Source organism: Nothobranchius furzeri, chromosome 5 (assembly GCF_043380555.1).
Source record: "Nothobranchius furzeri strain GRZ-AD chromosome 5, NfurGRZ-RIMD1, whole genome shotgun sequence".
Taxonomy (NCBI): domain Eukaryota; kingdom Metazoa; phylum Chordata; class Actinopteri; order Cyprinodontiformes; family Nothobranchiidae; genus Nothobranchius; species Nothobranchius furzeri.
Window position 1 is genome coordinate 69,069,750 of NC_091745.1, and position 107,352 is coordinate 69,177,101.

A 107,352-nucleotide genomic window follows, 5' to 3' on the forward strand; every position below is an offset into this window, starting at 1 on the left:
GAAAATTAAAAACAAAACTTTCCCATCGATTCAAATTGTCGGCATTCCCCTTCACGTCCTCGAGCGAGCTTCTCAGCTGCAGACCAGGAACAATTATTGGAAAGAAAAACGAACGGAGCCGATCTCATGCCGCATTCTTCCACATCGGTCACATTATAAAGTCCAGACAATGTATGCCATGGTCTGAATGAGAAGCCCGGAGCGCAAAGCCTGTTTCATAAAAACGTCTTTTCCCCTTGCAAAGAACACACCATTGCATTTTTATCCGTGTTTACAAACAGTTCAACAAAAGATCCGTGAGCGTCCATGGGTCGAACACGTCGCATTGTCGAGGGAGCGGGGCCTTGAAACGCAGGTCAGAGAAAAGTGGAGGTGGCGTGGGAAGGGGGAGGGATTTGTACAATAGAAAGCTTATTTACTAAATAAACAAAGAAAGAACTGAAAGCACAGGAAGGCTGACGTGGGCCGTGTGGAGGAAGGAAACCAGCTGAAAACAAGGAACGCCTTCATAGGACACTCACACACAGCCTGAGCCTGAGGTGAAACGGGCCGCTCCAAAAAGTTTCAGTCGGGTTAGAAACAACTTCTCAGGATGTAACAGAAAGGGCTTCAGAGGTGTTAATTTATTTAAAGCCATAAATCTACTCGCAGACTGAACCGCGCTGCAATTTAAACCCGAGACGACGGCGTGGAAGACTCTTCTGCACTTCCCATCGGTAGGTGAATCTCACTTTAACTTCAAGGTAAACAACAGAAGTTCCAGGATGTGATAAATGCACAGAGATGGTGTTCCTGTGCTCTTATCAGCACTCTCTCTCTCTCTCTCTCTCTCTCTCTGCGTGGAGCAACAGTTTCAAATGTTTTTATTTTTACAAAAGCTGTTTTGGCAGCAGACTGTTTTGTTCTGATGCTCTCTGCTGAGCCAAAGTTCTGCTCTTAGGATGCTTCACAGATAAAATAAAAGAATTCGCTGAATGTTTGAACTTCATTTTTTATTATTGATGCATGTTTTTTGGGGGGGTAGTAATTTTCTCTGAAGGTGATGTTATTCTTTGCCGCAGCGGCGCGCCTGCAGCCCGAGTGCACAGGAAATGGCGAGCTGCTGCTGAGGTCGTGGACACATTCCCTTTCTCTGCTGTCTCTCTGCACCAGCGGGTGTTATGGATCTGCTGGGTTTCGTGTGCTGGACAGTTGCCCCACTGCTACTCTTGTGTAAGGCTTTTTCGTTGCAACCGCTGCAACTAATGATTTGGAAATGGGTGGAAAATAACTGCTAACACATTTTCTTACATGTGTTGCTTTTGTTCCATTTTTCAGTTTTTAAAACCAAACTAGGCCTTTTAAATCTCTCACAGCACTCAGAATCTCCAGCCTTAAGACATTGCACCCTTACGTAAACACAAAGGACTTCTGGTAAACTGCCTCTTGCATTAATAACCGCACTTGCATTATTTACACTTCCTCCATGGTTCGTTGATTAGCTTAAGACACATGATTAATAGCCCTATTGGTAGGTGCACACAAGCTTAGCAGGCTTTGACACAGGCTTTAGGATACTGATGTGGTTTGATGGATATCACATTAGGCACAGATGACATGCACCATAAATCACCGCTTGACATTATTTGACAGAAAGTAGCCACATGCCATGTGTTGAAACATATGTGTGTTATAGAGAAGGCGTGTTTCCTCTGTTGGCTTTTGATCATGTGATCAAATGAGTGAAACAGCCAACTTTAAGTTGTTTTAGTAACAAATGGTTCAAATCTTATGTTCTCAGTGCCGTGTGGGTCTCAGTGCATGACGGTGCACGTCATCAATGAGCAGCCTGTGTATATAATCCCTGGCTCCACTCTGGATCTCAAAGTCCGAATCAGGATGAGTCCCCTGGAGGAGATCTCCATGGTAACCTGGGAACGGGAGCCCGAAACCGGGTTTGACCCGGTGAGAGTGACACTGGCCACATGCAGCGGCGGCGTCCTGAAGTGCGCCGGTACAAGGCCAAACGTCCGTGTGAACACAGAGCAGCAGGAGACGACACTTCAGATTAATGGATTCAGCAGAGCAGACAGCGGCGAGTACTCGGTGACTGTGACGGATCGCACAGGAGCCAATACCTCTGCACACTGCATCGTCAGGGAATACGGTACAGTACGATGAGCAGCATGGGAGGACTGTTACTCTAATTAGGTGCAGAGTCACCTCATTACTGTCTACTAGGATAAGTTAGAGCATCTTTTAACCAGTTGTGTCCAGCTTTTTAGGGGATTCAGTTTAGTGCATGCATTAGACAAAGATTTGGTTTGCATTTTCAAGAAAATTAACATTATGAGATATGCCAGGTCAACTTTGTATGTATAAAATGTAAAAATAAAAAATAAAGTATGTAAAAAATGCATTAATGTAGATAAAGCACTAAAAGAGCATTTTATTCATATCTATTTATCCTTTGATGCTCTTTTTAAAACCTAGGGCTGTGCTTCTGAATTTGTGGGGCGTGCCCTCTGGGGACGTGGAGGGGTGTCTGGGAGTGAGAAGCAGGAGGATCCCAAGGCCTAGTCCACGTAGCCGGGTTTTTTTTTTAAACGAATATCCGCCCCTCCAAAAACTTGCATCCACACCATCTCGTTTAAAAAAAAACTCTGTCCACACGTACCCAGATAAATACGTTGTTAAGGACATGCCAGACCTGTAGGCGGCAGTACTTCCCCTGTTCTTAACCTCATCCTTCGTCTGTGGTTTTCCGCAAGGAGCAGTAATTCCGTTTGCAAAAACAAACAAGCAAAAAGCGCTTGGACAATTGATAAAGCAAGCGCAGCTCTGAGGGCATCCATGCTGTCGGCTAGTGTAAACACAAGTCGCTCACGTGATGTCAGCATTTTTCTGTCGCGGAAAGTGACGTTGCGGACCTTAAAACTCCGGTTTTGTCTGTCCACACACAGACACCCAAAACGGAGAAAACGCAGATCTTCACTTTGGCCGGAGTTTTTAAAAAGATCTGATTTCGTGTGAAAAAACTCCGTTTTCGTGTGGATGACAGGCCGAAACGTAGAAAAATATCTACGTTTTGGCAGATCCCCGGCTACGTATGGACAGGGCCCAAGTCTTTTTTTCATGTATGACTGATAAACCAGCCTCCGGTCACTGGGTGGCAGTATAGCTCAGACTAATCAACAGGCTGCCAGTTTAACCCAGAGAGAAAATATCACAAAGCCTTTTGATTTGCTGTAAATATGGTCAGAAATGAGGATAAATCCTCAGTATCTGAGCTAATGTGCTAAAAGTTTTCCTTTCCCAGCATAAGCATTCAGATGAACTGTTAGAAGATGACTAAAGTTCCACAATAATAATAAACAGAGGAGATGTTGAAGTTACAACATTTTTCTGAAGCACGTGGGTCTGTTCAGTGTAAAAAAAAAGAAAAAGAAAGAATAAACATTACAAGAACCGTGGCTAGCAAGTGGTTAGCTTAGCATGCTAACCACAATGGGTTGAGGGTGAAAAAGTGTCATGATCCCTTGGGGGAGGCATGACACAAAATGATTGAGACCCATTTGGTAGAGACCATCAAACCTTCCTCTCCCCACAGCTTGTTGCTCATCCAGGGGATTTCCGGGCATTCCTGGGCAAACTTATATAATCTTTTAACTGGTCCTGCGTCTGTCCCGAAGAATCCTTCCAGATGCAAAAACCACTTCAACTGTCTCCATAACGTCAGTCTGAGCTCCACGCCTAGTCCCAGACCTCACTCCCAGCAGCCACTCTCCAGAGGCCCCACGGGGGCCACAGGTGGGGTGGGAGTGTAGCTCAGTCGACAATTGCAGCTTCACCTTCAGACTCAGTTCTCTCTTCACCACGACAGAACTATTCAGCATCATAGCAGACCAATTTGCGACCACCTAGAGTCACTTATTTTCAAACCTGGAGTTGTCAATCCAACTCAATGTGTCTCAGAATTGGATTTGCAGCAAGACCACATCGTCTGCATAGACTCTTTAGGACTCTCCCCTCCTTGGTTGCACCAATCAGTGACAAGCGTGATCTTTGTGGTGTTCAAGACCCCCCGAAAATGAGCCTGGCTGATTAAGGGCAATGCAAAATGTACAAGGACTAAATGGCCCCAGAAGGAACCTGAAGTACCTCCCAATGGATTACCAAAACGGACAGGGTCTTAACTCTTCTCCAAGTCAACTAAAATCACTATGGGAAATAAATGCATGCACCATCAAATATGTTTGCAAGAATAAAGATTTGGTGTAGTGGGCAACAACTAAGACAAGAACAATTAAGCCTGAGGTCTGACAATTACTCGAACTCTCCTTGAAGATATGAGTTGCTGGAGATATGAGATATGGGATACTGCATCAGAACTGAAGCCTTGACTTTTTGATAATTAGATGTTTTAAACATGTATTGTGTTTTGGGCAAACCTGCAAAACCTCAAAATGTTTCTTTTTTTACTTTTATAGACTATTTAATTTATTATTCCATCCATCCATTTTCATCCGCTTATCCGGTGTCGGGTCGCGGGAGCAGTAGGCTAAGTCGAGAGGCCCAGACTTCCCTCTCCCCAGCCACTTGGGCCAGCTCCACTGAGGGAAACCCAAGGCGTTCCCTGGCCAGGTGAGAGACATAGTCCCTCCAACGTGTCCTGGGTCTACCTTTAGGCCTCCTCCTGGTTGGGCGTGCCCGTAAAATCTCACCAAGGAGGCATCCAGGAGGCATCCTGACCAGATGCCCGAGCCACCTCAATGGGCTCCTCTCAATGTGGAGAAGCAGCAAATCTACTCTGAGCCCCTCCCGGATGGCTGAGCTTCTCACCCTATCTCTAAGGGAGAGCCCAGCCACTCTTTGGAGAAAACTCATTTCGGCCGCTTGTATCCGCGATCTCATTCTTTCGGTCACTATCCAAAGCTCATGACCATAGGTGAGGGTAGGAACGTAGATTGACTGGTCAATCAAGAGCTTCGCCTTCTGACTCAGCTCTCTCTTCCACATGACAGACCGGTACAACGCCCGCATCACTGCAGATGCAGCACCAATCCGCCTATCGATCTCACGCTCCAGTTTCCCTCACTCGTGAACAAGACCCCGAGATACTTAAACTCCTCCACTTGGGGCAGGACGTCATCCCTGACCCGGAGAAGGCATTCTACCCTTTTCCCAATCAAGGCCAGATGGTCTCAGATTTAGAGGAGCTGATTCTCATCCCAGCTGCTTAACACTCGGCTGCAAACCGCTCCAGCGAAAGCTGAAGATCACGTTCTGATGACGCCAATAGGACCACATCATCTGCAAAAGCAGACACCTGATCCTCAGGCCACCAAAATGGATGCCCTCCACACCTTGGCTGCGCCTAGAAATCCTGTCCATAAAGGTTATGAACAGAATCTGTGACAAAGAGCAGCCTTGGCAGAGTCCATCTCTCACTGGGAACGAGCCCGACTTACTGCCGGCAATGCGGACCAAGCTCTGACACCGGTCATACAGGGACCTAACAGCCCGTATCAGAGGGCCTGATACCCCATACTCCCGGAGTACCCCCCACAGGGCCCCCTGAGAGACGCGGTCAAACGCCTTCTCCAAATCCACAAAACACATGTAGGCTGGTTGGGCAAATTCCGACACACCCTCCAGGATCCCCGTAAGGGTATAGAGCTGGTTCAGTGTCCCACGGCCAGGACGACAACCACATTGCTCCTCCTCTCCAGAACCCCTTAATAGACCTTACCAGGAAGGCTCAGGAGTGTGATCCCCGTGTAGTTGGAACACACCCTGCAGCCCCCCTTTTTAAGTAAGGGGACCACCACCCCGGTCTGCCAGTCCAGTGGGACTGCCCCCGATGTCCACGCAATATTGCAGAGCCGCTTCAGCCAACACAGCCCCACAACATCCAAAGCCTTAAGGAACTCCTGGCAGATCTCATCCACCCCCGGAGCCTTGCCACAGAGGAGCGTTTTAACCACCTCAGTGACCTCAGCACCAGAGATTGAGAGGCCAACTCAAAGTCCCCAGACTCTGCTTCTTTACTGGAAGACGTGTCGGTAGGATTGAGGTCTTCGAAGTATTCTGCCAAACGATCCACAACGTCCTGAGTAGAGGGCAGATAGTCGTGATGGGGAAACATGGATGGAAATGTTGTTTTCTTGCAACGCTTTGAAAGTGTTGCAACATCAGTTGATGAAAACTTAAAAAATGACTCTGCTCATAAATCACCCAGAATAATGGCTTAAAAAGCAGAATTGTTTCAAACATATCAGCTGATGCATTCTGGCGTGTTTTAAAACCAACATAATCATAACTACTATAAATATTCTTTAATTTCACACCAGTGCACATTGTTTTCCTCTGAAGGTGGAAGTCTCATTTAATATTGTAGCCCTTGAAATTAAATTTGCCTCAAGGCTTTGTTCTTGTGTTCTTTCTTTTTGTTTTTGCCTCTCTAGATCATTTGTCTCATTGTGGCTGTCTGATTTCTCGCTTTTTTTTCTCAGATCTTTCAGCTCCAACAGTATCAATTCATCAGCTCCACTCTTTACAACTTCTCTCTGGGCGTGCAGTGTTTTCCATCATCCCATTTTCCAACTTAATACCTCACTCTCTGATCTCATTATTGTCTCTGAACCTGAGCCAGCTTCTCCTGACAGCATTAAATGTCTCTCAAGGTTCTTTGTCTTGGACCCTTTCAGACAGGCAGGTACCATTATTCTCCTTTTATAGAAGACAGAAGCCTACAACGGAAGCCCTTTATGTCTCTCTTGTTTCCATCCAGCCCTCATTTATTTTACCTACACACCTCTTTCCATATTTGACCTCATGTCTGTTCATCTGTCTTTGCAGAGGCAGTTCATCATGTCTCCGTCAGCATCAACGTGTCTCACTCCTTGCTGGTTTGCAGCGAGGCGTGGGGGACAGACCCCATTTTCAGCTGGCTTTATGAAGGAGGCGCCATCACGCAGACGGTCGGACGAGTCTCCGCCGATGGGACAACATTGTCTGTGTCTCTTTCACCCATTTGCGGCCACTTCACCTGTGTGGTTAGGAACAAGCTGGGTGACAGCTCAGCCACCTACACGGCAGGTACTGATCTTCTGTGTGAAACTTTATGGAACCTCACATCCACCTTGTAGCAAATTTTTTATAAACATTTTATAATTAATAGTTTATGAACTTAAAGAGGAGGAGGAGATTTCGAAATTTGAATGGCTGCAGCTCCCATCCCTTCTGAAAGGTGCACCTCAAACCGAGCGCAAGCGCTAACAGGCATGTTTTTGATCTGTTCCTGCTCAGACACACCTGATTCTGACTGCTGGATTATCTGTAACACTCGTTTTATTACATCAAAAGTGTTCAAGCATCGAAAAGTCCAAAACCAGCAGAAATCTGGCACTCGTGATGCTAGCTCACCCCGGCTAACACTACAATGAGCTAAAACAACAGTCTGGTGTAGCGTAATGTTAACCGCTACGCTAATCATTCCAATATACAAAAGATAAATCCTTTTTGTGCGCCTCCTTTCTCATCCACAATTTGCATTATTTGCATTATTTAATTCAATGCAGATCAATAGCATTCAAGCTAGGTTGGTGTGCTAAGCTGTGTGTCAGTGCTTCACCCTGCAGTGCATGCTGGGAACTGGGACACATTCTCAATAGCTTCTTTGATTAGACCCATCTTGGCAGGAAATCAGCGTAAAGTTGTCGCCATGGTGTGTCTTACGAAAACATTGTGGTGGCAAACCGAATTTTGTAGTGTTTGTGCCTCATGAATGGGATGTGTCTTGGCAAAACAGAGGATGCCCTTACGAAAAAGAAGTATACTTTAAGTATTTAATTTCAAGTATACTTAAGTGTACAGAAGTTTATTTGCATACTTGTTCTTAAAGTTTACTTAGAAGTATACTCCTTGGGACTAAATTGGGCCGCTAAAAGTATACTTGAAGTATACTACAAGTATACTTCAAAGTAATAATTTAAGTTTATTTGTAGTGTACTTCTGATATAATTGAGTATACTTTTCTCTTTGAAAGTATACTTAAAGTAACCTCACAAGTGTACTTGGAGTGTACTTCAGATATAATTGAGTATACTTTTCTCCTTGAAAGTATACTTATAAGTTTACTTGTAGTGTACTTCTGATATAAATGAGTATACTTTTCTCCTTGGAAGTATACTTAAAAGTAACAATATAAATTTACTTGTAGTGTACTCCTGATATAGTTGAGTATACTTTTCTCCTTGAAAGTATACTTATAAGTTTACTTGTAGTGTACTTCTGATATAATTGAGTATACTTTTCTCCTTGGAAGTATACTTAAAAGTAACAATATAAGTTTACTTGTAGTGTACTCCTGATATAGTTGAGTATACTTTTCTCATTGAAAGTATACTGAAAAGTAACAGTATAAGTTTACTTCTAATAAAATTGAGTAAACCTTTGCCTTTGAAAGTATACTTAAAAATAAACTTTAAGTAACATTATAAGTTTACTTGTAGTGTACTTCTTAAATAATTGAGTATACTTTTCTCTTTGAAAGTATACTTAAAATTATACTTAAAGTAATAATATAAGTTTACTTGTAGTGTACTTCTGATATAATTGAGTATACTTTTCTCCTTGGAAGTATACTTAAAAGTAACAATATAAGTTTACTTGTAGTGTACTCCTGATATAGTTGAGTATACTTTTCTCCTTGAAAGTATACTTATAAGTTTACTTGTAGTGTACTTCTGATATAATTGAGTATACTTTTCTCCTTGGAAGTATACTTAAAAGTAACAATATAAGTTTACTTGTGGTGTACTTCTGATATAGTTGAGTATACTTTTCTCATTGAAAGTATACTTAAAAGTAACAGTATAAGTTTACTTCTAATAAAATTGAGTAAACTTTTGCCCTTGAAAGTATACTTAAAAATAAACTTTAATTAACATTATAAGTTTACTTGTAGTGCACTTCTGAAATAATTGAGTATACTTTTCTCTTTGAAAGTATACTTAAAATTATACTTAAAGTAATAATGTATGTTTACTTGTAGTGTACTTCTTATATAATTGAGTATACTTACAGTTTTGAAAGTACACTTTACAGTAAACTTGACGTAATATTATTTTAGTACATTTAAGTATCTCTATTTTTTCTATAAACACATACTGCAAGTAACATTTAACATCTGCTATTTGCTTACTACCAATACATTTAATTTCCACTATTTACTGATACTTCGTCTTTATGCAGAGAAAAAAATTTAATAAAATAGCTAAGTCATTTTGTTTATATTTATTAAACAGAGAGAATTAGAACAGAACAAAAACAGACCTGTTTACCAGGATTAATCAAAGATGAGAACGCAAACTGTTCTGAACATGACGCGTTAATTCTGTCCATTTTGAAAGACTTTTTAAAAATGCCTTTAAAAAAATCAGTCCATTTTATGGATCCACTTGCTTGGTTGTTGATGCCTTTTTGAAGTTTTCATTGTTGCATTTCTTTCGTATTATTTTTCTCACATCTTGAACGCGCAGAGATGGAAACTTCAACTGAGCATGCCCTGTGAACACACAAAGCAAAAAAATGAACACTTGAACTGTTAGGTGAACTCTGACACCACAAAATCTTTACAGTTCGTACACTGTAAACCCGAATAAGTACGCAGAACTCAAAAAATGTAAGGCATTCAGTTGCCTCATATTTTCTGAGTTTATAAACTCAGATATTTTAGTATATCAGACCATAAATAAACTTAAATATTTGGAGTTTATATTAAATATATTTTCAAATTATGATCAAATTAAAGTTACTGATTAAGCCAACTCAAACAGAAAATAAAACAAAATTTGAAAGAAACAATTACAAACGCACACTTTTGAAAACTGGACAACAGCAGTGTGTAGTCTTTCTTTGAGTAGGTGGTTTAAAGCAACATCAGGATGCACATCGATTCAACATTAACAAAATATGAATTACACTAACCACTATCAAGTAAGTCAGTGAGTACTTTATGCCATTTGGCATAAAACTAGTTGAGTATTGAATCGGATTAGCCTATGGGCTAATCCGATTAAATTATTCACGCTAAACTAAAGCCACAAATGGAGTTGCCAGACTCAGAACGGCTGGACGAACAGAGAAAAGGTAAAACTCAACTGTTCCTCCCACTGTCTTCATGGGTGACCCCGAGAGGAAAGTTGACCATTGAGCAGGGTTGATGGTTTATCCCTTGAGGTCCACGTGACAGGGTGAGGAGTGAGCACCACCTCACCCCTGCCACGTGGACCTCAAGGGATAAACCATCAACCCTGCTCAATGGTCAACTTTCCTCGCGGGGGTCACACCCATTAGGACAGTGGGAGGGTTAACTCAAGGAGAGGTGGAAAATGAACATATTTGCCCAAATGGTGGTGTGTTACTTTAACATCAACAATTAAAGAGCAGACAAATAGTAAATTACATTGTGGATGTGGACAATGCTCTAACAGAGTGAGTCATCTGAATCCACCACTCTTTCAGATTTTGAGTTACACATGTAACATCAGGTCATGTTTGACTCTGCAGCTTGGGTGACAGTTTAGACTCATCAAGACCAAGTAAGATTTTCTGCGTGAACTCAAATGTGTTGGTCAGTCCCTTCGGATAATCTAGATGTAAGGCATAGATGAGGCCGAACATTACCAGGAAGGCATCAGGAAGCCTGGAGAGGTTGACAATCACATCACCCTCGAGGATAACAGATTCTCACTGGGTCGTACGTAACCGGACTCTCGGCATCATCTGTGATGGTTGTCAGGAGGACAACTGCTGCATCCCTGAGGTCCGGCTCATTGGTATCATCCTTACAAAAATGAAAGGGAGATCATACACTAATCACATTTGAACTGAAACTCTGACTGTGGACATTTTTATTTCAGTAGATTTTCATGTAAATAACAATAAATGCAGTCTGATAGACTCCTGTTTAGGGCTGGGCAACATATCAAAGATTTATCGTTATCCAAGTTCTTGTCTCTCATCCAGATCATTTTTCCCATGTCAATAAATTTGATAATAAAAAAATGAAAAGATGTGTAAGTTGGCCACATTTATGTCCCTTTAAGAAGCTGTAGCACCTTGAGTCATGTAAAATTTTAGTCAATGTAATACATGAGACAGCCCCATCTAGTGGACAAATATTGTTGCTACGCATTCCTGTAGTTATCGTCTACTTATTGTTATCGAGGTGAGATCTTCAATAAATGGTGATATTGATTTTAGGCCATATCGCCCAGCCCTACTCCCGTTCATTCTGTTGCTTTGTGCTCTCATTTACGAATAAAGTGAGATGGCTTCTGTGTGTGCCAGTGTTATGCTAATGAAAGCTACTTGAATTCTTTGCAGTGATTGTTGATTTTTCTCAGTGCCTTAAAGCCTGCCACACATGAGAGCCATCTGCTGAGCAAACGGTCTCGAATGACCGCTTGCTCAGCAGATACCTCGCCATAGGCGCCTGATTTTCACAGAGTTTTCCACCTCACGAGACCCTGAGGTGAATATCTGACCAGTTAAGATATTTTCCGCCTCACAGGGGTAAAAACTCGCTGTGTGTGCACTACTGAGCTGCTGGCTAAGCTGAAATATTCTAGTGGACAACCAAAGCACGTTCTCCGCTCACATGACCCCAAGATGGCAGCCCCCTGTCTGCATGTCAGAAAAGAAACAACACAGAGACAGAGCTGGAAACGGAGGAAATGCATATCCTTTTTTGTTGATGAAACGTCGCCACCACCGGCATTTGAAGGTTAGGAAAATATGGGTACGGTAGCTGGAAAGATGGACCAGGCAAGGAGTTTATGCCAATTTACTCCAAGAGATGCACCTGGAAGACCCAGAATCCTTCCGAAAGGGTAATGGAAACAGTGGGCCCATCGATCCGCAAGGTACCGTTTTGTTTATTTTTCAGACACGCAGACAGGGTAAGGGGCTGTATCTGAATACATCTTGGGGTCATGTGAGCGGAGAAAGTGCTTTGATTGGCCACTAGAATATTTCAGCTTAGCCAGCAGCTCAGTAGTGCACACACAGCGAGTTTTTACCCCTGTGAGGCAGAAAATATCTAACTGGTCAGATATTCACCTCAGCGTCTCGTGAGGCAGAAAACTCAGTGAAAATCAGGCGCACATGGCGAGCAATCTGCTGAGCAAACAGTCATTCGAGGCCGTTTGCTCAGCTGATTGCTCTCGTGTGTGGCAGGCTTAAACATCTTGCCAAAGGTTTGTAGTTGAAACAATGGCACATTTTCCAAAATGTTCATGTGCGTTGTCCTTGTGTTGTCTTTATGCATAAATAAATAGAATGATTTGTTCAAATTTACAATACTGGGACTTACCACACATGTCCTCAAAAATCCAGAGGTTTCCTCACGTAGATAGACAGGAAGGGCATGGAGAACAGTGGTACGCCTTGTGTGGACATCATGTAATTCCTAAGAAGATTAAGAGTGTAAATACTGTCAAGTTTACTAATCAAACTCAATGCCAAATTGCTCTGACCAATTTTCCAAGACAGTGATATCTGCATCTAAATCCAATGATAAACTGCTGAATTCAAAAGTTAATTTGAATTGTTTAGCATTACATAATACGGAGGGGTATTAGGGCCACTGAAGAAGAAAAAATTCTGAAAATAAATAAAGTCAGAACTCTGACATTTATCTCAGTATTCAATTGTTTCCTTCAGTGGCCCTAATACTGCCTTATTGCCTAAGAGTATTAGAGTCACTGAAGAAAAAGAAAAGAAATGAGAAAAAAAAAGTCAGATAATTTCAAAATTCTGGGATTAAAGTCAGAATTCTGACTTTTTCCATGAACCTAAAACCAAACAAACAAAAAACTATTTAGGAATTGTTTTTGTTAAAAAAAATCAAAACAAACAAAAAAAGCCTGAATTTTAAGATTTAAGTCAGAATTCTGATCCCCCCTCATAATCTTCCCCAATTTCCCCCTTTTTTTTGTTTTAGGTACCAGTCAGAACTCTGAGATTAAACTCAGATTTATGACTTATTTTCTCAGAATTCTATATTTTTTTTTCCATCAGTGGCTCTAATACTCATAGCATAAAGGCATTACCTGTAAATTGTATATTCACCAGTTTTAAAAGACAAATCTGTATACATATATACATACATACATATATAGTCATGTTATTTAGGATGTGCCATCAAAAATGCTGATTGTGAGAATTACTCACCAGTGGTCTCACTTGTATGAACCTCTTGGGGGTCAACAGCAGCATGCCATCAATCTTGTGTGCAGAGAGTGGGGTTGGATCATTGAAGTCTGACTGCAGATTCATAGACAGGCTTCCCGGTGTGGCTGACAGCTCATAGGAACGCAGACGCTCTACATTTACACATCTACACCAGGAAGCATAATCAGTAGAGAAAACATTGTGAATCACAAGGTAGATCTGTGTTAGGCCGGGGACACACCGGCCGCGGAAGCGCCAAGAAGCGAATCGCTCACGAAATTCGGCCGCTGCTCGCCGCTCCTCAGTTCAGATCAGACGCGCCCCAGTCGAGGCGCGCCTCAGCTCAGCTGTAGTTTTTCTTTTAAAACACTTGGTGTCCTCAATTTCCTCTCTGCCTTTTCTCAGCTATTTTCCTCTACGTGTGTGTGCGCGCGCGCATGTGTGTGTGTGTGTGTGTGTGTGTGTGAACCTATGGTATGAGTTGTTTCTGCCAGTTGAATCTCTTGGAACCCGCTCCAATTCTGCAGCTGTATCCTAGCAGTTTCTTCCGAAATGGGTACGCAAATAAACATGTTTTTCGAGGGTCGTACAGCTCCTTGTGTTTCTCAACTTCCATAATTAATTTAAAGTCATCCATCTTAACTGCTTGCCTCATCTTTCTGCCTCTCTGTCCTGTTTGCTCCGGTGAAAAGACACCCAAAACCACACACCCCTTCACGTGGTCACACACGCACACAAGTTCGATGTGTGTGTGTGTGTTCGTGTGGTTTTTCTGCAGTGTCTGATTACGAACACATTTGACTATTGCGGAATTTTATTTTGAAATGCTTTATTTTGTTAACTTTACCGGCCTGCCTCTTATGTCTAGGTTTGACTTCCTGCCAGAATTGACGCGATTCACCCGCGGCTCGCGAAAAAAATAGAGCCGACGCCGAAATGATCGCTGCACGGCGCGGGCTGGGGCGCCGGCGCGAGGCGATTCGCAGCGCTTCGGCGGCCCATGTGGTCTATAGAATAGCTCAACAAGGGCGCCGAATGAAGGCGGCCCCATTTTCGCGGCGCTTCCGCGGCCGGTGTGTCCCCGGTGTTAGTCTGCAAAATTTAGGCAGTCCTCCACTATATATATGAAGCTAAATCATTAATCATCTAAATTGTGTGTGTGTGTGTGTGTGTGTGTGTGTGTGTGTGTGTGTGTGTGTGTGTGTGTGTGTGAGGAGATTCAAGTGTAAGGCCGGGGACACACCGGCCGCGGAAGCGCCGCAAAAATGGGGTCGCCTTCATTCGGCGCCCTTGTTGAGCTATTCTATAGACCACATGGGCCGCCGAAGCGCCGCGAATCGCCTCGCGCCGGCGCCCCAGCTCGCGCCGTGCAGCGATCATTTCGGCGTCGGCTCTATTTTTTTCGCGAGCCGCGGGTGAATCGCGTCAATTCTGGCAGGAAGTCAAACCTAGACATAAGAGGCAGGCCGGTAAAGTTAACAAAATAAAGCATTTCAAAATAAAATTCCGCAATAGTCAAATGTGTTCGTAATCAGACACTGCAGAAAAACCACACGAACACACACACACATCGAACTTGTGTGCGTGTGTGACCACGTGAAGGGGTGTGTGGTTTTGGGTGTCTTTTCACCGGAGCAAACAGGACAGAGAGGCAGAAAGATGAGGCAAGCAGTTAAGATGGATGACTTTAAATTAATTATGGAAGTTGAGAAACACAAGGAGCTGTACGACCCCCGAAAAACATGATTATTTACGTACCCATTTAGGAAGAAACTGCTAGGATACAGCTGCAGAATTGGAGCGGGTTCCAAGAGATTCAACTGGCAGAAACAACTCATACCATAGGTTCACACACACACACACACACACACACACACGCGCGCGCGCACACACGTAGAGGAAAATAGCTGAGAAAAGGCAGAGAGGAAATTGAGGACACCAAGTGTTTTAAAAGAAAAACTACAGCTGAGCCGAGGCGCGCCTCGACTGGGGCGCGTCTGATCTGAACTGAGGAGCGGCGAGCAGCGGCCGAATTTCGTGAGCGATTCGCTTCTCGGCGCTTCGCGGCGCTTCCGCGGCCGGTGTGTCCCCGGCGTAATTTGACTTATCCACACAAAGCTAAAAACATAACATTTAAGAATCTGGAGTAACAGTGTACAGTAAGAACAAAATTACAACACTAAAATACTGTGAAATTAATAGAAACAGCGTTCTACGGTTCAAGATATGTGCAACTGAGCACTATTTAAAAAAACTATGGAGGGGACAAAAATGGAGGGAAGGAGGGAACATAGCATCAAGATACAGCACCGCTTCATCTTTTGCGGTCACAATCCTCTTCTACGGTTAAAAAAAGCAGGCTGCTTGCAAAGCTATCGCACGGGTGCTACAGGGAAATAGTTTACAACACAGACTGATTTTTTCATCGCTGTACAAGAGACCACTGCTCATGTACTTTTAATAAGTGGACGTTTAAGTTTGACTTGGTGGCGCTGAGCTCCCGCTTTTATTTTTTTCTAAGAACGTCACGTTTAAAAAATTACGATGGAGGGGACAAAAATGGAGGGAATAAGTCTCTAGAAGTCTAATAAAAAAGTATCTAAAATAATGCTAACCTTTAATAATGAGATAGCGTTGCTCTTTTTTAATAAACGGACTTTAGTCGTACACAAAGTTAATAACACAGCTAACTCATGCAATGACTTAGCATATTAGCTTGCTACGTGGCCAACATTACTCACCATGTCCGTCTTAAAAACATTTAAAACATTTAAGCAACTTTTATGGCGGCTACTTACGTTTAGCTCAGTGGTGCAGAACCAGTGACTGTCAAGTGCAGATGCAGAACAAAAGCACGACCTCCAACAGTTAATGCTCCTCTGACCCTCGCTCTTCTTCTCGGTCTGCTGAGAAGCTTCGAGAGCCGACTGAGCAAATGATACAAAATAAAAGCACTTCCTGTGCGTGTAATTTCACAATAATTCGTAATTTCATGCTTAATATGATATTTAGGACAGACAGACAGAGTAGTTATTTCAAAATAAGGCAAAGTTTCAAGCAAGGATAAACTTAATATGGAGGAAGTGATTATGTTAAACAGAAAGGACATGTCAAAAAGGACTGATTTCAAAATATATAAAGCTTTACAACAGGATTTGATTGTTAAGAATATAGATATTAAAGAAAAACGGGAACTGGAAGTGAACATAATGATAACAGATGAGGAATGGGAGGAAACACTTGAAGCAGGCCATAAACTAACTAATAGTCCGTCTTGGAGGGAATTTGAATGGAAGGTGAAGATGCATGCTTTAAAACTCCACTTATCTTGTCTAAATAGTAATGTTTCAAATTTATGTTGTAGAAAATGAGGGCTAGTGGGAGACTTTTCACATATACTTTTGGACTGCCCTAAATTCATACCATTCTGGGAAGGTGTTAGGGAGAAATTGAAAGAACCTTGAAGGTGAAATTACAATTTAAGTTAAAATGGTTTGTACTGGGAATGCTGTACCAAAAATCACACACACATAATGGAGACATACGTAATCAGAATTCTGCTTATGACTGCCAAGAAGTGTATTACAGTTTTATGGCTGGACACAGAACCCCCAAGGGTGGCACAGTGGAGAGACAGAGTTAGACAGGTCTACAAAATGGAACAAATTAATGCAAGACTATGACAAAATTTGGGAACCAATAAAACAAATGTTAGAAAGATAGTACTCTCATGTGAAAATTATTATTATTAATTTTTATTTTTTTTTATTTATGTTTTTTTGTCTTTTGGGTGAGTTATTTAGCTAGATCAAAGTAAAATGTAGAATGTAGAAGAGAGCAGATACGATGAATACAGAGAAAGCTTGTCAGAACTATATGTACTGATTGGTGACTTGGTTAAGTTGGATAGATCTCATGGCCACAAGGAAATTCGAACTTTGTTAAGGGAAACACTGCCCTGGAGAAGGGAAGAAGAAACTCAAATGCATCTCCATGTAAATGTTGTTGTTCTAATTCAAAAATAAAAAGTTCCAAATATATCTATCTATATATATCTCTATATCTATCTATATATATCTCTATATCTATCTATCTATCTATATATATATATATATATATATATATATATATATATATATATATATATATATATATATATATATATATATATAATAAAGACATTAAAGAACCGAACTTCATGAATGTTTTTTGTGACAAAGAAGTATCTGTTCCAATCACTCTATCAGAGAAAAATCAGAGTTTTAGAAATAACGGGACACTCAGTAGAGCCATTATATTATATTTTTTACAAGTGTATGTAAACTTCTGACCACAACTGTATGTATATATATATATATATATATATATATATATATATATATATATATATATTTATTTATTTATATATATATATATATATATATATATATATATATATATACATATATACTTATATATATATATATATATATATATATATATATATATATACATATATATATATATAAGTATATATATATATATATATATATATATATATATATATAAGTATATATATATATATATACTTATATATTATATATAAGTATATATATATATATATATATATAAAGTATACTTATACATTACTTGGTGAAATATACTTCTGATAGAGTCAAGTACAAGTATAGTCTAAATGTAAGTAAACTTTAATGTAAGTATGTATTAAAGTATACTTAGTAGTATTTAAAAAATGTACTCGGATAACTATACTTCTAATAAGTACATTGAAAGTAAACTTGGAAGTATACTGTATTCATTTTTAGTATACTTCAAGTATACTTCAGTGTACTTCTTTTTGGTAAGGGTGATGTCTTGATCACGTGTGGAATGTCTGCCAAGCCCTGGCCTGCGACTGTATTGAAAATGAAAGTAAATGCAGGCAGTCTAAGCTAAGTCAGTGAAGATGGCAAACTAGAGAAATGCAGAGATCTGAGAGTTTCTCTCGGTTAGAGCCGAAGCACAGATCACCAGACAGTTCACGAGGACTGTGAGCGCCAGACACCTTATGGAGGGGATTGTGAAAAAAACTTACAGAACGTGGCTTACATCGCAACAAAAAACAAGTTACGTTCAAGCTAAAAGCTTTGGGTAGAGACTGAAAGAGTGAGATTGTGGATACAAGCAGGGTGGCCGGGCTTTCCCTTAGAGATAGGGTGAGAAGCTCGGTCATCCGGAAGGGGCTCGGAGTAGACCCGCTGCTCCGCCACGCTGAAAGGAGCCAGTTGAGATGGCTCGGCCACCTAATTAGGATACCTCCTGGATGCTCTCTGGTGAGGTTTTACGTGCACGTCCAACTGGGAGAAGACCTAAAGGAAGACCCAGGGCACGCTAGAGGGACTGTGTTTCTCAGCTGGCCAGGGAATGCCTGGATTCCCTTGGAGGAGCTGGCCAAAGTGGCTGAGGAGAGGGAAATCCAGACCTCCCTGCTTAGGCTGCTGCCCTTGCGACCCGACGCTGGATAAGCGGCCCAAAATGGCTGGACAATCGCATAATGCCGAACATATCGGCATGACCTACCATGACATTTTCGGTATCAGAGTTGTTTTAATTTTGACTTTACAGATTTTATCTAATCTGTAAAGTCAAAACTAATCTTTGTTTCTCCAAACTGAGGAACCCGAGTGCCCCCTGATTGGGGGGCAAACCCTTTAAGAAGAACTTTCATCCCCAAAGATCACCCAAAAATTCAGTAAATATTGTCATCCTGCACCTCTAAATAAGCCGCAGAGCCACGGCTACAAGACCATGCAAGCTTTTTTGACATGTTCCAAACACAACTAGAACTACAGTTAAAAGAGTAAATGGAAAAAATGTGTATCTATGAATTCATTGAGGTTTGGGGGCTACTGCTTTATTTTTCCTAAGAAAATCCGTCCTTAAATTAAATATTTTTCAGGCAGACAAGGAAAAATCTAGTTTTTTACAATGTTACATGTCCATTTACATTTAATCAGTAACACATGAATCATTATTTACATGTCTCAACAAATCCCGCAGGAGTTCCCTTCAAAATGAGAAAAGTAATCAAATAAGCCTTGTGGTGTCAGAAATATACTCATGTAATTACAGACATGTCATTTTCAAGGACATTTCTCAAAAATAGGCTTAGGGTCTAAAGAGCAAATAACCTTTGTGATGTTAAAAGTTCATAACCTTTCCGATCTACTGAGTGGCCCTTTTTGTGACAGTTTCACAAAATAATATTAAAAAATAAAATTAACTGACATGTTCAGTTTAACTAGTTAGGACCATTTTAACATTTATTACAGATTAACAGAAAATGACATAATTATTATATCAGCATAAGTTGAAAAGCTTGAGTTTTCTGGATATTATTTTAAGTGTAAAGCAGCAAAAATCCCACATCTTAACATTTTCTAAATAATATAAATAAATAATAAAAAAGGAGCTGCCTTGAGCTAATTGTGTTGTTTTTTGACTTTCAGCTTCACTCTTTCACCCTCAGAGACATTTTTTTTCCTAACGGCTGTCACTAAAACTCAGAAACAAGCAGCTGATGATACAGACGCTTTCAGCTAAAGACATTTAAAATATTTGATTCAAAAGTTCAAGAAACAAAGCAGAATTACAAAGGAAATTTTAACTTCCACCCCAAAGTAAAATTGAGTCTGTTGCCACGTTCCCAAGAGGCAGATGAGTGGGTAAATAAAATTGGATCCAGTCAAGTTGTTCTCCTAATCTGGCAGTAATCTGTTAGCTTTAGCTTAGCATTAACAACATAAATGAATGGTAACACCACTGTAAGCTCCCACTGCAACGCACAAGGACACGACGCAGCGGCGTGGCGTCTGGCAGACATTGCCACTTCCGTGTTTACTGTATAACGTTTACAGCATTTCCCGCTGACGACAGTAAACGTGAGTTTTGCGGCCGCTGCGTCGCGTCTTCATGTCTTGCAGCAACAGCTTAGTGTTGCTCTGTCATCACGCAGTCCCAAGTCAAAATTGGCACCCTTAATACCTCCAAGTCTCTAATGAATTAAGTTTGAACAAAAATTAGGATTATTATTGATTTTGTTTGTACTTACTTTGAAATGCTAGCTGTTACCATTCACTTACATTGTTTGTGCTAAGCTAACGCCAATGGAATTCATGCCAGATTAGGAGAATGTCTGAGCGGATCAAAATGCTTTGTCCCACTTTGGGGTGGAATTTTTGGATTATAAAAACAAAAACAAAAAAATGACAGGAAACTTTCTAAAGTCAAAATAATGAAGTTGTTTTTACGTGAATGAAGAAGTTTGAGATTATCCATTTAACCTGTTGTTCAGAGGGCAATGTTTGAACCATGATAAGACAAATTAAAGAAAGGAAAACATCTTTATTGTGTGCAGTATCAGAGTTATTATGTATTATTCATATTTTCCATTTTTCCGGTAAGATTACCTGTGAAATTACTTTGTTATTTTTGAGCCAGATGCACGTCTACAGATGACCTCCAGTTCAGCGCAAAACGCATAAAAACACACAAGTTGATCAAAATTTCTCAGCTCCTAGCACGTGCTTTTCAGTTTATGCGTTTCTATTCTGAATAATAACATCAGAGCACCAGCTAATGACATTGTGGGGGGAATAATCTATTGTAATGTTATTTAAACGGCCCTTTTAGAGTCACTGATATGCAGAAATCCTGCCTGTCTGAGCTTTGTCCTGACTGCACTCCGCTCTGCTCTGAGTGTTGTTGCTGCTGTGGTGATTCAGTGAAAAAGGATTTTCCAGACTGTGATCAATAAATCACTGCAGCCGCTACTGCCTGTGCTGCTACCAGAGCTGCTAAACAGGCGAGACAAATGCAATTCTTCGTATCTGCCAAAAAACGTGATGATCCAGAGGCGGGCAGGGTATTTCTGGATCCTTCCTGTTTTCTCCTCTTGTTTCTGACTTTACTCAGGGTGGAGAGGGGACTTTCCAGCCCTTGAGAGCCACCGGATCATTTCTGTTTTACCTTTTTGTTGTTATTGTTTGTTGACAGCACCCTGCAAATCCGAGGGCAGAGGGATGACAGTGGCTGTTGTCTGTCCTGTCCTCTTGCTGCTGCTGCTGCTGTGTGGAGGTGTGCTGGCATTTCTTCTGTGGAGGTACAGTAATGCAAGTAAACACCGTGTCAGGCACAAATCTCATTTCAGGCTACGCTCTGATGATAAAGCCAACGCTGTGAGTGTGAGGACGAAAAAGGAAGAAAAAAACAACACACTGTTAAGACAAGGGGAAAAAAGTGAGAGTACAGAGTGAAACAGAAAAAGATGCGACATGGCATCCTCCCACACGATATGCAGCATGACAGCCCAGGCTGTGCCTGCTGACAAAACAATTGTCATTTTTACTTGAGTCTGTTCACAGTTTGTCACTGCTGTTCGATCTAAATTGAACAATTCCTTTCAGGAGACGCAAGCACAATAACAGGGGAGAAAGGCTGCACGAACACGTGGATGACACCATCTGAGAGGGAAGGCCTAAGCTGCTGCTAAGAGGTCTCAGAGGAAAACTCGTAACGGACGCGACCTTCCTGTCCTCGGAGCAGTGTGACCCTACATTGTATTGGCACCATTTGAAGTGTGAATTGATTTCTGACAAATAAAAAAAAATATTTGTATTCAGAGTTAGATGTTCGACATGAGGAGACAGCGGCGACCTTATACTGCCTCCTGCTGGACGCCGAATGAAACTAAAAAGTCAGCTCAGAAATGTTGATGCATTATGTGATAAAACATAAATATCTGGAATTGTATTCTTAAATATTTAGTATTGTTTCTTGTGTTAAGGTGTCTGTCTATACGTATATGTGCTAAACCTTTCATCTATAAGTGTTATAAACTGGATTTGAAGTAATAAATGTACAAATACAACAGGTGTTGAGGCAATGTGCAAGACATTTTACATGATGGGTCTTTAAGGAAAATATTTTTATCTATTTTTCTAGATCTAGACCAAAAATGTCAGTTTTTTATGAAAAAAAAATACTGTCATGTTCTGTGTCCCCTTGGTCCCCAGCCCCCTCCTGATTGTCCTCTGTGTTCTCCTCATGTTCCTCCTGGTGTTTTCCAGCTTCTCAAGTCTCTCCAGTCACCCCTCTATAGTTTTATTATCTATAGGTTCAGCTTTTCATTTTGTTTGTTCCCTTTAGTGTTTGTGTCCTTCCCCACTTGTTAATTAGTCTTCCTTACGCCTCTTGTCATTAGTTGTTTATCTTGGCCCTTAGTTTCCAGGTTTAGTTATGTAGTGTTTTTATAGGTTATGTTATCTTCCCCTCTGCTTGGTTTTCCCTTCCCATGTACTTAATTGATTTCACCTGTCACCTGTTCCCCTGATTGCTTTCCACTGTGTTAAAAGCCTGGCTTGTCCTTCAGTGTTTGTTGGGTCATTGTCTTATGTGTTGCATTGTTCGTTCCCCTCTCGAGTATCTCCTAGTTCCTGCTCGTGTGTGAGCTTAGTTAATTTAGAGCTTTCAAGTTTCTTTTGTTTAGTTTTTTTTTTTTTTGAGTATCAGTCTTATTTTGTGCTTTGGACTTTTCAGCACATCCTCCTTAAATAAAGGACTTGTTTTTCTTAAAACCTCTCCTGCCTTTGAGTCGTTCTGGGTACTTCTGCATCCTGGGTCCAACCTCCTCTCCTAAACGTGACAAATACAGCACAAAAGTTTGTTTTTTCCTTCAAATAAAACAGTTTTCTATAAAATAATTAGTTATAAATGTAATTTATTATATTTTCATGCAACTGTAACGTGAGGAAATATGGGTTTTCTATCACAAAGGTGGTGTTGGACTCAGCTGTGTCAAAGCTGGGTCGCTGAGAACTTTCACCCACAGATTAAGACCTGCTTAAAGTTTACATCCTCAGCCTTTTTTGGTTTATTTTGGGCAGAAAATCTTGTAATGATATTCAATTTTAAATGGTAATATAAATTTTTAATATTTCCCATATAAGAATTCTTTAGTTGGTTAATTTTTTAATTGAATAAGTGGACAGAAATATTTTCCACCAAGCGGTTTACCTGCTAGTTAGATGGTTAACCCCACTTGCTGGTCCAAATTTCTAGATGTCAACTTTTCTTTTTTTTTTTTTTACCATGTCCTGTCTGGCTGTGAAACAAACAGAATTGATGGCTGAATGCTGGTGACAAGCCTTACAGATTTACTCTCAGATGGAGCATCACAGCATCTGCTTTTAATGTCACGCCTGATACTTAAAACTTTATTGTTATTGTTTTTGAATGCTTTTTAATTCCGACCAGACACGGAGACAGAGGTGAAAGAGAAAGGAAAAGACAAAAGGTGGGGAGAGAGGGGGGAAGGGGGGGGGGGTCCACAAAAATAAACAATAATGAACAAGAGTCTGCATCAAGACCTGCAGAAAGAGAAAGAATAGAAAAAAATGGGACACACAACAATACATCAGGAGCAAGCTATCACTGCATCAGCCTGATGATGAAATATAAAATCAACATTGTTTAACCGAACAATAACACGATAAGAAATCATAGTGCATTTAGTGGCAACGACAGCCTTAAGACATATGTTGAATGTGCCCAAGTCCATACTTATGAGAGCACCAGGTGAGCACCTGTGTGTGTACACGCGCTTGAATATGTACGGTTTCTCTACAGAGACGTCCAATAGAGAGTGTGAGGGACCACAGATCTGCCCCTAAAGATGTGCAGGAGACGGGGGGAGCTCCAAGTCTCAGAGATCCAGGCGCTGCCCCAGAACACAGAAACCCCAAGGAGACTGCAACCAGAAAGGCCGCCGCCCCCCTCGAGAGGCACAGAGGATCGCCCCGGGGGGCCACAACCAGCAGCCGGCAGAGTCCCGGGAGATATCAGCGGCAAGCCCACAGGCCCGCCCGCAGCCTCCCACCCCCTAGCCGGCCGAGCCCGGGACCCAGCGACCCGGGACCCAGCGACCCGGGACCCCGGGGCGACCACCCCCGCCAGGGACCCAGCAGAGCCAAGGGAACCCAGACCCCACCAGGCAGCCACCGGGATTGATCAGGCAGAGGCCAAAAATCTTAAACCCCCTGACCCGGGAGCCACGAACACTCAGGCAGACCAAGGCACAACCCCTCACACCAGGTGTGACAGGGGGAGGGGAGGCAAAGATCTATATCATCAAAAGAAGTCCCAGGAGAAGAGAGGAGTCAAAGGCCCCACCTGACATATACAGTCATACACAAACACAGTCACACACTCCCTCCCTCATGCTCACACATGCACATACAACCCAAGACTTACAAAACTGCACACCGGACACCCACTCATGCTCCCCATACACACCCTATTCACTCTGGTCCCGGTACTGCTGCACATGGGGTACAACCATTACCGGTTCCCAGAGTTTGACCCTTTCTGCTGGGGTGCTGATGAGCAGGCTCCCTCGCCCAACGCTGAGCACAGCAACCCACCACCCCAGACCCCAAACAGACGGCCAGATCTCCCTCCTAGCCTCCAGCCCCAGGAAGCCAAGCAACAACAGAGGTGTGCTAAGACCCCTAGTCTCCCCCCGCCTGCTCCAATATAGTGTTGTGTGTTGATGAGGTGTATTCCATGGCTGTGGTGAGCGGGCAGTGCGGGCATTGTCTGGCCTATGCCAGCTGATGCCACCGCACCACCCCACTTACACCTACAGCCCTCGGTGTCTAAGTGCAGTTTAAAATTGGAAGTGGGCACCGGCACTCGGGAAGAGGCTGAGAAATCCCCCTGCCAAGTGCCATTGAATGTGCTCACTCCCAAGGCCCTAAGTGTGTGTTTGCGTGGAATGTTGTCTGTGGAAGTGTTTAAGGTGCAAATAAAAATGGGGGCAGGTTGCCACAGGAATGCGGAAATGGGGTCCATACCCGCACTCCCTGACTTGTCCACTCCCCAAGGTCCTATGTACATGTTTGTGTGATGATGTGAGGGAGCAGGAGGAGAAAAATATGCAGGGATGGGGAGGAATGGCTGGTTGGGCTTAGCCTTCCAGGGAGCCAGCTCCCCCACTGGTCCCAATAGGCACCTCTGTTGTCAAAATGCCACCCAGGGCATGGAGACCCCAGCCCATCCTGCCAGGGCCCAAAGCAGCAGCACTGCAGAGCCTCACGGAGTCCGAGGGCACCAACCCAGCTCCACCCCAGCAGAATTTCTATGCCCATCCCTGCATTTGCACAACTTCAGGAATATATAAGACATAGGACATCCAGGTAAGGTTGGGTCCACCCCTCCTGGACCTCCCCCTCCCCTGTGATGGGACAGCAGAGTAGCCAAGGTCTACCCGAGGCCCCTGAACCCGGGCCAGGAACTGCTGCATGTTCCCGGCAGCATACATGTCAGGACCCGACCCCCAAGGCCCTGCCCAGATCCCCACACGGGGCCGTCTGGGTGGGGGTGTTTTTGATACACGTCAGTGTCCGTGGTTCTTATAAGACTAGACAGGAAATCACACACAGTTTCAGTGTAAATTATCCAGAATTTTTCAAAATAAAAGACCACTGCAGTGATGCTATTTCTGATCTATGTGCATTACATGTGACCTAAAGGCTTATTTGCTCTCATTATCTCTGGAGAAGTGCAACGGGGTGTTTTTCATGGCTTTAATTGTGATACTAAACAGTGATATCAAACATGATCTCCTTCTTATGGCGGATGGCATAAATCGTCGAAGCATGACCTTCGAAGTCTTGAAAGATTTTGTGATCTTGTGAGTCCAGCGAGGAGGACAGTGGAGATGCCGCTCCGCAGCGGAGACTACTACCGGTCTTGACTGACTCACCAGTGTGAACTCGCCATAAGTGATAAAAAGCTCTACAGGGTAAATTAATTTTTTCTCAACCCCCTCCACTCCATCACGTACCTCACAAGAAGCATTAATACCTTATAGCCATCCATGTTCACGTCTCAGAACAGGCGAGGTAGACAATGTTGGCATTTACTGTGTTGTGTTTGTCTTGGCGGATCCTCCAAAGGAACAACTTTACCTTTATCTGATGAAAGAGGCAAAATAGTGATGGGATTTATGAGTCTTTCATGGGAGCTGTTCATTAGTTGGTTGTTTACCTCAAAGAGCCGCTCAAAAGACTGGCTCCTTTGAACAAAGCAAAGCCAAGAGAGTGGGGACTCTACAGGGACTCGGCTCTCATCGTTCACTTTGAAAACCCGTTCAAAAGATTCAATTCGTTCATGAATGTCACATCACTAAGACAAAAACGATGTCCGACCGAAAGAGGGGCGAAACTAGAGACAACATTTGGAATGCGTTTTCTGAATGTTGAGGACTCAGAGACCAAGAAAGACTCAAACTAGATGCAGACCTCATGATTATCCAATTGTAATTTTAATAGTTGGAAACCACAAATTAAACATGTATATAATAAGGTTGCGAGAAGCATCTACATTATGAATAAAGCTCGACAGTACTTGGATTATAAATCACTCCATGTCCTTTATTATTCATTGATTTATCCCCATCCTATTTACTGTGTAGAGGTATGGGGTAACACTTATAAAACATCTATTGTACCCTTGTCTATCATACAGAAAAGAGCCCTGAGAGTCGTTCACAATGTTAGATTTAGAGAACACACTAATCCGTTATTTATATATTCAAAAATACTAAAATTTGAAAATTTACTTCAACTATAAACAGCGACGTTCATGTATGAAGTGCATAGGAAATTATTACCAAGCAAATTATTAATGCTATTTATAAAACCAGATGACGTATATAATTTCAGGTGCAAACTTAACTTTAGGCATACATATTTTAGAACAACATTAAAGTCATTTTGTATTTCTGTTATGGGTGTAAAAGTTCGGAATAAGCTAAGTGGGGATCTAAAGTAAAGTCCCACATTGCAGAAGTTTAAAGAGAAGTATAAAAATATTATACTAATTAATTACATGGAGGAGGAGGAAAAGTTGTAAAGGTGTTGCATTTTATTTCTGGTGAACTGGGAGCTGTGAATATTGGAAGGGGGGGGGACATAAAAAAATGTAAATTTTGTTTGTGTGATCGAGGAGAAAACATGTTATAAGAAAATGGCTATGACACTCAGTGTAGGGAAAATAATTTTTTTGTTTTATCTTCCTTGAAATTTGATTGGGGGGTGGTGGGGGGGGGGGGGGGGATTATATAAGCCTTGCCTCTGTCAGTGCACCCCAGGGCAGCTGTGGCTACATCGTAGCTCATCACCATCAGTGTGTGAATGGGTGAATGACTGTGTTGTAAAGCGCCTTGGGGGTTCCATGACTCTAGAAGGCGCTATGTCAAATACAGGCCATTTACTTTTTGAATACTTTAATCTGTCTATAGATTTACATGTTCAATAAAGAAAGAAATGAGAAAATATGAGGTCAGCTGGTTTGAGAATATGAACGCACATAGAGGGGTAAGGGAAAACTGTTTTCCTACAGTGGTCTAAAACAAACACTAGGGGTGTCAAAACAACCCAAAACTGTCTGATGTCCATAGCCAGTGCACGAAAAGCATTCAGTTACTTTGCGGTTATCACAAAATCCTCCGTGACTGAGATGGAACACTTCGGGATGGAGCAACAATGGTATTAAATTTTCTCCATTTGTACATGATAGATATTATTCTGGATTGGTGGAGTCCAACCTCTCTAGAGGTGGTGTCGTGACAGTTTCAGCCTGTTTCTGAGGCCCTTGGTAATCTACTTTGATACACTTGCACCAGCGTTATCTAACACTTTAAAGTATTCATTCCCGCTCACATTTGATCAAATTTTACCTTCAAGTCACTCGCTAACCCCGGGGTTTCACTTACTTTCACAGACTTTAATATTAGATCATTCTCCTCATTAAAAAGGACCAAATTAAATATATTTGTCTCATTCATTTAACAGGGTTCTCTGTCAGGCACCACTGCTAGTCTCACCTGTTCAAAGAATCTGTAATTTCAAACTGGATCCAGTTTCTGAGGCAGCAAATCATTTAAAGACTTTATTATATACTATTTATGTATTTTATCCTTGTTCATCATGACCAAACTAAATCAATACGATTGCTCTGCCCAGACAACTTTACATCACAACGTCCTGCTCTTTGCACAGATGGTCTCTGTGGTTTTTCAGTAAAACTCTATTTGAACAGTCAACTGTTTCCAGTCTTCTGTTTTCAGCCATGCAGAGCTTTTGTTGTCCAACAGTCTGTTGAATTAAGATTCATGACACCAATGTCCAAATATACATGCACATGGTGTTATGGTGTATTTCTCCAGTCCAATCCATCCTTCTTTAAAAGGCCCTTTAAATACTACAAATTCAAAGTTCCATAAAACAGTGTAAGCTACATGATAAAGCACAGCAGCATCACATAGATTTAACCCTCTCAGGCTCAAAATAAGTTTTGATAAAAGGACGAACAACAAGGTAGGTAGGTTTTAACCAAGCCCCCACAATGCGGCTCAAAAATTGAGGCCAACCCGGAAGTACCAAAAATTGCAGTTCCAATCTTCACTTCATTTTTTTCAGTAAGTAAAATTATATTTATGTATTTTAGGTCACTGCCGAGCTGAGCTTAGATTTTAACATGTACTGTTTAGCCATGATATTTAAATGTAATAGGGTAAAACCCAGTGCATTTAACATAATGCTGCACTTTAGAAAATGGGTTGAAATATAACATGTTGGTGGAGCCGGGTTCCGAGCAGAGACGTTGGTTTGCCCACCTGAGCCGGCAAAACACGGGTATGTCCCAGAGCTGATTGGTCAGACACCAGCCACCAAGTTTGAGCAGAGAGTTCCAAGCCCTGCCACATACACGACCAGCTCGACAACCCAAAAGTAAACGCCAAGTTTAGTGAGAGGCAATCACCCGCGGGAACAAACCCCTGCCCTTATAAGAGGGTGCCCTCAACAGGTGATTGGTTAAGCAGCATCCCCCAGCTGCAAACGATCACCCTGCTGCACTAGCATTGTTCTGCAGTTAGCATTAAAATGACCAACGTTTAAATATAGTAGAAATGGGTTAAGGGGAAGTGTCTAAGCTGATGATGCCTTAAGTCAACTTTGTCAGAATGAACCGTTTCTTTGTGGCCATTACAACATTACTAATTTACAGAGGAAAACAGGTCAGAGACGACACAGGCACTTTCGGTTTGCTACATTAGCCACCCCAAGCTGCCTGTATTCAACAACAACAAGGTAAATGTGATTTTAAATCCTAGGACCACTTTAATTTGAGCTGCTTCAGGTGGGAAAAGCTACACATTTCTATTTTTCTGATTATTATCCATTATCAGCCTCCAGATTTTTCACTATATGAATAAAAAACTGGGTTGAGGAGCCTGGTCCTACCTGTAAAGTATCAGCAGAGCTGCCAAAAGCCTTAATTTCTGTTTTTCTATCAACAGTATCATAACGTAACATCCAGATATGGTCAGAAACAACTAAATCATCTGGAAGACGATGAAAATACACATTCATTTCTTTTTGTCACCTTTCCAAAAGGTCGTTGATTCTGCTTGATTTGATTCAAAAGGTAGATTTAAGGGAGGGATGAATATGAAACACTAGAAGGTGCTTATTTAAATAAATTAATTTGAATAAGTAAACCATTATCATGTTTCTGATGTCAATTGTTACGAAAGTTACTTTTAGATCATTCTTACAGATTTTCAGCTTATTTGTCTTTTATTTTAAACACCAGCAATCAGCTCCCAGACTCAGATTTTCACCTCAAATCAGACTAATGTTCTATTTGTGGGATTTAGAAGGTAAATTTACTTTCTGGGATTTGTGTAAATATAGGTTTAATTTTGCTCCACAAACCGAACAAAGTGTTCTTGGTGCTCATCCAGAAGCCACAGAGTCGAATGAATAAAACAAGAAGGACTGAACTCATCATCATCATCCTTTTTTTAAACAAAACAATTTGACAGCAAACCCACTGCACTCAGACCTCCTCACCCCTGGTATTGTTACTGCCGTACTTCACCGAGCTGCACCGGACTACAAGAAGGAAACAGACCCAAAATGGAAGAGGGGTCAAAGAGGAGGACGTGTTCTTCTGCCAAAAGTTCATCTGGAAGTTCTAGCCAAAGATAGATCCTTCTTTTTATGTGCTGATATTTGAAAACATCAAGCTTGCTTCATTTTTTTGGGGGGGGGGCAAAACTTCAAATTACTGCTCTACGTCAAACTGATGGTAGATAAGACCTACAGCTCCCCGAGGCCATGCCCTGATGCTGAACAGAAAATGATGAAATATCATCAAAATTGAGGGGTGTGTGGAATACAAATCACTACTCGAGTCAGAAGAAGTGTGTGCAACTCCTCTCTGCATGAACTGGTTCTCTGTTAAAGCAATGCAACATATATAGGAGGCTGTAAAGGTGCAGATGTGAGATCTGCATGCAGATATTCCTACGAGGATTACTCTGACAGCATTTTTGCTGTGGAGGAGCACATAGGATTTCTCAGATGGTTACCTCACCCAGATTTGTGTTGAAAATCCCCTCCCATCACACGTGTGCATTAGCATGACTCCTACTGTGTTGTTAGCCTGCCCTCTGCATCCTTCTACCTCCCATCAGGCTCTGTGGAGAAGCAGGTGCTGGGAGGCACATGTATCATCTGGTAAAGAAGGTTAAATAAAAGGCTAAACCCAAGCTGGACATGAAGTAACAAATATTTCATTAGCCTTGACATCCAGAGGTGGATCTTAGATTAACATTGATCAACAGTGAGCTGCTTGTGTGGCAGAATTTCTGGAGAGGAAATGATTTAGGATTATATGTCCTTGAACGTGTTTTAAACACACAATAATGGCTTTCTGGGACTGGCCGGTTAGTTCAGTCACCATCTGGTGTGTGCATGGGGAGCTGACTCGTTTAGATGCCCAAAAGCTTTGGTTATATATTTTTTTGGATTAAATTCACATATTAAAATTGGGATTGTTCAATATTATTGGTCTACCATTAATATTGGTCGATATTGGAATAAAAATTTAAAGGTGCATTATGTAGAAATAAAGTAAAAGTGACATCCTGTGGTAAAATGTGGTTACTGCAACCACTTTAAACAACTCTGGAGATTTTTTGACGGCCGTTGTCTAATTACAATTGTTGGCGCTGCAGTATTAGCTCGCAGGAGACACGGCAACCCCACACTCACTGATGGTAAACAGCAGTTACGTTCCTCCATCCTTTGTTTTGAAAGTAGAAAAACTGACAATCCCCACAGCCAGCTGGATATGAAATATGTTTCAGTATAACCTTCCTTTCAGAATGACTGAACCATTAGACTCTTTTGGGATTTTCAGACTGTAAAATTCTCAGTATATTCTTACATACTGCACCTTTAATAATGGAAAATATTGGAATCCGTTTTCAGTCTTTTACATACCAAACACATATTGTACATTCAAGTTTTCAGCTACTTCTCCTCTCTCTCAAAATATCAAAGTATCACAGATCTGAGGTAAAGCTTTTGAGATACTTTAGTTTATTTGGCATAACTTGTGACCGGTAAGTGGCTTGTATTTGTGTAGCACCTTCTTAGGGTTCTACAACCCCCCAAGGCGCTTCACAACACAATCAGTCATTCACACACTCCCACATTGGTGGTGATAAGCTACGATGTTAACCACAGCTGCCTTGAGACACACTGACAGAGGCGAGGCCTGCCAAACACTAGCACCACTGGTTCCTCCAACCACCAACAGCATGGTTGGTTAAGTGTCTTGCCCAACGACACAACAGCAGCATTGTTTAGTCAGAGCCGGGAACGATCCTACAACCTTCTGATTACTAGACAGCCCGTTCTACCTCCTGAGCTACTTCTGTCTCTATTGTAAAGTTGGAATTTGCCCTATGTAGTGAACATATGCTGTCCTCACAGCACATAGCTGTGAGGACAAAAGCCTAATGTCATTCTAAAACCGTATGTATTTTTTTTTCTTATTTATAAAAGGGGAGATATGAAAAACTCACATTTTGTGCCGCCATGTAGGTCTCTACTGCCTAAATGCTCCAAACATAAAAAAAAACATCCATCCATTTTCTGTCAGTGTTAGGTTTTAGGAATTCTGTGGCTAAAAATAGCCTTTTCAAAAAAGTCCCTGTTTGTGATGTCACAAGGGGGAAATGAACATAGAACCACCTCTCACCTCTCCAGGCTGACGGAGCAGCAGCTCTTCTCCAAGCCTCTCCCATATATCGGAACTCGTCAGCTAATAGCAGTCTGAGCGGGGCAAGCTCTAGTTTGTTTTCTTAAAGTGACAGAGCCTTGAAACGGCTCATTCTGGAAGGTGTTGAAAATGTCAGGAATAAAACTGCTGAAATCACCTCATGTGAGAGGATTTTTTGTGTAATGAACATGAACCTGATTTTTCTTGACATTAGAACTATTATTACTCAAGAAAAAAGTCATGATATATACCTTTTAATGAGCAAACCTGATCAAATGACTGGAAAATGAACATCAAATATTCTTACTTAGCAAAATCTAAATTAATGTAGACAATTACTTGCACTCTCACACACAGAGAGACTCAAGCAGCTGAATTTCTGGCTTGCATTATAATGTAATTATACAGAAACATGCAATAAAGTTAACCACCTTTAAAGATTCTGTGCAAAATATCATGAATTTACTGAGTCCCCCTCAGGATCTGCAATTGCAAATTAGATTTCAGGGATTTTGCTTTGGCAAAACTTACCTTTTTTGCAGAGGAACTGTAGGTTAAGAGTCATTCATCTCACTCTAAAGGTCCTGGATATCAGGTAGGCTAGCTATTAGCTGCCAGCATGTACAATTGCTCAAAGATTTGAACTTATTTAAACATCTCCTTCAAATCAAAGAATGCAAATTCAAATAATTCAGGTGAGATTTAAAGAAAAGACTAGAATTACATTGATTTTTGCTGCAGTCCGTGAAACAGGCTGCAAATCTTTTCCGAGGGCATCAGGTGGATTTCCGTCTGATAATTTCCTGCACAGGCAGGTCGTTTGTCATTTGCGGGACAGGAGACAAAGATGTGCACTCTGGGAGTCAAGCTGTTTTCTCTCTTTATCATCCACAGTCCTGACAGAACCAACACAGAAGGTCAGGGGTAGAACGGATCCTTAAGATAGGTGGCTGAAATAAGATTACTGCAGTGGAACAAAAGCTACTTCAGGGCCTCACAAATCAGACCTCCTCCTGGGTTTCTACCTTCAAATGTTTCTAATCTCAGCTCTCAGGGAGACTTTTCTCTTGGTGAACTCTTCCCACTGCTGGTGAGATGTGGAACTGCAAGTTTAGGCTGAAGAGATTTTTAGCAATCTTTTTTTTGTCAAATCATTATTATTGTTTTATCCAATTCACAAGAAGTTTAATCCTTGCAGATCAGATGGCTTTGGATTTATTTCATTCTGAGAAAGTTTAAAACATTTTGAACAATTTAATCCTTCAGGTTTGAACTAGTTCTGCTATTATTATTTTAGAAAATAATCAGTGTTTAACATGCAGACTGGATATCTTCCTTGTGTCCTACACATATTTCCTGCTTTAGCTTCTGGTAGAAAATAGACGGTAGGATTTGAAAAGCTCTAAAGATCTAGGTTAAGCTGTTGCTTACACACCCATATTGAGTCCCGACGGGGAAGGCTGTTGTTGTTTTGGCACCCAGGAAACAGCAGAAAACGTCTCAGCTATTAGAAGCTAACCGTTCGCATTAACAGCTCCACCACATGGCAGAACTCCTCCAGATTTGTGTTATTTGTGGAGATAAAACCTCAACGTTGTAGAGCAAACAGAGTCAGTAGTAGTCACATTGTTGTTAGCCAATCAGAGGCGCGATGTCCAAATATCAGGAAATACGACCAAATTCTGTCGTCTGAAGCTTTCTTTTTTGACTGAATTCTCCGTGCTGAAACAGGCGCCAGAGATTTATTTCTCCATAGTACGAGTTACAAAGCATTAATTTCTACTAGAGACTACTGCAAATGTATCAAAAACATGAGTGAAGGACCTCTTTAATAAGGACATAACATGCAAAATTTATAATGTAACTTCCTTTTGTGCAGCCATCTGAGTCTCTTCTGTCTATAAACTCAAAATGTGGGGGGAAAAAGCTGTACATCCATTTTCTTTCAGTGTTTGGTTTTAGGATTTATGGACCTAAAACAGGCCAGTTTAAAATATCCCCGTTTGTGACATCACAAATTACATCTCACCTGGAGGAGAGCAGCTACTGCTAGAGAAGCTGTATTCCGAGCCCCTCCCAAATATCAAACCTTCTCAGCTTATCGCAACCAATGAGGAGATGAGTGGGCGTGGCCACCTCCAGCTTGTTTTCTTAAAGTGGCAGAGTGGCTCATTCTGGAGGGTACTAAAACTGTCAAGAATAAAACTACTTAAATTGTGCAAATTTGTGCAAGCTTCCTAAACACGTTTTGTATCGATCATAGAACTGCCATACTTTAAAAAAAAGTCTTGATTTGTCCCCTTTAATACAAATTTCCGGTCTTTTTGGAAGTTTTTTTTTTCCTGCAGCAGCAGTCTCCACACCAACATTAATGCTCTATAAATACATCCCAATCAGAGCACTTCCACTCTTCGGTTCCTTTTATAACTACAAGGTCAAAACATTACAAATGCATAATCGTCATAATTAGGTAATCATGACTAAAACCTGCTGAGAAGCAAATGAGAAAAACAAAGAAGGTCAGATGATGAAGTAAGCATCAGCAAAGGTCAAAGGAGGGAATATTTGTAAGTGGGATGAAATGTTCCATCCAGAAATCCTGTAATGAGGAGAGAGACTCTAACTACTTCATAGATTTAACCCTTGTAGCGGTGAGGATTAGTTGCATTTATTAAATGATCAATAAGATGTGATATTCCATATAAATATGAATTATCGATCTGATTGGTCTTTGAATATTTGATTTAATATTACTCTAGGTTCTTTGACTATTCAGGGAACACATACTTCATATTAACTCAGACAGAGTCAAGGGTAAATTAATTTAAACTAATGATTACACATGACAAAGTATGAATGAAATGATGGAATGTAAGCTAGATGTTTGTAGCAAAACCTGGTGAAGTATCTGAGAGATCTTGTGATGTCTGGGTTGTAAAATCAGTTTGTCTGTGTGGTTTAATAAGCTAGAGATTATGATAAAACCATCCGACACAATCGTGCAGAGTCTACCATACCCTTGTGTGACGGCCGCTCTCCACGGTGCGGAGGGAGGACAGCACGAGTTCACTGGATGTCGTCGCTACAGGAATATCAAAGAGCTGTAGTTCCCTTCGAATTCAGATTTCCAAGGCCATGAGATGCAACCAGTGTCTGCAGGTTGGACGTCTGAGGTGTTGTTGTGTCTGATATCAATCGCAAGCGTTGCAGAGCGACTGTGACCTTGGTCAAAAGAGAGAATGGTTCCAAATGCTTGCTCACCCGACCGGCCTAATCGGGAGGCGGCTGGAGAACTGACTAGATCAGGAAGTGATTTTATCAATTGCTGTTGACTAATTTAGACAAATCATAATTTGACAAGATTAAAGGGCATTACTAAATACCTCACTTCCTCATTCAGAGACTTAGAGGTTAACTCGTCATGTGAAGTGAAAACGTTATAACACATTACTGTGAAGTGAATGTAAAAATGTTAACAACATTAGGATGTGTGAAAATACTGATAGATTTAAAGTGACAGTGTGTATTTTTCCTGGCGATAGGGGGCAGTAGATACCTAAATTGTTGCAAGCAAGCAGTATTTTTGTCTTGGAGTAAGACCTTACCAACGGATGCCCATTAGGGTCAAAAAGCCTCGGGGAGTGCAAACTTCAGCAAAATTTCGAGCACATCAGACTCTCTTTCATCACTGGCGGCAAGTGAAGAGGTAAATGTTTAAAACAACAACATTTAACTCATTAACTGTCATTGACGACTAAAGTTGTCATTTGCATTTTTTTACAGTGTGGGCGACGGAACGAGCACCCGCACCGTGAGAACAAACATCCCAGCTCTAAAGCTGATCTTCATCCTCGTACGTCACATGTCACGTGACCAGGAAGCAGAAAATTCATGTGTTAGGAGATCGTTTTGGGCCGCTGCAGTAAAAAAAAAAGTCAAGCGCAAACCAGAAAAGCTTCTGCCAATCACAATTCGACAACGGATTATGAAAGAAAGGATTACGCTCGAAACGCTAAGAGGTGAGTCTACTCTTTGTTTTGTTGGTTTTGGCGTTGACATCATCCTAGCGCACGACGTTCTGTAACTCTTAAAAGTTAAAACGCTGAAAAACGCTGAAAAACGCTGGCAGCGAAGGGCTTTTCTGATCAGGAATCAGCTGGCAGTGAATGAGTTAAGAATGGCAAAAGTTTTGTAACCATTTGTTACAAGTCAGTTTGCATTTTATCATCATGGGCTCCCGTAGAAGGAAACATGGCATCTAATATGGCGTCGCCCATAGACTTAGACCCATATATTGTAGACCTGATTTTTATGGTTATATATTACAAAGCCACCAATATTTTTCAACAACTGGGCTTAATTTCATTCATTTTCAACAACAATTTGATGGATATTTCCATAAATTAATAGTAAAAACTACACATTGTCCCTTTAACATTAAAATCAACAACTACTGATCTGGTGTAGTTTAAGATCTGAATTGACTAATTGCAGGAAAAGTATTAATTTTAACCCATCAGTCACTAACGTAAAGTATAAGACAAATTTTTCAAACACTTCGGATTTAAAACAAATTGTTCATTCGACTGATTATATGAAGTTTTAAAGTAATTTATGTCAGGGAAGATAAACTTTATTCAGAGAGTAAAAGATAAGAAGTCCTGCATCTTGCAGCCTTGAGGCTCATGACGCACACAGGATGTGTGAAGAATATCGGCACCACGGTGTCAGATTGGCCTGTATGAAGCAGTTTGGCCCTGCAAGTGGTCATTTTGGATGAGATCCTTGGCCTTTTGGTGCGCTACACCCTGCAGCTCTAGACGCAGACATATTCACCCAAAGAACAAGATATTCAGTAAAACTGCTATGTCACGACATATGTGATTATGATCATGGTCTGAGACATCAGTAGTTTAACTTTACAGTTAAATCAATGACACAACAAATGCAAACTGGTGTTAAATCAGCATTTTATTTTAATAACACCTCTCCTGATCAGTTAGTTCTTGCTCTGGTCCTACAAAAGTAAGAACACAGGTGTTGCAAAATGTTTGGTGCAATAATTTTATAAATTAGCAGTTTACCAAAACCCAATTGGAGCTTGTTTCATTTCAATACATTTAATTCCATAATTCGAATGAAAATCAAACACTGACGTTTTTGGTGCTCTATAGTTTGTTTGTTTTTTCATTTCATTTAATATGAAATATGACCCTAAACTCATAGGAGAACACCACATAGGAATGCTCTGCTTCTACTTTTAATTACATTTTGCTTTGCCTCTGCAGCACGTCTTCTACATTTAAAATGTGTGTTCAGCCATTTTCTCTGATTGATTAACCCTTTGATGCATAATGGTCACTACAGTGGACAGGTACTCAAAATTGTTATTACTTTATTTTTGCTATTAAGCACAGCTTTTGAAGACTTTATTGCATGTGAGCCCCTCCATTTGGACTTAAGTAAGTCAAGCCACCATATTTCATGTTCAGAATGCACGTTGTCCACTGAGATGGACATGTAATAAATTATTTGTAAATTAACAAAATGTTACAAAAAATATTTGTTGAAATTTGTTTCATTCACACCTAAAGATGGATGAAAAAAATTGTTTAAAAAATCACGGCTGAAGATCTCATAATTCATGCATCAGAGGGTTAAGACCCACAAACTGTGCAACACTTAATCATGATTTAACAAGCAAGCACATTTATTTAAATAAACTAATTCAATGTCAAGCATTCCTTAAAGTGTTGCATATCCCCATCCACCTGTTATGTTGGGAATAAATTGAGCCATAGCTGACTGGGTGAAATCATAAAAAATAATAATAATAAAAAATAGATGCTTATGTTTATGTATTTAGCAGACACTTTTGTCCAAAGCGACTTACAAGTGATAATCGGCATGTTGCCCTTGAGGCTAACAACAACAATAACAACAACAACTTGACATCAATCATGGAGAGTAGGGAACAAGGAGTGGACAGTAGAGAGGGGGGACGGATGCAGGGAGGGTGCTAGTTAAGAAGATGCTCTCTGAAGAGCAGGGTCTTCAGGAGTTTCTTGAAAATTGAAAAGGAAGCCGCAGTCCTGGTAGTGCTCGGTAGGTCATCCCACATTTGTGGAACGATACATGAGAAGAGTCTGGATTGTCCTGAGCGTGGTGTAGGCACTGCTAGCCGACGACCCTGTGATGACCGGAGCGGCCGGGCAGAGACATAAGCCTTTGCAAGAGGATTCAGGAAGATGGGAGCCGTACCATCTCGGACTTTGTATGCTAGTGTTAGCAATTTGAATTTGATGCGTGCTGCTAGCGGTAGCCAGTGGAGCTCAATGAACAGAGGGGTGATGTGTCCTCTTTTAGGCTGATTGAAGACCAGACGCGCCTCTGCGTTCTGGACCATTTGAAGAAGTCTCACAGTATAGCCTGGAAGACCAGTTAGAAGGGCATTGCAGTAATCGAGACGGGAGATGACAGTAGATTGCACCAGGAGCTGGGTGACATGTTTTGTTAGGTATAAGAGTGCTCCCAGAACACCTACCCACTCCACAAAACTATCAAGTGCCAGGCCTGACCAATAAAGAGCTGCAGAGTGGTGTCAAATATGCAGTATCTTGCATAATTTGTTAGTGCTTATCATATGTGTCAGGACCGACTCTCAGCTAAGATATCCAATTACATTCAAAATATGCTAAATTTACTTAGTTAAAGCATTATTTTGTTTGTTTTACAAATACGAATTAGCTCTGTATTCAATCACAAATACGGACAAATGTATTATAGCTCATCTTTTATTAAAAAATATATAAGAATAATCAACTCATGGATGTAATTTTCACTTTAGAAGTGGGGGGACACGGGGGTGTGGGGTGTGTGCGTGTGTGTGTGTGTGGGGGGGGGGGGGTTCTTTACAGTATACTCTAATGGGAAACAGGCTTTTCCGCTTGGTCCTAGAGCTCAACCAGTGTCAATTTAATATAGTGTAATATTGTTTTTGGATGGTTAAAAAGTGCAGGGGTCAAAACTTGACTTTGGAAAAAGTGGGCTTACGTCCATGAATCGTCGTCGTCGTCGTCGTCTTCCTCCGCTTATCCGGGTCCGGGTCGCGGGGGCAGCATCCCAACTAGGGAGCTCCAGGCCGTCCTCTCCCCGGCCACCTCCACCAGCTCCTCCGGCAGGACCCCAAGGCGTTCCCGGACCAGATTGGAGATGTAACCTCTCCAACGTGTCCTGGGTCGACCCGGGGGCCTTCTGCCGGCAGGACATGCCCGAAACACCTCCCCGGGGAGGCGTCCAGGAGGCATCCTGGCCAGATGCCCAAACCACCTCAACTGACTCCTTTCGATCCGGAGGAGCAGCGGTTCTACTCCGAGTCCCTCCCGAATGTCCGAGCTCCTCACCCTATCTCTAAGGCTGAGCCCGGCCACCCTACGGAGGAAACTCATTTCGGCCGCTTGTATCCGCAATCTCGTTCTTTCGGTCATTACCCAAAGCTCATGACCATAGGTGAGGATTGGGACGTAGATCGACCGGTAAATCGAGAGCCTGGCTTTCTGGCTCAGCTCCCTCTTCCCCACGACAGATCGGCTCAGCGTCCGCATCACTGCAGACGCCGAACAAATCCACCTGTCGATCTCCCGATCCCTCCTACCCTCACTCGTGAACAAGACCCCGAGATACTTAAACTCCTCCACTTGAGGTAGGACCTCTCCCCCGACCCGGAGGTGGCAAGCCACCCTTCGAAGGATCTTTCATGGTGGTTAAAACGAAGAGTCGGAGTACCCGGCCCGGAGGGTTACCGGGGTCCCACCCTGGAGCCAGGCCTGGGGTTGGGGCCCGTGAGCGAGCGCCTGGTGGCCGGGCTTTCGCCCATGGGGCCCGGCCGGGCCCAGCCCGAACCGGATACATGGGCTCGTCCAACTGTGGACCCACCACCCGCAGGAGGAACATGAAGGGTCCGGTGCAATGCGAATCGGGTGGCAGACCAAGGCGGGAGCCTTGGCGGTCCAATCCCCGGACAAGAAACGTCCATGAATCAATTAACATAATGTATCTTCTCAGTGCAAAGATGATTGCAAATGTTTTAAATTATTCTTATTTTTGCAGCTTTCAGGTGACAATAAAAACTGATTTTAAAGATTGTTGTGCTTAGAGCCTACACTAAAAACTTGTAAGTGCTGTAGGGTTCTTTACGACTGTTGTAATTATTTTAATCATTGCTAAAGTAGGAGAGAGAAGTGGGGAAACGCGGTGTGTTGCTTTAAAGTAACTCTAAATAGCATTTAAAACTTGAAGCTAGAACTTTAACATTGATCTCAGTGATTGGTGGGTTAGAAACTTGACTAGTTTCATATTTGACACCACACTGCAGCTCTCTACTGGTCAGGCATGGCACTTGATAGTTTTGTGGAGCAGGTAGGTGTTCTGGGGACGCTCTTATACCTGCATCATGGCTGTGAGCTATTTTCTGTGCAGTTAGCTTTTTCAGTTTGCTGATCGTCACTAAAAAGGACAAATAGAAGAAAAAGAAGAAGGTTGCTTTTCTGTTTGTATCTTGGCAGAGCCTGAAGTAAAAGTAAGAGTAATGTCTTTGGAGGTGAGGCAAAGAGCTAAAACCAGAGTGAACATCAGCGTAGCCTGCACTAGTTTGAGGTAGCCAAAAAAAGCTATGAAATCATGAGCTGATGGTGACCTGGCTTTGTTGCTACTGGATTGGTAAGTAATAATTTTGCTTGTTTAACAGTTTTTTGATTTGTTGCTTATTTAGTAATACTTGGCTCATGTTAGTGTTAGCTCGTTGGTTGTGCTAGCTACAACAGGCTGCAGCAGGGTTGTTTACAGTTGTTGGGATTCCACTTTCAACCAGTAGGGCAGAGGAGCAGGAAACTGCTCAGTGTTGCTTAAGGTAAGGTCACATCAAAACAACAATAAATCTTGTGGAAATCTTCAGATTGGCTTGAGTGGGTCCCACTTTGCACTTGCATCATCCATCACCTCCAGCATACCAGGATGGAAGTCATGGAGACAGCAGCCACCTCTTTTTCAGGAAATTCCTAAGTGTACCCTGGAACAAGAAGAAGAAGAAGAAGAAGAAGAAGAAGAAGAAGAAAATATCATTTCTATAGCGCCTCTCAAGATAAAAATCATGAGGCGCTTCACAAAAAGAAATAAATACACACATACCTTCCCCTGAATTTGGTGTTTCTTTAAGTGCCTTCACGATCTAACACGCAGGGTGGTTTATTTGCTGGTTTCCTTCTCAGCTGAGAGATGAATCATGCTGCTGCTCCTTCATGAAAGCTTTTTTAAGCAGGGAGAAAGTATGACAGCTGCATTTAGACCCACAGTGGGAAATCTGCCTAAACACAAACTGGTCCTTATTTAACTGATGCACTGAAATTAACACCATTATTTTTGTCAAATGGATGCGGCTGGGCGCAAGGGGACTGACAGTTAGGATGTGAACATAATCAGTGTTTAGTCCCACCCTGCAGAGCATCTGCTAGCACAGAATCCATTTAGCCAGATTTTTAATGATGCTGAAGCTCAGCGCTGGTCCCTCGCTGTGGGTCATTGTTCTCTCATCATGCCGCCTGAAGCTTCATCTGTCACCAGTTCCCTGGAACATTTCGATTTTCTAAATGCATGAAAAAAAAGTATATATATTTTTTATTTGGTTTCAGTTGAGTAAACTGTTGACAAAATGTTTAAAAGAGACATCAGGGGAAGTTGCTCTGTGGTAGTCTCTTTAGAGCAGGTAGGCAGCAAAAATACACTTAAATTATCTTTTCAGCACGTAAATATTACAACCAAACCATCATATTATGCAACTTATACAACAGATTATTATATAACAAGGCTTCATAATAGATTATGTTGTCTCAGTAATGAGTTTTGTTTTAGGGATGTCTGATATCATCGGCTGATATTTGCATTAATATTTAATGCATAAAATGATCAGTAAGTATTTATGTATACCTTTACTGTTGGGTGGTATCGTGGTATATTGGATATAGGTTAAAAAAAGGCTGATGTCAAACATCCATAATTTTGTCTGCAAATAAATGTTAATTCAGACACTTAATTTAGGCTGAAAATTAAGATTTGAATAATAAAACAAGTCTGTAATTCTTTAAAGGGGTTATATTATGACTTTTGTTTTTAAGTTATAATAGTTGTATGGTTGATACAAATTATTTTTATTAAGTTCTTTCAACTAAATCCCTCTTGTATAAAGCAGTTTAATTTTCGTCAGTTTCAATACCTTCCAGAATGAGCCTTTTCAGGGCTCTGTCACTTTAAAAAAACAAGCTGGAGTTGGCCACACCCACCCAACACTGCTCAGACTGCTATTAGCTGAGAAGCACCGATATCAGGGAGGAGCACAGAGCCACTGCTCCTCCAGCATCAGCTCTTGCATCTGAGATGTGTTTTAATTCTAATTTCCCCATTTGTGACATCACAAACAGGGACTTTTTGAATCAACTTGTTTTAGGCACCTAATTCCTAAAACCAAACACTGACAGAAAAATGGACAGGTTTTTTTTCATGTTTGGAGTGTTATAAAGGTAGTAGGGTCACACATGGTGACACAAAAGGATGCAAAAGGTACATATGTGCCTTCTAAAATATTTAATTAGCAGGTTCCATTTTTGGTTCTTTTTAAAACACAGGAAAGGTTTCTCTTTGCCTTGCTGACAGTTTCATTTGCTGACTGCAAAACATCCTCAGAGCTGATGCTGATGGTAGCGTCACTTCCTACTCCGTTTATCCGCGGGCAGCAGAGGACGTTGTCGCCCTCTGCTGCCTGCTCTCCCCTCTCCGATGATGCAGTCCCATGCACGATCCAATGTGTAGACCCCATCGTCCCTGTTCATAGTCCTGCACCCACGTCTCCTCATCGCTATGGCTTCTTTTATCCATCTTTTGTATTTCTGTAGTTCGGTGTTTATGATCCTTGTGCTGTCCCAGTCCATTATATAGTTTTCTCTTATGCAGTGATCCATTATTGCTGATTTCTTTATTGTACTTTCAGCATCTTGTTTTGCTGCTTTTGTGTGTTTTCGACTTGCCTCTTTCTCGCACTCCTTTCTGTGTTTTATTGTTCATGTGTTGAGTTGGCGTCCGGTTTCTCCTATGTATGTTTTATTGCAGAGTTTGCATGGGATTTGGATCTCGTCTTTCTGGGTTTCTGGTTCTTTGCTTAGATTGTTCTTTTCTTTCTGTTGTTGTTTGTTGTTTTTCTTTGTTTATTGCCCATGTCGGGTATCCGCAGGTCTTTAAAGCGTGTTGTATGTGTTTGTCCTCTTGTTTACGGTCTCTATCTTCTGTTATCATGTTTGCTCGGTGATATAATGTTCTGATTACTGACATTTTGTGTATGGTGGGGTGTTCTGATGTCCATAATAAGTATTGGTCTGTGTGTGTTGGTTTCCTATATGTGTTTATGTTTAGGGTCCCGTCAGTCTGCCTGGTTATTTTCATGTCCAGAACCAAAACCAGTGATAACCCTACCATACATCAGAGGCATAACAGAAAAAATAAGAGCAACAATGAAAAAACACAACATAAACACACCAACAAAGCCATACACAACAGTTAAAAACAGACTAGTGCACCCAAAAGACAAAATACCAGCTGGACTTAAATGTGGAGTCATTTACGAAATCCCATGCAAACTCTACAATAAAACATACATAGGAGAAACCGGACGCCAACTCAACACACGAACAATAGAACACAGAAAGGAGTGTGAGAAAGAGGCAAGTCGAAAACACACGAGAGCAGCAAAAGAAGAAGCAGAAAGTACAATGAAGAAGTCAGCCGTAACAGATCACTGCACAAGAGAAAACCATGTAATGGACTGGGACAACACAAGGATCATAACCACCGAACAACAAAAATACAAAAGATGGATAAAGGAAGCTATAGAGATAAGGAGACGTGGATGTGGGACCATGAACAGAGAAGATGGAGTTTACACGTTGGACCGCGCATGGGACTGCATCGTCGGAGAGGGGAGAGCAGGCAGCAGAGGGCGACAACGTCCTCTGCTGCCCGCGGATAAACGAAGTAGGAAGTGACGCCACCATCAGCATCAGCTCTGAGGATGTTTTGCAGTCAGCAAACGAAACTGTCAGCAAGGTAGAGAGAAACCTTTCCTGTGTTTTAAAAAGAGCCAAAAATGGAATTCGAGACTAGACACAGAAAGAACATACCAAAGAAGTTTAATTAGCAGGTGCTCCTATAGAACAAATTTTCGTATCATTCCATCATTTCATCTCTACATATAAGTCAAGAAATTATTATTTTTCTACTAAATGAACCATAAATATACTTGAAACTTTGCTATCTCAAAGTTTTAGTTGGTTTTTAGTTTGTTTGACTGATTAAACACACACTCAGGTTTCTCATGTCGGATTAAATCTCGTGCTCCGACGAGAACTTTCGTTAAGGTGAGCAGCACCGTTCAGATCAATAAATGCACCGATGCACAGTAATGAGGAAGGGAAAAGTGAAACCACCTGCAGCCACGGATCTACCCCGAATAGACGTGACCGCTCCAGGATTTGAGCTACTCTGAGTTTTAGTCACTCATCTTGGAATGCTAAAGTTAATTACATTTAGCAGCTCTGCAAGACATTTATTCAGCTGTACAAGATGATGCTGAGGTAAGGATATCCTGCATCCTCTGTTCATCGATCGGTGGTGCCTTTGTACAACAGCCTCACCTCAGTGTGCTGTAGGGCAGCTGGGGCTACAATGTTGCTCATCACCATCAGTGTGTGAATGGAAAATATGTCAGAAAGGCACCAAACAAATAATTCATCATATCCAGTCCTATTCAGCAGTTTGTATGGAGCTGTTCGCAGCTGGGATGAGAATCGGCTCCTCTAAATCCGAGACCATGGTCTTGCGTTGGTGGAGGGTAGAATGCCTTCTCCGGGTCAGGGATGAGGTCCTGCCCCAAGTGGAGGAGTTTAAGTATCTCGGAGTCTTGTTCACAAGTGAGGGAAAGTTGGAACGCGAGATCGACATGCGGATTGGTGCTGCATCTGCAGTGATGCGGGCGTTGTACCGATCTGTCGTGGTGAAGAGAGAACTGAGCCAGAAGGCAAAGCTCTTGATTTACCGGTGGATCTACGTTCCAACCCTCACCTGTGGTCACCAGCTTTGGGTAGTGACTGAAAGAACGAGATCATGGATACAAGAGGTTAAAATGAGTTTTCTCCACAGGGAGTTGGGGATCTTCCTTAGAGATATGGTGAGAAGCTCAGTCATCCAGAAAGGGCTCGGAGTAGACCCGCTGCTCCTCCACATCAAGAGCAGCCAGTTGAGGTGGCTTGGGAATCTAGTTAGGATAACTCCTGGACACCTCCGTGGTGAGGTTTTCCAGGCACGTCCAACCGGGAGGACACCTAAAAGGAGACCCGGAGGAGCTGGCACAAGTGGCTGTCCCCGTGACCCGACCCCAGGGCTGAAAATAGATGGATGGCTGGTCCTATAGTGGTCTACTGCCCTCTGGTGGAGGATCTTGAGATGATTTCCAGAAATAGAAATTAAGGAAATTTCTTTCTCAAGCTATATTTATTAGCGCGATCGTTACAAAAACTCAACTAAATGGTCATTAAGATATACAAGTGAATATGAACTGAAGCAGTGTTGAATTGTTTAGCTCTCCAAGCATGTTTGTTGTGTCAAATCAGACATATCAGGGCTAACAGTTGTTATTTTGTGGGTCTGAAGCTGAACCGTTTGGGGACCACTGTGACAGCTTTATTTCACATGACCCCTTAATGTGGTAAACTTCCCTTTACCTAGCAGTAACTGAGTGGACAACATCATCCTGTGACTGACAGTACTCCGGTTACACGGCCTCTTGAAATCTCACTCCAAACACACAAATATCTCCTCAAGACAACCAAGGTAAAGCAAAGCATTTTATTGCAAGGATTAGTCAATATACACTTCAAACTGAAGCAAAGCAACACTAAAAAGGCCAACAAACTATAGGAGAGTTACAAAAGAAAGGCGTTTTAAACTGAGAGGAATAGAGCTGTTGGTACAACAGAGCCTTTGCTAAATACTGAGACATGGATCATCTTGTGTTGACTGACCAACATGTACATCTGTTTGCTGGTGCCTCACTCAGAAGTCTCAGAGCCCATGATTTTTTGTTTGCTACAACGAGGAGGAGAAAAAATGTGAACAATTAGAGAACACAAGTGTTTTAAATCCTTGGCCACTGTTTCATCATCTATTGCCAAACCATTGTGTGTGTGTGTGTGTGTGTGTGACTTGTAAACGGCATCAGGAGCCTAATCTCTTCTGCAATATTTGGTTTGAAATCTGCTGGAATGCTAATGTGAAAAACACAAGTTAAACATGGGCCATGGGAGTAAACATTTATTAGACCAAAAAATAAAAAATAAAACTAGGGGTCTTATAGTTTTGGAACATGTGTGACAACATGCAGAAGGTCCATGTCTCTGATCATCTGATTGGCTGAGGGACAACCAGCACAAAAACAACAAAAATAAAGAGGAAAAACAGTTTTCACAACACAATTCATTCTTGGTTCTTGTTACAGGCACAGGTCTCTGTAATCCAGCATGCTGGGGAACCTTGTAGCTCTTCTAAAGCTCGGGTCAAACTGGATCTGGATACTATTCTCTGGATTTGCAATCAACCACAAAGAAAACCAAAATTCGTGATTTTATCGCGTCGAGGTTCGAAACATCCAGAAGCAGCGAGAACTACTCTCATGGTGAAAACAAATGCCAAGAAAAGCTTCCAAATGTCGTTTGACCCAAACCTGGACTCTATTACAGCTGAGATGGAGCAGTTTTAATCTTCCATTTTTTCTTAAAGCTTCATCACCAAGAGCTCACCAGGTTCTCCAGCAATGTTAGTGGTTCACGTGAGAAGTGAAAAGAGATGAGGATGCCAGTTGGGAATCAGGACACATCAAGTTCATACGCTACTTTTCATGGTAGGCCCCCCAACAAAAGGCTTCGCTAGGTCACGAAAGGTTTCTGTCGTAAGAACGCACTTAAGGCTGAGGCATGTCTTCCGTTGTGGAATGAGACCTGTTCCTGCTGTAAAAATATTCTGGCACAAGAAAGGTAAAACATAACACAAAATAGAATAGGAGCGAAGCGTACTCACAAAACAAACAAACAAAAATAAAAGATTCAAACATTTGCCTTTCTGACATCTTTCCTTCCTCCAATCCACCTTTTCTGTACTGGCTCAGGGAAATTTACACGGCTAGCGTACCAATTAGCAGCTTGGGATGAAATGTCAGCTTTTCAACACTCGTGTCAGTGTGGTTCAGAAATGGTTCCGTTCGTCAGAGATGAGCTGCAGCATGTGGGGAGTTTGGCCCTCTGAGGTGGTTTAAAAAAAAAAAACGGGGAAAAGGAATTCTGGATACGAGATTCAAATCCACTCCCTCCTTTAATCAACCTCGTAGCCCCTCCCCACACTATCGTTGTGCTTGCGTGTCTAAGAGAATAAGGCATCAACATGAATGGGGAGGGGCCTTAAATAAGGCCTCTTCCACCTAGCTCCGCCCCCACCATGCTGCAGAATAACACGGACGCTCCAGCCCGCTTCTACGCACTCAATAAATACACCATAAAATATTCCGCTTATATTTCATATACACATATCTATACATATATCTATATATAAAAGCATAGATATATATCTATATTCATATATAAATATAGATATAGATGTTCAAACAACACTTAAATAGGACAACAAAAGTCGGCTCAATAACAATCTTAAAATCGAATAAGTGTTAAGACAAAAGAATTATTTTTACAGTTATATGTATTTTTGACTCTAAAATAGTTACTGTATAAGAATATCGCAATCAGGCATTACTCAAGCATTATGTCATAATTAAAGCAATTTGCAGTTTCTTTCATGTAGAATAACATATGCAGCATACCAAGGTAAGTGAGGTGCAGTGTTTTGAGATTTTTTTTCTTCTTCTTTTTTTCTGAAAAGGTACCCACAGAACTATGGATCGTCTTCAGTTTTCAGTCAAACGCAAACCTGCTTGAGATGAAGAAGCCGCTTTACCCCCTCCACTGGGGACTAGACACATGGCAGGGCATTGCACTAAAGTCGCTTTTACACTTCGGTCAGCTTGGTGTGGGATGGGTGGGGACAGCTCCCCCTCGCGCAATCTTCTCAGGGATGACCACGTGGGTGGGTCTGCTAAAGAGGCGCAAAGAAGACCGTGGTGTCCACAAGTTAGCAAGCAAAAGGAGGCATGAGCAGGGTTGCTTTCGGAGACTCTGAAATGAAAAACACAGCTTCCTACTCTTTTCACTGAGCAGCGGTGCTGCCACGGACTCCTCTCCCATACAATGGAGCTCACAGCTGTCCGTCAGTCATCACGCTGCAGCAGCCGGCCCGAGCTGCAGAGAAGATGTTTACCCCACTACATCAGGTTGCTAATGAATCGCGGGGAAGCCGCTGCTAGCTGACTCTACCCACGCCGATTACAGATGTGAACCTCAGCCGGCCAATCAGTCCATAGGTGGTGTGTATGGTCAACTGCACATAATGTGCAGAAAACACCAATGTAGACACAAATAACCCCACCCGGCCCAATTAAGGCTGACCCTAGTGTAAAAGGCCTACAAGATGGAAAAACGCCATGGACCACCAACTAGGGCTGGACGTTGAGAGGGAAGTCTAAATATGGACACTGAATTGGGTCATTTCATTTCAATACGAGCTGTTGACTGAAGGGATGTTTGTACAGGCTCATCTCATACTGTCCAGTTTGAGAAAAGCCATAGGAAAGGTGACGTTGCAGGTGTGCACTATAATTAAAAAGTTCTGGGTTGCCCGTTTTTACTCACTTCAAATTTCCAAACGGTACACACTGGGGTGGACTGGCCATCTGGCATACCGGGCATTGTCCCAGTGGGCCATTCACCCAAGGTGGGCCAGTTCGGTCCACCATCCCACACCCGCTCCCCTGTCGAAGTATTTATTAGGCTGCGGCATCGTGATTCCTATCCGTTTGGAGAATAAGATAATGAGAATTTTCTGCGAGCACCGTATAGACTGCCTCCCCCCCATGTGATAAATTACTTTGAGTGACGGTTGCAGAGAGGAATCCGAGGGCTGGACTGACAAGAAAGAGAGAATGAGGCACAACTTCATTGTTCCACTTTGGATCCTCATTTCTTCTTGGTGGAGAAAAAAATAAATAAAATGGTGGGACAGGGATTGAAACCTTGTGAGTTCGTGAGTGAAAGTGGCAATTTATAAAGTGCTGTGCTGTGTGTGTCGTACTGGGGTGTGTCACACGGACCCAGAATCAAATATACCCCCCCCCCTATGATCAATCTACTCTTGATCCCACTCAGTACCACATTCCACTGTACCAACAAACCCACTGCTCCAACACACTAAACGCACTACAAAGCAACAGCGCCACCAGGACCATTTACTTAGCATAACACTCTACTTCTATGTAGGCTCGCCATCTAATGACACAAAACACGCGTTTGCGTTGCCACCTCTAGCTAAACGAGTTTGTGTAAAACGCAGTGGTTCTGCGCTGCGGCTCGACTTAGTGGAAACTATTTCTTTGATTTTTTTTAAATATCTTTACTTTCAAATAAACAGCACCATCGAGGAAAGGCACTTTCTGTGGACTTTTTCCTCACTCCTTCGCTCCCCTTCCACAACAAACTGAGCAACCAAAGCTCATGACTGATTAATAAAATGCTTCAATTTAAAAAAAATGATGTAACCACTTGAAACGCTGACCTTGTGCAATCAGTTTGACAATTTTCCTCATAGTTTGTGTGCATTGTTCGCAAATGTGAGATTACTGTACCCTATTATTTTAATCAGATATTACAAGTCATTATAGCCAAAGAAAATCTTTTTTTTAATGATCGCACATTTCTGTTGTTCCCTGGCCCTAAATATTTGCTAAACTAACCTGACGACTTTTTAAAAGTGAGAAAGCCAAACACGTCTGCTATGTAAACGCATGTTCAGCTGGTTCCACGATCATTCAGTACCACCTTAAAAGGTTTTCAGTGATCAGATTCGATTCCCTCCAAAGTAACGACACACCCATGCATGAATATTGGCTATCGCCGTCTTCAGCCCTGACCTTTCTTATTCCTTGTGGGGGAGGGGAAACACGGCCTTGGGATGTAATCCTCTGGCACACGGGAGTACATTTTTAGGAGTAAAAAATAAGATTACAGCCTTTGTCACGCTGCAGATTTACCAGGAGTTTGTTCACCAGGAAGTGGCTGAAACACTAAGGCCGGTTTAGGGGAAACAGAAGAAAGCTGAGAGTTAAATCCACTAAGAATAAAAAAGGAGAACTGCTACTAACCGTCTAGTTACTCTTTGATCATGTGTCTTTTAAATGGATGACCAAAACCTTAAAAAAAATAAATAAATAAAAAGAAACACCTGCCTAATCCTTTCCACTCCACCCCGTCTCCATAAGGAGCGGGTGTCAGCACCAGTCAACAAGAAAACAGAACGTCCAAGAACACAAGGAAACGCAACGGCCTTTGTTGTTGTCACAAATAAACGTAAAGTTCTCTAATGTGTTGACACAAATTAGAAGAGAAATCAGTGTTGAGCATCTTTTTTTTTTAACCCGCAAACATCAAAGCTGGAGGCGGTTAAAGCCCACGTCCCCTACTGAGAACAGTACGACAGTCCAAACACGCCAGCAAGCCCGCCATTAAAACGTCACAAAGACAGGAACAAGTCAACAGTCAGCCGCAATCATAAAACTTTGTTAAATATACATCACTTATATATTTTAGCCATTAACTTTCTATGATACATTTATTACTAAGATTAATAATCAGACTACTTTTTTTTTCTTCCGTTAGCAAAAATAAGAGGTGTGCCTTACATCACTTAAAATGTACAAATATATTTTTTCTTCTGGCTTTTTTTTTAAAGGCCTCTGGATACTAGTGAAGTAATGAAGGCTCAAACCCACTGGACCCCACAGTGGAACGCTCGCCCAGAGAGGCAGTCAAATGCAACGGTGGAGGCAGGACCCTTTTAAAAAACATCACCGTTCAAAGGCCGGCTGTTGTTCCGTTAACGAAACCTCAACCGAACCCAAATAAAAATCATACATCTATTACCTAGAGTACGTTAGAAACCGTATACATCTAAACCTTTCTGCACCAGCCATCAGAAAGCACCTCTTGTCCTTCACTAAGTGAGGTTACAGTTTTATTTTGTCGTTAACTTTACCTGCTCGTGGAGTCTCATATACAGAGGCTCAGATTCAAACTCTTATGAGTAGCACCATGCCTGTGTTCAGTCCTGAAACACATGCTTCTTTTAGTGCAGATAACTTTGTAAACCCCCCCCGCCCTTCCCCAAAGAGCTTCAGGTCACCTGCAGAGAACAGCCAAACGAGGACCGGACAAACACGCCACTGGACGCAAAAGCAACAAAAAGATTGGCCAATTTTGGTCTTTTGGTTCCTTTTTGTTGGCCGACGGATAATAATAGGATTTTTTGTACTCGTGCTGGTCGTCCTCTTGACTTCTCTGCTGTGCTCTGAAGCCAGTCTTAATTCAGGGCCCAGTTACGTGGGCAGGAATTAAACCCGTGGCGGATTTGAGATCTGAAGTGTAACTGAAGGAGCTGGCTTCAAATAGAGGTCGACCGATATTGGATATTCTATTGCCGATACCGACGCCGATATGCAGCGGTCATGGTCAGCTGATGGCTGACTTGTGCAGCCGATATTTTGGGCTGATTTCAAGAGGTTTTGCACCTTTTTTTTTTTTTTTTTTTTTTTTGCAAAAATGTCTCTAACATCAACTGTAGGGCTGGGAGATATGGCCTAAAATCTATCACGGTATATTGAGGAGTTCATTTCAATACAGATAAATGGATAACATCTACATGCATGCGCAAAAACACAAGTTTTCCACTAGATGGGGCTGTCACATATAATAGCCGAGTCACTTGTGAGGTAGGACAGCTTCTTAAAGGGACAGAATGTCACCAACCCACACACACATAGTTCAGTTATTTTTATTCCTGAATTTACTGATAAATGATAGACTCCAAAATTTCGATGACGATACATTTTCGATTTATTGCCCAGCCCTAATCCACTGATCCATTTTTAAATTTAACCAACTGTTAAATCGTTATTTTGTGCGCTGCTCAGTGTTAAAATCAGACATTAGACTAAAGTTAATCAAACAAATCTATTTAGTGACCAAGTATTGAATGTTCAAAACTGATACAAAAAAATATATTTGAGTTGAAAATAAGTTTTGGAGCATTTCTTATGCAGATGAAATTCAGGAAAGTAAATATACCTTTAAATAAAATTCTGCAGCAGCACGGGGCTACCCGGGGAAGTGCTCGGTCCATGCCGATATATAAAAAATGTGAAATATCAGCCCGATATATCGGCAAACCGAAATATCGGTCTACCCCAGTTTAAAACCTGGCAAACTCCGTGCCCATGAGCCCCGTAAATCCTTTCAACAAACCGACTGTAGCAGCTCTGAAGCGAAACGCCAAACGCTCCTGGTTTAGGTAAATAGAATAAATACTTTTGCTTTGAGATGTAAAGTCAGCACACGAAGGACGAGACTCAGAATGATAGGCATCAGGTGAAACGTTCTTGCTGCCAAATGTTCTGCTCATATTTCGGAAATGTAATTTGTGATCAGAAAAAAATTAAACTTTTGACAATCAAACGTTTCTACCAGGCACTTGAATACTACCAACCATAATACTCTACTTAGCTGCTGTCAGGCTAAAAGCGTTGCTGTTCTTTCAATCACAAAAAGATAAAAAGAAAAAACAACAAGTCCTCATTTGCAAGCGACCGATCGAGAGTTGTGAAATCACCGATCCGACGCTGAAACCATGGGGGTGCATAAAAATCCTTCAAATAAAAACAGAGAAATTGATAAAACTTTAGTTGCACCGTTTAACAGTTAAGGAAAGCAAAAACATGAACGTTCCTCGGTAGCAGCAGAACGTTACTCTGAGGACACTCGCTTTAACCGTTATGAGTCAATCAAGTCCCCTAAGATCCTCTTCCCTTCGTTCGACTGGTTATTGCACTAAAAGGAAACCGTTGACACCATCTCTAACCGCCGTCTCAAAGACGAGAGGGAAACATACGATCAAGCACTCGAGGAAATGAATAGGTGGTGATTGCTGAACTTAAAAAACAAAAAGGTTACATAATAAATTCGTTAAAAAATGTAGAATCATAAAATGTTTCACATAATGCAGAAAAAAACGGGTAGATTAAAAACAGTGTTATACTTAAAACGAACCCCCATAGACGGTTGTGACTCAGCAAAACTGATATATCAGCCAATATAAACAGCCCCAGGTCAAACACAACTACTGAACTGTTGGTTACTGAAAAATAATTAAATAAAAAATAATCTAAACTGATCCTTGTGACTCCTATGGGGCATTTATACCTCGTCGCCAACAGATGGCAGTGTGCACAAAAAAAAACATTTGTCTTCTGGCAAGAAAACTAAATCTTGAGAACTGAGAGAAGAACGAGAGGAAACATTTAAAAAAGTGGCAACTTGTAGGACCTGTGGTCTGTAAAACTGAACTCCAAAATCTATCCAAACCCCTCGTACTTGTTTCAGAGCTGAGGGGCGAATCAACAAACTACAGTAAAACAGAAAGAATGTAAAAGTGCTGCTGCTCAAACCGACTCGAGGTACTAGAAATGGCAAAGGGAGCAGAGTGATACAAACCAGTAAAAATGTCCGTGCTAAAGGAAAGGAAAAGTTCTGGGTCAAAAATAAAATTGAAAAACAACCACAGGGTCACAAATAACAGAGACAAGCAGGAGGGGTGCTGAAGAGGGGCCTGATGAGGGTGGAAATCAACTAGTTGGCTGGTTCAATATTGCATAATAGTGCTGAGTTCTGTCTGGTTTGTTTTTAAAGCAGCGATTGCATCCTCAGTCCAGTGTGGGGGCGCCGTCTCCCCTCGCTCCTCACTTCCTCTGCACAGTGTCAGGTCCGTGTTGACTAGGCATGTGGGGGGTGGGGGGTGGGCATGCACCTATGAGGACTCCTTTACTGGCAAGCCAGGCGTGCATGGCTGTGTGTGTGTGTGTGTGTGTGTGTGTGTGTGTGTTAAAGGGGGGTAATGGTTGGAGAGAGAGTTGTTCGCTCAGGCGAAGTACATGGTCCTCAGGGTGTCGTGGTGAATCTGAACAGCTTTGGCCAGCGCCTGCGGATCTCGACCGTTACTCTGACCAGAAACATGGCTGCCTTCAGCGCTGCAGAGAGAAGAAAAGTCCGGTTGTAGTGCACAAAGATGGACGACAACAAAAAAAACATTCTAGGAGCTTAGACAGCTGTTTACTCCCTTCACCTGTCGTGTTCTTTATCCACAAGATGGTAGCGGGCGCGGAAGGCCACCAGGTGAGCATAGTAGGCAGGCGCAGGGATGGAGACCGAGCGGGTACAGCGCACATAGGTGTGGCACAACTGGTAGGTGAGCAGCTGGAACTCGTCAGCAGTGAAACAGTTGTCGTCCCAAAGTACATGGTAGTGGGAGGGCCGACTGGTGCCCTGGGAGGGAAGAATTCATTCAGTCATAACCACTTTCACCCAAAAGATGGGAGATTTACTTTAACAGAATATTATTATAGTATTTTTCTATGAGCAAAAACCTATAATAGATCTAAATTAGATGTAAGCTATAAATATTACTTGGTATTAATGAGTGTGTGTGTGTGTGTGTGTGTGTGTGTGTGTGTGTGTGTGTGTGTGTGTGTGTGTGTGTGTGGTGACAGACCGCTGATCTTGAGCCACGTTCTGTTGGAGGGCTCTTCCTGTTAAAGGGGAGTTTTCCTCTCCACTGTCGCTACATGCTTGCTTAGGATGAGGATTGCATCGAGTCACTGGCACAAGTCAGTGACTCGATGCAACCTGCTGGGTTTCTTATATAGGAAACCTCTAACTAATTGGCATAATGAACTGAACTTAATGCACTAAGTAGGTTCGAGTAAAATGTTTCAGTTTGTGACGCACGCGCCTTGAGACGACTCTTTGAACTGAAACACGACTATAACAGAGCTGCAGAGAGAGTGTAATGGGAGAAGGGAGACATGCATTTACTAGCCACTCAGGCGAAAACTAAATGATTAAGTGCTGAATGCTAATTCAAAATGTCATGAAAAAAGTAAAAAATTTTCCACAATAAACGCAAAAATAAGCCATTTCAATGTGGACCCCTCTGAGCTCCTGAACCTGGATGAACATCCTCAATTTTCACTGTTCTCATTATAACTGGATGTAGGGCTGGGCAATAAATGGAAAATTTATCGTTATCAACATTTCTGACTCTTGTGATAATTTTTCCCATGTTAATAAATTTGATAATAAAAAATGAAAAGATGTGTGTAGGTTGGCAGCGTTAGTGTCCCTTTAAGAAGCTGTACCACCTTGAGTCACGTGACTGAATTAATACACGTGACAGCCCCATCTAGTGGACAACTTTTATTTCTGCACATAGCTGTAGTTATCGTCCATTTATCGTTATCAAGGTGAAATCCTCAATATATCGTGATATTGACTTTAGGCCATATCGCCCAGCCCCAACTGGATGTTTTGGGTGTTTTTATTAAGAATGAAAATAAGCTATTCTCTTGAATATGATGTGCATTTAGGAGCTACTCCTGCAGCAACATCAGCTCCAGATGCAATGTAAAAAAGTCGTTTTATTAAAACATAACATATTCAATGTGTGTTTGCACCACCGCTCGCTTAGTTTCTGACTGAAGAATTAAAAAATATATAATGTCTAGAATTGTATGTCTTCAGCACATAATCTTAAAATGCATTTGATTTAAATCTGAAAAAGCACAAAAGCTCTGCAGAGGCATACAGCTGATGGGCGTAGGGAGGGATTACAAATGAAAAAGCAGCAGGTTTAAAAGGCAGACAAAGGGAACACGGTGTTCTAACCTGTATTCCTGCGTGACTGCAGAGGTAAAAGTCAAACTCGTAGGGATGCGTGATGTCTGTGTCGACAGTAGTACCAGCAGGAATGTTTCCACTGCGTCCGACCTTTCAGAGCAACAATAATGGATGTCATTCCCAATTAAAGCATAACATTCATCGGGATAAACAAACAAACAAAAACAACCCGCTAAGCATTCAAAGGTTTCTCCAGTAAAAGATAATTAAATGAAAATAAATAAAAAGAAATGATTCCAAGAACAACCCAGCTCTTCGCTAAACAACCAATTAAAATCATAAAGCCCTTGAGAGCGTAATGCTCTGCATGAGAGTGCCTGTGGAGAAAATAAGGTTATTACTGACTCGGTTTTGCTCCGGAGACCTTGAGTGCCAGTCCAGACCTTTTGGTTTGAGTTTGGTCTAACTGCTTTAATCAAAGGCAATTACAGAGGTTAGGAGGGTTAGCAGCCGAATCAACCACAGGTAAGTGAAGAAGACCATTAGCTGTACTTATTGTGCAAACAGAAAATGGCTTCGTCTTGGTTGCATAACTCGAGCAAACCCTCCATCTCTTCACAGCAATGACAGATGCACTGATCAAACGGAAAACTTAGGGAGCATTTTAACTGTTCACCTATCCATTGCTGTAAGCCCTGATATGTAAGTCTAGACCAGGCGTGTTCGAAGTGTTACCCAAGGGCCATTTGAGGCCCTCAGAGGGATTTTTTGAGGGATTTCAGTGTATTTATATGTGTATCTATGATCTAAGTAACTAAACTGGGAGCTTTCATCCTAGTTTACATGTACTCTGGTACAGTCGGTGGCGACATTCCTTTTTGGGTCTGTATTCTTCCGGTTAGCCTATAGCAACACAAATAGTAAACAAATGGACCGGCTGGAGGAATGAACAACAAAAACGCAACAGCACAGCTCATTCGTTGCGTACTCTGTTGGATGGTGCTACATTGTGGCGATATTATCAGAAGACCACTTCCACGATCTCGTCACTTCAGTAAGTTACTGGGATCAGCTCCTTTACGTGCAGATATTCAGGTCCCTACCGTGTTATCTGGATGCTTCAGCACCATTAGAACCAGTTTGCCTTTAGCGATTTACATGCATTAAAAAAATTACGTCCAATTTTTGGATGAAGTGCATTTGACTTCGCGAAGGTAGGTGGGAACGTGCACCCTTTTGTGTTGAAATTTTTCCAATTAGCCTATAGCGTCAAACAAATCATAAACAAATGCTGTCGGGAGTGAAACAGACGGAGTAAAAGCAGGATTAGAAAAATGGCTGAAAAAATGGACAACGCTGGAGCAAAGTACATTTGGTATGTATTGCACCTTTTATGTGCTGCATGTCACGACGATGAGATTATCAGAACACTTCCAATTATCCATCCGTGCAGTTCTTCTCTTGATGCTTGCAACGTGTCCCTCTCGCCAAAAATCCTGGTTGTCGTTTTCTGTCTTGCGTCAATTTTTCAATTTTTTTTGTGAAAAACTTAGTCCTACTGCGTTTCTTAGCTCAACAACATGTAAAGTAGTGTCACTGCATCCTTGACTAAAAACATTTGAGGTAAACCTACAGAATTCAGGTCCCCAACGCTGCGTCCCTCACTCAGACAGGATGGAGAAACAGCTCTGAAACATGAAGCTGCTTGAGTAACACCAATACATCTCGGCATATTCCAGGTGGGAGCTTACTCTCTCGTTGCGGTCGGCACAGAAGAGGCGTGTATGGTGGCGTTTTTGCACAACAATGTAGGTGATGCCTGGCTGGTACTCCTTCTCCAGGCTGATGCAGGCCTCCCGGATGGCCAGCAGCTCGTAGTACAGCACCTGATGAGAAGATAAGAGATTAAAAGCAAACATACGGGTGTTGGCACACCCTAAACATAACCTTTACAACGCATGGTTCAAGCTTCATCATGCAGATTTCTGAGTCTGCAAGAACATAAAGCCGAGAATATTACAGCTGATCCAAGAACAAATTAGCACCATGGTTTGGGCAGCTTTCCTGACACTGGCACGAGAACAAGCCCAGCTAGCAGCTGCTGCCACTATTTCAGCCACTGACACAATCAGGACCACACGGTTCAAAACAACGACATGTAGGCCTCTAGCAAACCAGCTACTGAGCTCTGATTACCAAAACACGTCAACTAGGAGAAATTCAATTAATAATACTTTCAAAAGCAGGAAATTACTTCCTCACCGTGTCAGATTAGCTCATGCAAAAACATCTGCTACATAGAATGTTACCTGGTGAAGAAAATTAAAGCAAAAGGTGGAAAAAAGTGGGAGCGGACCTGTCTGAACTGGCCTTCTGAGACTCCATCGCGGTAGAAAATGATCCTGGTGGGCTTGTAGCGGGTTGATTTGTAGAACTGGATGAGCAGTTCTCGCACCATAGAGGCCAGGTCCTGGATGACCTCTTGCCTGGGTCTCTGGACGCGCACGGTGGCACAGTACCTGCTGGGGTGGGCGTCCATGCTGCCGACCACCTGAATGACGTAAGTGAGGAGGAGGAAGATGAAACGTGATGTCTTTGAAGCATCAATGCTGTGCTTGAAAAAGGACAAAGATGAAACCAACTGCTGCAATTGAGGGCTTCTTCCCATCTCCAGCTGGTGGATGTGTAACGTCTGCTCCCAGGAAGATAACTGGCTGCTGAAACACTGACGGCCTGCGGATTGAAAGTCAAATTCAAAAGGAGGTACGTCAGCATGAAAGAAATATTCCCAGAACATTGCTTCTGAAACGTAAGATGAGGAGTGTTCACCGTTGGTGAGGCACCAAGATGTTGTTTATGCCTCCCAGCTTCACGTTGATCTTGAGGCAGAGGTTGGAGAGGGTCTGGGGTGACGTCTTCACCACGTTCTTCACCTGAACACACTGAGTCGCCATGCCGAGGAGAGTGTCCCCCACACGCTTCACCTCAGCTGTGAGGAATTAATCAAAACTATTTGTAAAGAGTGTACCGGAACGGAATGACTGTTTTTTTTTTCCCCTTCTTTGCTCAAGACTAGTCTGCATGGGATATGGTCTCAAGGTCTCATGCATTTGCTTCTAACCTGCTTATTTTCAGCTCAACAGAAGAATGAACTCTTTTCTTTTAATTAATCAAAGAACTCTATTTTAATAAAGCTAATCCATCAAAGTGTTAAGTCAATAAATAAGATGTGACCGATCTGTGAAATCAAAATATTAATTACCTTATTATAATCCTATAGAATATAATAAGTACTGTGACTTTAAATGTTCCAACAGGACTCATTTCATGTAGCGTTAAAGAGACATGACACATTACTTTCACTGATCCAATCAGAATCTTACAGATCTGACGGAGGCGTGGTTCTGATGGTGTTTGGTAATTTTTCCATTCGACAATAAACCATAACATCCGAAGTATAAAACTGCCACATCAGCTCGAACGCCAGTTCAAAGCATTGCAGAGAAAGTGACGGAGTGGCCAATCCTGATCTATAACTCTTCAACCGAAAGAACCAACGACAAGCTGAAAAGAAAAATTCGTCGCTATTCCAACTGCGGCAACAGTTCCTTTCAGAACAAAAGCGGAACCATCAAGACCCAGGCTTGGGTCTCACCAGACGCCAACAAATTGCCGTGACCCGGACGTATCCCAGGACGGGTGGTCGGTTGCCGTGGCTTCTTCTACAGGCTCCAGCTCCATAAGGTCAAGCTCGACCTTTACACCTCCTGATCTAGACGGGGACTTCCGCTCAGGGTAGGTAGACCGGCAAATGGTGTCTCGTGTGTTTATGGACCTTCGAAGCAAAGCTTAATGCGAAAACAACACCTTCAGTTCCCGTCAGAACTAATCGCTTCTTCGGATTTGCTGGTTCTGATTACATCACACGTCATCCATTCACCGTCTCATCCACTTTAGTTACACCATACATTTAGTTTTGAAGTCAGTCTAGTTTAATTTGTTGGTACTAAAATTCTTAACTTTTAAACTCGACTCTCTCTCTCTTCTGTTGTCTCTGAGTGAATACGAAGCGGTTATCTAATCTGCAAAAAAAATGTCCAATCTTCTGGTTTAAATAAACTCACAGATCCGAAAGGTGGATTTCAGATTTCCTATGGAATCCCACGCCTTATGGCTCATTAAATAACAAGCAATCTAATTCATTACAAGCTTTATACTCGTGTTTTAACAGCTCACTGACCATAGACTGGAGTCTTCCCCGGCAGGATGACGATGATGAGCTGCAGTCCAGCGTAGGTGTTCTTCAGGTGTCTGAACATGGGCTCCACGCTGTCTGCGCCCTGGGCGTATTTACAGAAGCACGGCTGGCCTTGGATGGGCATCCCAGCATCCTTCGAGATTTTACGCAGCTGGTCTGTGAAACCCCTACATGACGTTTAAAAGGATGGAAGCACATAAACCTGTGAAAATCATAAACTGCATTAAAGGAGTCATCCGCTGTGGTCCCTAGTATAAATGAATGCTGCGAGTTGTTTTCTGGCGCTCCTGTTTCAAGGGACAAGAAGTTTGTCAGACGGTCAAAAAACAATAAGATTACAACTTTTACTGATCAATTTTCACGATATAGAAATGTCTCGCCTCTGATTGGCTAACAGAACAGTGACTCTTCCGCTGTTTTATTTATTTATTTAGCACATTCATTGTGCAGTTACATTTGTTGTATTCTTTCAAATTTCACAACATTACAACAACAATGCTCAAATGGAGTAGGCTTAGGCAAAGAAGCTTATGTGTACCTATCCCACATTACAATATTATACTATTTACAATATTAGACTTTTTGACAGTAAATGTTTTGTTAATGAACCTTTCATGCATATTTTGTTATTCAATTTTATATTTTGTACTGTTCTTTTATATAACAACACACAGTCAGAATAAAACCAAGAAGCTTTTCCATCACATATTCTCAACATATTTCTCAATAACGGTCATCTTATACTGTCTGTAAGTTGTCATCTAAACCATTCCAAACACCTCTTCTGGATATGCAGTGAGGTTTGAGGGTTGTGCGGGTGCATACCACCTTGAAATGATTTGATCCCCGCAAATCGTATCCACCATCTCTATCAAAAAACAGCTGTTGAATATTGATTGGTAATTGATTCTGTCTTGCTTTGTACAAAATTAGCATGGACTTTAGGTTAACTAGATCTTCAAGTTTTAAGATTTTAGACTTCATGAAAAGTGTATTAGTATGGTCTGTGAAACCAACATTATGTACAATCCTAATAGCATTTTTTAAGTCTAAATACTGCCTCCAAATGGATACTGTAGGTATTACCCCAGACCTCTGTGCAGTAGCTAAGATAGGGGAGAATAAATGCGTAATACGAGATTAGTAGAGCTTTGTGGTCCAGAAGGAATTTACATTTTCTCATAATTGCAATGTTCTTTGCCAATTTCTTTTGTATGCTATGTATACGAGATCTCCAGCTGATATTGTGAGTAAGTATCACTCCCAGAAATTGATACTCATTAACCTTTTCTATTTCTTTGTTGTCCATTTTGATTCAGATTTCAATGTCTTTAGTTTGTTTACCAAACAGCATCATTTTTGTTTTTGATACATTTAAAGATCATTTGTTTTTTTAAACCAGTCTTTAAGTTTTTCTAATTCTGCTGTCATCTCTGTCACAAGTAACTGAAGATCTCTACCTGAACATAATATTGTGGTGTCATCAGCAAATAAGATGATTTTGAGTTTTGATGATACCCTGCATATAACCATTTATATAAAGAAGAAACAGTATTGGTCCTAAGACTGAACCTTGAGGGACTCTACAATTTGTATTTCTGAGTCTTGACCTGTGATCATTTATCTGTACATATTGCTGTCTGTCGGTTAAGTAAGATTTAACCCAGTTATATGCAATCCCCCTAATCCCATTTTGTTGTAATTTATTTAAAAGTATTTCATGGTCTACTGTATCAAAGGCCTGTTGGAGGTCTATAAATATGCCAATAGAACACATTTTACGATCCATTTTTTCAGTTACCTCCTCTATGAGAACTATCAGTGCAAGAGCAGTTGATCTGTCTAAATCCATATTGACTATTATTGAGTAAGTTGTATTTTTCAATGAAACCATTCATGCATTCCACATACAGTTTTTCCAATACCTTTAATAACTGAGGAAGTATAGAGATCGGCCGATAGTTAGTGAGCAGATATTTTTCTCCACTTTTATAGATTGGACTGACTTTTGCCGTTTTCATCAGTTTGGGAAACTCTCCGCTTATAAAAGATAAATTGCAGATATGGGTTAAAGGCGTTGCCCTATTAAGTATTACCTGTTTTATTATAGTCATGTCAAGATCATCGCAATCAATAGACTTTTTATTTTTACAATTATTGACTATTTTGATGATTTCATTTTCATTTGTTGGTGATAGAAATAAAGAGTGTGCATTATTATATGTATTCGTACAGTCATCGTCACTATTTGATTTTGATATTTTAGAGGCAAGTTGTGGTCCGATGTTGACAAAATAGTCATTAAAGGTATTAACAATAGTGATCATGTTTGTCGTTTTTTCACTGTCAATTATATAATCTTGGAAAACAGCTCTATTAAAATCCTCATTAATGGCTTGATTTAACACAGTCCATAGTCCATTCATATTATTTGTATTTCAATCAAATTTCTGTAATAATTTTTTTACATTGTTTTATTATATTTATTAATTTTTATATTTGTTTTCCGATTCAAATGTTCTCTTCCTCATATGTTTTTTATACAAGGTATTTTTCTTTTTGCATGCTTTCAATAACCCTTTTGTCATCCATGGACTAATTCTTTTTATATCGTTCGCCCCTCTTCCTTGGGTAAAAAATTGAACAATGTTTTATCTCCACAAAGCACCACTCTGAATGACTGCCGCCATGTTGTGGAGTTCCAAATGCTAACAGTTAGCTTCTACGAGCAGAGACGTGGATTTAGAAATTTACAGTCGAATGAGTATTACGCTGTTTCTCACAGACACACATTGAAAGTTCTCAAATTAAGATTTTTCTCATTTAAAAATTGATGCATTAGATATATTTTTTGCTCAGAAACATAAGTACGCCAAAATTTAATATAAAAAAAATTATTTGACTTCTTACAGAAAAATATACAAATCTTTGCAGATACGGTGCAAGAAAAGGGTTTGCGTTGTATAGGTTAAATGTTTTCTAAAATGCTCAAGTCTATTTTAATGGTAAATGACCCGCACTTGTATAGTGCCTCTCAGAGTAAAGACTCCTAAGCGCTTTCCACTACAGTGCATCATTCATCCATTCACACACACATTCACACACTGATGGTGATGAGCTACGACGTAGCCACAGCTGCCCTGGGGCGCACTGGCATCATCACCTATCAGGTGTTACATCAAAAGAAAGGTTCTCACTTGAGAATTTCCTCCCGACACTGCCTCTGTGTGGCGAAGCAGGCGATGGCCCACATCTTGATCTCAACCCCGGTGTGGAATTGCTTCCCCCTCATGTCCCACACCCCGTGGCTGGGCGTGGCCACGGTGCGGTTCTGAAACGACATCCCACTCTCAACATGTGTACACCAGCCTACATTAGCACAAACTTAGAATCTCTGTCTCTCTCTCTCTCTCTCTCACACACACACACACACACACACACACACACACACACACACACACACACACACACACACACACACACACACGCACGCACGCACGCACGCACGCACGCACGCACACGCACACACGCACGCACATACACACGCACGCGCACACACACACGCACGCACACACACACACGTCTAGAAGTATTCTAGGAGGAAGAACGAGCTTAACTAAGTTTGAATATCATCCTTAAACATTTGTTGCATATGTGATGCATTAAGGTGCGTACGACATTCACTCACTTGGCCACTTATTTGGTACACCTGCCTAACTGCTCGTTAACGCAAATTACTAATCAGCGAATCAGCCAATCACATGGTGGCAACTTAATGCATTTAGGCATGATGACATGGTCAAGACAATACGCTGGAGTTCAGACTGAGCTTTAGAATGGGGAAGAAAGGTGATTTAAGGCAGTGCTTCCCAACCCTGGTCCTCAAGGCACACTATCCTACATGTTTTCCATGTCTCTGCTTCAGCACACCTGATTTACAGTACATTGCCTTTTTCGGAGGACATTAAGTGCTGCAGATGCCCGTTAATCACTCATTCATTTAAGTCAGGTGTGTGGCACCAGGGAGACGCTGGTGTGTAAAGGGGCAACATGGAAAACATGCAGGACAGTGTGCCTTGAGGACCAGGGTTGGGAAACACTGATTTAAGTGACTTTGAACGTGGCGTGGTTGTTTGTGTCAGACGGGCTGGTCTGAGTATTTCCGAAACTGCTGATCTTCTGGGGCTGTCACGCACAAACATCTCTAAGGTTCACAGAGAATGGTCCAAAAAAGGGAAAACATCCAGGGAGTGACCGCTCTGTGGGCAAAAAACTCTTGTTGATGCCAGAGAATGCCCAGACTGGTTTGAGCTGATAGAAAGGCAACATTAACTCAAATGACCACTTGTTACAACAAAGGTATGCAGTAGAGCGTCTCTGAACAAACAACACGTTGAACCTTTTGAAAGTTGGGCTACAGCGGCAGAAGACCACACCAGGTGCCACTTCAGTCAGCGAAGAACAGGAAACCGAGGCTATAATTCACACAGGCTCACCTAAATTGGACAATTATTGTTGGTTGGAGAGTTAGAGTTGGTCTCTCTCCGAGAATAATTATGAATTTAACAATGATTACTGCCTGATGACATTTTCCCAAATCTGCAAAGCTCACTAGAAGGACACAAACCAAGGACAATATTTTCCTGATATAGGGTTTATTACTCAAGTAAGGGTAAAAAAAGTATCTGATTAGAAGGCTACTTGAGTACTGAGTATCATCTGATCTAATATTTTTAAAATAATGACATCAAACAGACAAAAAATAAGAAGTTATGGGCAAATATTGGTATTTTAAAGGCTAAAGGGGAAAAATGTAAACAAATAAACAACGCAATTACAAAATAACACATTTTAGGCAAAATTTAGACACAAACTGAGGACAATATTTCCTGACATACAGGGTTTATTTAGGTGTCTGAAAATGTAACACGTTTTAAAAAATACTGCGATAAAACCAAAAACCGTGATAATTTTGGTCACACTAACTGAGGTTAAATTTTCACACCGTGACAACCCTAGTACCAATTGATCACTGTTGCAATGCCTCAGCCCACCTGAGTATTGTTGCTGACCATGTCCATCCCTTTATGACCACAGTGTACCCATCTTCTGATGGCTATTCCAGCAGGATAATGATCCATGTCATAAAGCTCCAATCATCTCAGAATGGGTTGTCTGAACATGACAATGAGTTCACTGAACTCAAATGGCCTCCACAGTCACCAGATCTCAATCCAATAGAGCACCTTTAGGATGTGGTGAAATGAGAGACTCGCATCATGGATGTGCAGCTGACAAATCTGCAGCAACTGCATAATGCAATCATATCAATATGGACCAAAATCTCTGAGGAATGTTTCCAGTATCTTTCTGAATCTATGTCGCGAAGGTTTAAGGCAGTTCTGAAGGAAAAAGGGGGTCCAACCCGGTACTAGCAAGGTGAACCCAATAAAGTGGCCAGTGAGTGTCAGTTTAAATAATGCAAGCATGCGGGATCAAAATATTCCTCATTCTAAAAAGTATTAATCTAAATTATAGTTCAGTCTCAATGAGCTGCTTCTTTAGACTTTGTAAAATATTCAACTATGATCATAATTTGTATTTCTCCAAATGAACCTTTGTGCCACTTGAAATAATCTACTTTTAACTTGTGATAAAAGGCAGCACCACTGAGGCTCAACCATAAGTCAAAATGACAAAAAGGCAAATAAAAGAACAAACAAATCCTGAACAAACAGATGCCAGTGAGTTAGTTCCCCACACAAGCAGAAGGGGAAAGCATGTCAGACAAACAGAGAGAATGGGCGTGATTTAAAAGAAGGGTACCAGAAAGTGCTCGCTGCTCACCCTGCCGCCGTACTGCAGCATGGGGGCGGGTAGCACTCGCCCCGTCACGTGAGCCATCTCGTCGCGCACTTTGAACTGGAATTCCTGCACAAATGGGTCGGCTTCATAGTTGGCACTGCGCACCTGCAAGGAAAAGGAGGCGGGGGACGTTCAGGTTAAAAGTTCATCATATACTGAAAAACTCAGGGGAAAAAAAATATTCCCGTTTCGGATTAAAGTTTTGGTCAAGGCACAAGTGGACCAGCTAGAGCTGAATTTATAAAACAAAGTTTCTAAATACAATCAGTTCCACCAGCTGGTGTTTACGGATCTAGGTCAGGGGTGGGGAACCCTGGTCCATCGAGGGCCGCTACCCAGCATATTTTAGTTTCAACCCTGCGTCATCACACCTGATTTCAATCAGAAGGTGATTAACTCATTCACTGCCAGCCGTTTCCTGATCACTAACGGCCTTCGCTGCCAGCGTTTCTCACAGTTTTTACTGTTTTTTTTAAGAGTCACAGAACGTTGTGCGCTAGGATGATGTCAACGCCAAAACAACCAAAACAAAGAGGAGACTCACCTCTTACATCAGGAAGAAGCCGCGTGTTTCGAGCGTTATCCGTTCTTTCATAATCCGTTGTCGAATTGTGATCGGCAGACGCTTTTCCGGTTCGCGCCTCACTTTTTTTTACAGGAACGGCCCAAAACGATCTCCAAAAACATAGATGTGTTGCTTCCTGATCATGTGATCTGTGACGTATGCGGAGGAAGATCGGCTTCAGGGCTGAGATGTTTGTTCTGTCAGCGCGGGGGCTCGTTCCGATGCTCAAACAGTAAAAAAATGCCAATGACGACTTTAGTCGTCATTGGCAGTGAACGGTTGGATCTAAAATGACGGCTTTAGTCGTCAATGGCAGTGAATGTGTTAACAAGCTTCTGCAGAGCTTGCTGAGTGGCAGAGCAGGTGAATCAACCACTGACTCATAAGTGTTGGAGCAAAGACATGCAGGATACTGGCCCCCGAGGTCATATTCAGCTGTGTTCATCAAACACCAATCAGAGAGTTTTAAAATCCAACACCAACTGTGCTGATGAGACACCCAGCTGCAGGAATAACCGGATAAACCATGTGGTCTTCGTAAATAAACTCTCATTGCACTGTGATCCTCTACAGAAAAAAAACTATTTTTATATGCTTAGTGAACGTAATCACCAACTGCTGTAATAAAAACACAAAAGTAGTGATCTGATAACTTTTGTATTACAAACTAGAGTAGATGGATTCACCACTTGTCTGGGAAAAGGTGCTGGATCAAAAAGTGGAATAAACAAAATGAGAATCCGCACACTTCAATCTGCGATGTAGGAGTTTATTGGTCAAGCTTTCGGTCAGAGACCTTCATCAGGAATTGTCCCGATGAAGGTCCCTGACCAATAAACTCCTACATCGCAGATTGAAGTGTGAGGATTCTCATTTTGTTTATTACAAACTAAAACATCATCTTATTCAAGTAAATCCACGATTACCATTTGGTCTATAGTAAAGCTGCACAGTGGTCCATTTGAGCACCGACATCACAATGTGCATATGTGTACAGGTGGGTGATATACCAAAATGTACGTCTATTACGGTTGTCATTATGAGAGTAGGGGACAGCACTTTTGACCTATCGGCCAATTGTGTTAATAGGTAAACGCTTTATCTGTTGGATCAGGCAAGATGTCGATCAAAAGTTTGAAGCTAGGATGAGGATGCTGACAAGAAAGACGCAGTTGAAGGAAATTTCTAAGATTTTTAGCCGCATATTATGTTGGATTGTGGACCAACTATTTTATTTGATTCCATTAATTGGACCCTTCCGAGTGTAAAAAGTCTATTTTGTCCAGTTGCTCTGAATTTGCATGTGGGAATGATTGGTTGTGTTGTAAAGCACTTTGGGGGGTTGTAGAACCCCAGAAGGCTATCTTAAATACAGGTCATTTACCATTACGGCCATTGATGTGAGGCTTTAAACAGTGAGTTGGACACGTGGTTTTGAAAAAGAAAAAAGGTTTTTACTGTATCTACAATTATGTTTTCATGCTGCAAAAAACTGTTGATTTGACTTGAAATAATGTAATTTACCACTTGAAAACAGGTTAATAGTTCACCTGATGGCAAGAGTGTGGAATAACCTGAAGTGCTATTTAAGTCATCTGTTAACAATTTACCACAGAAAACTTCGTAAAATTAGAAAAAAATGACATTGTCAGCTTTTTCCAGTTACCCCAGTGTCGTTAAGTCCTAGTCCAAAGTCAGAAACCCTTTGACAAATTGATCTTGAACAACTGAAAAATGAGTTCAAATCCAAGCATCTTATTTAATAGACTATATATTGCTTACAGGCAACTAAAGCTGGATCTGAAATCAGTGTAGACGGTCTTTTGGTTTCACTGAATTATCATCCACTGCCCCTGTGTTGAAGAATCATATGTTAATTCCTTCTGTTTCTGAAGAAGCCTTTAACCCTCCCACTGTCCTAATGGGTGTGACCCCGCCAGGAAAGTTGACCATTGAGCAGCAATGATGGTTTATCCCTTGAGGCCCACTTGGCAGGGGTGAGGAGTGAGCACCACCTCACCCCTGCCACGTGGACCTCAAGGGATAAACCATCAATCCTGCTCAATGGTCAACTTTCCTCGTGGGGTCACCCATAAAAACAGTGGGAGGGTTAAAGGGTGGGCCACTAAAACCATACGCTCTCTTTAGGACTATATATTGATGGTACATTTGCATCTTTTGAACAACTGGAGGCCAAATTTCAAATGCACAACTCGACTTATCGAATGTCTCGCACAAGGTTCTACAGAACATTCATGAATCCTGTTTGTGTGAGTATTATTCATTTCAAAGTGGTGCACCTTTTGCATTGGTACAAGACAGACTAGAACGTAAAATGAAGCCGGACATGGACCAGACATGTGAACATTACAAACGGTCACTTGCAACAATTCTCATGTTCTCCAGAATAATTGTTCTTCTTGCCTGAATCCACAGAGATATTGATGGTCTATTTTTGATGCACTCTTCAAGATTTGTGGTACGCTGAGCGACCAGACCCTTGGACTGCTTTGTTCAGGAGTGGTTGTGGTGGAGGCTTCTCTGGACACACGCCAGTTGGACATGATCACCTTTTGCTGTTTATTGGCTAAAAGACTTATATTGTCCAGATAGAAATACTGTAAGTCACCAGCATATGGTCACTGGGTCTGTGAAATTTTGGCACATTCATCTAAAAAAAAAAATTAGGCACAGACTGAAGGGTTCGATGGGGATATTTTATGCTGCTTGGTCATCATGTATGTTAGATTTTATCAGCGCGCCTTCGGATAATTTTTTTGTGATTGTTTCTTTTATTTCTTTTGTAGATTGATCTTTGTGTTTTGATTTGTTTTGTTTTCTTTGTCTTTTTGAGTTTGATCCAGTGTAGCTGGTGGTTTGTTGCTGTTCGGTTTAAAAAAAAAAAAAAGAAGTTCAAAGTTTAATAAAAAAAAGACCCTGCTAAAAGAAAACAATAATAAGTGTGTATTTGTATACACAAATCTACTTCCTCTAACCAAATCTAGAAGAAAATTCATTGTCACCCGGTATAGGCGGTTGATTTTTATCACTTTAGATTTGTTAAGGAAAAGATAAGGAAAGTGACCCAATTCAGCCTCTCACATGATGTGGGAATGTAATAAAGATTTTTTTTATTGAGTTCAGAGAATCCAAGCTTATTGGTTGGTGCTGTCAGTTCCCAGCCAGCGGTGCATGAAAACAGTCTGCTACATGTGCTGTAGTGTGCTCCAATCATTTTCTGTTTTAGAAAGCAGCTAGAGGGATGCGGTTTAATAAGCTAAATGCTAACTGAGGCCAGAGGACCACAATTATTATTATTTAAAGTCATTTGGTCTGATATTTTCATTATGGTTTATTTTTCGGTCTTTGTGCAGATCTGAAAAGTCATTACCAAATGCAATGTAAACACACGCAGACATGCCTCTGGTAATAACAGAAAATTAGAGACACATTAGGTGATTATATAAGAAAATAAATGCTACTACCTTCAAATATTATATTCTCAACTTTGCATTGCCCTAATTATGTTGATTCTTTTAAAAACCAGTTAAAAATTGTTTGTAATGAAATTTGCCCCATAAAATTTCAGGCTTTTACTCATTTTATTCAGCTTTATCTTTGCATTTATGCTCTTCTGTTTTAGCGCTCATCTTTCTGTAGATTTTGCTTTTTTTTTATGAACTTTCTAGTTTTTATATTTAAAAAAATGCTTCTATTGTGTTGAAAAACAATGCAGCTGAAAACTCACCAGCCTGCTGATCTCCTCCTGCCGGTCGGGTGCAGAGCGAGCTGTGGCTTTAATCATAGTGGAGGTCTGATTATCTGTCAGCTTCTTAATGCACCGTTGACCAGCTACGATGTTACAAACCTGCAAAAAAACAAACAATAAATAAATAAAATTAAAAAATGGATTTTATTTTATTACTTAGCAACAGGTCACACAGAAACAATCCCATCTTCATTACAGTGAAACTGACTTTGTTTAAAGGTTAATGTCAGATGACATCAAAGCTCGTTTTCTCTCACCTCCAGAGGCAGGTAGGTGTGTTTCTGCTCCTGGCCCACCTGTAGACAGGGCAAATGTGGGTACTTGAGCTGCAGGGTGTACTTCTCCCTGAAATACTGGGCTACTGTACGTTCTACAGTCTGGCCATTCTCCAGCTGTAGAGGGAACCTGAAATGAGAAAATAATGAATAAATATAAAAATAAATTCTAAGCTGGACTTGACAAACAACGCAGAACTCCTTTAAAGAACGCTCATAGCATGTCCCTCATTTCAGATCAGAGCTTTAAAGCATCTTATGTTAAAAGACTTTGGCCGTTTAAGAGTTCTTTTAAATAAAACCATGACTGATCTCCCAATTTATTGTTTGAGATTACCTTTATCTAATAGGACGCCACATTTTAGGTCACTATCTGTAGAACGGGCCGAGTAATGATAATTTTTATGTTGTTAAAGGGACTTTTCGGACTTTTGAATTTTTATGCTCGCGATCGCCCCCTCAGGCCAAAAGCGTAACGGCAGCTTCAGTAGTAGGCTCGTGCACGAGGCGCGCATGCTGAACATGCACACTCAACGAAAATAACAGCTGAAACAGTACCTTGTGTGTGTGTGTGTGTGTGTGTGTGTGTGTGTGTGTGTGTGTGTGTGTGTGTGTGTGTGTGTGTGTGTGTGTCCCAGAGGACAGGAGAATGAGCAGCTAATGAAATAATTTGGTTCTGTACCTTTCTCTTCAGCACAGCCGACTAAGGTTTAAGATGGGTCAGTCCTCCTGCATGCTCAGATCATTCCCTTCCCTTGCTTGAAAAATTGCTCCAAAATGAAAGTTGAACCCACGTCTTTTTTATCTGTGAATTCAATGCCGTTCGGCAAGTATCAAATAAAAATTTGGGCATCTTATTGTAAAAAAAAAAAAAACCATTAATGTAAAAAAGAAACTCTAAATGAACTATGTTCACACCCAGAATCGAACCCAGGTCTTCTGCATGAGAGTCAGACATCTTACAAGGTGAGCTACACACCAGTAACATTCATAGTATCTGTAACTTCTATATCCTTGATAACACCTGAAACAACGTCAAACCAAAGAACGGTTCAAAGCGAAAATGGCTATTTTGTTGCTAATTTGCAGGAAATATCTAGAAGAAAGTTCTACAGAAAGTAGCTAAGGGTCCTCAGAAATGTAGCTAGGTTCATCACTAGGCGTTAGGAACAGCGACAAAGTCGCTGAGTTGGCACTACCTCTCTCTCTGCTGCTAAAGCTACTGATAGCAAATGCTACGGGCTATGCCTGAGCGTGAACGAGCATGAAGCAGCCTGCTCGACCCGAGCATCTCTCTTTTTCTGTGATTTTACAGAAAAAGAGAGCTGCTCGACCCGAGCATCTCTCTTTTTCTGTGATTTTACAGAAAAACAGGCAATCACAGTAAAAATGCCAGGGCTCATTCTACAGGACCAGGGCACTGCAGGAGAATGTATGAAGAAGAAATTTATTATTTCTATACATGTTTTGGCTGTCAAACTTCCATAATGCCCCTTTAATGTTGACTATATTATACGTGAATGAATAAAGACACCAGCAGCAGCAGAACATTCCAGTAACAGATGACTAACATTGGCTGCATAACTGTTAGATGAGTAGGCAATTATCTTTAGTGGTGATGGGGATTACATGTGTGCCCCTAAATTACACGCACAGCCCCAAGTCTGTTCCCTCGCACGCCAAGAGGGCTGACTCACGTTTGATGGCTGGCAGGCCGCCGGGTCACGTTGCAAACTCGATATTTCCTCCTCATTGTTCCACAGTGTGTCACCTCCACCTTTAAACCTGGGAAACAGCATGAAACGTGTTGGAAGGAACACATATCTTCTTGAATTGCTGTTGCCATGTGCTCAGGCTAATCCAACCCAAAATGCCCCCCCCCCACACACACACACGCACGCACACACACACACGCTTAAACCGGAGGTAGAGCCCAGGAGCAGGCAGACGCTACACCTTCTGCTTCACCTTTGATTTCTTTGGTGAATTTGACCCGGTGAGAGTCTGTGAGAGGCCGCGGCTGCTCGTCGATGTTGTGGATATCCAGGACTTCACACATGAACTGGATCACAGGCTGGGCTTTATAGAAGGCTGTGGCAGAGACTGGAAAATGAGACAAAAATCCAGAATCATTTCTGTGTTCAAAAAGACAACCTCAACGTATCCGAACATGAAGGAATTATCCTCTAGTAATGAGCCTAAGCTATAGCATAAATCCCCCCAAATGATGATGCATTATTATGAATAGGATGAGAACTTTACTGCTAAATTATCACTTAATTATCTTTAATGACTTACTCTTTGATCTTCATCAGAAGTCTTGCATTTAAAAAAAGTCATTTCGAGTTGTCCTCCCATGTCACAAGCTTTCATCTCTACTCACGTAGAGATGTAAAGACATTTAAAAGCTCTCATCTCGGTAATTACACCCCAATACCAGAATCTCCGGCGCAGGGTTTGTTAAAAAACAGGCGTATTATACGTAGATTCAGCTACACGATAATACAGTAAGTGGTTTATAAACATTTTGAAGTTCCTCTCAGACACAGACATGAGGCCAAGGGGGTGGCCAACTGATTTACAAAGAGCGGGAAATTAAGACAAAGACAGAATCAGAAGAACTCAGAAGTAGACGGAGACTTTAAGCACTTGGGGCAACACAAAAGCGGTCTCAAGGAAATGCCCCACATAGCTACGCTCCTGACCCACCCAACACCCACACACACACAGACACACACACACACGCTTTGTTCCGTTTCCACAGCAACAGCTGCCATACAACTAAAATAAGTGAACATTCCTGCTTTTCAACCAAAGTTGTTTTAGACTTTAAAAGTTGGTTTGGAATCCATAAAACTCACATGAACACGCGCGCGCACACACACACAAACACACACACACACATCTACAGCTCGTGGCTCTGGCGTTGCAGACTCTGCTCCTGAAGCACAACATTTTGGGAGTGAAGCCGGTGCGTTGGTGGTGAAAACAGAGAACTGGCTCCACATTTGGAGCAAATTACAATTAAAAGACATTTTTATCACTGCTAAAAAGGCTCATTTCTGCCATATTTAAACACTTCTAGTCATTTAAAATACATCAGCAGTTCATCTAACATTGTATTAACCTTTACATTGTAATCATCTTCAAATTAGGGTTGCAACTAAATATTGGTGCTTGATTGTAGTCTGAGAAATAATCACGGTTTCACGATTACGGCATTTATTTACATGAATTAACTTCACATCTGTATTAACATATATAAAACACACACACACACACACACACACACACACACACACACACACACAGGGCTGCAACAACGAATCGATAAATTCGATGAAAATCGATTACTAAAAGCGTTGGCAACGAATTGCGTCATCGATTCGTTGTGTTGCGCAACTCTTCCAAAAGCCCCCTCCCCTCCTGCCCGCCGTTGCGCGCAGACCGGTGGAGAGCCGGCAGGTGTTTGTAAGAGGAACATGGCGGAAGCAGCAATACCCCAAAAAAGTAAAAACTTCTAAAGTTTGGGAGCATTTTCAGTTAAATCAGGCGAAGACATGCAACGTTTGTAGGTCAGACAGCATGGCCCGGGGATACTACGGTGATGATGCAGCATCTTAAACACAAGCATGTCGGAATCATCAGCGAGGAAGGAGAGAGCTCTGTGTCCGGGTAAGTTAAAAACTTTTCAAAAGTGATTCACCCAAGCCCCGGATTATTACACAGGCTAGACATGCCCTAAGCTCGTTAAAAAAAGTCTATAAAATTGTAAGCGCGACGCTATTAGATAGGCGGGGGGGGGGGGGCTCGCTGCGAACCGGTTCCGCCGTCACATTCCCGCAGAAACTGGTTGATCACACCAGGGCCAGACTACTAGCGTGTGGCTTTACAACCACAATGTCCTCAGGAGCAAAAACGCTTTTAAAAGGGAGGGAGGAGTCCTAACTGTTGCTGCAGGCGTGTTGTGTGAGAGTGCAGTTATATACTGGTTAATATATTTTTGGGTTCAGTTGCTTTCATGTGGCCTAATGTGAGTCTATTTGGGATCATTGGAATGATCAGCAGCATTTCTTGATGTGACTTTATGGCAGTTGCCCAGGGCATCATCGCAAGGAGGATGGCATTCATTTACTTTTGTTTTATTTGGTATTTTTCAGTCATTTTTGGAAATAGTGATTAATTTTGATTAATTCACAGCCTATGTTTAATTACATTTAAAAATTAGTTGTTTGACATCCCCAATTATAATAAATGTCTACAGATGAGATCAAACAAAACAGATGAGAATTGCCCTTAAAGAGCAAATCACCCCAAATAAACTTTTTTTTGCTGATAAACTAAATAAACGAGTGTCTAATCGTGCTGCAGACACGTGTCGTCAATAATTTGGCACTTCAGTGCATCTTAGTTAAAATTTAAATATTCTGCCTAAAACTGGCAGTGTTGTGCCGCTGTCAGGTAAAAACTCTGCACTGTATTTTAATTTAAATCTGCCACCGCTATTGGCTAAGAAGTATGCTATGATGTAAACTGGTACATTATGATGTCACAATGCTGTCGTGAGCCTGAGTGTGTGTGTATTTGTTAGCGGCTTCGCCCTCTCGGTCTGCCAGGCAACAGCATGTGTTGCATTTTTCAAACATGAAGCGGGAGTGGAGTTAGACTCTGGTAGGGGTTGACTTGCTCTTTAAGCTGTTTAACTTGGACCAAGCATTTTAGGTCACAGATAGGTGTAGCTTAGGGTCTCTGTCTATACACCTTATAAGACAATTTAGGTGATGGCATGTTGTTTTTCTGCTATTGAACTGTTTTCTAATAATGTTGTGTTTAATAAAGTGAAGGAAGGAGAAAAATAACGTTTCCCTAGCAGTTTTTAAAAATGTCCCTATGTAATCCGATTAATCGATTAATCGTGTCGAGACCCCATCCGATTAATCAATTATCCAAATAATCGTTTGTTGCAGCCCTACACACACACACTCTCTAAAGTATTGATGAAGTTCATAATTCTATAAAGGTTTCAGAGATTTTGCTTAGAAAAATTAATTTGTAAAAATAAAGTCATCTCTGTAAATTTTTCATTATAGTTTAAAACTTGTAAAATACCCTTAATTAGATGTGCCTAATAGCCTGTTTAGAGTTTCTGTAAAAAGACAAAAAGGTTAAATTGGTGACACCAGGTCAGGGTTCGGGTTAACATGACATTTATTCAATTCAACACTGCCTTAATAAAATAAGATGCAGAATTCCAACTAGTGCCACTATTATTATGAATATCCTAAAAATAACTTCTACTTTCTCATATTTCAATTCCAAATTTATTACTAAGAGCATTATTAGGATAATGATAAATTATATTATTTCTACGTAGAACAGAAATTACAGAGATGTTGATTAAATGTTAAAATGGCTTGCCGTAAGTCTTGTTGATAAAAACTGGCGAAATGCAGAAAAACGCTACTGAATGAACCCTTGTTCACTGGACTGTTTTAATATTGCTGGTAAATCTGTTCAGTCACCAACTGCAGATGGACGAGTCATCGTCTCGAATTTCTCCATTAGCAGCTTTGGGAATCTAAAATATTCTGAAACAGGAGACTTCTAGGGCTTCCTAGGTGGTTGTTGTTGCTGGTCATGCTTCTACTGTGTGTGTGTGCGTTCAGTTTGGCTGTCGTTTTTGTCCCTGCTGGTTGCACTGTTGTCTTTTATTTTTATATTGGCGGTGTTGGAGAAGTCTTTACGGTGAGTTAATAGTCAAACCGGTTAATCCCTGCAACCCTGCTTCACATCATGCTTCTTCACAAGGAATTCCGAGTCAAATATGACATTTTAAATTAATCTAATCTAGTGGCCAAATCTGACCGGATTTTAAACCATTCACTGTCCGCTGTTTTCTGATCAGAAAGCCCCTGACTGCCAGTGTTTGAGTATTTTTTACTATTTTTGAAAAGTCACAGAATATTGTGCTCTATGATCATGTAAACACCAAAAGTACCAAAAGAAAGAGTAGACTCGCTTCTTACATCAGGAAGAATCAGCGCGTATCTAGCTTGTTCCATTCTTTTACAATCCATTGTCCAAGTGTGAGCTGCAGAAGCCTTTTCTGGTTAGCACCTCGTTTTAGGCATAGCGGCCTCCCCGAAGAAATCTCCTTATTCATAGACTGTCTGCTTTCTGATCACGTGATGTGTGACACATGAATGGAAAACAGCTTTAGAGCTGTGGGGTTTACTATCAAAGTGCGGGAGTTCTTTCCAAGGCCCGCCCCTTTAAAAGGCACAATTAACGACTTTAGTCGTGAAAGGAAGAGAGCGGTTGTATTTGAAATGACGACTTCACCATTAAATGACCAGCTCAGTGGCCTAGCGGTAGAGTGCCCGCCCTGAGACTTGGACATCAGGGTTCGATTCCTGGACTTTATCCATTATTACCAAAGACTGAAAATAATGGGACCCAATGCCTCCCTGCTTGACACTCAGCTTTAAGGGGCTGGATTGGGGGGGGGGTTAAACCACTAAATGGTTCCCGAGTGCAGCTGTGCCTGCAGCTCACCCCCAGGGGATGGGTCAAATGCGGAGAACAAATTTCGCACAGACATCAGTGTGTGTGACAACTAATGGGACTTTAACTTAACTTTAGTTAGCTACACTGCAAGAAATATTGTAATTTGGGAGAATGTAGTAAGAAGAAGTAGAAGTAAAAGTAGAAGAAGGAGAAATAGAAGTAAAATATGTTTCATTGCACCTTTTAAAAGGCACACTTGGTGGTTTAGCTTCCTCTTAGCTCCCCCTAGTGTTCGTCATTAATTATCTGTGGTCAAAGCAAAACTGAAACTTTTCTCCTCCCTGTACGTTTGTCTTTTTAACACCTTAATTTAACAGCTGAAATGTCTCCCCAGCCTTCACTAGTTTCAACAGGAGTGTTCATCACTAAATTAAACAAATTAGTTGTGTTCACGATCGAAAACATGCAGGAAACACGATGGAAGCAGACTGCTGCGCCACATATGCAAGCTCATTTTCTTCTAAGTCCAGAGGTGGCGGCCTGGCACTCTGAAGTTGCAAATGGGAAAATTCTGGCCATTGAGGGAGGTAGGGTCTGAATGGCATTTCATTAACCCTGTAAAGGGTCGTTTTAGCACATACTGGCTCAAGAATACGATTTAAAAATATGAAAAAGTTGCTTTAAGATAAAAATCACAATAAAAAGTGTAAAAAATTTTATTTTTTAAACTACATTTTGATATAAAGAAGAGCTGTGACCTGACCTGCCTGTAAACCATTTATTTAAACAGAGGCCACTCAGGAAGCTCTATATGACATTTATATAACAGTAGTTATAACATTAAAACAGAATCCGCCAAAAGAAACCCTTGTAGGAAAAATTCTATGCAGCAATTACATTTCCTCAAGCAAAACATTAATGACGTTACGTATATCTTACAAAAATAAAAATAAAAACTGTAGCAAGGAGCTCCATGTATCTGAATTATAGTCGTTTAATTATTAAAATCTTATTTCCTCAGCTGTGAAAATTGTGTGTGCAAGCCTCTAAACAATAATGACCCATCTTCAGTTTCACTGGACAATATTCCTAAATATGAAGAGCTTTATTTATGTTGATAAGAATGTTGAAGACAACGAGCCTCCTACCATCAATGTTTAGCATCATCTTCCACATGGCAGGGCGCACAGACTGGTGGAAGCCAAACCAAACCTCCCTCCCTCCTCCCAAAGGATGGTCATAACCCTCAGGGGCCGAGAAGAAGGAACGGCCGACTGGGGTGTACCTAAAGGGAGAGAGCGGTTTAACACCAAGACTAGTGGGAAAATGGAAAGCAACGAGGACCAGAGACATAATAAAGGACAGGAAATAAGATAAAGAATAGAATGGAGGTTGTGGGTCAAAGTGTGAACATTCAGCTCAGTGAAATGAGAGGGTGGTGGCACCGCCTGCACCCATCAACCTCTTATTCATCTGCACAAAAGACACAATAATACGTAGGCCACATTTTACTTGTCTGTCATGATGCCGGTGTAATATCAGGCCCTGCAGCCCCTGTGAGCGGCACTAAAGGAAAGGTGTTGATAAAAACACCTTTTAATATCACTCTGAAAGGCGGTTTCATTACAACTCTGGCAGTATTGTGTCTGTATCTGCGGCCTGGCCCAAGGAGAGCGATATGTAGAGTGAGATAGCGTGGTGTTTGGTGGGAGCTAGTGAGAGATGCGTTTGATTTCCGTTTGGATCAGAGGGGTGATATTAGTCCCGCTATGAAAAACCAAAAACTGGGTTTGCTAAGAGGAAACCCAGAAGCTGCTCACTTCATGGAGGGCAGGTGCCTCAGTACCACGTCTACAGCGTGAACTGGGTTGGTGCTGATGGGCTTGTCCAGCTCCAGCGGCTCAGGCATGCTCCGGCCAGTCAGCACCTCGTGGAGCATGTGCCAGCTGACCAGAGACACAAACTTGATGGAAACTTTAAAGGGACGATCTTTCCCGCCCTCGCCCGGAAGAGTGACATCGAGGTCCACCTGAGGGGCAAAGCAAAAGGAGTGAGGGCGGGTTTAGAGGCGTGGTTGGTTGGTGGGGTCAACGTTCCAGCTCACCCCTGTGGGGGCCACAGGCAGTGGGTTGGCTGTGTACAAACTCTTCTTCCCATCATAGACAGGCCTGCGATCTCCAAAGATTGTCACCTTGAAGTGCTGCACCATAGAGTCCACCACCTCCCTGCACAACAGGAAAACATTAAAAAGGCATTATTATCACTATCACCATTATTATATCTTATTTTAGTAGAGCAATTTTTATAAAGTGTTTTTATACTGAATTTTACTGAATGAAAAACACAATTATCATCATCTATATTATTATTTTATTATTTGGTTTTTATTTTATTTAAGAAAATTCACAAATTCTAACTTATACGTAATGAAAAATAAACTCAAATTATCATCATTTTATGTTAGCCATAAAATTCTGATGCTCTTACACAATACATAAAGAAAAGGCCAACAGCTTTTAGGAGAAAATGCTTTTGATAAACCTAACATTCCAACTCTTTCCATCAGCTTCCGTAATTTTCCCTGCATCCCTACTATCCTTGTTCCATCAGGGAAGAGGAAATATTTGCACATGGAAATGTTTTCAGTATTTATTATGCTGAAAGGATTTATCAGAGTTTTTCAGATGTTTTGTTTATTTCCATATTTTATTATTTTGTTTCTCCAACCAAATTATTACCCCATGGCTGAAGGCTGTATTTTAAATCAGAAAACTATAATGTTTGTATCATTTTATTAATGAGCACTTTGTTTATCACCTATAATTTAAAAATTTTATTTTGCTCAAGGATCATTGTCTGTATGCAAAATGTATGTTTTCAGTTTTGTTGTCTTGCCTGCATCGTTTGCAAAGGACTTGTGTTCATGGCCAGATCACCTCCAAAAAGACATCTTGATCTTGGTCGTTTTTTTTAATCTACTAAATAAAGATCGAAGAGGATTTATCTTCAGAGTTAAGATAACATACAGTCAGGTCCATAAATATTGGGACATCGACACAATGCTAACAATGCTTTTTGGCTCTATACACCACCACAATGGATGTCAAATGAAACGAACAAGATGTGCTTTAACTGCAGACTGTCAGCTTTTATTTGAGGGTATTTCCATCCAAATCAGGTGAACTGTGTAGGAATTACAAGTTTGCATATGTGCCTCCCACTTGTTAAGGGACCAAAAGTAATGGGACAATTGGCGTCTCAGCTGTTCCATGGCCAGGTGTGTGTTATTCCAAGTGGTGCTCGCTGCAGAACCACAAAGGCGGAGATGCACCAGAGTCAGCCCCGCCCATTCCAGAGTCAGCCCCGCCCATTCCATCAGAGTCAGTCCAATTCCTCCAGTTGTCAGACTTGATAGCATTCTGGAACCAAAGAGGGTGTTATAGCTAATATCATCTAAAATGCAAGATTGAGGACGGAGTTGAGAAGTTAATTGAACAGATTTTGTAAAGCTTCCATATAATTAATATCTAACTTTTGGAACTTTTTACCATGTTATATTGTCATTTCCTCATAAGAAACACGCCAAAGCCATTTTTGGCCTCATTCATGCATTTTCCTCCCATCGCAGCTTCAATTTGGTCTCCTTCCCCGAAGCGGGTCTGGTCTTGGTTCTCAAATCTGGATATTCTGTGAATTTTCTGACAAATTATTTCTGAAATGACTTCTACTGAGACACCGCCAGAAAAACCATACATCCAAGCTACAAAGACACACTAAATGGGACAATTACATGTAACGCCACTTGCATTCACGTCGGATGTGGTGGTGAAGTGGTTACGGTGGCAGGTTGACATGCAGTTTTGCGCAGGTTCGCCTCCCAGTAGTATAGAAGTAGTTTATATCCCTTTTTCTTCTTTTCTAGCTACACTTGCCAGTACTATGTTTACAACAATTTATTGGTATACCGTTTACAATATAATGACTTATGTGTTTGTTTTTTTATTTATTCGTTTATTTAGCCAGTGTGAGTCCATTTGTGAGCAGAGTTTCAACAAAAATGCTGTTTAGGAACGACCAAATTCGAAGAACTTTTAGAGACATAAATATTTTGCAGAAAATAAACATTACAACTAAAATATAAACAAATTAAATGTTTCAGCTGGCTAAATAGATTGCTGCCGACCCCACCGAGAGTCGAACCAGCATCAGCTGAGGGGAGAGTAAAACTTAAGGCAGACGATCTTGCCACTGGACGACCAGAACCCACAAAACTACAAGCATTAAATACTGTATACGACGCTTTTGTCAGAGCGGCTGTTTGCAGATATTTGCTACAAGAAACCTTTTCATTTCGGGATATATTCAGGCTTCGTCATGTAGCAAGTTATATTTATCTTGTTTAATTGGAGCATAGAACATAGCATTAACATTTGTAAACTAGTAACAGCCGTAATTCATGTGGTCAGGTCAGTTTGCGATAAAGTTGAAAACAAAAACGGAAGTCAGTGGGCTAGGCTGAGTTTGCGTGAATGGGCGGGGCTGACTCTGGTGCAGCTCCACCTTCTGGTGCAGCTCCGCCTTTGTGGTTCTGCAGCGAGCACCCTCTCCGTTATTCCCTCATTATCCCAATTACAATGAGCAGATAAAACGTCCAGAGATCATTTCAAGTGTGCTATTTGCATTTGGAATTTGTTGCTGTCAACTGTCAAGATGAGATCCAAAGAGCTGTCACCATCAGTGAAGCAAGCTATCATTAGGCTGAAAAACAAAAGAAACCTATCAGGAAGACAGCAAAAACATTAGGCATGGCCAAAACAACAGTTTGGAACATTCTCAAAAAGAAGGAAAGCACCGGTGAGCTCAGCAACACCAAAAGACCCGGAAGACCACGGAAAACAACTGTGGTGGATGACCGAAGAACCCTTTCCCTGGTGAAGAAAACACCCTTCACAACAGTTGGCCAGATCAAGAACACTCTCCAGGAGGTAGGTGTATCTGTGTCAAAGTCAACAATCAAGAGAAGACTCCACCAGTGTGAATACAGAGGGTTCACCACAAGATGTAAACCATTGGTGAGCCCCAAAACAGGAAGGCCAGATTAGAGTTTGCAAAGCATACCACCTCATCAGTGAAGCATGGTGCTGGAAGTGTCATGACGTGGGCATGTATGGCTGCCAGTGGAACTGGTTCTCTTGTATTTATTTATGATGTGACTGCTGACAAAAGCAGCACGATGAATTCTGACACGTTTCAGGCAATATAATATGCTCATATTCAGCCAAATGCCTCAGAACTCATTGGGCTTCACAGTGAAGATGGACAGTGACCTAAAGCATACTGCAAATGCAACCAAAGAGTTTTTGAAGGGAAAGAAGTGGACTGTTTTGCAAAGGCCAAGTCAATCACCTGACCTGAATCCGATTGAGCATGCATTTCACTTGCTGAAGACAAAACTGAAGGGAAAATGCTCCAGGAACAAGCAGGAACTGAAGACTGTTGCAGTAGAGGCCTGGCAGAGCATCACCAGGGATGAAACCCAACATCTGGTGTTGTCTATGTGTTCCAGACTTCAGGCTGTCATTGACTGCAAAGGATTTGCAACAAAGTATTGAAATGTATAAGTTTGATTTATGGTTCTTATTCTGTCCCATTACTTTTGGTCCCTTAAAAAGTGGGAGGCACAAACGCAAACTGTTGTAATTCCTACACCGTTCACCTGATTCGGATGTAAATACACTCAAATAAAAGCTGACAGTCTGCAGTTAAAGCACATCTTGTTTGTTTCATTTGATATCCATTATGGTGGTGTATAGAGCTAAAAATGTTAGCACTGTGTCGATGTCACAATATTTATAGACCGGACTGTAACATTTCCAGTTTAAAGGGGCAATATGTAAGAATGAAGTAAGAATTACACCCTGTGGTGAAATTTGGTTACTGCAATCACTTCCTCACTGCTGTTCATGGCTGTTGCCAGTTACAGAAGATTCTCGAGGATGGGTGAAGACCAGTCATACACAGTAAGTTGATAAGTAAATAAATACATTGTCATATCTGGTGTTAGCACTCTTGGGTGTTTTACAATAGGGAGTGCTTACTGCACTTATTATGGTGATATTTCTCCAGCATTGGAGGAAGTGTAGTTATTTGCCGTCTTGCTGTTGGCTTACCGTTACAGTTCTAAATGACTCAATAAAAGAAGTAAAACTTGATTGACTCATTTACTTCACATACTTCATATATTTCACTGTAATATCCAGTTGAATATTTACTTCCAATACACCGTCAGCATTGTTAGCTTCTTAGGGGTACAAGAGATAACTTCTGAGTCACTCCTGTTTACTGGCTCCGGTTCTTTCAACAAATCTGGAGCCTTTAGCCTGCTTGTGTCAAATTACAAATTCCAGCACTAAAGCGTCAATTCTCTGAAGACATGGCAAACCTCACAACTCACTGATTGTAAACATCCTGTTTTTGTTTTGATTTTAAATTTAATTTGTTTATTTATTTTTGCAAAAGAAGAAAAACTGACAAACTCCCAGTCAGCTGAGAAAGAAATCCGTTTCAGTGTAACCTTCCTTCCAACATGTTTGAGACATTACTGTTTTTTGATTATTTCACTGTAGAATTCTTACATATTGCTCCTTTAATATTGATCTGTTTGTTAATCAATAAAGTTTATTTACATAGCGCTTCCACAACCATGAAAGGTGACCAAAGTGCTTTACAAATCAAAATAAGACCACAGAGCATAAAAGTAGAGATGATGATAAAAGATAGAACATAAAAACCTTTGAATTAAAAACTAATTGGGGTACACAAGTAAAATACACAAACCATAAAATATAATAATAAATGGCTACCAGAAAATCCCTAATAATAAAATTCCTGCCAAAATAGATATGTTTTAAACATTGATTTGAAAGTAGACAAATCCGTCGTCAGACGTAGGTCATCTGGGAGTTTTTTTTTACAGAGTGAAGAGGCAATTACTAAAAGTGAGCGGTCGCCCCAGTGTTTTAGTTAAATCCAAAATGACATTTTGTTCATTTTTCTTTGGATTAAGCAGCGTATTTACATAGTTAAATTTTTATAACTTAAATTCAAACTACGGGGTGTAGAAATTCATTAACGTTTTAGCAGACCTATGGCACCTCCTTCAGGGCGAAAAAGGTTAAAAAGCAACTGGTGGATGAACCATTTACTAAATCTCTAATATTAAATAATGAAACTGTTTAGAAACTGTAGCTGTAGCAATCAGACAGCTTACCTGTTCACACGCCGTGGGCACTTGTCAGGCTTGATGTCTACCTCGTAAAGGTAGACGTCCATCTTTGGGATCTCCACCTGAAAGCAGTTGGCCAGCAGCTTGATTGGCTTCCCCATGGTGCCATAGCCAGGCCGCCGAGGCATGGAGAACAGGGACTGGGCCCCAACGGCTCCTGAAAAAAAATTGCAAGAGACAAACATTAATAGGGTAAATGTAATTTAAAAAGGTTTTATGCAGAGAAAATATCACCAAACTTACTGTGAGCAACAGGAATCTGAAATTACCAACAAGGGTCAGTTGGTGGTATTTAAAAATGAAGCAAGCAGAGAAATTCAGAACATCAAGAGAAGACTTTGTTTACAAAGGAAACGCCAAGAATATGATACGAATTGACATTTTCTAAACCCTTAAATGCTACATTAAAATATGTGATCTAACCTCTCCTCTCACAATGAAGTTTGAAATTGACGGTTGGGAGTTTCCAGTCACATCAACTCTGAGACTTTTGCGTGTCTGAACTGTCATTTTGATTCACAAGTGCATGAATCAGCAAAAATGGGGGCTTCTTTATGGTAAAGAAATTTTTAAACGCTTGAGAAAAGCAGTACAATACTAAATGATCACAAGCCCTGATGGAAAGCAATGTGATCACTTCATTTTTATGCGGAAGCAGACGGGAATTTCAGGTGAAAGTTTCGTAAGAATTCTAAAGCAGAAATTAAAAAGTTTTTGTTTCTTGAGTAGCAAGTCAGTGACTCTATTTTTAACCAAGTCACAAAAAGGTCACACATTTGTGAGGAAGAGAGATTAAATAAGGACCGCAAATGTAGTCTTGGAGAACCTTGACTCTTTTCCAACATGAGTCACGCTGATCCCGAAAAGCCACTTTCACACTAATGTGTCACATTCATGCTTCTGGGTCTGCAGAGGCTCGCCATCCACATCAAACTCAGGAAAACACACTTTTGTCATTGAGCCAATGCAAAGTTCTCATTACACATTCAGCTAATTCTACGAATACAATTCACGATTATTTTTACTCAATAGCCTGAGCAACGCTGCTTTGTTTTCCTAAATAGTTTAATTTTCACCACATCCTTGGTAATCGTGTCCAAAACTAAATAAACGCTGCCCATAATGTGTCACCGATATCTAAGAGTCATCCTCAAGTGTGTGATTCACCTCATTCTTGACTCATTGGCCTATATGTGTAGGCTGGAGTTAAACAGAGGGGAAATTCATAAAACTCTCCCCACAACCAAACTAAAACCTCCTGTAAGGTAACTGCCAATAAGGAGCACTTGTTTATTTACAACTAACTTGTGAAAGTTCTCCTTCTCCTTAAAAATGAGTTAATGAAGGACTAGGACCTTTTATTCTGACATGTGGAAAAAAAATCACACTAAAACGAGAAAAAAAAGGGGGGAAAGGAAGTATTGGATTTCCTGCCACAGCTGTCTCTGTCACACAAAACTATGTGCATGACTTTGTTACGACAGAAAACAGCCAGACTTGCAAGGGATGCACAGTTTAACACGGGCACAAAGACAAAAATAAGTCAAACGCCCTACATTTGTCAGAGCATAAAGTCCCTAATTCAGACATCAAGGTTCTTCTAGGGTACCGGGGAGTGGCAGGATAATATACAGGGCTGGGTTGGTGTTCTGTGTCCCATCAAGACCCAGGTGAGTCTCACCAGACGCCAACAAATTGTCGTGACCCGGAAATATCTCCGGAGGTACTTCCGGGTCACGACAATTTGTTGGCGTCTGGTGAGACCCACCTGGGTCTTGATGGTTTAGCTTTTATTCTGAAAGGAACCGTTGCAGCGGTTGTTACAGCAACAGATTTTCCAGCTTGTCGTTGGTTCTTTTGGCTGAAGAGGAGAGTTAGGGATTGGCCACTCTGACAACTTCTCTAGAACACTTTGAACTTGTATTAGAGATGGCGTGGCATAGTTTTATACTTCGGATGTTTTGGTTTGTGGTCGAATGAAAAGTTGACAGACTTACCAAACACCACTAAAACCACGCCTCCGTCAGATCTGGCAGATTCTGATTGGATCAGTGAAAGTAATGTGTCATGTCTTTTAACGCTACGTGAGATCAGTCCTATTGGAACATTTAAAGCCATAGTACCTTTATATTCTATAGGATTATAATAAAGTAATTAATATTTTGATTTCACAGATTGGTCACATCTTATTTATTGTAGGGCTGTAGCGAAGCCTCGACGAAGTCGACGGCTCGATTCTAAAAATTTGTCGACGTCAGATCCGGAAGTCGACGCACCGCGCCCACTTGTTGCATCCCCAGGAGTTTGTAAATAGAGGAGGAATCTGCCCGTTTTTCCTCTAGTTCGCCCTCTTCTCCGCCTTCACTAACAACTCCGCCAAATACCGAAGACCCGGAACAACGTCCGTCCGCTACTAGATTATTTTCCTGTTTTGCCCGCCTTCGTCTCCCGGCAACGGACAACAACTTCCGGGGTCAGATGCGCTGCTTCGTCTCAATCGCAGATGTAGAACATCACCGGGAGCGTTTCTCCCTTCATTAAGGAGCTTCTTTCAAACATGAGGAGAGCTGTTTTGGTGGTAGCAGTCTCTCCTCCGTGCTGGTCTGTGTGCTGCTGGGTATTTTGGTTTATTTAAACTTGGTAACTTGAACTTAACGTTGGTAAAGCTACTGTTAGCATCTTCGCTAACAGCTTCTTGCGTTGGGATAAGCTGTTACGTTTTGGTTTAGAGTTCATCTTTTTTGTGGTGTAGATCTCCCTTTTATTACATTTAGAGTGTTGTGGGTTTTCGGTTTAGTGTAAAATATCAACTGAGTTTGGTTTAACCCGTAACACCACTCGCCTCACGCTCATAAGTGACCAAAACAAAGCAGCATGGAGACACTCCATCTTCTACCACCTCTCAGGCAGCAGCCTGCACTCCCAAGTTCTACACGTCACCAGAACATAACCAACCAACACAATAAAAGCAGTGTTATACAAAATGGAAGGCCCGTAGTGTTTATTCTCTTACAGTAAGAATTTATCAATTTTTTTGAGGAATTTATTTGAGATTTTCTGGTTTTTGTTAATTGTGCAATAGAAAAATAATCATTAGATTAATTTTCTAAATAGTCATTAGAATAGTCGACTATTCGATAAAATAATCGTCAGAATAATCGTTTTAAAAATAATCGTTTACCCCCAGCCCTAATTTATTGACTAACACTTTGCGTGATTAGCTTTATTAAAATACAGTTCTTTGATTAATTAAATGGAGAGAGTCCATTCTTCATTCTTCTGTTGAGCTGAAAAGAAGCAGGTTAGAAGCAAATGCATGAGACCTTGAGGCCACATCCCATGCAGACTAGTCCTGTGTCAGAGGAGAGGGGAAACAGTCATTTCATTCCGTTACATATCCCCCCTTTTCAATGGTATGGTGGTCCATGCAGAGACCACCTGGAGTTGAACAAACCAGAGTCCTAAAGGGACTCAGATGACAGGGGAAGGTTCAGTTCCCCTGGAAGAGGCCAACAGTGGTGAGGTACGAACCCCACTCCGAAGAACAGTCGATGGTTTCAACAGTCTCGCATAATCCCTTTGGAAGCACACAGGTCACCAAATTAGTAAGGTATCCACGTGGAGGTAATAATTTGAAGCAAGTAAAACTTTATGTATCCACAGGTAGGGAATACCTTACTAATTTGCTGACTTGTGTGCTTCCAAAGGGATTATGCGAGACTGTTGAAACCATCGACTGTTCTGTCGGAGTGGGCTTCGACCCGAAAGACCCAACTTCTGTTCAATGTGACACACACAGAGTCTGTTGAAGCAAAGAGATGCAAACGGAAGCGTCCAGCTTCCAGGTCAGCATCACTACGATAACCTACAGTAGCGACGATCGGTCCTGAGAAAACAACAACAACCACTCTGACAGTGGGTACTGATGGTCCAACCACTGGTGTAAACACACAACTTTGTTTGGTTTCAGTGTAAAAAAATGAAAACCACAAAAAGACATGTACATTAATCTGTAGTGTAGCTTTCAAAGTTACACAGAAAGGTGACGCTTTTGGCACATGACTCAATTTAACCACGTTTCATCTCAGTTTTCACATTTAAAGGAATCCCACTCGAAACAGCCCAACTTTTCTTTTCAAAGAACCAAAACACGTTTGTTAGTAAAGTGAAACCCATCACATTTAGGTGATGTTGCTGTTTACCCAGACAGTTTGACTTTGTTTTACAAAGATATTAAAAAAAATGCTGAATGAGGTTTATTTTATTTGTGCAGAGCGGACTTGCCTGTGAATATTGACGAGACTAATCAACATCAGACATGTGAAGCAACAAGCTGAAATGTTAAAATACCAAGACTTTCACACCAACGTGAATGAAGTGCTTATAAAACTTGCTCAAAGGAACATTGGAAAATGGTATTTGTTCTGGAGAAACAAGACAAATGTGATTCAATACAACGGCAGGTGTCAAGGGTTAGGGGAGAGGGTTTTGCTAGTGAGCATGGAGCAGCTTACTTTCAATAAAAACCATCCATACATCCTAATTATATCGCCTTTAGAAATGAAAGGATTTTAGAGGCGCCTTGGAATGAAGTATTTTATTGTGTGAATAGAAAATCCAATCCTCTTGTGCTTCCCTGCACCAACACACCTGGTTTGAATCCATGGGTAATTAAAGCTGCAAGGGCAAATTTGGAAATCAAATTAGCTTAAAACATTTTCTATGTGCCTCACAGCAATGTTCAAACATAGTACAGCCATAAATATATTGTAGACATTTAAAAAAATAAAATAAAAATAATAAAGTGGTTCTCTCGCACTTGTCTAAAGACCAATAACACGTTTCGGACAGAAAGAAACTATTGGACAATGCGGCCCTCACCAAACTGCTGACCTTCCGCACTCCCCTGGGTCCTCCATTCATTACGCACTTGTGTATTTTGCAACAAAACACCACTGGTTTGAGAGGTTCACAGCTAAATAATAGCAGAGGAGAAATAGCCAGCTGCTACCACTTCAAATTTAGGACAAAAAAATAGTCCCAAAAAGAAAAACACCATTTGAAGTCACATCCAATAAGACATTTGGACGTAGAAAATGGCAACTGGTGTTTAGCTTGCTCTCATTTCGTCTAGCATTGTGGGTTTCTGGTTCAAGCAGAAGCATCTCAGGGAAGATACCTAAAGGCTGACCTGCTGAACAATGTGTTTTAGCAGGGAAACAACTATAACATTTGCTTTGCTGGACCAGGTTTGGGCACATCTGACATGGACCTATTTTACAAGATGCGAGGTGTGTCAGATTTGACCCACCCACAAACTCTCACGCATGCTTTAACTTAGCAAACATAAACAAGGAAAAAGCAATCAGGAAAATGTTGAAGATAAAATGACTTCCACTGTTTTGAGCGACAAAACTAGCCTCTATGATAAACCTTGAAATCAAAAATTAACACAGTTGAAACATTCGGACCCTGTACGAGTGTCTAAAGAAACCTGTTTGGCTGAAAAATGCTGCCATGTGTGAGCGAGTGAGCCGGAGAGAATTTGAGTGAGGGCTTTTGGGATAATTACAGGAAGGACATGCCTTAGCAAACAGTGCAGAGTAGATTTGATCCTCCTACTATTTGTCAGTGTTTTTATTTACTAAAAGCCTCCCCATCGCAGGGCAAAAAGTGAGCAAACCTTTACTTATCAACAACTACCTCTTTTCACAGTTTTAGTTTTACACTTGTGTGGTCAGTTAGCAGACTTGCATTAGACCTTTTCTGTGGGTCAGTTGGTTTTAATCATCTCAGCAGGCTACATCAAGACCTTCTGACAGCATCTGTAATTATAGGGAATCTGAAAACGTTCAGCATGTGCCTGTACAAAACACACAGCCCAAGCTTTAGTGCGCTTTTCTCATGGCCCCGCTGCTTGGTGTAAACTCATCACTGGCTTTGACTCAAGTGTCTAATACTATTGTGTTAATGATGACTCAATCCATTTCTCAGAAGATGCTTCAAGATCAAATGACCTTCTTTTGAATCCAACTTGTAATATTAGCCACTTCACTGGTTTATTTTTTGTTAAAAGAAATGTTTGGTTTAGGAAAAGGCCAAAGACATTAAGACATGATTGGCAATAGGGCTGCAACAACGAATCGATAAATTCGATGAAAATCGATTACTAAAAGCGTTGGCAACGAATTGCGTCATCGATTCGTTGTGTCGCACAACTCTTCCAAAAGCGCCCCCCCTTCCCGCCCGCCATTGCGCGCAGACCAGAGCAAGTCAGATCAGCGCGAGGGAGAGCCGATCAGCGCGAGGGAGAGCCGCAGATCAGCGCGAGGGAGAGCCCACAGATCAGCGCGAGGGAGAGCCCACAGATCAGCGCGAGGGAGAGCCGCAGATCAGCGCGAGGGAGAGCCGGCAGATCAGCGCGAGGGAGAGCCCACAGATCAGCGCGAGGGAGAGCCGGCAGATCAGCGTGAGAGAGAGCCGGTACCGGCAGATCAGCGCGAGGGAGAGCCGGCAGACTTGCGCTGCTGCGAACCGGTTCGGCATTGTTGTGCAGCGATCCAGGCAGCTGCTTCCAGCGCACGGTCCATTCTCAAAGTGGTTCAACCAAAAAACTATAATTAGCACACGATCGTTCATGTCCGCACATGTTCTCTATTTTGTCTTATTTGTGCCTGAAGCGCGCTACTGCGGAGCTCATCACCTGTGCTGTGGTGATGTCACCTCACGCAGCATCGAAAACGCGCTCTCCGCTGTGTGGTCAGGAGATCCCTTTGATCTGCTCAAAAGTAACTGATGAGGTGAAAAGGTAAGAATCCAGGCAACAGATTTTCTGGAGAATTAAGAGGAGATGCAGGAAGATGAGAGACAGACAGGACAGGACAGGAAAATAGTTAAATAAAAACAAGAAAACAAAACAAAGTGTTGAAAAGTAAAATGTAGGTAGATTTATCTCCACTACACGTTTTTACCAGTAAAAAACAATAAGTTATACACATGTTATATTTATACATCTGATACAATTCAGAGCACCTTCAAAACTCAGTCACACACCCAGGGCCGTTTCAAGACATTTTGGGGGCCAAAGCAAAATGCCCCCCCCCCCCCCCCCATAAATGGGCTCCCCAGAAGCCTCTGTGTAATTCATACCCTCTCCAGTAGTGTTAGTTATACAGTGTTTATAAAAGCCCCTCAGACATTACTGACATGTTCTAATATTATCAGATGAAAAACTAAATTATCAGACATGCTGTCTCATCTGCTTCTTTTCTAAACTTTTTAAAAGTAACAAAACCATGTGAAAGCCACCATTTGTGGATTCTCTGAAAGTTTCCATGGAGTGTGTGACAACTTATTTTTTCATTGATCCTATCGTCTAATCTCACAGCTGAAACAAGCATCCTTAATAATCTGTGCACAGGAAGCTTACCGATGCTGTAGTAAAACAAAAGGTATAATAATTTATTATTAATAAAACCTTGTTGCAGCATTAAAGCAGAAAAATTAGATTTTGCATTAAATATGCAAAATATTTACATATGAATTGTTTTAGAGCCCTTTAATTGGCAGAATCTGATATTAATTTAGTTCTTACAAAAAATGGGTCCCAACATGGTTTGTGTGGCGTTGCCATAGTGTGACGTCATAGGCACAGATCCCCTGTCCTCTTGTTTGGAAATGGAAATATGGTCACCCTATATTAAATATGATCACCCTACATTAAACAAACTGTCCACCCGGGCTTTTGCCCTGCACAGAGACGCTTCGCTGCCTATGACTGAACGTCAGTTGAGAGTCAGTCTCATGCAGACTGACCAATGAAGAGAGGGCCTCAAGTTAAGACCCTCTCCTCATTTGTCAGTCCACACGAGGTGGGTCAAAGGTTACTCTGGGCAGGTTACGTGTTGTCAGGCATTCAAGTATTGAGTATATTTACTGCATATTACAGTAAAATATTCTGTATGTGACCACATATGGTGATCCTTGGGTCGTGATGATGGAGCCCTTGAATATTGTTGCCCAGGGTACAACAAAGTGTTAATCTGGCCCTGGTTCCGCCGTCACATTCCCGCAGAAACTGGTTGATCACACCGGGGCCAGACTACTAGCGTGTGGTTTTACAACCACAATGTCCTCAGAAGCAAAAACGCTTTTAAAAGGGAGGGAGGAGTCCTAACTGTTGCTGCAGGCGTGTTGTGTGAGAGTGCAGTTATATACTGGTTAATATATTTTTGGGTTCAGTTGCTTTCATGTGGCCTAATGTGAGTCTATTTGGGATCATTGGAATGATCAGCAGCATTTCTTGATGTGACTTTATGGCAGTTGCCCAGGGCATCATCGCAAGGAGGATGGCATTCATTTGCTTTTGCTTTATTTGGTATTTTTTCAGTCATTTTTGGAAATAGTGATCAATTTTGATTAATTCACAGCCTATGTTTAATTACATTTAAAATAAATGTCAACAGATGAGATCAAACAAAACACATGAGAATTGCCCTTAAGCTGTTTAACTTGGACCAAGCATTTTAGGTCACAGATAGATGTAGCTTAGGGTCTCTGTCTATACACCTTATAAGACAATTTAGGTGATGGCATGTTGTTTTTCTGCTATTGAACTGTTTTCTAATAATGTTGTGTTAAATAAAGTGAAGGAAGGAGAGAAATAACATTTCCCTAGCAGTTTTAAAAAATTTCCCCATGTAATCCGATTAATCGATTAATCGTGTCGAGACCCCATCCGATTAATCGATTATCCAAATAATCGTTTGTTGCAGCCCTAATTGGCAAGCACATGGCTGAAATTAGTTAAGAATTATTACATGGCACCAAGAATTTTGATGCTTTTCTTTAGATATAAATATTCTGCAGAAACATCTCAGCAATGTGAACTCATTCCACTCAGCTGCTTTGTAACACAACACAGTTGCACTGTAAACATTGGGCTGCTAGCCAGAGAGACTGGTTAATGAGAAGCAAGGCTGACATCCAGTTACTGCAAGCCCCTCCTCGACCATATCTCTGTGATGCAGACGTCCACGCTAATGCTGCCTATGTGTGCACACACACACACACACACACACACACACACACACACACACACACACACACACACACACACACACACACACACACACACACACACACACACACACACACACACACACACACACAATACAGCTGTTGTTTTCCCAATCCAGGCAGCCCTGTGCAGTAGGAGCAGGACGAGAGCTCAGTAACCAGGCACAAAAGCGACAGTCACATCAGGCAGAACCTCACTGGTGGTCACAGAAAGGCTGAAAGCTGACAAGGGTGAGTGACGCAAGCAGAACTCAGGAAGATTCCTCCCTCCTGGTGCCTTTGTCAATCTTAAGAGAGAGCTGCATCTGGCACCCAAAGGAGTCGCTGCCAGTCAAGCAGAGAGAAACTCCAGCAGGTCCCCAAATACTGACAGGTGGATGGGGTCACGGTCGGTTAGAGCAACATGCAAAAATCCCCCTAAAGCAAAACCTGAGGCAGAATTGGTACAATAGAGTACACATGACAAACATGACACATGACATGAAAAAGAAGGGGGCGGGGGCATTTGAGGGGTTATGGATCAACAGTAGTGTGAGGCCAGTTCTGACTAAGCGGTGTAAAGGGAAGACCCACTTGTCTTACAGAGATTGGTGGGTGATAGATGGCCCGCACACATCCTGTATATTTATTCCAGAGTACCAGCTCTGTTGGTCCCGCCCGAAGATTTGACTCAGACAGACTAAATGAAGTCTTCTGTCCTGCTAGGGCAGCCTGAGCGGCACACATAAGCCAGGATTTGTTGACTTACGATGTTGACTTGGGCGTGATGAGCCCTCCGTCCCACTGGGGGGTTTACATGCGCACTAATAAATTAGCTTGAATCAAAACAAGGCGACTTTCAGTTTCATTTCAACACAAACGGAAACTTTTCAACCAAGACGCGAAAAAACAAAAACTTTGTTGACAAAATTTGGGGGATGTGTAAGTGGAGATGGAAAGTCCTCTCAGCATCATAAGCAACACTTTGCATCGATTTTGCAAGTGAAAATAAGCATCAAAACTTTATACCTCTCTGGTTGCATTATGGTTAATTCAAACTTCCTTTAAGCTGCGTTGAGTGGAGACAAATTAGGACCTAAAAGAAAGTCATATCGCCACTTGCCATCCACTGCCATTGACAACAGCAGTTGTCATTTTAAATCCAACCACTCGCTGTCATTAACAACTAGTTGTCATTTGCATTTGTTTTACTGTGTGGGCATCGGGACGAGCCCCTGCACCGTGAGAAAAAACATCCCAGCTCTAAAGCAGATTTTCATCCACGTACAGTGGGGCAAAAAAGTATTTAGTCAGCCACCGATTGTGCAAGTTCTCCCACTTAAAATGATGACAGAGGTCAGTAATTTACATCATAGGTACACTTCAACTGTGAGAGACAGAATGTGAAAAAAAATCAATGAATTCACATGGCAGGATTTTTAAAGAATTTATTTGTAAATCAGGGTGGAAAATACGGTCTGATGTATCCTCCGACACACACATGAACCACTGCTTATTTTACATTTCCTGTCTATGCAAACCACTTGTTGGGTTTGGTTGTAAACCTTTCATTTGCATCTAGTCAGTCAGAACTGCTTCAACGTCTACCACACCAACAGATGGTTCACTGGAAATATAGGTGGTAAAAATTGAATAATACCAAAAGGAAATTGTTTGAGTAAGCACTGGCAATTGTATTATACCATGCTTAATCCATAAAATTAACATCAAGTGGTCAAATTAAACGATCAGCCTTTACTCTGCTGAAATACTTCTAACAACCATTTATTCATAAGCCAGTTGTGCCAAATGACGTTAAAAGAACATTTTCACATTTTTGTTCATGAAATAAAATCAAGGCCACCACTCACAATGGCCCTGAAGAGCAACGGCATTCTCCATAGAAACCAGTAACAATATGTCAACGGCTGGCTTATGGGTGGCTGGGATTGCAGACGGGGGGACACTCCATTGTCAGCAGGCTGCTTGAATGAACTAAGTATTATGAGGAGAGACTGCAAATCAAGAACTAAGCCCTCCCTCAAAGCCGACCCTACTGTCTGTACAAAATCCACACAGAATTAAACTACAAGGAGAACAACAGGGAAGGCAGCGTTTCCCACTGGAGCACAGCGAGGGAAACAGAAGCACTAACCAAGAAAGAAAGATGGGTTGGGGGTTGCAACTGTCTGTTTAAAAAAACAACAAAAAAAGAGCGGGAATCCCAGCAGTGTGAGAAAGAAAGGCGCTACTGAATGGGAAAAGATAACGCTCGCCAAGGGAAAGAGACATGTTTAACCAAAATACCTCAAAGACACAATATCAACAAATCTAATCTAATTTCTCATATATTTGAATTAGGGCAGCACAATATTAGGAAAACCTGCAATATTGCGATATCGATATTACTCACGATAAATGAACAAATACTAAAGTATGCGGTGTTGATGTCGTCTGGCGTGTGACGTCTGCTCTGGGTTCAAAGCAAACAAAAACTAATGCATGAATTCCATTACAACATAACATTTTTATTGCAAAAATATGCAGCTGCACCTGCTACTGAGTTAGCAGCAAAACAACAAACTGCATAGATGCAGTTTCTCAGTGACTTTAAAACATCACCACCACCATAAAACTTTTTCGGATGCTTCAAATACAGAAAAACATCCCATACCAGGGTTTTTAGAATAAATAAATAAAAATCTGAAATAGTTAACATCACTTAAATGCAACAGCAAATTCTCTCATTGCTACTGAACATTTTCTCCACTTATGTGGTTATGATATAAGGCTGTTGCTGCAATTGGGAAGTGAACTGTGCTGGGCCAAACTAGGAGAATATTAAGATTTTCTGAGGGAAAGAGAAAAACAATTGTCTACCTTTCAGAAGAGAAACTGGAAAAAAAAAAAAAACTACATGGAAAATATATGAAAACGTTTGTTTTTGACCCCAAATTGAATAAGTTTACCTAGGGCTGCTCAATTAATCAAATTTTAATCACGATTACGATCTGAGTTTTGAACGATTATAAAAAACAAAACAAGCCGATTATTTGCTCCTCCCGCTTGCGCTGCCCTGAGTTACAAATGAAGCGCTCCTCCCACAGTGTTGCCAACTTAGTGACTTTGACGCTATTTCTAGCAGCTTTTCAGACCACCTTCTTGACTTTTTAACTTAAAAATACCTAGCGAACACCTCAGAAACATCTCTGGTAACCCTTAGCTACTTTCTGGATAACTGTCGTCGACATTTCCTGCAGGTTAGCTAAACACTCCGCCTGTGCTCCGGACCGTTCTTCAGGACATTAGGAAAGGGAATGATGTAGTGATGTGTCGGTCGCTAAAGAAACAGCTCTCAGAGCCGGCTTTCTGTTGGAGTAACCAGAGTGAGTGACACACACACCGTACCTGCGGATTCCTGAGCCGCTAAAAACGGCTAAATGTGCGCGTGCGGCGCGCTAAACACGCGTGCAGCTTGCCCCTGATTGCTGTGAAACCGGGTTTGGGGGGTGGGGGGTGCAGCTGTGGTTGGGACAATTATTACATTAACTGATGGACTTGTAAATAGTTTATAAATAAGGTAGAAATAAGTTCCTCACGCTGATAAATAATAAATAATCTCTCTGAGGACACGGTGCTAGTGCACGCTCCTACAGCACCTTGACACGACTAAATAAATGTTATGCAAAATTTTGTGAACATCAATTTATTTGCATTTATTTGTTATAAATGCCACTGTATAATTCTTGCTGTCAGTATTTGCAAGATATTGGTATTTGGGTCTGTACTGGTTAGACTTAAATGAGTTAAACCAAGGTCTATAGCCCTTGGGCCATAAACTATGAGCTATAAGTATATTGGTCTTTTTATACTGGGAATCAGGAGTTATTTTAGTGATCATCTTGTTTCTTATTTATTTTTGTCCTGATTGTGCCCTGAGCAATTTTATGACTGAATAAAAACAATTAAAATAAACATAAATTGAAAAATCATCCTAAATAATCGTGATCTCAATTTCAGTCACCATAATCGTGATTATTATTTTTGCCATAATCGAGCAGACCTAAGTTTACCTAGATCTTAAAAAGCGGCTCAGATGATGAAACTGCAACTATGATTCTGATAACAAGCTAACAAATTGAACTAGCTCCTCTTAAGACAACCGGCTAGCAGAGCTTCTGACTGACAGTTTATGTGCAGCAGCAAATCAACTATCCTGATTAACAAGGTTATTAAAGCTCATAAATGAAAAATCACTTTGATGTGTGGGGGAACTTTTCCAGGCCCTCTTTAGCAGGGTGGGACTGGGAGGAGAGTGCTGTAGCCTTTTAGCTGGAAGCTAACCGGAGCCTGGGGCTAACGGTGGGTTAGTTAACCGGCATGTGTCGGAGTCAGCCCGGTTATTATCAGCTGCTTAACGACACCGAGCGGACTCACGTTCACGTTTGAAAGCAGCGCTGATTCCAGAAACCTCAGCACAAAGTGTGTTCGTTAATCTGAGCCAGCCTGACGAACAAGAGAAACGAGCGGCAGCGGAAAGCGGGGGCGGAGCGGAGATAGTGGAATTTTGGGGTAAGGGTCTATGTAGGGGGCGGGCGTATTACGTGGCCGGACCCATCTGATTGGCCGCATATCAGAAGGGCTACATTTGATTGGTCAAATAATACTTCAGCGTAAAAAACAGAGCTGGTTTACAAAAAGTTGATATATGACACAGATGGAAATGTTTGAACCAAACATTTATCGCCGTTTTTGACGTGCTTTGCGATGGGCCTATCGCCCGTCCTGTTATCGCGATGACAATAATTTTTCGATATATTGTGCAGCCCTAATTTGAATGGATTACGAAGCCTGCCTCAAACTGGGCTGCCTTTCATGCCAAGCTGAGTCATCCCAAGCCAGCTGATATCCCACCTGGTTACAGTGGCAGGTGGAGAGTATACTGTCCTCCTGTTGTAAGCCTTCCCACCGTCTTCCAGTAAGCCGCTCTTCTTAATAGACCAATATGTATACGACCCTGCCACCAAAACCATTTAATAACCCGTCAGTCAGAATTCAACCAGCTCAGTGGTCAAGCAGTCGCTATGTTAGCTAGTTTGTGAAAAACACGCTTGGAAAGTGGAATAATGCCTTCCATAGATTTCTTCTCAAACATTAACATATTTGTTAAGACTTGGTAACACTTGAGAAAATTAGAAGCTGGATTAAAATCAATCAAGTGTCAAGCTGTCTACGAGCATATATTGAAGCTACACCATCCAATTCAACGTTCATCACTGGTGCAACTCTTTCAACAGCAATGGTTTCCATGCCACTCGTCAGATTTGTGCCAGAGAAAAAAGGGGCTGCCAGGACCTACCCTGGCTAAGTGACCCATTAGCATTTTCTAACCCACTGACTGACTGTTGGAGGGGCCCCCCTTTTAATCATTTACCCAAGCACGGGGCTCACTGAATGGCCTGTGGCGGGTAGCATTTTGGGCATGCCAATCAATAACAATAAAAATCATGCTAGACTTGTCTGTGAGTGTCTGTACTAATGCATGAATGTTTTCTCAAGTGAATAATCAACCACAATCTTAACACCTAATGTAAAGCTGGTTAGCAGCAGAAGTGTCAAAGTATAGATACTAGGGTTTAAAATGACTTCTATAGAAGTATCAATTCAAACTTTTTACTTGAGTAAAGGTTAAAAATAAATACTGGTTTCAAAACTACTCAAATTAAAAAAGTTAACGCTATGCAAGTAAATAAGTAATCCCATTGGAACAATAGCATGAACATTGCTACTGCACCACCACATTTTACTAAAGATCTCGATGACTAATGTTTTATAAAAAAATGTTCGTTGACAAATCTGGTTCACACTATGATGCATTTACATCGTCGTCATCTTCCTCCGCTTATCTGGGTCTGGGTCGTGGGGGCAGCATCCCAACTAGGGAGCTCCAGACCGTCCTGCATTTACACTCATTGAAAATTAATGCATCTTAGTGTAATGCAAATTTTCTATAAAATGATATGAGAATGGCATAAACCAATAGGGTTTCAGAATTTGGGGTAGACCAATACAGTTGTGGTCAGAAGTTTACATACACTTGTAAAAAATATAATATAATGGCTCTACTGAGTGTCCCGTTATTTCTAAAACTCTGATTTTTCTCTGATAGAGTGATTGGAACAGATACTTCTTTGTCACAAAAAACATTCATGAAGTTTGGTTCTTTAATGTCTTTATTATGGGTTAACAGAGAAAAGTGATCACATTTGCTGGGTCACAAATATACATACAGCAGTGCTAATATTTGGTTACATGTCCCTTAGCCATTTTCACTTCAATTAGGTGCTTTTGGTAGCCATCCACAAGCTTCTGGCAAGCTTCTGGTTGAATCTTTGACCACTCCTCTTGACAGAATTGGTGAAGTTCAGTTAAATTTGATGGCTTTCTGACATGGACTTGTTTCTTCAGCACTGTCCACATGTTTTTAATGGGGTTTAAGTCAGGACTTTGGGAAGGCCATTCTAAAACCCTTATTCTAGCCTGATTTAGCCATTCCTTTACCACTTTTGATGTGTGTTTGGGGTCATTGTCCTGTTGGAACACCCAACTGCGCCCAAGACCCAACCTTCGTGCTGATGATTTTAGGTTATGTTGAAGAATGTGAAGGTAATCCTCCTTCTTCATTATCCCATTTACTCTCTGTAAAGCACCAGTTCCATTGGCAGCAAAACAGCCCCACAGCATAATATTCCCACCACCATGCTTGACTGTAGGCATGGTGTTCTTGGGGTTAAAGGCCTCACCTTTTCTCCTCCAAACATATTGCTGGGCATTGTGGCCAAAAAGCTCGATTTTCGTTTCGTCTGACCACAGAACTTTCCTCCAGTAGGTCTTATCTTTGTCCATGTGATCAGCAGCAAACTTCAGTTGAGCCTTAAGGTGCCGCTTTTGGAGCAAGGGCTTCCTTCTTGCACGGCAGCCTCTCAGTCCATGGAGATGCAAAACACGTTTGACTGTGGACAATGACACCTGTGTTCCAGCAGCTTCTAATTCTTGGCAGATCTGCTTTTTGGTGATTCTTGGTTCACTCTTTACCCTCCTGACCAATTTTCTCTCAGCAGCAGGTGATAGCTTGCGTTTTCTTCCTGATCTTGGCAGTGATGAAACAGTGCCATGCACCTTATACTTACAAACAATTGTTTGCACTGTTGCTCTTGGGACCTGCAGCTGCTTTGAAATGGCCCCAAGTGACTTTCCTGACTTGTTCAAGTCAATAATTCGCTTTTTCAGATCCATGCTGAGCTCCTTTGACTTTCCCATTGAAGCGTTTGTGGGCGTTTGTATCCAATGAGCCCTATTTACCTGGCCTAAGAGAAGTCACCAGCTGTAGTCACTCATAATCACTCACAAGAAGTTAAGAGGCCATGCTATGAAGCTCAGTTCACTGACACGTTTCTAAGTCACCAAAATTGCTAGTTCATGTTGCTGTATGTATATTTGTGACCCAGCAAATGTGATCACTTTTCTCTGTTAGCCCATAATAAAGACATTAAAGAACCAAACTTCATGAATGTTTTTTGTGACAAAGATGTATCTGTTCCAATCACTCTATCAGAGAAAAATCAGAGTTTTAAAAATAATGGGACACTCGGTAGAGCCATTATATTTTTTACAAGTGTATGTAAACTTCTGACCACAACTGTATATCTGTCAGCCACGTTCAACTTTCAATAATCCGTGTGTGATGACAGTGTACGTATATTGCAACCTTCTGCACAGACCTCAAAAATGTAAACAAAAAGCAGCCATACTAACCACTAAATGCAGCCCTGCTATGTCATTTATTTACTTTTAGAGCACATGCTGTGTCTACTAGAGGACCTTTTGTCGTCTTGTAGCCTCACCACTTTCATAACATTGACGTAGCTTCTGGAGACTTAACAGAACATTCCAACCCTCAGATACCCCTAATCATTGTGCTAGCAGATAATCTGGGAATAACGGACAACATTCCCGTCTTGGCATTGAAACCACTGCTCAATCTGGATAGGACTTGCAGGCTATGAACCAGCTGATACATAGCTTAAAATGGAGTGCGAATTCTGCTTAATTTACAAGACAGAATATGGACTACCTTAAAAACATAAGGTCTGTCTAAGCGAAAAATACACACACATTTATATATACACAAATATATATATATATATATATATATATATATATATATATATATATATATATATATATATATATATATATATATATACACACACACACACACACATATTTACATATATATAACATAAAAAATATATATATATTATAAAATTATACATACATACATACATACATACATACATACACACATACACACATACATGTATATAATATACACACATATACACACACTCACACTTATTTGCTTTAGAACACATCTTTTTTTAGGTTTGTATATAAAATTACATTAACTGGACGTCATTCCACAGAGTGTGGAGAGATCATGATCTATAACAACAGGTTGGTTCATGCAACACACATGGTAATAAATGGGGTACTTATGACAAGTTAGACAATAGCTGCCGATTTTGCCCCAGCAGATAGTGGGTAACTCTTCACCTACGTCAGGAAGATGTCCCTCAAGTGTTTGAAGACAACGTTTGGATGCCAGCGGGGATTATGAGATGCATCTTAGGGAAATTTTGAATGTTTTCCGCAGTCCATTATGATGGATTGTGAAGCACTTGTGTTTATTTAATCATCTGGTGCAAAATGACAATAAGCTTCTGTTTCTATACTCTTGATACACTCGAAAAAAATAAAATGTTGAGTTTACTTAACCAAGTTGTGGGGGAAAAAAAGGATTGTGAACACAAAACTTGTTGTAGACCAACTATTTTATTGGAGTGCTTTAATTGGACTTCTGGATGTAAAAAGACCATTGCTGTTGGAGATGGTTCTATTCCAGGGGTAGGCAACCCTGGTCTTAGAGAGCTGCAGTCCTGCATGTTTTCCAGCCATGCATGAACTTGCAGCTTCTAATTGGCTGAACAACAGGAACAACAAAGATAGTTGGAAAACAAACAGGACTGCAGCTCTCTAGGACCAGGGTTGCCTATCCCTACTCTATTCCAGTCGACTTTCATTTGAATCTCCAAGAGGCAAATGTGTTTATTATCTCTACACCTATGGTTGAATCCTTGTTTGAAACATATCGTTGAAATTTAAATAACCCTGGCTTTTAAATTATGTGTAATATGTATGTGTACATAGAAGAAGTGTTGCAAAAATGATGCGGATTTGACATGGGCGCTTGCAATGTCCCATCTGTGAGGCTTTAAAAATAATTGCTTATTGCCAAAGAGTTTGGCCAATCCCCGATGGTCGAATAATCCATCCAATTACTAAACCTTACTGGAGAATGTTACAGGAAAGGACAGATAATTTTATTTATCAAAAAAAAAACATTCTATGTACATTATGTGAAGTGCACGCAAAATGCTGCCTTACTTGGTGTCCATACAACAAGACTGTATAGAATGTTTAATTTAACAAGAATAACATTACATTTAGACCAATGCTACATTTTAGGATGTAAATAATTTGACTGAATGCATTTTTTTCTGTATTTGTTTGACCTTACTGTGTGTTTAGCTGCTGGGAAAACACCTTGCAGTCACACATGCTGTTAAAGCGGGGAAGCTTGAGGAGAGCTCAGCACTAGAGAGAATGGGCAGCTGAGAGAGATCTCCTCGAGGAGGCAGTGGGATACAAACCAACCGCTGTATCGTGTGTCACTGGATAATCAAGAGTACCTAGGATTCAGTTTATTGTCACATTAGTGGAAAGCTTCCGTTACAAAGCTTCCGTGGAGACCAAGCCAGGTGGTTTGGACTGTTTAACTGTCACTCTGAACAAAAAAGGGACCACCGGTTTGCTCTTGGTCAGTTAAATATGTTTTTTTCACTGGAGCTAGACATGAACTAGCAAGTTTATATGGGATCATACCTGCAAAAAAACACTCATTAGATTTAGATGTTTTAGAAAGATTGAAAAATATTATTTAGGATCCAGCTTGTAGAAGGTAATAGGGTTTAACCCTATAGATCGCAAAGTTTCAAGCCCTAAATGCGCCAAGGTCAGTTAGAGCCATGATGCTGAGACCCAGGGTCTTCTACAAGAACGGAGTTCACCTTCTGTCACATTCTTAGAAGACAGATATGGTTTGTTGGAGAAGTCTTTTATTAAGGGGAATACCAGGTTAATCTTCAGACTCTGTGTGAGAATGCCCACACCTGCCTGGTGATGCAACACAACCACCTCCTCTGGATATTTCATTTAGACTGAGTATCTCTTTGGTGACACATTTAAAAACCAATCAATCATCAGAATACAAAGATCAAAAATCAGACATAAATAAGCATACACTTACTTGGTGATGTTGTGATCAAATTAAAGGCTATAAATGCATATTTGAATTAAAATTTCAACCAGACTTAATTGAAAGACTCAAATATTTGAACCATGATTATTTTCATTTCACCGTAACAAGGTTTCCCTGTCATACAAAGTTGTTTAACAGTTTACTTTTGATTAATAAAGGTTTGCAGATCCAATTAATTACTCAAAGCAGTTAATCCAAATCAGGTTAATGGAAACAAAAGGTTGAATAACCTACCAATTTAATTAAAAATAAAACTGGTGAATTAGTTCAGACAACCACACATTTTTTACAGTGTTATAAATACAAGGATGGACCATCGGGATGGACACAACTTTAAGACATTAACAGCTAAAATGTTAAATTATGGTATCGTGTCTGATCTCGATTCTACCCATAAGAGTTTTTATTTAAAATAACGATGCAGAGTAAATTACCTGTAGTTCCGATTTCCATTCATGAGGTCCCTGCCCGGTTCACTTCCCGGATCACAGGTGTCAAACGTCTGGTTACTCCTGTTAGCTCCGGTGTCTCCTCCGTGGGGAGGACAGCGCCTGTCTCTGCACAGCGACAAGGGTGTCCACGTTTTTTATGTCCCCCCCCTCCTAACGTGCTGTCAATCGAGTCTTTTCACCAGCAGAGTTTTTTTTTTCTCGGCGTCTCCTCGCACCGCCGTCAGAAATCGGGTTTCACCGCCACGGAGAAGGCTACAGTGGCAGTGAAAACCTGCTAGGTTAGCTTGCTAGCCAGGCTTTGAAAAGTGTCTAGAACGGACGAGAGGAGCTGTCAGGAGATCATCACAGCAGGGAGGGTCACAGAGTCCAAACGAGTCTCTAACGATAGGTGACCATTAGCAGGAGCGGCATAAATACTTATCGGGACGGCGAACGTCGGAGCGGCTAAAGTAACAAGCTAGCTGGCTAGCTCGCGCTGATAGTTGGAATAATGACACGCGATAGCTACTTTTATCGCGTTAAAAACAGCTGTTAAAAACAGGCCGCGTTCTCAGGCGCCGTGTTCCGTCGACGTCGTCGTCAGTAAGTTGTATCCCGGTGCCGAAACGACGCTGTCAGCTCCGCGTTGTTTCCTCCGAGAAGTGTCAAGATTTTCAGGCTAGTTGACAGAACTCTGCAGGGCTTCGGCAAGCCAGCTAAATATGGTGAAGTAGCCTTTCTCACACCGACAGGAAGAGGTGGGCTCTGCCAGCAGACGTCAGAACAACTCACTCCGCCTTCAGCCACAGTTTTTTCTGCATTAATGAATACATCAGTTCATAATTAAAAAAAAAGAAGCATCAGAAACTTTTTACAGTATAAATCAATGCACAATAATAAAAAATAAAGCATGAAACAACAAACGAGTCAAAAGAACCTGCAGGAGTAATAAAAAACAATTTATTTTTTTATTAAAAAATAACCCTCCCCGACAGAGTTCCAACACTATCACACACAGAACTTAAGTAATATGCTTCCATGTCCTTTCATTCATATCTATTGGGAAGTGCTATGATGAGGACTGTTCTTGATCAGTGGCTTTGATATTGCTTAATCGGACCGTGAGGTTGTGCGAAGAGGACTCGACTCTCCGCTGTCCACGATACATTTCCAGGGAGACCATTTTTGTGTCCCCCTTGGCAAGGTGCTTTTGTGGCTTCAGTACGTGAAGAACTGCATCTGGTTTTAGTGGTGCAGAGGAGTACCCCCGACTTCTTTAAGTACAGAACGCAGAGTAAAACACTGGCCTCAACTGTGAAAGACCCAGCATGTGTCAGGCCAAAATATAGAACATGTACATATTATATATATTAATATATACAAATCACCTTGGACACTATGGAGGATCAGTAAACCGGTGTACGAAGGCATTCGGATTATGCAACTTTATAAATATGATTTTAAAATCGAACATCTGATCTAGTGTGTTCTTTTTTTTTAATCAGATCCTTCCTCGACTTTAAGGGCTTCTGCCCATCAGATGAGATTTGAGGCGCTTTAAGGGCACCTGAGGTGGAATTTAGACACCATCTCCACAGTGCCCTCTTGAGGATACACTGACAATAGTCACAATATTTATAATAATGACAAAAAATATATCAGTTTCAATAACTGTTACACAACAGAGGCAAAACAACTGACAGGCAGTGTTGAGCACAAGGCTCCTACCTCTAAGAAAACCAACAGAAGGTGGCTCAGAATATCCAGTCCAGTTAAAATAATAGTTACATGCTTTTTTTTCTCATAGATCCAGACAGTGAGCTGATGTGAAGGCAGGGCATATTGAAATGTAGTAACAGAGGCCCACCCTGTCCAATGAGCAATCCCCTGTCTATGACGCCCATGCACACAGAGCACCAATAGGGATTGGCTAACACAGATTAGGGGATTGGAACAGGGGATGCTGAATGCATGTGGTGCCAAAACATGAAAAACAAATGGCAAAAGACAGAACGTGGTGGCGAGGCCAAAGAGCAACAGTTTGCATGAGCGTGTTCTACCTCTGCATGTTAAGAAACAAATCAACGTGTGCTTTCATTACCCAAGCTATGAGTTGTAAACGCCTGCAGCAGGAAGAGCGCCGAGTAAAAACAGGACCGGTCGTAGTTTGGTGTGTGCAGTTATGCAAGGAAGTTTTGAGAACGGAAGTGTGAAAAAATGCACCGCGTGGCGTCATCTCCACTGATACAAGTAGGAATATGCAGGACGAGCGAAGGAAGGTCGCCGGCTGAATGGAGGTTCAGCCTCGCAGCACTCGGGCGATCACAAACTCGCCTGTTTCCAAGTGTGCACAACAGTGCTGACCTTGCTTATTGCTTTATTTCTGAGTGCAACTCAAGTGTGGGTGTGAAACTCTAAGCTAGTGTGGTTCAAGTCTTGCAGAAAAAAAAAGTTCATAATTTTTATGTAAAATTATACGTAAACAAAAAAAAAAAGTGCCTAAAATCCTTAAAGAGCAGTGAATACA

General features: G+C 41.4%; 2 protein-coding genes across 4 annotated transcripts; one reads left to right on the plus strand and one right to left on the minus strand.

Annotated features, from left to right (window-relative positions):
* The first annotated feature begins 516 nt into the window (after window positions 1-516).
* Window positions 517-21,869, plus strand: si:dkeyp-97a10.2 (uncharacterized). The gene is made up of 6 exons (XM_015950033.3): window positions 517-716; window positions 1,062-1,212; window positions 1,781-2,146; window positions 6,841-7,080; window positions 21,256-21,361; window positions 21,666-21,869. The coding sequence occupies exons 2-6, from the start codon at window positions 1,161-1,163 to the stop codon at window positions 21,724-21,726; spliced, it is 825 nt and encodes a 274-aa protein (XP_015805519.3). The 5' UTR covers window positions 517-716; window positions 1,062-1,160; the 3' UTR covers window positions 21,727-21,869.
* A 32,601-nt stretch (window positions 21,870-54,470) lies between these two features.
* Window positions 54,471-105,079, minus strand: ago3a (argonaute RISC catalytic component 3a). 3 transcript variants are annotated; one of them, XM_015950036.3, is made up of 19 exons: window positions 104,829-105,079; window positions 84,882-85,053; window positions 79,716-79,836; window positions 79,432-79,640; window positions 78,760-78,896; window positions 73,073-73,207; window positions 72,802-72,889; window positions 71,087-71,234; window positions 70,809-70,928; window positions 66,478-66,600; window positions 63,828-63,961; window positions 60,613-60,797; window positions 59,202-59,361; window positions 59,015-59,105; window positions 58,729-58,923; window positions 58,124-58,258; window positions 56,421-56,522; window positions 54,823-55,022; window positions 54,471-54,727 (listed from the first exon to the last, which is right to left on the minus strand). In XM_015950036.3, exons 1-19 carry the CDS (start codon window positions 104,845-104,847, stop codon window positions 54,619-54,621), a joined length of 2,583 nt encoding a protein of 860 aa, XP_015805522.1. In that variant the 5' UTR covers window positions 104,848-105,079; the 3' UTR covers window positions 54,471-54,618. The 3 variants fall into 3 exon arrangements, with proteins under 3 accessions (XP_015805522.1, XP_015805521.1, XP_054596958.1); XM_015950035.3 differs by having other exon boundaries at window positions 66,457-66,600; XM_054740983.2 differs by lacking the exons at window positions 54,471-54,727; window positions 54,823-55,022 and adding an exon at window positions 58,006-58,060 and having other exon boundaries at window positions 56,499-56,522; window positions 66,457-66,600.
* Window positions 105,080-107,352: the final 2,273 nt, after the last annotated feature.

What these genes read in the sequence shown, in the direction of transcription:
- si:dkeyp-97a10.2 (XM_015950033.3), top strand. Translation starts at nt 1,161, where the DNA reads ATGGATCTGCTGGGTTTCGTGTGCTGGACAGTTGCCCCACTGCTACTC. An exon ending in TGCCCCACTGCTACTCTTGT is followed by an intron (nt 1,213 to 1,780) that starts GTAAGGCTTTTT and finishes TTATGTTCTCAG; the next exon opens with TGCCGTGTGGGTCTCAGTGC. An exon ending in CTGCATCGTCAGGGAATACG is followed by an intron (nt 2,147 to 6,840) that starts GTACAGTACGAT and finishes CTGTCTTTGCAG; the next exon opens with AGGCAGTTCATCATGTCTCC.
- ago3a (XM_015950035.3), bottom strand. An exon ending in AGGCACCTGCCCTCCATGAA is followed by an intron (nt 78,897 to 79,431) that starts GTGAGCAGCTTC and finishes CTCTCCCTTTAG; the next exon opens with GTACACCCCAGTCGGCCGTT. An exon ending in CAGAAGGCCAGTTCAGACAG is followed by an intron (nt 58,259 to 58,728) that starts GTCCGCTCCCAC and finishes TCTTCTCATCAG; the next exon opens with GTGCTGTACTACGAGCTGCT.